Below are 136837 nucleotides of genomic sequence, written 5' to 3'. Positions count from 1 at the left end.
GCAGTGAGGTTTGTTAGCCATGCAGTGTGGCTTATTTTTCTCAAACAAGCCACCTTAAGAACTCATGGTTTGTTGTTGGGTTGTTCAGGGTGGTTAACAAGCCACACCGCATGGTTTACAAGCCACCCTGTGGAAAATGTCCTGGGTTCAGAAATCAGGCTAACCTGCAGTTCAACACACAGCCCACACTCAACCACTGAATGTGGGTTAGCGTGTTGTGTGAACAGCCCCATTGTTGTCCAAGAATCCTCTTTCTGTAAACCCAAAGATGACATTTTCCTCCCCAAGAGGAGAACAGGGAAGTCATGCCTCTGACCCAGTGAATCCTTCCCTCTCTCATGATCTGGAAGCAGAGAAGAGGACCCAGGAGTCCTGGCTTGACAATGCACAACGATTTAAGATTACTATTTTTAAGATACTGCGATGGATCCAGGATCTGCCTTCCTCAAGAAGAAGGGATCCACTCATGGAAGGTCCCTCCACCTGATTTTTAGGACTCCCACACACCCCAGCTCACCCCATTCAACAGAATCCTTTTGTTATGAATGTAAAATTCAATTTAAAAAATTCTTTTAAAAAGCAGCCCTTCCAGATAAAACCAGAGGTCCATCAAGTTCACCATTCTTTTTTCGAACCATGGCCAGCCAGATGCTTCTGGAACAAAGCCTGCCTCTGTTGTTTTGTCCCCTCTGTTTGTTGGTCTTCAAAAGGGAGACTGGGTCTTAACCTGGAGGTTCTGTTTCACTCCCATGGCTGGTAGTTATTTATAAACCTAGTCTCCGTGAATTTGCCTGCTTTTTGAGTCCTGGAATCAGTACTTGGTCGTGCAGGAGATGGAGCAGCCTTCTTGTTCCAGAAAACAGGACTAGAACCAATGGGTGGAAACTGCAGGGAAGTCGATTTCAGCTAAATATCAGTGGAATCCTTCCACTGCTGAGTGGAACAGACTGCCTCAGGATCTCCTTTGCTGGAGGTATTCAAGCAAAGGTTGGACAGCTGCTTAGCAGGAGCGCTGTAGCTGCATCCTGCATTGCAGAACCTCCGCTGAGCAGTGCTCAGACTAGATGATCTTCAAGGACCCTGCCAACTCTAAGATTCTATTATCCTGCTATTGATTAATTGGGTGGGGGATTTTAATTAGTTGTTGATTCACACTTACAATCTTATGGGATGGTTCACTGGGCTATTCACAAGACTGGCTCCAATGAGGAAGCAATCCATGCCAAATTATAAATTCCATCATGGAGTCTCGAGAGTGGATGTTCTACTGAAGGAAGCCATTTGGGTTATAGTCAAACCTGGGTCTAGAGGGAGATCCTAAGCTGGATATTACTGCCTGGTCTTTGGGTGCATCTAGCACCATTGTAGCCTAGTGTGTTCCAATTTCCTACAAAATTCCCTTTGAATCACGATCATGCAGCCCTCAGCTGCAGCTGGGGGCTATATATGCATTATAATGAACTGTGGCGTGCATGAGAGTCATTCCAGAAATCTGGAAGGAGGAAACGATTCTCATGTCTCCCACACCTCCAAACAAGCAACAGCCAAACTGACTCCTGGGAGCAAAAACAATCATCAAACCAGAGCACAATTCTAAGCTGAAATGCTTTTTTAAAAGGTGCACTGGTGTTGTTAAAATTTAGACAACACCTCCCTGTTCAGACTCACAGAAATCTTGCACTTACCTCTGAAAACATGGCCCAACCGATCATCTGAGGAGAGGCTTCCAAGCTGGGCCAGCCGACGTCTTTCTACCATCGCCTCATCCCTCATGAGGCCTCATCAGTAGACCAGTTCCCTCCATTTCCCAGAAGCATTCCAATGTCACATGCCCCTCTGGCTGCGACTTCCACAGGGATCTGTCCCTCTCGCTCCCTTAGATGCTCTTCAAAACACCAACTCCATGGTCTCCTTGGTGACTGGGAGAGGGCATGGTGCAGCACTGTTTATGTAGTAAATTTACAATGTACATTGGTCTGTTTAAGTGGGGAAGGAACCGTAGCTGCCTCTGAATTACCATTTCTTTTGGTGGAGGGTGAGCTATAGAGGCATACATGGGGTGCATATATTCATAGGTTCTTCTAAACAAAAACCTTAAAAACCTGGGGAAAGCAATCCTATGGCCCCTAGACAGAGTCTGGGCAGGGGCACAGCACAGTTCAGATTCCTGGATCCGAGGTCGGAATCAGTGCCCCAACTGCGGAGCCAGGAATCCAAGTTCCCTGCCCACACCTCCTCACAGCTGACATAGACAGAACCATGCCAGATGCCTCTCCAAGGTCACAAAGGTGACAAGAGGTCCCCGCCCCCTCTCCCTCACAACTAGCGCAGAGAGAACCATGCTGGTTGCCTCTCCAAGGTCACAAAGGAGGAGAAGGGGGCATGCCAATAGGCGGGGAAAGGACTGAGGAGGCCAGTTTATGCCATATCCCCAGGCCTCCTCAGCTTCTTTCCATCCCGCAGAGTCCCAGCTAGATGGGCAAAAAAGCCCATCTAGCTGAAATGCAGAGCGGGAGGAGCACGGAGGCAAAGATCACCTCCGCTGCTCCTCCCGCTCTGCATTGGAGGGCCAAAAGCCTCCGAATTCGAAGCCTTACAGCCACCCCAATAGAATTGTGCCCCAAATCACTTTTTTTTAACTTGTATAAGATGTGCCGATCACATATTATCTTACAACGCAATACCTGAAGGCAAATGTGTTCCAACAGCATACGCAAGGAACAATCTGTATTTAGAAAGAGAGGCCGCAGCAAAAGGGACTGATATTCATGGTTTAGGGGGACTAGTAAGGAAAAGAGACATCATAGGTGGTCCTGGTCCCGAGGCAGGATCAACACATGGAGCATTGCTGCTAGAATTTGTGAAAATACAAGCTCGCAACTTGCACAGGGCTGGCCTTCTATCCAGACAGCATCAGATCCATGCCCGCTTTGCTTCAACAACGAGCCGTCTGTTAGGCACTCTCATACTGTTCACAACTAAAACAAAGTCAAGGCAGGGCTTCATGAACTCTGATGTACAGTTCTCACTATGCCCGTGGGGGCAGGAGGTAGAGGGGTTCAGCATTGAGTCCATCTTTGTTGACCCCGGGGCTGAACATGGGGTAGAGGCGCTCAGAGAAGATGTCCGAAAAGGTGTAGATGTGAGCCATGGTGTCAGCATCATAGAAGGAGACCTGTCCCCCCTCATAGTCCAGGTAGATGCCCACCTTCCGGGGCTTGGTCTTGAGGGACAGCTGCTTGGAGGGAGAGTCGAGGGCCTTGTATTCGCTCCCGTTCCGCAGCCAGATGGCCCAGAATCCATTGCTGGGCTTGACCATCACTTTGGCTTCCTTCCTGTTGACCGACTCCTTGGCCACGCCAGTGTCCCAGCTGGTTTTATCCCCCACCTCCACTTCCCAGTAATGGCGTCCTGAGGTGAAGCTCTGGGCACCCAGCACACACACAGACTTGCTGAACCTCTCAGGCCCATCAGGGACCTCCTCCTCAGGGTTGTCCTCCAGACGAACACTATCAAGGGCTCTGGAGAGCACAAGGTTGGGGTGGTTGGTGGCAGGATCCAAGGTTACATGGCAGGGAGCTGTCAGGATAAGACCAAGTTGGAGATTACCTCTCTCTGCCAACTTTTGAAAGGAGATAATAGGGCTGTACATGGACCGCCCAATCTAACTTGGAGGCTGCTTCGGGGCTTCTGAGGCAGGCCAGATTCGGCTTGGGCTGATTCGGGGGGCCCTGACTCATTTCAGCCCATGAAGCCAAAGCGGAATTCGGACCTCCGAATCCCACTTGGAGGGGGCCCAACATGCAACCCAGCCTCCAGCTCCTTCCCTGGGCCCTTGTTTCATGGGAGGGCCACCACCACCAGAGGAGCCACCCCCGGGGGAGCCGCTGCTGCTACTAGCTCCTAGGCCCTCTGGTTGCGTGCCAGCAGCCATCTTGCTGTTCTGGAAGCCATTTTTTAAATGGCTCCCTCCCCCCGAACAACAAGACAGCTGCCAGAATGCATCCAGAGGACCCAGGTAAGGAGCTGGGGGCTGGGCAGCGGCTGGGCTTCCGGATTGCTCCAAAGTGCACCAAAGCGCTTCAGAGTTACCTGCTTCACTTCGGGCCGCTTTGGGCCCCCTCTGCTTCACCTTGGAGGTGGCCCAAAGTGGCCCAAAGCAGCTGCTTTGACTCAGAGCTCAGGCTTCGGGCCGAAGCAGTGCACAGCCCAAATAAATAACACCTCTACACGAAATAGACAACCTGGATGCAAACCAGCTGTACTGTCACGCATCCCAGCTAAGACACCCTGGTACTGTGGTGCTATGAAGTGGGCTACTTCATTCTTTAACAAAGAATTCTCAGCAACCACCAAACTAAAATTCCCAGGGTTCTTTCCAGGCAGCTAGGACAGTGAGGTGTCTAGGGCGGTTTCCATCCTGGATATGTACATGACCTTGGCAGCTGCATGATGGGGTGGTGGCTTCTCTGGGCTGCCCCAGTAGCTGCAGTATGGCGATCCTAACCCCATGAGCCCATCCTCCCCAGGCTAAGACACCAGACTCTCTCCTGCCTGGTGAAGGTCCGAAGACTCATTTTGATAAGCCATTGAATGTAGCGTGAGAGCAGAGGTAAATCCTCCTGCAAAGGACTGTGTTGGAAGAGCCTTCAACAAAGGGCTGTTTGGGTCAGTCGAACAGTTCTCATGAAGACTTGCATAATGCACCTTGCAATGCCATTCAGGTCTTTTGATGGTTGATTGGCCAAATGCTTCGCCAACTGCTAACATGTTTGCAAAAGGCCTGAGCTGTGTTCCAAAGTGCAATGCTTTAAGCTAGCAAACTCAGTTTTAGGGCAGCTTCAGTTGTCAGTAACACTGTTCAGGACAACTTCAGCACAGGGGAAACCTATAAGAAAGATAGGAAACATACACTGAAGCAGGAAGGAGTCATTTATTTTTATCCTGCCCTTCCTCCAAGGAGCTGAGAGCAGCGTACAGGGCTCCTGCACATGCGTGCACATGCACACACACACACACACACACACACTTCTGTCTTCACAAACCTGTGAGGTAGATTAAGCCAAGAGATAGCGACTGGCTGAAAATCAGCCAGCGAGCCAATCTTTCTACAGCCTGGGTCCCTCCAGATGCTGTGGACTACAACTTGCTCCTGGTGGATCCACATGCACCTATGGTCCAATTGGAGTCCACCAGGAGAAGAGCCTTCAGTGTGGTGGCCCCTTTTCTTTGGAATTCCCTGCCCCTGGAGGTCAAGCAGGCACCAACACTGTGCTGTTTCCAGCGCCTCCTGAAAACAGCACCGTTCCAGGAAGCATTCCTTAATTGGCCAGTCATGGTCTCTATTGGTATTCTGTTTTTAAAATAGCATAGTTTCAATCTGGTGTTTCAATCTTCTTATCCTTTTACTGTTTTATCTCTTGTGTTCACCGCTCCGAAATGTGTTCTAGATATGGAGTGGTATACAGATGTTGTAAATAAATGAATACAACTCCTATCATCCCTGACCATTGGCCATGCTGGCTGGGAATGATGGGGGTTGTAGTCCAAAACATCTGGATGGACCCAGGTTGAGGAAGGCTGCAGTAAGCTTTGTGGCTGAGGGGAATTTGAAACTGGGTCTCCCCATTCTCAGTTTGATTACTCTAGCCTCTAAGTCACACTGGCTCTCCCTAGGAAACCACGGTTGAAACAAGCCCTGTAACGGAGAGCCGCTTGCTCCGATTGGAGATATTGGACTATCAAAGTACCACAGAACATTTGATCCCAAGCTACTGTGCCAGTAAATTCTCACCACTCTGATACTGAGTGGAGGCTGGTGGCTCTGATGTCAGTGGGGCAGGAAATCCGCTCTGGGTTTCAGTCAGAACCAGTCAGAACTCTAATGGAGCTCTCCAAGGCTTGGCTAGCTCCTTTAGAGTTCTGGCCAAAACCCAGAGCGGATTTACCACCCCACTGACATCAGAGCCACCAGCCTCCACTGTTGATACTTACAAGGCCTCAGAGCCTGCAGCATCTCTTTCCACACCATGTATTGAATAGGTCCCTTAAACTGGCCCAAGTTGAAATCCCGGGAGATCACGGGCAGTGTGGAGCCTTTTTCCTCATTGGGGCAGTACCTGGAAGGAGAGGTAAAGCATAAAGTTGAAACTGTTTTGGCCCGAGGGCTGCATTCCAGTGGTGGGCAGGGCCAAAGGCAAAAGGGCCGAGGCTGAAATCCAAAAATACTGGCATATTTTATCTTAATGCTCTTACTGCCACAAACTCAGCCTTCTTAGGAGAGGCATTTCAACCGTTTAGAAGGGGGGGGGGACTGCACAAAAGCCAGGAAACAACCAAACAATCAGTGGTCAGGGGGATGGGGGATGGGGGAGGAGCCTGGCAGAGGGGGCGTGGCCATTTGAGGAGCCCTGGAGAGCTGGATTGGGACCCCAGAGGCAGGCCAGATTCGGCCCCTGGGCCTGATATTCTGCATCCCCGTCATAAAGTCTTAGGGTGCATCCGGATGGATCATGCTGAGCAGTGCCAATCAAAAGGCACTGTGCTGCTGTTGTTTTCCTTCTTTAATGTATTTTCTTTGGGTAAGAAAAGAGACAGGAGCAGGTGCAGGAAAACACAGGACAGCAACAAACGGAAGACAATGACGCCTGGGCCCCTTGTAAAATACCATGAAGGAGGCAAGGTGATTGCACAATATAAGCCTCCTCTGGGAGCACTCTTAAAGGTAAACAAGAGTATGCATTCCTCAACCTGGTCTTTATCTCCATCTGGTCACCAGATCTGGGGGTGCTGCATTTTATCATGCTCCTTTAGCCCCCAAAGTATTGTTTTTGTTGCCAATATTTCTGGATTCCATTTCTGGAGCAAGAGGTCCAATCACATTATTCAACTTGCATTTTAAATCAGCTACTGTGGATTCATTGATGTGGAGGGAAACAGTGGTGTCAGGGATTGAGCATTGGTTAAAAATCACAACAGAAAATCATGATCGGAATTCATTTTGTGAGATTGAGAAGCATTGTAGGGATTCACGTCTGTGGTGTCTTCCTGTTGGGCCAGCCCTACCATTAGGCAGAGTGAAGCAGAGACTATTCATAGTGAAAACAAAGAGACAGACACCCAAACTTCATAGGAACTTGGCAGCAGCTATCATTACGTATGGACACAAAGCAGGACTTAGAGCCAAATTAGGCATTCTGGAATTGTCCCTGTCAAGCAGGAAAAAGGGAAGGGATCCAATTTAAATGTGAAAAAGGGTATGGGAGTGAGGAGCACCAAACCTTCCTCAAGCCCTTCCACTTACCTCCCCATTGCCTTCCACTCCCCAGAGGCCTTTCACCCAGGTGAGCTCACCTCTCAGCCGTGCTCCAATATTGGGAGAAAAGCATCGGGGAGGACAGATTTGGGGGAGTTAAGCCATGGGTGGGGGAGGATGCTGCATGCCTCACCCAATGCATGGTTTTGCTTTGTTTCTTTCTATATGGCTTGGGATAATTCTCTGTTTCACCCATGTGCACACCTCTGCCATCACCGTATCTCATTGGGCCCTGAAAACATGCACCATCCCATGATTTGAGAAGAACAAATGATACCCCAGAGCATTTCACCCAACTTGGGAGTCCTTGTGGGGTCTGGTCACAAAAGGAGGGAGAAGAGATCCAGCTGAGATCAGGAAGCCAGGGCTGATCCATTTTGCTGCCTAAGGCAAAGGACAAGATGGCACACGCACACCCCATTCCATGTACAAGAAAGCCAACTGGGCTGGTAGTTGAATTTGTCTTCAGTGGACCAGCATCCGCCATCACATCTGAAGACAGTAGGCTAGCTTAGGGGTGCAAAGCAGGCTGCACAGGCTACAGCTCTATCATTTTGTTGCCGCCCCTAAGCATCTGCCACCTGAGGCAACTGCTTCTCTCTGCCTAATGGTAAGGCCGGCCCTACAGGAAGGCACCACAGACCTGAATCCCTACAACGCTTCTCAATCTCCCAAAATGGCTCTATGGCCAAAGGAAAAAGAGCTCCCAGTTCCACTGGGTTTCTAACAAAGATTAGGGCTTTGTTTCCAGTCCCCTAATCATCTTTGTTGCCCTCCTCTGAACCCTCCCCAGTTTGCCTGCATCCTTCTTTTAGCAAAGTTAGCGAAGGGCTTAAAGAGCTCCAGTAAGTATAAGGTCTACTCACTTCTCCGTGAAGGCTTTGATGTCCTGTGGAAAGAGAAGCCAGGAATTAGTAGAGGGAAAAGGGTGGCTTTTAAGAATAGTTTCTTGTCTAGGCCTCCATGGAAGCTCTTTAACAATGGGCAACAAAAATTAGTTACAATATTCCAACCCGGCCAAGGTGCAATGGAAAAGAACGATGCAATTGCCCCTCATACAAGGCTTCTGTTGATACAGCCCAAAATGATCACTGCTCTTTTTTGCAGTAACACGATCACATAACTGAGCCAGTCATGGTTAGACAGTGACTGCTATAGCCTAGGGATTCCTCTGCAAAGAAAACACTGCACTGGCATGTTGTTTTTATAGTGCTGGGTTTTCTTTCCCATATTTAATATTTTCAGAATGGTTCCTGTTCAGTTTCACTGCTGAACCCTGAAAAAATGAACTTTCAATTTTATCTTAAAAATCCAGTGCTCAAGCGGATAACAGTCATTTTGAAAAGTTTATCCCCGTCCTCTCTAAAGCGTTCACAGTTCTTCCAGACCTTGTATCACTTGAACATTTTATCGGCTCCATTTTCCATGTCTCCATTCGAATCTATTGTGGAAAATATTGGACAGCATTTCACCAGGTCTGATAGGTTACTGATAGGCCCTTTGTTCAGTAATAATAAGCAAAAAGATGGAAATTTATTATTTATTTATTACATTTATATCCCACCTTTTTTTCCTTTTCCAAGGAACCGAAGGTGGCTTACATCCTCCTCCTCCTCTCCATTTTAGCCTCACAACAACAACCCTGTGAGGTAGGTTGGGCTGAGAGTCAGTGACTGGCCCAAAGTCACCCAGTGAGCTTCCATGGCCAAGTGGGTACCAGAACCCAGATCTCCTGGCTCCCAGTCCAACACTCTAGCCACTACACCACACTGGCTCTCAAAAATTCCAGTCCCCTGATCATCTTTGTTGCCCTCCTCTGAACCCTCTCCAATTTGTCTGCATCCTTCTTAAAGTGTGGTGCCCAGAACTGGACACAGTACTCCAGATGAGGCCTAACCAGTGCTGGGTAGAAGGGAACTAGTACTTCCCGGGATTTGGAAGCTAAGCTTCTATTAATGCAGCCCAAAATAGCATTTGCCTTTTTTGCAGCCACATCACATTGTTGGCTCCTATTCACCTTGTGATCGACAACAGTTCCAAGATCCTTCTCGCTTGCAGTGTTGAGCCACGTATCCCCCATCCTGTAACTGTGCATTTGGTTTCTTTTTCCTAGGTGCAGAACTTGGCATTTATCACTATTAAATGTCATTCTATTGTTTTCTGCCCAGCGCTCCAGTCTATCCAGATCACTTTGAATTTTGTTTCTGTCTTCCAAAGTATTAGCTATCCTGCCCATTTCTGTGTCATCTGCAAATGTGATCAGCATTCCCTGCACCTCCTCCTCCAAGTCCTTAATAAAAATGTTGAAGAGCGCTGGGCCCAGGACCGAGCCCTGCGGTACCCCACTCGTTACCTCTCCCCGGTTGGAGAAGGTCCCATTGATAAGCACTCTTTGAGTCCGATTCTGTAGCCACCTGTGGATCCACTGGATCGTTGTTTCATCTAGCCCACTTTGAGCTGGTTTGCTCATCAGGCTATCATGGGGCACTTTGTCAAAAGCTTTGCTGAAGTCGAGGTATATGATGTCTACAGCATTCCAGTTAGGGGATCTTGGGAGTTCTAGTAAAAAAGACCCTAAGTAAATCCAACAAGACTGAAGTGTGCCCACCCCCAACTTATAGAATGTACACTGACTGAAGGATTTAGAATGCCTTGAGACAGATTTGGAGACAACCCTGCACGCAGCCTAAAAACACACCAAATCGCTGAACTTCAGAGATACACTGAAGTCCCCACAGATTCATTGAGAGACACACCGACCTTAAGGAAGTTTTCAGGGTCCTGATGCTCAGCAAGTCGAGCTTGGATCTTGGCCGCTTGTCCCTCTGCCACACAGATTTGCTCTTGCCCGTTGCGCCGGTTCCTTTCCAGTTCACTGAGGAGAAGCTCTTCCTCATGCCAGATCTCCCTCCTCATTGCTGCCTCCTTCTCTTGAAGCCATTGGTGAAGCTCAATGAACTGGGTCGAGAGATGATGCTCCAGTCGGAGGCGTTGGGCCTTGGGAGGAGGAGGTGATGGAGAAACAAGGAGGAGGTGTGAAGGCATGCCGTCTCTGATCTGGCAGCCCTGATGGGCTTTGAGCAGTGCTGTTGAACCTCTTAGAATGGGGGACTCATTTTGTCTGGGGGAAGCTCTTGGGGACCGCGTTCTGTCAAGAATGATGGCCTGCTTTCTACCATGAGAATAGGCCGGGCTGTCACGTCCAAGGGAACCACTGGAACTGGTTGTTATCTAGCAGCTCCCCGGCCCTGCTGCTCAGAGCCAAGCTCAGTCCGTGTTAATAGGGAAGGAGATGACAGCTGTGTCTGGTGGGAAGCTCCTGTTTCTTCTGAGGTGAGGGTGGTCCGCCCTGGGGCTGAGCTTACAGGAAGTCTGCCCTGAGTGGCTACAGCCAGGCCTTAAATGGGGGGCTGAGGAAGAGGCGGGTCATCTTCTTTTGCCCCAATGGCTCTGGGATGTGTTGCTGGCTAGAAACTATCCTGGAAGGCCCATACTTTCGTATGCATGGGATAGATTGGCTAGCTTTGTTATTTCCCTTGGTGGAAGGCTACTGGGTTATTGTGGGAATTTGGGGCCAGGTTTGTCCTGTCCTACCTTACAGGGTTGTTGGGACTAGTCTAGGCAATCCTTCATAACATTCCAGTGGTGGGTGGGGCCAAAAGCAAATGGGGTGGGGTTAAGATGCCACAAATACCGGCATATTGTAACATAAATCTCTAACTGCCAGTAACTAACTGCCTTAGGAGAGGCATTTCAACCCTTCAGAATGGGGGAAAGCTGCACAAAAGCTGGGAAACCATTGAACACTCAGCCGTCAGGGGGAAGAAACGTGACCCCGGAGGACTGGATTGGGGCTCCAGGCCTGAAACCCTACAGCCCTGGCTTAGAGAATTCTTATGGCACAGCAATTTCACCATTCTTTTCTCCAAGCTGAGAAATGTGCCGTATCCATGAAATGGCATTATTTTATTTATTTAGAACATTTGTATCCCGCCCTATATCATTAAGATCTCATTATGGGTAAATAGACTATGGAGGAGGCGCAAAAGCCAATAAAAAGGGCTGGAGAAAGCAGAAACGTTTCAAGAAACAGCACCTTCAAGAGGCAAATGGCAGGAGGCAATTATTGGTGGGAGGCACTCCCAAACTGGATTGGGACCCAAAGGGCTTCTTTTCCTTCAAGTAGATGGTTAAGCAGGTTTTTTTTAAGCATGCTTAATATAGCATGAAGTTTGGCTCAAAGAAAGAACGACAAAGACAAAAGACGGAGTGAACTCACTGCGATTTCCGGAACTTTCTGTGCCCTCTGCTCTTGCAGCAATTTTTCTGCTTGGGCTCTGGATTCCAGTGACATTTGAGATGCTGTTAGGATCTCCTGGGTAGAAGAACAGACACCACAAGGTATGAAAAACAAAATGGAAACATTTATGTATGTATGTATGTATTTGCAGTTGTGGCTCATCTAGGTTTGCCAACTCACCAGAACAATAAATAGCCTGGTTGGGAAGCAGTTTTGGAGCCAAAACAGCAAGAGGCAACACAGTTCTTTCTCACCAGCCATTAGCAGAGACACAGCTTTTGTGCTGGGTTCCACCCCCAGATCATCCAGAAACCACTGAGCTCTGCCCTGTGGGTACCACTCCAGTTCCATCCTTGTACCCATATATTTTTAGCTTATTTCATTCCAAGAGTTGGCAAACATACCTAAAGTTGCAAGGTGTACATGTGAAAACTCTGACTTCAGACCTTTGCTCACACATTTGCAACCCGGGCACATAATGCAGCATGAGAAGGTCTCTCCTTCAACCAAACATTCTGCAAACTCAAATTCACCCATCATCACCTGGGGGAATAGAGATGGCACATGCAATCCATGTCCCTGATCCTAAAAACCCAGGAGACAATTATCATTGGAGGCACAAATAGTGCTTGGTATTATTTTGTAATTGGGAAAAGCTCAAATTCCTGAAGTGTTGTTGAAGTCTATATTGTATTGTGCTCATGGGGGCGAGGCTTCCAACAGGGTAGGTTGAGCTGAGGGAGAGACACAGAATGTTCACAAATATTCCAGTTACAGAGCATAGACAAGGGTAAAGGGGGGGGCACATTCATTTACTTCAGTGCCAGGAGTGTGCATGACACTTTACAGAGCTCAAGAAGCTAGGTCCCTACCCCCAGAAAGGTTATAATCAGAAATTTGGAGAAGGGGAAGCAACAGAGGATAGGGAGGGAAGTGAAGACTGGGTAAAAAGGAAAAGTCATTTGCAATTGTCTCAGTTATACCAGCATTCCCCAACCAGGAGCCCTCCGGAGGTTTTGGACTACAACCCCTCTGCAAGATTGGAAGAGTGCTACCAAGGTGTTCCATATGAGGATCGCTTGTGTCCCTGTGGAGGTGAAGTAGTTGAAACTTTAAGTCAGGTTTTGTTTTGTTTTTTAATGTAGCCTTCATAGGGAGGAACGTAATAGACTACTTTGCCCTATTATATGGAAATGCCCCGGAAGGACATCAGAAAAGTATTTGGAACACTTCTTGGCCAGTACAAACAAGTCAACAACAGAGTTAGTGGCTAAGTTCCTCTTCTCTGCTCAAAGGTCTCATGAGATGATTTCTTCATCCTAATTGTAACTTGCATTTCAGGTTTTTATCTTTCGTATCACACTGTGTTTTAATTATGCCCATATATTTTTAAATATGTGTTCTGTTTTAATGACTATTCTTTAGCTTATTGTGTAATGAATTCATGACTATGTTTTTAATGACTACGATTCAATGCTCGTTTGTTCTCATGGGTCTGCGACCGCGTAATAAAATGAACTGAACTGGCATTCCTTTGAGCTGATGGAAGTTGAAGTCTGAAACATCCGGCGGGCGCCACGCAGCTGAGTTACACGTACTTCGACTTAGCTACAGGCTTCATTGCAGTAGAACATGGGAACTAGAGGGCTGTGCCAAAGGATTCCTGGAAAAGGTGGGCTTTCAACAGGAATTTCAAGGAAGTCCCAACCAGCCAAACCTTCAGATGGTCAGAATTTAAGGAAAGATTAAGAATGGATACAGGTGCAACCATGGCTGCTTAAATACAAGAGGCTTGTCATAAATTCAGTTTCACAAGTAATTCCTAATCATCAAGAAAACATCCACGCCTGAGTTTCTGCACCCTTGAATTATTAGAAAATGGGCTAGTTCATTTCCAAACCACCAATTGTTGGGCACAACCTAGATTCGTGGCTTGTATGTATTAAATTTCAAGTTCCTTTACGCTTGAAAAAGGCTCTCTCCTCATTCTGAGCACCTCAGTTACAACCATCCCTCACAGGCCCAGCCCTACCATTAGGCAGAGTGAGGCAGTTGCCTCAGGCAGCAGATGCTGGGAGGCGGCAGCAACAAGCTGAAGCTGTGGGCCATGCAGCCTGCCCTGCACTCCCTAGCCTGCTGCCTTCAAGTGTGGTGGAGGATGCCGCCCCATTGCCAGTGTTGAAGACAGATTCCACTGCTACTCTAGTCGGCTTTTGTACAGGGAACGGGAGGGGGCACCGTCTAGTCCTTTGCCTCAGGCAGCAGAACATCTTGGGCCAGCCCTGATCTCGCACGTAGCTGTGGCTCGCTCTATTTTTAAGATGCAACGGCGGAAAGCAGGTGGGTAAATTCTGTGCTGGGATCACACGCTGATGAGTAAAATGCAGCCATCTCTAGGGCATGGTGTAGTGGATTTGATTCCGGAAGAGCTGGTGAGGAATTTTAGTGAGCTCCCACAGTTGTGTCCTGCATGGTGTGTTAAATGCATAGAGGCCTGTGCAGGCTAGCATAGTGGGCAGATTTTAGCTAACCAAAAGGTAGGCTCCTGATGAGGCCTCTCACGTACTTTCAACTGGTACCAAGGATGTACAGCTCCATATGTCAACAATATTACATATGCCTGGTTACCTCACCCCTCTGGGACAGGGAGCAATGTCTTATTATCTCACCCATGAGCTGCCAGGCTCTTCCTCCTACATAAGAGCATTGGTTTTGACCTTTAAAACCCTATATGGTTCCGGCCCAGCCTACCTTAAGGGGTGCCTCCGGCAACACCAGACAGGCTGCTCAACAAGATCAGCCTTGGATGGCCTTCTCTCTGCCCCATCAGCTAGGACAGCTAGGCTGATGAGGACGAGGGAGAGGGCCTTCTCTGTGGTGGCCCCCACTCTGTGGAACTCCCTCCCTAGGGAACTCCGCCATGCCCTCTCTTTAATGAGCTTCCGCTACACATTAAAAACGAGGTTGTTCAGGCAGGCATTTGGGGTGGTTAGAAATATGTTTTAATGTAGAATTTTATTGTTTTAAACTGTTTCCATTATTGTACATCACCCAGAGTGGCTGGGTGACCAGCCAGATGGGCGATTAATAAATTTAATAAATAATAAAAATTGGGGACTCTCTCTCTCGCAGGAAAGGCATTTAATTTCCCAGGCCAGGATGTTTCAAGGACCTTCAGGAATATGAGAGAGGGGCTATATAAGCTGGAGAACAGAGGAAACTAATTTGGTCTCGCTCCCAGGGGGAATAGCGCTGCCAGCCTGGAGAACTCTTGTCGGCCCTGAGGGGAGCGTGTCATATGCCTTGGGGACTCAAGATATACTTATCAGCTGCAATCATGGTGCCTCCTTTATCAGCTGAAGGAACATGGGCTTTCTTTGTGTATTCTTTCTGCCTCCATATAGCATCTTTGTGTACTTAATGAACTGCTCAACTGATCCATTTGGGATTTGTCTCACTTCAGCACCCACAAATCTGACTTGATTGGGACCTGAGTTAATCAGGATCCCATAAATCAAGACACATGACAGCTATGGGGAGATGGTTGCATAGACACAGCTGCAGCCAAGCAGTCACATGGTGATGCTCAGGATGACAGTGTGAGATAGTGAATCACACCCAGGGTTTTTTCACACTCTTTTTCTGGGGTTGTGAAACAGAGCCTGAAGCTCAAGGAACAGGCACTTAAAAAAAAAAAAAAGTGAGCAAAGGTCAGGTGGTATGTGAGCAATCCTCCCCTTTCAAGGCCACAAGAATCACAAAATTAATATGCTATGCATCCAGCTTAATCATGTGGTGCAGCCAGCTGGGATTGCATCACTTCGGACTGAAGGGCGGGGATCCGTTGTTTCAATGCTTCTCAGTGGTGCTCAATGAAAATTCCCTGCTCACAGAACACTAGCGTGTAAGGGACAAAAGGCTAACACTCTTCAAAAGGGACAAAAGGCTAACTCTCTGTCAGCTTTCTTCATAGAATTGTTGTTGCTTTTAGAATGAAGGGGCATTTAAACATGTCACACAAACCCCACCTGCAGTCTGAAGCTGTGCAGTGCAGTCCCAACAGGGCTATATTGTTATTCTGAATATTATTATTCTGAATGCTTAGATCAGGTCCAAGAAACTGTGCCCAATGGAGTCCATTTTTCCTCCCTCCTAACAGCCAGGCAGATCCAGTTCCACAGTCTGCTTAGGCAGAGCTCTCCTCCCGCTACCACACACTCCATTATGAAGAAACAAGGGACTTAAAAAAAAAAAAAATGTAAGTTCAAGGATAAGCCAGCTAAGTAATATTTAAATGCACTTTTTTGGCGAGGTGTATAAATTCGCTTTGAGCTTCCATGGGAATGGAATTCTGCTTGCACTGGCACAGAAGATGGAATCTAAGAAGTGAGAGTTACAAAGGGCAATGGCGCCCCCTGGTGCTGCTAAAGCTACTGCAGTCAGCATTTACAGCGGACAGTTATCCAAAAGGATCGTAGGAGGCAACGCTCCCGGATCGCACTGAAGGACAATCCGATGTAGCATCCTCTATCCCACAGTGGTTAGCCAGATGCCCTAATGGGAAGCCCACAAGCAGCACCTGAGTGCAAGAGCAGCCTCCCGCTCGTGTTCCCTAGCAACATAGGCTGCTTGGATATTTTCTTTATGCTTCTTCAGAATCAAAAATTGTATTTAGCCTCTTTTCCATAATCTGAGGGAAGGCCTTGATGGACATCGCTGCATATGTCCCTGTTTTCTTTATGCAACAAAACCATGCCACTTTGTATTTAAAAAATCAGATATCTTAATTGTGCCTTGAGCTAATTTGAGTTGATACGTCCATTTTTCTGCCATGGCTGTTTGCCGCAGCTCCATGTACCAAGTCTTCAGTGCTAAACGCTCTACGGTTTTCCAACTTTTCGCTATGATCCTGCGAACTGCCATCACCATGAACACAATTTAAGTCCATGGATCAGCCTTCCCCAACCTGGTGCCCTCCAGATGTTTTTGGACTTCAGCTCCCATCAGCCCCAGCTAGCATGGTCAATGGTCAGGTATGATGGGAGTTGTCATCCAAAACAGCTCAAGGTCAACATGCTAGGAAAAGCAACCGTGGACATTAAATGAATGAAATGTGTTGATGGCTTAAATTTGTTTGAGAGATGTGTGAACAACACCAGAGAGACACACAACATGCTAACCCACACTCAGTGGTTGACCATGGGTTGTTGTTGAATCATGGGTTAGCGTGTCATCTGAACCCAGGGCATTTTCTGCAGACTGGGTTGTTAACCATGCAGTTGGCTTGTTAACCACCCTGAACAAACCAACAACAAACCATGAGTTTTCAAGGTGGCTTGTTCGAGAAAAATAAGCCACACTGCTTATAAGTTTACAGGCTACCCTGTGGAAAATGTCCCAGGTTCAGACAACACGCTAACCCACAGTTCAACAAACAACCCACGGTTCAACAACCCACACTCAACCACTGAGTGAGGGTTAGCGTGTTGTGTGAAACCAGTCTCTGTGCGTGCTGTCAGTCTATATGTTTGTTTGTAAATCTTTTGTGTAATGTATTTTTAAGGCTTTAATCTTTGTAAACCGCCCAGAGAGCTTCAGTGATTGGGCGGAATAGCAGTGCAATAAAGAAAAGGAATGAATGAGCCAGCCACCAAGTTCACAGTATCTCAGCTCCCCCAACTGACCTTATATTGCTCCACAGCCTCATTCAGAGGGACGCACCGGTGCCCCCAGTGATCAAGTTGCATCGCCCTCACTAAGCAGCCATGGTCGGAACAGAAGAGTCTGTCCCCCTGCACCTCTCCATCGTTTTCCTCCAGGCTGGCATCCTCGTCGCTGGCGTGAGCCGAGGGAGACTCCCTGGCCTTCTGCGCCAGCTGTCCCAGCACCCGATTGGCCGTGAACTTGCCTCCTGGGATCTCTCGCCGGCACTCGGGGCAAGTGGGATGTGGCACGTCCTCCCTGGCATCAGCCAGGATCTCGGCCCAGTAGTGGGTGATGCAGGCCTGGCAGTAGTTGTGCCCGCATTCCAGCATGACAGGGTCCGAAAAGAGCTCTAGGCAAATGGAACAACGTAGGTCCTCTGCAAAATGCTCCACTCCCGTTGGGGCCGCCATGGAAGAGAAACGGGCCAGGGCAGCAGGGGCGGGGGGCACAACTAGGCTCAAGTTCGCCCCTCAATCCTGTTATCTGTATTTATTCCTCCCCTTCCTGTTTAGTGGCTATTTCCCCTCAACATATTCAGAACACCTTTTCCTCTGCCGCCACCTCCTCTCCCTCCTTCTCCTCCTCCTTCTCCGCTTGGCTACCTATATTCTATTTCTAATTTTTATCCCCACTTTTTCTATGTATCTTTCTATCTGTGTTGCTCCCACCGGAAAAAGAAAGTCTGCCCTTCTCTGAACAGCTCCCTCACTCTAGTGCCTTCTCTCTCTCACTCTTTCCCTCCTATCTTCACTTTCTTTGCTCCCTTCTCTTACTTTACCTGTTCGCAGGTTATCTTTAAAAACACATACACACAATGGAACTAGCCATTAATATAAAAGACTCTTCTTTTGTGGGACACCTGGCTCACTCGATCTTTCCTGCTCTGCTCAGTTTCTTTGTAAAATTCTCTCTCTCTCTGTCCGCTATTCTCACCTCCGCTCTCTCTCGCTGCCCCTGCCCAGCCAGTACAAGTCTCAACACCGCTTCTGAAGAATTCTTAAAACAGCAGATTTTAAAAAGGGAGGGTCTCCAACGTGCGCTGCACGGCATCCCATCTGTGCCTTTTATTCGGCCTCCCTCTCTCCGAAATTGCTCTCCCCTTTTTCAAGGCCCTGCCCTTCCTCCCTTGGGCCCGCCTCTTCGGTATCGCCCATACCACGCCAGGAATGCAACATCTGATCCCTTCCAGGCACCCAGACCTTCTAAACTCAGAAGCATCTGCCAATTCAACAGCACCAAACCGGTTCTGAGTGACAGGATGACACAGAAGGATATTTGGGAAGGGCTGGGAATAGGGAACACCCCGGGGTCGTTCTCTCCAGAGGGTCTGGAGGAGGAATGGACTGGCAATTGCCAGGACAGGCAGTGGACGTACATCTTTGGTTCTGTCCCCACCTCTGGAAAACGACTGCGACCTTCTGAACAGGAGCAGAGAGAACAGTCCCCCGGTGGGCAGGCAAGGGGCTTAGGCTGTGCTTATGGTGCTAGGGCAGCCTTCCCCAATCTGGTGTCCTCCAGATATTTTTGACTGCAACTCCCATCATCCTTGACCAATGACCATGCCAGCAGGGGCCAATGGGAGTTGTAGTCCAAACCATCTGGAGGGCGCTAATGGTTTTTCCCCATTGGCCAATGTATTTTGCAAGTTCTTCATAAGCACATTCGACCCATACTTGCTTCCACCCAGAGTGTTCCTAAAGGTGGAGGAGTGTTGGAGGAGTGTTATCAGCACAAGAAAAGAGAAGGCATCTAAAAAGCAACATACCTCACCTGGGAAGAGAATGAAAGGAATCAGGTGAAGAACTGGCCAGCAGCCAGAACTCTTAGGATCTGTCATGAGCTCTGGGAAAGGAGTTAATGGGTTAAAGGACTATGACAAGAGGCAAAACTTTTGAGGTTAGCAGAAACAAGATGTGATGTGTCTGGGCCCATCATCAAGCAAATCACTGGGTGGGAGGGGGTTTTAATGTTCCTTGATGACTTGAAGTCTTTCTCCCCTGCCTTTGGGCGGCAGCACCCTTCAGCTAGCGGGAAGAGCAGAGAAGCAATTGGGACTCAAGAGAAAGGGAAAGCTGCAAAATTAGCTTGACTAGAAGCCGGTGGGGAGGCTGTGGGGGCCCACATTGTCGATCACCAGTTTTGCTGCCTGCTGTAGGAGTAACATTGCTTCAACTACCCTCTGCTTGCATATCTGTAAATATTACAGATATTACAGAGACACCATTAATCTCCAGTCCTCAGTCCTCTAAAAGGAAATTAAGTATTGTAGCATTGATCCCGAACTTCCCAGTTCCCAGGAGAGTGGGGAACAGATAGCAAAACTTTCACTTGAATACATTTCCTCAGAATTTGAGTCCAAAGCATTCTAAAATTAAATTTGAGGAAAGCCTAACCCTTACTGACAGTTTAGAAACAGGGGAGAACTCCAAACGTTTTTGTACTCCCATCAGCCCCAGGCAACATGACCAATGCTCAGAACAATGGGAGTTGTAGTCCAACATCATCTGAAGGGTCACAGATTCCCCATCCTTGATTTAAAACAATGATATGAAGGATTATCCTATTCCATGTTTTTCCGCTGTGTTCTTTCCTGTTCCACCCCAAAAACAGCAGCTATAACAAAGAACTTCTATCTTTGGGAACATCGTTAAAATATTTTGCCAAACAATCTTGTCGGGAGCAAGTTCAAGCTGGGGAAACTTACAGAGCATGGAGGAAAGTGGGTGCCGTGTCACTGGATTCTTACCCCAATTCTGGACGAGGAAGGAAGATATTCTGGGTTTATTAAATGACTAATCATGCCTTGCCCTACAGAGGGAAATCTCCGTTATAAAATTAATGCCGCATGTTCTCTCTCTCATGAATAAGTTTATTGTTCTCCCTCTGCAGCATAGCAATTTTTGAACGGTTCAATTCACCTGACCCCTCTAGGCATCAACAGTGTTGATTCAGAAGGTGATTCAGCCACACAGGAAGTGGGCTCCGTTTCTGCATGTCGTGTTCCCTGGCGCTGTGCCGTTTTCCCCCCATGCCTCGTGGGGATGAGAGGGGAATCCCAATACATTAGGGTGTGGTCCCCGTATGACTCTGGTGTTCACCTTTCAGTTTTGAGGGGGAGAAAACAGTATCTCCGGTTCCAGATCCATGGCTTCAAGTTATGCAACTCTGACACACCCTGACCACAGTTGGGCAACCATTTATGAGCGGCTCAGCAAACAGAAATTACGGGCCAAAACGCAATCAGTTCTTAGGTGGAGTGCTCAGAGAAGCGTATAACACAACAGTATTGCCAGCCCCACACTGAAACGTCCCTCCATCAGGATGCAGCAAGTCCATCAAAATAGGAAATGCCCTCATCTGAGGCTGATTTTTCTATTGCTTTTGGGATAAATCCACTATTCATTTTAATCTCCTCTTGAAAGGATTTGGAGAACACAAACGGGAAGGAAAGGCGAGGCACGAAGTACCAGCTAAGCTATCGTCTCCGTTCATCACTGGCATTCAGGTTCTAGCTGTAACTTTACAGGGGTTCTGGCAGAATCATGTGATCCAGTTTCACTATTGGGACTTCAGATTACACACAATGCCAGAATCATCAGTAAGACAGAGGTTCTTGTCTAGACGAAGTTACAAAGGACAAAGGAACACAGATTTATCTCAGTGGTTTTCAAATCCCATCCTGATTTTGAAAATTTCCTCTGCCTCTCCAGAAAAAAATGAAACTATTGGCAGATCTCTGGCAAGGACCAAGAATGCAGGGTGTTCAGAGAAACCCATCTCAGATCCAAGGAAAGGAGTAGGGTGGAAGAGAATGCTCAAAACAATGTCTTACACCAGCTTTCCCCAGCCTGGTGCCTTCCAGATGTGTTGACTACAGCACCCATTGTCCCCAGCCCATGCTGGCTGGGAACAATGGGAGTTGTAGTCCAACACATCCAGAGGCTGCAAGGTTGGGGGAAGGCAGCCTTTCACCAAAAAGAGGTTGCGTGTTATTCCTAGTAGGTTGGTTTACAATCCAGTTTTCCTTCCTTCTCCCTCACACACCAGATTCCCTCGTGCTGCGAAGATGACCCACTTTGCATCGCAGCTAGGACAGCAACTCCTACAGTCAAGGCCACCACCCCATTACTACTTGTTGTTGTTGTTCAGTCGTTCAGTCGTGTCCGACTCTTCGTGACCCCATGGACCATAGCACGCCAGGCCTTCCTGTCCTGCGCTCTCTCCCGGAGCGTGCTCAAGTTCATATTCATTGCATCCGTGATGCTATCTAGCCATCTCATCCTCTGCCGTCCCCTTCTTCTTTTGCCTTCAGTCTTTCCCAGCATCAGGGTCTTTTCCAGGGAGTTTTCTCTTCGCATTAGGTGGCCAAAATATTGGAGCTTCAGCTTCATTATCTGTCCTTCCAATGAGCACTCAGGGTTGATTTCCTTTAGGATGGACTGATTTGACCTCCTTGCAGTCCAGGGGACTCGTAAGAGTCTTCTCCAGCACCACAGTTCGAAAACATCAATTGTGCGGCGCTCAGCCTTCCTTATAGTCCAGCTCTCACAGCCATACATTACTACTGGGAAAACCATAGCTTTGATTAGACGGACCTTTGTCGGCAAGGTGATGTCTCTGCTTCTGACTATGCTGTCTAGGTTGGCCATAGCTTTCCTCCCAAGGAGCAAGCGTCTTTTAATTTCATGGCTACAGTCACCGTCTGCGGTGATCTTGGAGCCCAAGAAAGTAAAATCTGTCACTGCTTCCATTTCTTCCCCTTCTATATGCCAGGAAGTGATGGGGCCAGATGCCATGATCTTCGTTTTTTTAATGTTGAGTTTCAAACCAGCTTTTGCACTCTCCTCTTTCACCCTCAACAAGAGGCTCTTGAGATCCTCTTCGCTTTCTGCCATTAGGGTGGTATCGTCTGCATATCGGAGGTTGTTGATAATTCTCCCAGCAATCTTAATTCCGACCTCTGATTCATCCAACCCGGCATTTCTCATGATGTACTCTGCATATAAGTTAAATAAGCAGGGTGACAATATGCAGCCTTGTCGTACTCCTTTCCCAATTTTGAACCAATCGGTTGTTCCATGTCTGGTTCTGACTGTTGCTTCTTGACCCTCGTACAGGTTTCTCAGGAGACAGGTAAGGTGGTCTGGTACTCCCATCACTTTCAGAATTTGCCACAGTTTGTTGTGATCCACACAATCAAAGGCTTTAGCGTAGTCAATGAAGCAGAAATAGACGTTTTTCTGGAATTCTCTTGCTTTCTCCATGATGCAGCAAATGTTGGCGATTTGATCTCTAGTTCCTCTGCCTCTTCTAAACCCAGCTTGTACTTCCGGTAGTTCTCGGTTCGCATACTGCTGAAGCCTAGCTTGTAGGATTTTGAGCATCACCTTGCTGGCATGTGAAATGAGCGCAATTGTGCGGTAGTTTGAACACTCTTTGGCGCTGCCCTTCTTTGGAATTGGAATGTAAACTGACCTTTTCCAGTCTTGTGGCCACTGTTGAGTGTTCCAGATTTGTTGGCATATTGAATGCAGCACTTTAACAGCATCATCTTTTAGGATTTTAAATAGCTCGGCTGGAATACTGTCATCTCCGCTAGCTTTGTTGTTACTAATGCTTCCTAAGGCCCACTTGACTGCTCCAGGTCTTGTTTTGACTGACTGTATGGAGCTTCTCCATCTTTGGCTGCAAAGGACATAATCAATCTGATTTCGATATTGACCATCTGGTGACGTCCATGTGTAGAGTCGCCTCTTGTGCTGTTGGAAAAGAGTTACTACTACCATTACTACTACTACTACTACTATTATTATTATTACTACTACTACCATTACTACTACTACTACTATTATTATTATTATTAACCATGTTTATATACCCCTCCACATCAGAAGATTTCGGAGCGGTGACCAAAATGGTAAAAGAATAAAACACCAGGTTTAAAGAGGTAAAACTAAAAAGACAAGTCGCATTGCATGAACATATTAAGTTCCTGCTTTGCTTTGTGTGGCTGTTTTTCCCATCTGCTTATCCCTCCAACTAACCCACCCACCTGCTGGCGTTGCCATTTGAATAAGAATCCCAAGCGAGGCATTCCTGAGAATTTGGCAAGTCACTCAAAGCCTCCAAGAGCCCATTCATCACCGTCAGGCCACGGTGATGCCAATTCCAGCGCCCCGCCTCAGAGCCGATCGTGTTTCAAAACACAAGGCATTTCCGACTGGGGTCTTCGGCGCACGCAGGGTTACACAACCCCACGTAGACTCCTTTTATGGCTGCACAGCTCTGCAGGGATGTGTACGTTTGTGTTCCTGAGAAGGGCTCTTTTTGCTGTGGAAAAAGCACAATGACTGGGGCTGTAAAAGAGGCCCGTGACAAGGCAGTGCCGGCTAGGAGTCCTGGAACCAGCCACAAGCCCTCTGGCTCAGCGGCCCCGTTTGCAACAAGGGCACATGAAAGCTCTGCCTGCCATGCCTATGAACATGGGTTTGGGTATCAAAGCAGCCGTATTCACCACTACTGAAAGGCCCATTCGCACAACCCCAACGCCAGCATGTGGCCATGGTCACTGAGGTCTCTGTGATCTCAGTGGGATTGACTAGATCCACCTGGGCTGTGCAAGCCTCTCCCTGGTGAGTTGCAAGTTTCCAGATACACACACATTTTCCACTTGCAATATGCAGGTAATACACCAAAGCAAAAAAAGTTGACCCTGCCTGGTACTAAGCTCCTTCACTGCAGAAACCAGTTTTAGTCCAAATGAAGATCCAGGTTGACCAGTTCCATGCCAGGTTCAAGGCAATTCATGCATGCATCAGTATTGCTGGGCAAAGCCTCAGTGCAGTCTTGGTCAGTCATCCTGGGTCACAGAGACTACAGCAGGGGAGGACAACCTCCGGCCCAAGGAATCCGGCCCGTGGAGGTTGCCTTCGTGGCCCACAGAGGCTTGGGAACCTTTACGGGGCACTCCTCTACCCTAAACTCAGCCCCCTGGCCTGGAGGCTACCAGGAGTTTCATGAGGAGGTGCTAGGGGGAGGAATCCCCTTGCTATCTCCAATCACAGATTGGAGATGACAAGAGCATTGAGGAAGCAGTGAAGAGAAGGCACGGGGAGGGAAACCTGCTGGGAACCAGAGGCTTTGCCTGCCCCACATCCTCTCCCCAAAGGCAACTGTGGAAGCAGTTCCCAGCGGTTGCGTTGGGAGGATCATCCCCCCACTATAGCCACCAGGAACCAGGGTGGATAAAAAGCAATGTTTAAAAAAAAAAATTTTTTTATTTAAATCAGATTTCTAAAAATTTAAATCAGATTTTTTATTTTTTTTAAAAGGTCATCAAAATAGTAACTTCGCATGTTAAAACAGTAAGTTACAATGAAATCTCATCACGAACATGCTAAACCTGCACTTGCAGTCGCATAAAAATGAATTAGTGGCTCCATCGCGCTCATACACTGAGATCCCTACAAGTTTTAGGAATCGGGTTCGCACAATCATTTAAGAAACATGTGAAGAACTCTAAGTGGCAAACTTGATTGAAACCAGGGTTTTGTCTAGGTGATTTAAATCTTGACTTAAATCAATCCACCCTGCTGGGAACCAAAGATGTCAGGAGATGTGGCCACGCCCCTTTCGATGTCACGGGGTGTAGCTCCTGGCATCAGGAGGCATAGTCATACCCCGAACATTATATGGGTCACAGAGGGGGGGGCCCTCTGGGTCCCCACTGAATTATGGTTCCCCACCCCTGGACTACAGGTTACTACAGCATCTTTGTGAGGTTTTGGACGTTTAGAACGTTTGGCAATGGCAAGATCTGCAAACCAAACATGTTTTCCAGGGGAAGTCTACAAGCTACCCAACGCCATTTAGAAGGATCCTCCACCCAAACCAGAAACCACACAAACAATATGGAAAGGCACTGTACAAGCAGTAGGCCGCTCTGGATTTTGTAAAATATAGAAATCACCATTTTACTAGAAAGTTGAATGACCAAATCATCGTAAGACATCACCACCACTTTGGAAGAAAATACACCACATACTCCCAACACTTACAGACAGCAGCACTCAAAGCTTCAAATAGGCTGTGCATACAAAGTCAAAAACACATCCACAAATCCATTTCAAATCTGACCTCTGGACCTTCAGAGGTGGGTTTTGTATTTCCACTCAGCTCTCCTAGCACCAGAAGCCTCCAGACGTCAACCCCCCCAGGACCTGTACAAGATTCCATCCTCCCCTCGGCAGAAAGAAGCAACTGGGGAGATACACTTGGCAAACTAGGGCTCAAAGAATTTTTTTTCAGTAAAGACTTTTCTTGTTGTTGTTACTCTTGATGCAACAGGAATAACTGACGCTCCCCAAATAATCTTAGGGTGAATTCATGTCAACAGGTGCCAGTTCTGTTCCCATACAGCTCTGGGCCTCAAAGAGTTTTATTAGTGGGCCATTATGAGAGGGGAGGGGAGATTACCCCTGCTATGCAAAATTCACAGTTCCACAGAAATTCTTGCCCTGCCCTCACCCACCCACCCACCCACCCACAAAGAAAAACCCAGGACTATGGGATTTTTCTCTCTAGACAGGGCTGCAAAAAAAAAAAAAAAAAAAGGGGTAATATCCTCAGAATCTCAAGAGATATAAACAAGGCCTTAGGGGCAGCTGCAGGTAGCCACTGATAGCCTTTTCCTCCAGGAATGTGTCCGACCCCGTTTTAAAGCCATCCAAATTGGTGGCCATCACTACATCCTGAGGTAGCGAATTCCATAGTTTAACAGCACATAAACTATGGAATTTACTACCACAGGATGTGGTGATGGCCACCAATTTGGATGGCTTTAAAACGGGGTCGGACACATTCCTGGAGGAAAAGACTATCTATGGCTACTAGTCCTGAGGGCTATGTGCTACCTCCAGTACCAGAGGCAGTGAGCCTATGTACACCAGTTGCTGGGGAACATGGGCGGGACGGTGCTGTTGCGCTCATGCCCCGCTTGTGGGTTCCTGGTCGACAGCTGGTTGGCCACTGTGTGAACAGAATGCTGGAATAGATGGACCCTTGGTCTGATCCAGCAGGGCTCTTCTTATGTTCTTATGCGTTCTTAGGTGAGGTCTTGCAAAGGCGCTCCCGGAAGATTGGGGTAGCCTTATCACCTTACATTCCCAGCCACACTAACAGCAGAACCCTATACATGTCCACTCCGAGGTTAAGCCTGATTGGTGTTTGAGGGAAAGGGGGCGTGTCCCCCAGGCAACCCTGAACCGCTGAACTGGGCTCGCAGAAGGACCAAATTTGGACCATGGGCCTGAAGTTCTGCACACTTGAGTTAAACTCAGGAAAACCCTCTTCCTGAGAGCTTGGGGCTCTAGAGCCGGTCAAGATAGAAGCAGTCCTGGGCTAGATGGACCAACAGTCTACTTCAGTACAAAACTGTCCCTTCTTTCCTCCAGGCCACAGAGTAAGGAAAGCACAGTGAGGGGTCAGGAAGAAGTTTGTGTGACACCTGTTTCCAAGGCAACAGCAGCGGTAACACACGGAGCACACAAACACACGCCTCTTAGTGTCGTCACCAAGGTCCCTACTCGAAGAGCCTTCACTCCCAGTTCCCACAATGCGCCCACACAGGATGATACGGGAGCGCCGGCGCCATCTCAAACCTTCCTGCGAAAGGCCTCGAGTCCAAATGTCAGGCCAAATCCGGCTTTTGCGTGAAACAAAAGACAACAGGCACTGCGGTGACGTTCCCAGCCGGAGTAGTCGGGAAGGCGAATAAGCCAGTCATTACCACCACAAGCGGGCTCAGCCTTTGGGGTTTTTGTAGGCAGCCAAAATTTTTAAGAGGAGGAAGACAAAGACGGCGGACAGGATCCCAGGTGTTCATGCGTCCTGCAGGTCTGGAATGTCAGAAAGGATCATGGGAGAGCCCAGCTGCAGTTCTTGCTGGAGGGACTCCATGTCAGCTGGGTTCATGCGGTGGACTTCCAGCCAGTCAGCGAGCAGGGAGGCCGAGAGGGGGGCAGAGTCCCCTTGACTAGTCCAGGAAAAGGAGAGACAGAGAGAGAGAAAGGTGAGGTGGGATGAACAGGAGAAGACAAAGCAGCCAACCAAAATATGGAATCTCATGTTGTTTGCCTCTTCGGCAGGAAGGGGGGCGAGGTGTTAAATAAAGTGTGCTCCTATACAGAGTAGTTCATTTAATGTGATTAAAGCTCATTTAATGTGATTTCAATGTTATACTATGTAAACATTTTTACTGGAATACTAGTAAAAACTTAAAAGACAATCGCACGTACTTCCCTTACATTGTTTGAATGTACGGAAGAAGGAAAGGTACTGAAATTGTTGACACGCTCATTCAGCTTTCCCCACCTTGGTACGCTCCAGTTATTTTGGATTACAACTCCCGGCATCCTTCAGTCAGCATGGATGGATGGGGATACTGGGAGTTGTAGTCCAACACATGTGGAAGAAGTGTTAAATGCACTATTTTAATTAACTACACTTATTAATTTTAGCAACACAAAGAAGTGTGCATGATATGCTGACAACCACTCATCTATTTCAATGAAGTTCAGTTCTCTTCCACTGAGAACTGAGGTGGGGCACCTTCAGTATTAGCTGCATTTCACGCTGAGACATATATGTGTTTCAGTGACATATACGTATTTCTATCACATACCTACTAAGGATTATCACCTGAAAAAACATTCATTGCATCTTTGAAACCACCAAGCGTGCTTAGCATTGTATTTGCAATTGACATAACGTTCATTTTTACTAATGAACTTATAAAAATGGAAACAAAGCCAGGTCCATTTGCTAGTATGGCATATACAGATCTATGGAGCTGAGAGCAGAGAATTCTCTCTCTGATTCCTGGAGGGGAGGGCAGCTAAATTCTGCTGCCGAGAAGGACGTGCACAGAAAGCTTTGCCTATCTGAAGCTAGCAAGGAAGACCAACACCACTTGATAAGTCCGCACCAATAAGGTTTCATTCCAGAGCTCACAGAGCACAGGCAATATTGATAAGGCTTAAATTATACAAAGAGTTACTCGCTCCGTTTTAGAATTCCAGTGCTACGGTCCCTCCCTTTTAGCTCTCAGCTGTCTGGTCTCAGGCTCCCTTGTCCGTCAATGATATCAGAGCAGGTAAGCCAATAGCAGTCAGAAAAGCCGTGACCTCCCCCCTTGCCTACACAGGCCCCACAGTGCTACCAGCCACCCGCTGTAAGACAACAGGCTGTGAACATGCAAGTCCCAAGGAAATCACCCTGGTCCACTCACAAAGCCCAGACGCCTCTTACCTCTCTCTGTTCTCCCCCACCATGTCGAAAGACTGGTTCAGAAATTCTTCCAGGTCAAACCCAACCCCATAGCCAGCGCCGCTGCCTTTCGGAGTGCCAGAGAAGACAGGGGGTAGGAGGTCTTCCACCTGGAATTAAGAAAAAGTGAACATGTTGCACGCACAAAAGTCCACATGGCACACACCGTCAAGACCAGCCTAGCACAAGGGCTCCCTAGAGAGCCACACCTGTTCTCCACTGCCCAGCAAGAGATCTTGTGCCACGGAGGTCCACGCCAGGTAAGCAGCACCATGGGCAACATGCAGTCTGTTCCACCAAGCTAGATGTGGATCAGCCTTCCGCAACCTGGTGCCTTCCAGACATTTTGGACGTCAATTCCCATCAGCCTCAAGCCAGCATGGCCAATGGGCAGGAATGCTGGGGGCTGCAATCCAAAACATCTGGACGGTCACCAGGTTGGGTAAGGCTGAAAAGGGCTACCATCACATTGGCATTTGACCACTCCAAATGGGGGCGAGGGGGTGGACCTGGGCCCCAATCCGGAGAAATTAAGTTATGCTTAAATCTGATTAAAATCAATGGGGCAAGTTAATCGGCACTGACTGGGTGCACACAAGATGCTAACTCGGGGTGGCTTGTTACCCATGCAGTGTGGCTTATTTTTCTTGAACAAGCCATGGCTGATAAGGGTGGTTAACAAGCCACACTGCAAGGTTGGCAAGCCACCTTGCGGAAAATGTCCTGGGTTCAGGCAACACACTAACACACAGTTCAACAACCCACACTCAACCCCTGGGTGTGAGTTAGCATGCTGTGTGAACAGCCTCACTAACTAAATCAGCCTTCCCCGATCTGGTGCCCTCCAGATGTGTTGGACTGCAATACCCATAATTCCCAGTCAGCATGGCCAACACATCTGGAGGGAACCAGGTTGGGGAAAGCTGAACTAAATCCTACTTATTTCAGTGGGGATTTGGTCAAGGCTAATGTTTTCCTGACCTGGGCTAGAGTCAATTCCAGTCAAATATTGCATCATTATGGAAAGCATGAAATTTACTGGAGCAGCTAACTACACAAACCACCATCTTCTACAGGACTCCAGACCCTCCCTAGGATTTCCACAGCACATTCAGACCCCTCTTCCCTATAGCAAAAGCAACAGACTCTCTAAACATCTCGATACTTGTGACCCGTAGGTTTGGTTGCCACATAAGGTTAAAAAAATTCTGACACCTAGGACCAAGCAATTCTTATCACATCCGGAGGTCCCCCCCAAACCTTTCTTTTCATGTTCAGATGAGCTACCAGGAGAAAAGCCAGGCCACGTAGATTAACTTGCAAGAGGACTAAACATGGAGGTTCCTTGCAGGAGGAAGAAACACGGGATGCAAATGAAGACTCAGCTGAAGTGATGCGCCTGATCTCGTAAGCTAAGCAGGGTCAGCCCTGCTTAGCACTTGGATGGGAGACCGCCTGGGAATCAGACTTCCTGCACTGAGCAGGGGGTTGGACTAGATGGTCTTGTAGGCCCCTTCCAACCCTATGATTCTATGAATAATAATCAGGCTGGAAAGGGAGAGGGCAGACTCTCGAGGGAAGGAACTGTAATGCAGAGGCGCCTGGCTTCTCTAAGAGTCATTTTTGTGTGTGACCCCCGATTGTCATGGGCCCCCTGTTGGAGACCCCAATGTTAACATATCTTCCCTGGGCGCATAAGGAGCCTTTCGGGGCAATGCATCACCTGAGATTTAGACAGCTGCTGTGTCACCACGCTGATGTCGGGAGGCTCCGAAGGCAGCCCTGAGGCCACCTGGGCCGGTACGGGTCCCCGGGCATCTTCTCCAGCCAAGCCATGCGGCGGTGGCTCAGATTTGCCCATCTCAGCCAGGAAGAGGGGCTGGTCCACACCTGGGCGAGCCCCGAACCCCACAGCCTGTGCCGGCAGCGTGCCACTAGGGGGCGCCATCCCCGGCTGGGGGACCGGCAGCTGCCCTGCCACAGCCCAGCTCTCCGGCTGGGGAACACCACTCCAGGGGTTCAGGGCCGTCACGCTGTACGGAGCTTGGAAGATCTGGCCCGGGGAGAACTTGACGCTCAGGAGGCACTCTGGTTTGGAGGGGGTGGCTTTGGGGCATGCTGGGGGTGGGGCGGCGGCAGCAACCAGGAACGGGGCGGTCTGGGCCGGGAAAAAGTGGACCACATTGGCACTGGAGCCCTGGACCGGGCCTAGCTCCGCACCCACCGGAACCAGAGTGAGCTTGGGTCCAATGCCAGGCACCCGCTTGTCTGAGGAGAAGGCGAGGAAGTCGGCAGGTGCAGGCGGGTTGCCGGAAGCGGCGGGTGGGGGACGGCTAGCAGGGGGCGCCTGAGGCGCCAAATGGTTGGCAGGAGGGGCCTGAGGGAGGCCGCAGCTGGCAGGGGTCGCCTGCGGTGGGGCTGCCGTCCCGTTCTGGGTCGGCTTGTTCTGGGTCCGGTCAACCATCTTGGCCCATCTTTCCAGAAGGTTCCGATCATTCTCCGTCAGCATGTCCTTGCGCTCCCTCTCTTTCTCCTTCTTCTGCTTCTCGCGCTCTTTGGCCCGCTCCTGGCGGCGCTTGCGTTTCTCCTCCCGCTCGCGCTGGCGCTCCTTCGCTGTCACCGGTCTCCGAGATGCCATCTCGGGCGTCTCCGGGACAGAGGAGGGGGCATCTGTGGAACCAAAAGGGCTGCTTTACAAGACATAGCTGTGGAGTGAAGAAATATCTTCTTTCTTACATTATTATTAGCATCATTATTATTGATTATTATTAGTCTTAGTATTACGATTAGCATCATTATTGTTAGCATCATTATATTATCCCACCTTTTCCCTCCAGGGAGCCCAAGGTGGCAAACACTATCCTTCTCCTCTCCATTTTATCCTCACAACAACCCTGTGAGGTAGGTTAGGCTGAGAGTCAGTGACTGGCCCAAAGCCACCCAGTGAGCTTCCATGCTGGAGTGGGGACTAGAACCCTGGATCTCCTGAGACCCAGCCCAACACTCTCGCCAGTACACCACATTGCTCTTACTTTTGCCCTGTGCATTTACCCATGACTTTGCAGCTGGCATCAAACAACCAATCACTTTCACCCACCCACACACACAAGCCTTTCCATTCAAACACCAGGAGAGCTGCCCGACCCTGCCCCATGGCACTGCGGTTCACCACACACACCCCATCTAGTTTTAAATTGGGGGAGGGGCAGAGGAAGCAAGGGTGACCCCTGCTCTACATGGTATGTGAGAGGCTGCCTGCTCCCCTATAAACCTGCCCTGCTGAGGCCCTGATCCAGGCACACTGCTGCCGCCACCCCGCACTTCTGAGGTTAGGAGGCAACTCAGGCAAAGGCCTTTTTCTACGGTGCTGCCATTTCTGGATTACAACTTCCCCACCCCACCACACACATAGACCCCTTCACTGGGCACTGAAGAGCATGGTGCCTAAAAGAAAGAAGGGGAAATTGTTGCCAGTTCAAAACTGCCCTAAACCTACAGAACAGGGGGTAGGCAAAGTGGTGCCCATGAGCACCAATACCTCCCCAGACCCCTGACTCGCGCCCGCCAAGGTGCCCAAGGCCTCCCGCTTTTTAAAACAATTAACCCATGTCCCTACCGGCAGCTGGGACTGCTGTGCAATAAGTTTGTGTTGGCGCTGAAAACGGCGGGTCCAAAGGAGTTGTTCAGTGTGTTGAGGCTCAGAGCCCACCCCTGCCTTGGACTCCATCTTTTGGGCAGGTTATTTGGCCTTTGCCACCCCTCCCATGGCAGCCATTTTGTGTTGGTGCCCAGGACAGCTTCTCAAAGTGCCAAATGTGCTCACAGGCCCCAAAAGCTGGCCTAGCCCTGCTCCAGACATGCGATGGACAGTGCGTTGTGTGTCCTCCTTGAATGCTCTGTCGTAAAATGAGCGGGGACAAGCGAGGCCTGCAGAGTGGAGTGCTCCCAGCTCAGGCTACTCCACACCCTGCAGACCAGTTTTCCATCCTTCTACCCAATGCTAAGCGTCCGGTAACCACTGAGCACCCTCAGTCTTCACTGGGCTGCTTTTGGGGTCCCTGCAAACCCCCTGAAAAGTCTTTCAAAAGGAAGGGTGGGGAAGGGAACTACGCACATGGAAAGAAATAAACCAAAACCCACTGGACCCCTCGCAGTGAACTTTGCGCCAAACCTACTCATTTCATTTATCACATTTCTATACCACCCAATGGCCAACACTCTCTGGGCGGTTTACAAAGACTAAGGGCGCAATCCTATGCATGTTTAGACAGAGAAAAGGCCTACAACTCCCAGCATTCCCCAGCCAGCATGGAAAATGGTGGGAATTGTAGGCCTTTTCTCTGTCTAAACATGCATAGGATTGCACCCTAAAAACCTTAAAAACACATTATTATGCCTAATATAAAAACAGTTTCACTACAAACACATAAACACCTGCGAGTACAGGAAGGTTTTAACCTGGCACCCAAAATATATAACAATGTTGGTGCCAGGCAGGCCTCACTGGGGAGTTCATTCCATAATTGGGGGGCTGCCAGCAAGAAGGGCCTCTCCCTTGCTGCCACCTTCCGAGCCTCCATCTGAGGAGGCACCAAGAGGAGGACCTTGGACGATGAGGGTAGCATACTGGTAGGTACATGCCGTGGGGTACGGGTGGGTTCATCTTACCTTTGTTCTTATTCCGGAGAGATTTTAGGAGGGCGGCCTTGGTGTCATCCGAGATGGCCCCCTCCCGCTTTGGTGGGGCAGCCGGCGCCTCCACCTCGGCCTTCACCTCAGGCTGCATGACAGCCACAGCAGCCGGGAGAGGAGAGGTGAGGTCGATGGTCTCCATCAGTGGGTACGGCACGGGAGATGCCATAGCATAGTCCCCGTCGGAAGCCCTGGGCGACCCGGCACTGGGCATGTCAACGTCATGGCAGCAGAGAAGCAGCGCCTGGCTGGAGCCGTCGTCCCCACAGCCCCCAATCACAGCCCGCCTCAGGGCCGGCTTGAAGCTGATCTGCCGCCGGATCCCTTCCCGGCGCTCATGGAAATCGTTGATCTCGGCCACGATGGCCTCCTTGATCTGCTCCTTGGTCAGCACCTGCTTGTCGAAGTCGAAATCGAAAGCGGGGATACAGTCTGGCTCGTCGTCGGGGTCGTGGTACTTGGCCAGGAAGGGGTAGTTAAGGGCCTCCCCCACCGAGATGCGCTCGCGGGGGTCGAAGCGCAACATCTTGGAGAGCAGCGCCAAGGCCTTCCGGTCGGCGTCCTGGTAGAGGCTCTCCCAGGGCACCGGCTGGCGCGACGGAAGGCTCTGGATGTAGGCCCGCACCCGGTCGGCCCCGATGGAGTGGACCACCTTGGCCGGAGGGGTGCCCAGGACGGTGATGATGAGCTGCAGCTGGTGGATGTAGTTCTTCCCCGGGAAGAGCTGCTTCCGCCCGAGCATCTCAGCGAAGATGCAGCCGACTGACCACATGTCAATGGCCTGGGTGTACTCGTGCAGGGAGAGCATCAGCTCGGGGGCCCTGTACCAGCGGGTGGCCACGTACTCCGTCATGAAGTACTTGTACTCGTCGGGCTTGGTGCAGAGGCCCCGGGCCATGCCAAAGTCCCCGATCTTCAGCTCGCAGTTCTCGTTGATCAGCAGGTTGCTCGGCTTGAGGTCCCGGTGGATGACATTGGCCGAGTGGATGTACTTGAGGCCCCGGAGGAGCTGGTAGAGGAAGTAGCGGACGTGCTCCAAGGTGAGGGGCTGGGAGGAATGGATGATCTGGTGCAGGTCGCTCTCCATCAGGTCCAGCACAACGTACCTGGCCAGGGGAACGAGCGGGTTTAATCAGCCGAGGAGAGAGGCTGGATGTTCGCTGGGTGACCTCGGGCCAATCCCACACTCACAGACGTGTGCGCACTGACTCACACTCAACGGGCCTACCTCATAGGGTTGTTAGGAGGACAAAATGCGTACAGCCAGGAGAATCACACATGCTGCCTATGATCCTTGGGGAAACGGTGCGATAGAAATGTGATATACAAGACAAATAGTCCCTAACTATGTGGTACCCCAGATGAGCAGTCCTTTGGAGGAAAATGGGGAATGAAAGAATGAAGAGGATTGCCAGGGGAGGAGGGATTCATTCATTCCATTTGTACCCCTCCAAGAAGCACAAGACGGCATACATGGTTCTCCATCTCCCCATTTTGTCCTCACAACCATCCTGCAAAGTATATACCGGGCCAGTGAGCTTCACGGTCAAGTGGGGATTTGAACCTGGTTCTCCCAAGTCCAAGTTCCACACATTAACCACTATACCAGGCAGGCAGGCAGGCAGGCAAGGGAGATGCTCCCTTTGGTGGGTAACTGTCACAGCCCAAACCAGAGACCTGAGGGATCTACAGCCTGATCTGGGGACTAAGATGATGGACCCCAGCCCACAAAGAGACCCCCTGTCCAAGAGACGCCCAGAAACTAGCCATCCAGACCGACCAATCAGCCCAAGTGCTCCAAGAAGCCACCTCCCCAATTGCCCAAGGCTCTACGTACACCTCTCCTTCCTCACCCAAGAAACAAACAGGTCCATCAAGGGAACACATACCACTGAAGAAGTGAGAGATTCCAAAACAGAGCATGGCTTCTTTAAGAAATCCATTCTCCCTCGGGGGGGGGGGGGGTTGAAGCAGGCCCCCCACAAAGGGCCTGCACTGTTATATAGGGCTCCACTCTGCTTCGGAGTTTGGGCAGCTTGTTTCATTAGCCGGGGAGCTGTCCGTGCTCAGCATACCTTGCATCTGCCAAACTGCCTCACCTTGGCCTGCTCCAGCATTGACCCCTGCCTTCCACTTGCTCCTGTGTGACTCGAAGCCCTGCCAGCGGTGTCTAGCCATGAGAGGGCACGGATAGTTTGGTAGAATATGGGGCTAAAGGTGATGTCCTGGAGAGGCTACTCAGCCACACGGAGCCCACTCAGAGCTGCAGAAAACCACACGGTGCAGTCCTTCCTGGACTGCCCCACTTGTGATTCCAAATTTTAATCCTCTCCAGCGTAACAATATTCCCTGGCTGTGGAAAGCCAGCAGCAGAGTTTTGGCTCAGGGTGCTCCCTGACATACTAGCTTTCCACAGGAAGGGAATTGGGGTTTTTGTTTTGTTTTTCAGAGGACATTGGAATATACAGGCAAGGCTGAAGGGGGAGGTCTGCACGGGCTCACATTTTCCAGCTTTTTCACTGCATGAACTGACAACCAGTCCAAGCGGTAAACACACACACACACGTAAGATACCAAGCAGGTGGGTGTTAAGAACCCCATTTTCTTTTTGTGCTCTAACTGCCTATAAGTCTCCATTTGGCCAGGCTGAAGTTGCATGTAGTGATAAAACCACCTGCATGTGTGTTACCTCAGGATGTCTCTAGCTCCAAAATCAAGATAAGACCCACTTAATTGGACTGAGTGATCTCAACTGTGTTCCTGTGGGAACTTTTACCACACACATGCACATGCGTGTGCACCCTGTTCATTTGGGAACACGGCTCCAGCCAGCTGTGATTGGATAACAAAGACCTCCTTGCAGTTGTCAGGGGCTTGAGCATAAAAAAGGCCGGGGCTGTAGCCACCCTTTGTCCTCCTCTTTGTCTGGCTTTTGGTTTGGGACTTTGAATCTCATCTCATGGGCTTTGTTCTACATGAAGACCCGTACTTATAGCCAAGTTTAGGGAGCTTTTGTTATTTTCTGACTGAAGCATTGTTTCCAAACGTACTCTGGTTCTTGTAAGCCTTTTATTCCCATTTCTCTTTTCCCTTTGTTAATAAACTTATCATCTACCTCAAGGATTGTGTGTGCTTCCTTCCAAGTAAGCCTTAGTCCTAAACCCAGTGCCTTCTGCTTGGCTATTGCTACTGTTTAAAGTTTCAGGCCTAGGCCCTAGGGCTTTGAAATACAGGGTGCCAGTGTGGGCTGAGTGTCCTGTAAGATCTGAGAGTCCCCTGGCTCAGGCTGATGTAGACGTAAGAGGAGGTGGCAGCCTACTTCGCAGGGTTGTTGTTCAGCCCAAGCAGCCTCTTGTCCCTGCCTACACTGCTAGGAGCTAGGGCGACCCCCTCCCTGTTTTCACAGCGGGCAAACCTAGGAGAAGAATGTGTCGTCATACCAGAAGTCCCGAACCTCAGGGCACACGTGTCAAGAAAAGGGGTTCCTCCTTTTCTTAGTAGGCGTGAGAAGAAGCACTTACACAGATCTGAATTCGGCATAAGGCACAGAGGGCTTCAGGATGTCCTTGATGGCGATGATGTTGTCGTGCTTGAAATGTTTAAGGATCTTCAGCTCACGCAGCGTGCGCTTGGCGTTCATCACCACATCAAAGGCATTGGGGATTTTCTTGATCGCCACCTGCTGGCCTGGAAAGAGGGGAAAAAAGCACAGAAGAAATACGTCTGAAGTGTGAGTCAGGGGCGTGTGCATTTCTCGTCACACATTTGCTTCCCGACCTCCCCACCCAGTCACTTTATCCTACCAACCCTACGAGGAAGATTAGGCTGAGCCTGTGCCTGGCCCAAAGTCTCCCCAAAAGGGGCTAGTTGAGATGACCTCCAACTTCCTTTATGATTAAGCTTCATGCCCAAGCAAAGTTTGAAAGCTAGCAGCCAGCGTGGACAAGTTCAAATCCCTATTTGACCACGAAGCTCACTGGCTCACGTTGTGATCGCTCAGCCTGACCTACCTCACAGGGTCGCTGTGTGGATAAAAGGGGTGAGAACTACGTTTGCTGCCTTAAACATAACAAATAAACTGAAACCAGGTCGCCCTGCTTCACATCCAGTACTGTGAGCCAAATTAAATGCAATGGGAGCAGCCATGTTTGCTTATTCACCTCTCTTGTCCCCATATAAAGCAGGGGGAGGCGGAAGGCCTGGATTTTTTACATCCAAAATACGTGTTACCTCCCCGAACTTTGTTATTAGAGAAAAGCACACAGGACAATGGAGCACGGGCTGGCTGCACAGGACAGGGTGCTTCAGTCTGCAATCATAAGCTGCAGTTGGTGCATGCAGGTTTTTTTCCTGGAAGAAGCTGCTTCCCTACATCCCATTTACTATTTTTAAAAAATACTTAAGACCCCACCTCTCTTTATACGTAAATTATACCGAACTGGTGGCCACATTTCTTTCTCACATCTACTTTGGGCTGTCTGTTCACTACACCATGGTGTCTATATCAGGGGTAGACAACCTGGTGCCCTCCAAAAATTTGGGCTACAACACCTATAAACCCCAACCAGCATGGCCAATGGCCAGGGATTATGGGAGCTGTAGTCCAAAACATCTGGAAGGCACCCGGTTGCCTGCCCCTACACCATATCCCATCATCAAATGTGAATGTGGTGCAAAACACAATATCCCAAGATTCCTCTTTCTCGCTCTCTTTTAAAAGGAAGTTTCTGGCCCTTACAATTGCAGAGAAAACTTTTTTAAAAGCTCATGTCACTTTTAAAATGTTAATTATTATATGTAGATCCAGCTGCAGAAACTCTTGAAGCAAACAACACCTGATGGAATCCTTTAAAAAAAAAAAAAGGTGAGTCTGAGGATGTTCTAGCAAACAAGGACCAGTGCTTTGTTAACCTCCGCAGTTTGTTGTCCCTGCCCCAAGAGGTCAGCAGAATAAACGCTGAACAGCTGTGGACAAGTGTGCGTTTCTTCAGGATACTAAACCTGGACTTTCGCAGGGGCCACAATACAGTCCAGGTATCAGTGGGAAATGGACAACCAACACATGCTACTAGCCCACCTAGGTGAAGTCTTCTATGCCCCGCCCCTTTGTACTCACTGTTATATTTAGATCCTGCCTTTTTTCCTCTTGCAAGGAACCCAAGGTGGCTTACATGGTTCTCCTCCTCTCCATTTTATCATCACAACAACCTGGTGAGGTAGGTTAGGCTGAGAGTCAATGACCAGCCCAAGTGAGCATCGTGGCGGAGTGGGGATTAGAACCCAGATCTCCCAAGTCCTAGTCCAGCACTCTAACCACGACACCACACTGGTTCCCGTGAACGCCTGGAGGAAAATGCAGGAGCTCTCTGCTTTCATCCCTCATGGCTGTATCTTCACGCACCTGTATCCTTGCGGAGCGCCGAGCTCACCACACCATACGCTCCAGTGCCGATCGTCTCAATGACTTCATATTCATCCCCCACCTCGAAGGTGACGTCAAAGGAACGAGCCTTCAAGATGGCTAGATTCTTGGCAGCGACAGTGGCCTGGTGAGATGGCTCCTGCTTGGCCTGGCCTTGGGCCGCTTCCTCGCCTTCGTCTTCTATCGGTGGCTCTGCCATTGTCTGTAGCTTTCTATCATAACATCCCCCCGCCCCCGGAAAAGAAAAACACAAGTCAGCAAGGGCTGCCTCCTGCCCCACAAGCCTAGTCACCCACACAGGTCACTATCAAATGCCGGGCTTCATGCCTCCCCTCCCTCAATGAAATGTGGCAGGTATTCACGCAAGGTAGGGCCTTGCCAGTGGTGGCACCCACGCTTCAGAATGCTCTCTCACAAGAACCCCATTTGGCTTCCTCATTGCTTGCCTTCTGATGCACAGTGAAAGTATTATTTTTTTCGGAGAGCTGTTGGGCCCAGGAATAACTGAACATGCCTTGTCCACACATAGATCTCTGGTGTGTGTTTGTGTGTGTTTAAATTTGCCATTCTATTTAATCTGTGGGGGCAGGGGGTTGTTGTAACAGTTTTATCCTGTGTTTAATTTTCCCCATTTCAGAGTCCTCGATGGACAGAGAAAAGAAGGATATGTTTCAAATAAATAATAATCAACTGGTGCCAAGATTATGAGAGATAGATGAACAATCAGGTTTATATTAGTCAAGCAACTGTGTTTTCTCCCCCCCCTAAAGCCGCCACTTATCCGGATTATATTATGACAAACCACTAACAGAAAAAAGGGGAAGTGATTAGCAAAAAGGGGATTAGGATAAGGGAGGAATAAGAAAGGCATTACCACTGAAGGGGCTATTCCTTATTTCAGAAAAAACAGACATCACACAAGACATGCACACACCCAACAGAATAAGCATCCTTACAAATGTACAAAACAAACTGAGGAATACACAGAGTTCATCAGTGCCTGGGATGCTGAAAAATGCTACACTGTTTCATGGGAGCGTGGGCAGGAACAGCACCTTCTCAACCCGCAAAGATGGTGCAGGAAGGGCAAAATGGACAATGGCAGCTGCTCCTCTTCTCAAAGTCCTGGGATGAGGAAAACAGACCACGGGGGGGGGGGGGGGAGCTTGCCAGTTCTGAAATAGGCAAGCAAGGAGATCATAATGGGATGGATAGGGCAAGACTGCCTGACCCACATCAAGCGGCAGCACTCAGGAATGGAGATGTGAGGGCACAGAAGAGGCAGGTACCTTATCACCCCTATACCCGCCCAAAAGTGGAATAGAACAGAGATTATTATGGGATGGAGATGTTACAGGAGGGATTCTTTTTCCCTCCTGCTCATAACGGTGAGAGGATAGGAAACAGGCTGCTCTGCATGTGGAGCAAGAAAATAGGGAATATTACGGGATACAAAGGTGGGGCTGCCTGCACAGCGTGAGGGGAGAGGAAGCCTGAGAGATCGGATGGGGTGGAGATGGATTTCGAGTCTTGTCGAACAGGGGCGAGTGCGGAAGGATGGGGCATATTGGGCAGAAGTATCCTGGGGAGGGAGGGGGGGGGAGAAGGGGATGAAGAGAAACGGGCTGCCCACCATGGGGGGAGAGCTATATTATGGGATGGAAGCTGTACTGCAGAGGAAGGAGGGGCTGCGGTGGGGAGGGGCTGCGCATCCACACAGCCCCCGCACCCCTTTTCCTGCACGGGGAAGGGGCTTCTCCTCACCTGCTAGGCTGGCGAGAGGAGGCGCCGACAGCCTCCGGTGGACCGGGGCGGCTCCCTCTCTGGTCCGCTACTCCCCTGCCTGCCTGCCTGCCTGCCTGCCTGCCTGACCCTAGTCTGGCTCTCCTCCCCAGGGTACCCGGATGTTACGGCTTCGAAGCCTCCTCGGCCAATCAGGACGCGGGCGGGCGGGGCCACCGCGGCGAAGGCGCACCGGGGCAAGGCAGCCGCTCCTACCTTTCCTTTTTTTTAATTGCGAAGTCCCGCCTCGCTCGCCTCGAGGAGCCAACCGGAGCGCGCGGAGGAAGGGAAGTCAACCAATGAGAGAAGGAAAATTAACAAAAAAAAAAAGAAAAAACAATGGGGAAAGAAAGAATTCCTATCGTACCTTAAAAACCAGCTACATGGCAGAAAGGCGATACAGAGCTCCGTAGTCTGCGGATGCAGTGAGGGGGAAAGCGTCATCTGTTGAAATTCTGCCTAGCATTGCAGGTGTTAAAGAGAGAGCAGCCCTTCCAGGAACTCTCTCGAGTTAGCCGCGGGGAGGGCGGGAGGGGGGGGGGAATCTGATGCAGAGCTCTGTGATGGCCCAAAGCTTGCTACGTTGCTTCACCAACTTAAACTGGCCCGCGGAAAGCAGATCCCAACGCTTACCCTTTGGGATCAACAGGACAGCCCTGCAAGCAAGCCATTGAAGCATAGGAAGGCTGCCTTATTCAGGTCCTTTAGCCTCAAGATAACGTTTTTAACTAGGGAACAAAACTGGAGGCCTCTGCACCCAACGTGGGCCCTTGCAGTAGAGCTAGTGCCGCTTCCCCCAACCTAGCTCCAGCCAGATGCGAAGGACTACAACTCCCATGATCCATGCAGGCTGGGGATCGTGGGAATTGTAGCACACCTCTGGAGGGTGCCGGGTTTTGGGGGGGTGGAGGCTGAACTAGTGTGACAGAGAAGCTGGAATGGTGGACTGAAATAGTGGAGACGGCTGGCTTCAAATCCCCAGTCAGCCACAAAAACAGCTTACCCAGTGACCTCAGGCCAGTCACTCCCACCCTGGCCTACCTTATAGGTCATTGTGGGGATAAAAGAGAGTGACCATGTATGACATCTGGCGTTCCTCTTGAGGAAGGGCAGGATAACAATACTAACGATGGCATTGTCTGGCACCCCAGCTGACAGACAAGAGAGATGTGTGACAGGAGCAGCATCTTTGGGATATGACACTCGGGGACTTGGCCCTCCAGCTCAGGCTGCATTCACAAAGCAGACCTCTGAGAACACTAGTTGCCGACTAGGAATTTAGCCCATTCCATGCACAGGAGCAATGCAACGATGCTGTTTTTACATCAAAACACCTCTATTGTCTCAACCCATAAAACTCAGGGCCAACTTCTACCGTGGCAGGAGAATTCTTTTGAAAACTTTCAGGTTACACAGGGCTCTCCATCAGGCAGGAGGAATTATGAGGCACCCTATGCAGCATTCCACTTCTGCTGGTCCAATGAAATATAGCACCTTGCCTAGTTCGTATCATTTGTCCCTGAAGACATCAGCAGTCGATCCTGGTTGCTTCCATCTCGTTGTGGATTATCAGGGGCATCCCATCCCAGTGCTACTGCCTCTTAGGCTCAGCGTAGGGAAGGCCCCCATTTGGGACTGCAAGGGTGTCAGATGTGTTGTCAGGGGCCACATTGAACTATAGAACCCCTTTCCCCAACAGGGTGTCCTCCAGATGTGTTGGACTACAACCCCCATGATCGCCAGCCACCAGTCAGAGGATGCTGGGAGTTGTAGTCCAATCAATAAGCCCCTTGGTCTGACCCCCTCTGGCCATGAGGCATCATCTTAAACACCACCCCCAAATCAACCCACGCAATGCACGGCATGCCCATAAATAGAGAGCAGGTGCTTTTGGAGCAAATGCTTACACATCATACCTGCACCTGAAGTAAGCCACATATTCTCAGGGGGAGATGGGGGGGGCGGGGGGAAAGACACCTGCATGGCATTAGCATACAATCCGGATGGAAAATATTCCGACCTCTATGATCGCTTCGTCCCGAAGAGCACGAACCAAACTCACTCATGGAGTTATCGCAAAGAGTGGTCTCAGACAACCCTCCAGCCCGCTGTAATCGCGGCAGGCTGCTCTGCTTCTGGAAGGCGCTAGGTGGGGGAAGCGAGAAGTGTGAAAACAGGAGCACATGGTTTTGAGGGGGTGTCATGTCTGGTGTACTGCCTGCAGTACAGGCAGCTCACCTGTTGCCCTCTAGGTGTTTTGGACTACAACTCCCACAACCCCTAGCCATGGGCCGTGCTGGTTGGGGCTTCTGGGAGTTGTAGTCCAAAACATCTGGAGGACTCCAGGTGAGCTGGATTTGTCCTGCGGGGCCTGAGATTCAACCTCCACCCCTACTTTAGGCTCACAGGAGCCATTCATCCACTCACTACAGTCAGGAAAACCTTTCTGTCCTCACACCCTGCAATCTTGAAAAGTGCCACCCTCGGGGGATGGTCCAAAAGCCCATTTATGTGAATTTCTAAATCTCCCAGAGGTTTACCACACAATCCCACGGCCAAATGGAGGATGCATTTTTATACTCTTAATGGCTTTCAACAGTAATTGAGTTTTTTTTTAAAAAAACTCACACATGTGGCAGACACACACACACACACACACACACACACACACACACGGGCAAATTCTCAAACACTTATGGAATATATAATAAGGAGATCCTTTTTATTTCATTTGCAGAACCAAACCAAAGCACAGCAGCTCAACAGATACGAGGTAGAGGAGGGGAGTCTTGAGGACACACAGCTCAGTTCGTCGGAGGGATTCTGGGCCAACCTCTCCGGACAGAGGCTGAATTCCGATTGCTGAGGGCATCCGACATTCCAGGATGAGATACAAGGGATAATATTTAGACATCTCAAAAGGCAGTGACGGGAGATGCAACTACTGGTTTCTCTCTGCATTTCGGGAGAGAAATAAGAGGTGAAGAAGTCGGAACAGGAGAGGAGGAGCATCTGAGAGGCTACCTTTCTTCATTCAAGGAGGGGAGTGGAATTCAATGGTTTGAGTAGCCGGCAGTATCCAAGAGCCCAAGACTACTGTGGCTGAAACCCAGCTCTGGAAGCAGGGGAGGGACAAGATCTCACGTACAAGGAATTTGCACTCCTGTGTCCTATCCTGCACCCCTTCCTTTGAACCCAGAGTCTACCATACCGTTGCCAAATGGAAATGAAAGATGAGGCTACTCCAAAACGCTCTTAAACAGGGCATAGGATTCCCAATGCATAACGTATGGGAGCGTGCGCCCGCCTGGGGCCAGGAGCAACTTCTCCTCTTGATGCCAAGCGCGCGGAAGCTGGTGGCAGCGGCGCACTGACGCGCCGAAGCGGGGCCCTCACTGTAAGGCGCTCTCGCATGTTCTTCATCCCCGTGCCGTTGACCACCCTTCCCCAGCCTGGTGTCCTTCGGATGAATTGGACTGCAACTCCCACCATTCCCAGCCAGCATGATGGGAGTTGTATTCCAGCACATGGAGGGCACTGGGCTGGGGAGTTAGTCTACAGACCAGCGGAGGCTGGTGTCTCCGATGTCAGTGGGGCGGCGAATCCGCTCCGGGCTTCAGTCAGAACTCGAAAGGAGCTATCCAAGGGGCGGAAGCCCCTTGGATAGCTCCTTTCGAGTTCTGACTGAAGCCCGGAGCGGATTTGCCGCCCCACTGACATCGGAGACACCAGCCTCCGCTGCTGTAGCTTTAGGACAAGATGGTGGCATGTAACAGAGCACGCAGGGCTGAGCCCCGCTCCAGTTAAGCCCCACTCCTACCCCACCTACAGCCGAGTCCTTCATAGGTCCTGGGAGCTGCCCGAACCAGCACGTTCCGTGGGGGACCCGTCCTCGCCTCCGGGGGATCCCGGCAAGGGGCGGTGCATGCGGCGGTGGGAGTCCAGGTGCCCCTTCTTGCCAAAGGACCTCCCGCAGTCGGTGCATTCGTAGGGCCGCTCGCCCGTGTGCTGCCTCTGGTGCTCCATGAGGTGGGTGCTCTGGGTGTAGCTCTTCCCGCAGTCCCCGCAGACGTACGGCCGCTCGTGGGTGTGTACCCGCCGGTGGCGAGCCAAGTTGGAGCTGCGGCCGAAGGCCTTGCCGCAGTCGGCACAGGCATAGGGGCGCTCCCCGCTGTGGACCCGCCCATGGGCCAGGAGGTCCGAGCTCTGCCCGAAGGTCTGCCCGCACTCCTCGCACCGGTAGGCCTGCTGAGCCGTGGGCAGGTGCGAGCGGCGGTGGCGGGCCAGCGTGGCGGCCTCCGCGAAGGACTTGCCACAGAAGCTGCAGACGTAAGGCCGCTCCCCACGGTGCGTGGCCCGGTGCTGCTCCAAGTCGGCCGACTCCACGAAGCGCCTCCCGCACTCCCCGCAGCGGTGAGGCCGGACGCTGCCTTCGGCATGGGTGACGTAATGCCGAGCCAAGTCGGGCCGCCGGGCGAAACGCCGGCCGCACAGGGAGCAGGCGAAGGGACGCTCGCCGAGGTGATTCCGCCGGTGCTGCAGGAGGTTGGAGCTGGTGCTGAACTGGCGGCCGCAGTCCGGGCAACTGTACGGTTTTTCCCCCGTGTGGGTCCGGAGATGCTGGACTAGAGTGGGCCGGCCGGCGAAGGCTTTGCTGCAGTACTGGCAAGAAAAGGGGCGCTTTCCCGAATGGACTCGGCGGTGGTTGGCCAGGGCGGAGTTCTGCCGGAAGGTTTGCCCGCACTCCACGCAGCGGTACGGCCTCTCCTCCGTGTGGATGCGCCGGTGCTGAGTCAAGGTGGTGCGATGCCCGAACGACTGTCCGCAGTCGGGACAAGAAAACGGCCGCCCGTTGACGTGAATCAGCTGGTGCTTCGTCAGGAGAGAAAGGTCCGCGTAGGCCTTGCCGCACTCCCTGCACACGTAGGGCCTCTCGCTCGTGTGCAAAGCCCGCTGGTGGCGAACCAGCGCGGACCTGACGCCAAACGCTTTGCTGCACTCCCCGCAGACGTACGGCCTCTCACCCCGATGGGCCCGGAGGTGGCGGACGAGGGCCGAGGACTGCCGGAAGCGGCGCCCGCACTCCGTGCAAGCATACGGGAGCTCTCCGGTATGGATGAGGCAGTGCCGGACAAGGGCTGAATGGCTGGCCAAGCTACGGCCACATTCGCTGCAGATGTGGCGTGGCTTGGGGGGCCGTTGCTCGGCAACCATTTCCACCACAGGCCCGGCCCACTCGCCGATGGCCTCCTCCTCGGATCCGTTCCCAAAAAGAGAGCTCTGCCGAGAGTGGATTTTTTCAGGTTCCTCACCACTGGATCCTTGCCTTGCTGGAGAACCGTCCTGGTAAACAATCACCTCCAATTCCGCCCCAGCCTCTGTTTCCCCCAGGGCAACTCCTCCCCAACAAGGAACTCCTTCAGATTCCTCCCCATTGGAACCCTCCAGGTCAACAGCCATCTCAGATTCAACCTCAAGTGGGGATCCACCCTCAAAACCAACATCCTCAGATTCCTCCTCCTCAGAACCCTCCCTTGCCAGGGCTGACTCTGGACACAGGATGAGTTCAGCTTCCTTGTGGCCTTCTCCTTGGTAAGACGGTTTTTCCTCAGATTCATCCATGGCAAACTCAACCCCTGGCAGGGGCCCCTTTGGATAAAGACATAGCTCAGTTTCTTCCCCCAAAGATCTTTCCGCTATGGCAGCCTCCATCCAGGGAGAGATCTCCCAACATCCTCTAAATCGGACTCACATCCAGCATCCCACTGCTCCTCCATCACAACCACAGGGCAACTGCCAGAGGTCTCCTCCCGGTCAGGTTCTCCTCTCCACTGCAAGATCCTTTCTGACTGTTGCCAGTCCCTCCACTTTGCTCGGCTCTTCCTGTCTCGGAGTTCCTCGGAGGAGGTCACCCAAGGCAAACAGGCCTTCTCCACAGAGCGAGCACCCTGAAATCTTTGCTGACGGCCATCCATGTCTCACTGCAAATGGTTCTCCCCATTCTAAGTTAGAATCTCAACTCCTCCTGGAGGAGAAAACAGATTAAGGAAAGGGGAGTGAGAACACAAAGTGAAAAATCATATCCTCACATAGGAGAAGGCTTTCAATCTTAATGGAAGTTTCCAGATGCTAACCCACAGGTGAGCAGAAGGCAGACTGGGAACGACTGGTACATCTCTGGCTGATTTGCAGTAGATCTCCAAGGGTTTCTGACTCCCCATTGTCTAACTGCAGCAGCAGCAAGAAAAGCAAAACAGGTGTTCTCCCCTGCCCCCTCTAAACTAGGCTGCTGAAATGAAGAAAGGTTTGTGAAGAAGGGGAAAGAACCAGGAGTTGGGTTTTGCATGAAAGGGCTGCAAGCTCAGTGCTGGTGCCGAAAATAAATCCTTGATCTGAGCCATATGCTCAGAAGCACCCTGTTCCTTAAATGTACTAGGTCAGCCTTCCCATGTTGGACTTCAATTCCCACCAACCTCAGCCAGCTGGCTGTGGATGGTGGGAGTTGTAGTCCAACCCTTCTGGAGGCGGCAAGTTGGGAAAGGCTATACTAGCTGTAAGTCCAGTTGGTGGGTCCCAAGGTTCTACTAAAAGACAAAGTAGATCCCAAAAGCCTGCAGTCTGCCAGGCCTGGGTTAACCCAAAAGGAGAATAGCTACCAAGTTTTCTTCCAAAGCTAATGTAGCACAGTAGCCAAGGGCACAATCCTATCAACTGTGCCCTTGGTGATTGGAAGTCCCCAAACACGGAGGCATCCAATCATCCAGTGCAGGGCGGGAGGAGCAGTGGAGGCAATCTTCGCCTCCCAGGCCTTCCGCCCTGCAGAATTCGCTAGATGGGCTGTTTAACTTGTCTACGGGGGACATTTTGGAGCAAGAGGGAAGGAGGCTGGAAAAGGCTCATGGTAACTCATATCCTGGCCTCTCCGTTCCCCTCCCATCTCCGCCCAACGGAATGCCCCCTTTCCTCCTCCTCCAAGGTCACTCTTCCGATCTCAGAGAGCACCCGGCACGGTACTTTCCTCACAAGCTGAGAGGGGGCAAGGGAGGGGAGTTGGATCTCTGACTCCCCCTTCCAAGGTTGGAGCACTGTCTCCGACCTTGGAAGGGAATCTGAACAATCCTATGGTCCCCGGAATGCTCTCAAGAGGATGAGACCTTCAACCCAAAGCTTTGAACTCTTAGGGTGCAATCCTACACATGTTTAGACAGAAATAAGTTCTACAACTGCCAGCATGCCCCAGCCAGCCATGCTGGCTGGGGCATACTGGGAGTTGCAGGACTTTTTTCTGTCTAAACATGCATAGGATTGCAACCTTAGCTGTACTTCATCGCCTCTAAGGTATTAGCAGTTGTAAAAAAAAAAACTGCAAAGCAATCATACAGCATCTCATCAGCAAGGAGCAACAGGGAAGAAATAATTTGTTCCCCCAACCTTGGGGTAAGAGGAGATAACCAGATTTTTTATTTTTTTTAATGAATGTTGAAATAGTTACACACACAGAAACACAATGCTGAAGCAGGCAGGCCTTTCATCTGCTGCATCACAGCACTTACTTAGCCATGCCAGAGCTTAGCCCTGGCGCATATGATGAAAGAATAAGCAGACAACTGGAGCTGAGCGGAGTGAGGTCCCCCCACAACTAACTGCAGAGAATTCCCCACGCATCAAGGGCGAGGGGAAAGGCATCCAGATCCGATGCTGAGGTCTGCTGCCGTGATGCCCTGACGTATAGGTTTCCAGGGAGTATCTGGCTGTACAGAGTTGGAAACTGGATCCCGGGCCCATCACTTATCTAGGCACTGTTGTTTTGCCCAATGAACCTGAGGGTTCATCAGGGACTTGACTTGATAGCTCCAGCCTTTGGAATGCAATACCTGTAAGAGTTTGGAGGGGCAGCCAGAAGGAGGGAGAGTTGGGGGGCGGGGTTGTTTTTGCAGGTTGAGTTTGGGAAGAGGAAGAAGACCCAGAGAAAGTGAACTACAAATTGGCTGAAGGTGAAGCACCCCTGGGATGAAACCGCTCTCTTCGGAGAATCTGATGCAGGATTAATGGCTGTGGACTCCATTTGCTTCCATACTGCTTTGTGTCGTAAATAAAACAGATATCACAAAGACACCACAAGTCTCCAGTGCCGAAAGGAAACCAAGGCTACAATCCCATACCCACTTACTCGAAAGCAAGACCCACTGGAATCACTGCGACTTCCTTCTAAGTAGACATGGATAAGATTGCACTGTGAAGCCTGTGCATCTCTCCTAGGGTGTCACTGGTTGGGGGAAACAGGGGACACTGAACATAAAGTTCTTATGGTAATGTTTCCAAACAGTCTTTAGCCCCCCCATCTTATGTTCTTACATAGACAGATCTCTCTCAATCTCTTATGCAAGAACATACAAAGAGCCCTGCCAGATCATGCTGGCCTGGAATGATGGTAGTTGCAGTCCAGCACATCTGGAAGCCACCAGATTGGGGAAAACTGATCTAGGCCAACATCCAGCATCCTGTTTCCTAACAGTTGCCAACCAATAGCTTCTGGGAAGACAAGAGACAGGGCAAGAAGGCAATAATACATACGCGCGCACGCACGCACACACAGAGTTATTTTCCCCGAACAACAACTGGTGTTCAGAGGTACACAGCATCAGAAGTTAATTTTGTTCAGCAATCGCTGTGCCCGCTCTCTCGGATAGGATCCTGCCAGCACCACTCATGTCTCCCTTTTCCCTTTGTTCTCAGGTTAGCTTACATAGAGTATTTGCTGAATTCAAACCTCACAGCACACACAGCCACACCCATAGCTCTGGGGTGGAGACCACATGCACAAATGCACAAGCCAAAGGTCACCTCAAAAAGGAACATATCCATTGCAGAACACAGAGACAAAACACAACCTCGTAAGCCCAAAATAAACCTGGGTCCCATTTTCTTTCTTCTTTTACTGATATTCTGTTTTTTAAAATAACAATTTCTAATATGGTGTTTTATTCCTTTTATTTTTTATAATTTTATCTTGTATTGTTCAACGCTCTGGAATCTGCTTAGATGTGGAGCAGAATATAAATGCTGGAAGGAAAGAAAGAAAGCGACACCTTTGGTATTCCCCCCAAAGATACTCCAGGGCCGTAATTTGGAAGGCCAACATCTAGAATGAGGGATGACTTAACTCCTCCCTAACGTATTTCAGTATTCATTTTATTGCCATTACAATCGTATGGGTTTTTTTTTTTTTTAATGTAGAGGTGCTGATTAGCAGGACTGCAATCCTATATAATATCAACTTATTCTATTTTTATTTATTTGCTTGTTTTAAAATATTTATCTCCCGCCTGAAGTTCTAGGCGGCTCAAAGCAAGTAAACAACTGAGCCACTGAAAAACACCCGTCCAATATGAGCAGCACAGATCCATCTATTGAATTAGCCAAATTAACCTTTTAGGGAAACCACAGACAAGCAGTCGGTGGATTCCCACGACAGCGCTTACCCGCTAGGTTTCAGGACCATCCCATCTTCTGGAACAAATGCAAAAGGGAAAAAACGAGGAAATTCCACGCAAAAAAAGTAGCAACTCCTACATGCTCACCATGCAAAAAGAGATGGATACAAACAACCTCTCCTCTGGAGTCGGCTTCCTTTGCAAGGAAGCATGGGAAACGGAATATCAAAGAGCATTCTGGGAGCTGTAGTTTTCTTTTTGACTTTTCCTCTTAAAGGAACAAGACGCTTTCTTATCCGTTTCATTTCTTCCTTGCGTTTTGTTCCCACCCTGCCTCTAGAGAGCTCGGGGCAGGGTACAGCGATGCGCCATCTCCCCCCTCCATTTTTTCCTCACAACAGCAGCCCGGCGGGGTCCTGGCTGGCCCAAGGTTGCTCAGTGACCTTCCTAGCTAAGGAGGGATTTGAACTCAGGTCCCCCAGGGCTAGATCTACACTCGTGCTTTTCCTCGGTATTGAGACGCGCTGATAACTGTTGGGGCACATTACACATACCGCTTTTCTAGCCTTATTTCCCGCTTTTTGTTCTGTATTTTCCAACACACTGAAACAGATGTCATTGCGTGCACTATGCTCAATAAATGCTCAAGAGAGATATAGCATCACTATGATGGGATCGTATTGATATGACACAAGGTGTAGACCTGTTCTTGGTCCAGCCTGGTTCCTTATCAGTTCAGATATGAAGGGGGCACAGGCAGATAGGGAAGGCTTATGAACTGGGGGAATAATTTAAATTGCAAATGTACAATAACAGTTTGGATTTTCTAAAACCAGGCTGTGTTGCCAACAAAGCAGAATCAGCCCTGTGTAATGGGAGAAGGGGCCTAGAGCGATTCCCCTGCTTTTCATCTCCAATAGGTACAGGGGTGGGGGGGATCTTAATATATCTCAAGGGTCACCAAGGATGATCCTTCATCCCAAACCCACAGTTAGCGCCAACGTTCTGTCCAGGGATATGCAAAAATAACAAAAAGGGCAGGAGTGTCTTGGAGCATGCACAGATTACCACCTGCTCCTAATTGGGTAATGCTGGTCACTTCCACGAAACACAGCTGGAGTCATCAGGGTGTTGGCTTCCAGGGCAGAGGGCTCAGTTCCCATGCTAGCGGGGGCCCTGGCTCATCTGGTTTTAAAAATTGAGGGGGCGGTCCTAGATATGGAGAAAGGGGGCTTTTTGGTGGTGGCACCCAGAATCTGGAACAGCCTGGCCCCATCACTGCTCCTTTCAGCAGGCAGGGAAGATAATTTGATTCCAGTAGGCTTTCTAGATGTTGGTTTTAAAAGAAGTTTGATTGCTGCTGCTTCAACCTTTCAAGCTGCCGTTTTTAGATCTTTTTGAGGGGTGGGGTGTTTACTGCTATATCATTTTCTCAAAAGGTGGTATATGGATATCAGAAATATTTATTTATAGAGAATAGATATTTATTATGTTTTAGATCCTACCTTTCCTCTGAGGAGCTCTCAAGGCAGGATGCAGAACATTCGTATGGTGCTTCCAAGCATTCAAAGTGCTTCTTTAGTTGTGATTCTTACAACAACCCTGTAAGGCAACCTTCCCCACAATGGTTGTGGATGATGGGAGTTGCAGTACATTCAATGTACAATGGTCAGTACATTCACAGGTTGTGGGAAATTGGTGTCTTTTCTATTCACTTTCTTTTCTCTTCCAGGGACTAGTAAATGTATCTTTTCACTGCAAAACGGACTAGTATTCAGAAAACATGTCAGAATCTCCCACAGGCAACACATCTCCCTCTCTGGTCCAGTCACAGAAAAATATGCCATCTACTTATGCATAATTGTAAGGCTTCAGCCTCTCCGCAGAGGAGGAGTAACTCCTTCTCTACCCCATGGAGAGAAAATGACTAGACAGGGCGTATTCCACCAGCCGGTCCCTGAAGGGAAAACGGGCCATAGCTCAGTGGGAGAGCATGTGCTTTGCATGCAGGAGACTCCAGGTTCAATCTCAATTCAATCCAGCTTCGATCTCCAGGCAAGGCCGGGAAAGACTTGAGTCTGGAAGCCTGGAAAACTGTTGCCAGTCAGTGTAAACCAGCTCTCACCCAACCTGGCACCCAGTAGCATAATGGCAAATTAAGAAGTGCAGGGTCCCTTTGTGGCAGTCACAGCCACACCCCCTTCTAAGAGTGCACAACCTTGTAAGACATACAGCCTTCAACCAGGATCCAAAAACAGTGCAGCTGAGAGTAAGGCAGGGGTATTTCAACTGGACGTCTGAGAAAAAATGCAGGCATGTTAAAATCTTTTTCACACACTCACTCACTCAAACACAAACATTTTAGGTTTTCAAAATATGATACTGTATGGAAGCTTCACCCTCTCAACTCAGCCCTCATGCACAGATCCCTTCTCATTTAAACAGCCACCTTGCACACTCCCTTAATGCCCAACATTACCCGTTGGCCTTCCCTAAGGTCCTTCATTATATCTCCCCCCTCCCCCTCCAACAGAAACGTTCACACACCCAGCTGGATTGAACTAGACACACACACACACGCACACACACACACAGAGTAGTGTAGTGTTAAATTTGGAAATGCAGGCACTCACTGTGACACTCTCCAAGGGCAGTCCAAAAATTTCAGGCAGCCGTGTCAATCCATATCAACAAACCAGTTCTGGGAGTTTTCATCTCCACCAGGATCAGGTCTTTGGTAAAGCGAAGAGGTCTTATTTGCCCATTCCAGACCAAGTCATCCCAAATCCTTTGCCTTCCAAAATGGAACAATATATTGTTGCTTGGAAAATTCATTCCCCCCACAGCTACAGTGAGGATCGCAGCTAAGCTCAGAGGGAACAGGGAATTCTGAGGCGGATGGCAGATGACATCAGAGTCCCTGCTCATGAAAATGTGCCAGGGTTGCATCCCTGCGAGCCCTGCCTCCGGGACACCACTGCTGGCGCCCCCCAGATACGTTGGACTGCAAGGTCGCTGTCCAAGCTTATGGCTATAACTCAATACGTGTTTATTCCAAAGTCAATCCCACTGGAAAAAGTGAGCATCACAGGATACACAGAACTGGTCTCTTAGAGAGCAATATTACGGCCCCTAGACAGCATCTGGGGGGCCATAGGATAGTTCAGATTCCTGGATCTGAGGTTGGAGACAGTGCTCCGAACCCAGACCCAGGAGTCTGAGCTCCCCCCCGCCCCGCCTCACAGTCGTCAGGGAATCTCTCCAGCTGCCTCTCCGAGGTCACAAAGGCAACCTCGGAGAGGAGGGAAAGGGGGCGGTTCTGTGGGCAGGGAGGCAACTGGGGAGGCCGGCTTGCAAAGAATCCTCCGGCCTCCCCAGCCTCCTTCCCTGCTGCTCCGCAGAGCCCCAGCTAAACGGACGTAGAAGCCCGTCCAGCAAAACTGCAGAGCAGGAGGATCATGGAAGCGAAGACGGCCTCCGCGCTCCTCCTGTTCTGCGTAGGATGCCAGTCACCCTCTGAGTTCGGAGGCTGACGGGCATCCTGACAGGATAGCACCCTTAGGCGATGATTCGGTTACGGCTGCGGTCTTATGAAAACGTACCTGGGAGTAACCCCCGTCAAACGTAGTGGGACTTGTTTCTGAGCAAACATGCATAGGATTAGGTTGTAAAATGTATGGGGAAATACAGACCTTTTTCTAAAGCACACTTTGTTTTAGGGTGCTGCACTTGCGTTGCAGAAGGCATCTGCTCAGAAGAGCCATCCCTTCTTCTCTTAAGGAGGGCTCAAAGGAGTGCCTGTTCATGCAGTGGGCCGAAGTCAGGGCGGACGTCAAGGGGTCCCACAGCCAAGGGGGGCCCAAGTGACCACCTAGAGGGAAGCAGGTGATGGGGGCAGCAGTAAGCAGGCCCCATGTCAACCTCAGGGCCAGCATGGATATCAGGGATCCCGCTAGGGCTGCATCCTTCCTTCTTTTTAAAAAATGTTTTCTAATCAAGGGGTGGTCAGCTGGGTACAGAAGTTCATTTTGTTATTTGGATTTACAAGTGCCAGCTGGGTGGGGCACCTCCTGTCCATGCCGCTCTTGGACCAACTGGGAAGGGATTTGGACAGGGCTTGCAGGAGCCAGTCCTAAAAGCCCCAGACAAGTCCAGGGGAATCCCCATGTTATCTTTGGTTGGAGATCACAAAGGGATTCCCAGTGGGAAGGCAAGTGGCACTCAGGGGAATCCCTTTGTTATCTCCAGAGTTCAGATAACATGGGGTTTCCTCTCCCCTGCCTCCGCCCCAAGCCTCCAGGCCAGGGAGCAGGTCCCACAGAGGGCGCCAAACCCTCCGCGGGCCAGATTGGGCAGCTGGGTTAGCATCACGGGCTGGAAACTGCCCTCCTCTGTCATCAAAATTAATCGACTATGGGCACAATCCTATGCATGTTTAGACAGAGTAAAAGCCTACAACTCCCAGCATGCCCCAGCCAGAATATACTCCTACAACTCCCAGCATTCCCCAGTAAATGCTGGGAACTGTAGGACTTTTTTATGTCTAAGAGAGCAATCCTGGGAGCAATCCTATGACCCCTAGACAGAGTCTTGGGGGCTATAGGATAGTTCAGATTCCTGAATCCAAGGTCAGAGTCAGCTCTCCGACCTCGGATACAGGAGTCTGAGCTCTCCACCTCTTCCCCCTCACAGCCAATGCAGAAAGAACCGTGCTGGCTGCCTCTCCGAGGTGGGAAAAGTGACCTCAGAAAGAAGGCAAAGGGAGTGTTCCCGTGGGTAGGAAGGGGAGGGGCTTGGGGAGGCCGCCGTACAAAGGAACCTCCAGCCTTCCTCCCCCTCGCTCGTCTGGCACAAGCCTCCAGGTTCAGAGGCTTATGGCCATCCCCATAGAATTGCGCCCTGAACGGCCTTAAAAACTGCAGCCCTACATTTTCTTTCTGGCTTGCTTTGACTTCTTGATTGATTGATGTTCATGTCCATCTCACAAGAGCTTTTGAGAAGGAGAAGGAGAAGAAAACACCAACACAAAACGATTTGAATAAACCAGCTTTGAGTTTGTATTAGTCTCAGGTTGGATACATTCCTAGAATTACAGAGAAAATTTGGCGACAAACCACACCACCGAATCCATCAAGCAGAAATGATCAGAGGACAGGGAAGAGGTAATGAATTTTAACTACCACAATAATCCCAGCTCCTCCAAAAACAAAAGTCACAGACATAAATATATATGGTGAGATTCCTACACAGTTATCATTTGGATGCTACAGAAGTTTTCATTTGTTGTTCTTGGGGGTGCTGGGGAAATGAGATGTTAGCCCTGAGTTACAAAAGATGAGTGCTTAAGGCAGCCATCCTATGCACGCTTACCTAGGAGTAAACCCCATTGAACACGTGGGACTGACTTCTCAGTAAACATGAATAGGATTGTGCTGTTGGAAATGAAGGGGAGAATCCCAGCAAAAAAGGTTGGGGTGGGAGACATATGTGATTGAAGGGGCATGGGAGGAAGAAAGGGAAAAGAGAGAAGGGCAAAAAGATGAGGAAAAGGCAAAATATTAATTAGGGATGTTGAAGAAATCTGCAATGGATTCAAATGAGTTCAGATTTCTATGAATTTGACCTGCAGATCCCGCAGCAGACCAGCTTTTTCAGAGTTACATGGATTCGGTGGACTTGCAGACCGGTTTTTCACTCTGGGGGGAAGGTTGTGCTAATTCACATTAGCGCTAATGCACACTTCCGTATTAGCACTAATGCATGCTTGCGCAAATGCACCAAGGCACATTAGCGCTAATTCGAAATCAGAATGAAATTCTGGTTTAAAAAACCCGATTCCATCGATGAGCAGACAGAAGCTGCCCGATGATCTGCAAAACACAGACGGAATTCATTTAACAAAATCCATACATCCCTAGTAATCCAATTACTACTTCATCATTCATCTTCAATAAGCTCAAGGGGGTGAAGCTCCCAACGGTCTCTCATCCGAGCTGGTCTCTCATCCTGCCTAGGATGTCAAAAGAACTACTGACATCCTAGGCAGGACAGCTCACCTTGATGTCACAAAGGATTCCGGGTCTTTTATGCTGTTGTGCCACCTGCAAGAAGCAGTTGCCTGCAGCTGATGACTTTGCCTGTACAGTTACATTGGTCCTGATCCAGCCACATGTCAGGCCCAGGGCCACTTAGCTTCAATAACGCTCCAGCAGCAAGTAACACCCAGACTGTTCACTGGGGCCCCATCACAATAAGGCCACTCATGCACAACAAGGCTGGAGAACTGTTACAGCTCAGGACGGGGGGGGGGCGGGGGGTATGGGCTGCCTCCTGGCCCACGCCCCAGGAGCTGGGTAACATCAGGGGGTGCGCCTCTCCTGCCTGAAGCCCCATCCTCTGACCTCATAGGGGTCCCTTTCTCCATGCGGAGAGGGGCACAGAGCGATCGCTCCTGCCCCCCTCTGCACAGAGGAAGACCAATCCCTCTCCCATCACTGATCAGAGATCACCACAGGGTCTTCCTCTTCCAACACTAGAAAGGGCTCCTTTTTCTATGGTTGGAAATCCCCGGACTTCTCTCTGAACACCGATCAGAGGTAAGAGCAGGGGTTTCGTCTCCCAGCACTAGGGAAAGGCTGACTCTCTCTAGGGCTGGGAGAAGGCCTGGGAGGGTAACCCCATAGGACCTCCCCTGTTCTGGAAGAAGCAAGGATGGTGTGACAAGGCGATGATCCTCCATCACCATCGTTCCCTCACTATGCAGGCGAGCCCCACCTTTCGGTTCTAGCTGCAGAGCAGACAGGCCAGGAGTCTGCACAGGGTCGACGCAAGGGCGCTGTAGATTGGTGCGGAGAGACCATCAATCACCTCTTGCTGTGGCCGAAAGGGCTAGGGGAGCTTGGTTCTCCTGGTGGCAAGTGGTAGGAAGTGTGAACTGGCTGTGTCGGAAACAACTGCTTTTGTGGTGGGACTCTACCCAGTGGAGGCCGGCGACTCCGATTTCAGCGGGGCTGTGAATCCATTCCAGGTTTCAGTCGGAACCAGCCAGAACGCCAAAGGAGCTCTGTCCAAGGTGCTGAACCGACATAAAAACGTAAGGGCCCTGCTGGATCAGACCAAGGGTCCATCTAGTCCAGCATTCCGTTCACACAGTGGCCAACCAGCTGTAGACCAGGAACCCACAAGCAGGGCGTGAGCGCAACAGCTCCCTCCCACCCATGTTCCCCAGCAACTGGTGTACATAGGCTCACTGCCTCTGGTACTGGAGGTAGCAGCTATCCCCCCAAACCTATTTGGAGGGATAGGGTTCAGCACCTTGGATAGCTCCTTTAGAATTCTGTCTGGTTCTGACTGAAACCCACAATGGATTCACAGCCCCAGTGAAATTGGAGCCACCAGCCTCCACTGTCTCTACCCATATCCTTGCTGGTTTCAGTCTCCCTCCTTGTAAGCATTCAGTCTTGCCATGGATATCATGTGGCAGGGAGTTCCACTGACCAGAGGGTTCAACAGAGGCAAACAGCCAAGTCCTCTGGTTTTTTGAAAGATCAGGACACAACTAGGGATGTCAAAGAATTCCGCCACGGATCTCGGTGAGGCCGAATGCCAGTGCATTCGGCCCCCCGAAATCCATGGCAGAACGAAGCCCCCTCCCCCACGAAAGGCACGCGAAACGGAGCACTTACCTGCTGCCATCCACGCTGACTTGCGAATGGCGGCCGCGCTGCAGCCGCCATTCGCTTCCTCATCATAGCTGTGATAGGCTACGTAAACAATTACGTAGCCTATCACGGCTAACACAGGGATGCCATTTGCGTCCCTGCGGAGGCCGTGATAGGCTACATAAGTATTTATGCAGCCTATCACGGCAAGCTAAAAAAAAAAAAAAACAGCGTACGCAAATGGCGGAGGCTACAGAGGCTACACCATTTACGTTCCCTTTTTTTCGCTGTTTTAGCCTACATAAATATTTACGTAAGCTATTACGGCGAACAAAGGGGAACCCAATAGTGTAGTGGGCGCTATTTGGGTTCCTTTTTTTTCCCGCCGTAATAGCTTACATAAATATTTACGTAGGCTAAAACAGCGGGGAAAAAAGGAACGCAAATGGCGCCCACTATGCTATTTGTGTTCCCCTTTTTTTTGCCGTAATAGCTTACGTAAATATTTACGTAGGCTAAAACAACGAAAAAAAGGGAACGCAAATGGCGGCCGCGTAGCCACTGCCATTTGCGTATGCGGGGGGGGGGGTTCGGAAGGCTGCCCAGCAGCTGGATGTCCGGCTGCGGGCGGCCCTGGCTGGCGGCTCCACAGAATCTCCATGGAGCGGAGCCGGCCGGATCAGGATTTCGGGAGGAGGTGCAGAGCACCTCCCCCCCACCGCGAATCACCCCGTTGAAAAGGTAAGTGACTTTCGTACATCCCTAGACACAACACAGCTGAACTAGTGAGGTAGATGCCGGCCCTGGGAAAGCATTTGAAATCAAAGCTGTTCCCGGATGGGAGATATCCATTTTTTAAAAATCATATAGGAAAAGAAGCTTACGAAAAGGATCCACAGCTGTGAAGAGTACTCGACGATTCAGAAAATCTGTTTTAGTCTAGATTTGACAAGTTAAGAGCCTGTTACCATGGATATCTTGTGTCACGGAGTTCCACCAGCAAATAGGTAGTTTTGAAGCAAGGATTATTACCTGTCTTCCCTACAGCACTTTCTATGTACAAAGTGCTTGGCATGGCATGGTCCAACCTGGGACTGGTGAGGTAGGGCGTTGGCACTGAATGGCTGCTCAACCTAAAATTGTACCAGGATTGGGAATTGCACCAGGATGAGGAAGGCAAGGAACAAAAAACACAGTGAGAAGAGGTCACAGATACACTGAGTGTGTGGAGATCTTTAAGAATATCTGCTTCGTTTAAGATATGCCAAGAAGGTTCTGTTTATTCCCAACCCCCCAACCTACCCACTGCTCGCTCTCGCTCGCTCGCTCTCTCTCACACACACACATACACACACACCATTTCTGATAATCAATTAGTTTTAGCTAGTGGAGCTAAAGATGGACAGGGTGTACTAATGTCACGTCAGAGAAACGTGGGAGTCCAGGAGTTGCCAAATTATGCCGTAGCAATGGTCCATCCATTCCTGAATCCCATTCCCATCAGTAACCAGATCTAACTGCTACAGAGAAACCCACAAGAGGATGCATCCATCTCTTGAACTTCTCTCCCAGAATCCTAAAAGACATAGGGACATCTAGAGTATGACGTTTCATCCTTCTTTGCATCTCACAGCTGCTCTTCCATACATCTGCTTTTTCCTGAAGACTGGAAAGCCAACATAACCCAGTAGGTGGAGTGTTGAACTCAGATCTCTAGAGATCAGTGCTGAATCCCAAATTCAGATCAACAAGTGATCTTGGATTAAAGTCAATCTCCCTCTTTTCCTATTTTCTCATTTTGGTAAAACATGGGCAATGGTGGCCCACCCCACATCTCTTGTCAGAATGAATATGCCTGGGTTATTAAAAATTAAATAAAAAATTCAAAACACTAGTCTCAACTCCTTGCGGCTGTGAGTTCCATGAGTTAATTGCAAGACATTCTCCCAGGGGAAGGAGGGTGAAACCCACAACATTCTTCCTATTGCTTGTGGTAAGCCAACTTCTTAATTTCTTTGCATATCAAATCATCTCTGCAATTATGAGAGCCATGAACATCCTATTTTAAAATGGAAATTGGAATTCTCAGAATTCTAAAAGCATGCAGGGGGTGAAATTCTGCCCAGACCTGGACTGAATAATCCACGGGGAGGTGCCTCCCAACTTCACTTTCTAGATTTTTCTTTGCACCATCCGTTTTACTCCATGTAGTAGAAATCTAAGGAGTAAGAGCAGGGCTGTCAGAGAAATCTGCAACCGATTCAAATGAGATTGGATTTCTGTGAATCCGACCGGCGGATTACACAGCAGACCAGCTTTTTGAGTTGCACAGATTCTGTGGACTTGCAGAGCAGTTTTGGGGGTGGGGGGGGGATTTATTTATTTTATTTATTTATTGCATTTATATCCTGCCAAGGAACCCAAGGCGGCTACTTTTCGGGGGTGTTACTTTTGGGGGCTTGCGCAAGTGTGCATTTACAAGCTAACGAAATTCTCGTAAAAAAAATCCAATTCCGTCAATGCGCAGATGCTGGAACGACTCCTAACAATCTGCGAAACATAGGCGGAATGGATTTAACAAAATCCATACATCCCTAAGTAGGAGGTGTGTGATAGTGGAGGGGATCCTAGCCTGCAGATGCCATCTGCTGGGATACAAGTACCAACAGAACCATGCCATAGGAAAGAGGAAGCAAGCTCAAGTTTAAAGTCTGAAAACCACCATCAATACCTTACTAGTGTGGTCAGAACAGGAGGGGACCAAGAGATATCACTCGGTAAGCAGTGGGAGGTACAGAAGATGGCATGTGAAAGGAAGTGCTGAAGGGATCCATTTTGTGCAGGATGGGGTATTTCCAGCAATGAAAAGAAACATCGCCCATCCCACCTTTTTCACAAAACCCGCAAGCAATGGGGTAGCTTTTCTGGGAAATGCTAAATATGCAATGACTTTGGGGCAAGGGGAGAGAGCTCGAATTTGGAAGACTGCCCTCTCCTTCGCACATGCACACGCACGCGCACGCACAAGCAGTCCCTCTCCAACTAGCTTGAACCACACTCTGTACAAGGCTGACAGCTGTCAGTCCCTGTTCATTCCGCACTATCGAGATTAGAGTCTGTACAATTCCTTAAGGGGCTTTTCGGACTGGTGGGTGGGCTGGGAAGCGGGGAGAGAAAACGCAGGAAGAAATGAGGAAAAAGAAAAGGATACGTGGACAGGTGGACTCGCCCCGTGTTTTGCTGGTAAAGGAAGCAGGGCTTCTAATCCTGCATCGTTCGCTACAACACACAGCCCGTTTCAATTCTGTCCGTCTGCACCCACCCTGCCCTAATAATAACATCTGTAGTATCTTCTCTCCATCTAGGTCGTGTCTCCCACCCTTGGCAGACCTAAAAGCCCCAATTATGTTGATCTCCCCCTCCCAACTTATTGCCCTGAGCATTGGCGGGGGGAGGAACAGGAGGCAGAATGTCCCAGGCCTCCCCCACCACGTCTCTGGAATTCACGTGTCCCACACCGCCGAGCGTGTCACGGTTTCTCCACCGTGTGGTTCTGGAGGTGCTGCAGCAATATCGAGCTGTTCCTAGAGATCTTCCCAGGCTCGGAATGCGCAAAGTATCTGCCCTTATCCTGCTGTACCAGCACGCTGCCGGCGCCAGGGGTTTTCCTCAAATCGAGGTGAAAGTACGGCTCCGTGGTCTCCAGCGCATCACCCGAACTTCGCTTTCCGTCCACCCCGTGGTCCTTGGGGCACTGTGGGGTGCCCCTTTCTGAAACATGATTCCCCCTCTGCAGAAGGATGGCTGAGATCTCCGTGAAACTCTCCCCAAATTCCAGAGGACTCCGACGGTCCCTCTCCTTGCCGCGATGGTTCTTCAGAGGCGGCAGCCGCCGCACGCTCCCGGTTTTCTCCGCCGTGTGCTCCATCTGGTGTCGGATCAGGGCCAGCCTCTCTGGGAAGCCCCTGCCACACTCCGGACACTTCAGCAGCCGTTCCTTCATGTGGCCGACCTGGTGGCGGGACAAGCCGCCGGCATCCGCAAAGCTTTGTTGGCAGCCGTGGCACTTGTAGGGCTTGGTGCTCGGGTGGCGGATGAGGGCGGCCATTTCGGTGGACAGCGGAGCGGGCCTGTCCGCCACAGAGGCTCTTTTCTGGGGCACAGCAGCGTGTCCAGGCTCCTCTTCCAAGGGGGCTTGCTGAGGCAAGGCGAGAGCTGAGCTGTCCTGGAGGAGCCCACACGAGGACGCCACTTCTTCAGCAGGGATTCTCCGAGGCGCACTGCCGAGGGTTCCGTCCTTTGAGCGAATTGCCTGGTGAGCCGCAAGACCCGAGCAGCCCCGAAGCGCATGATCCTCCAGCGGGATGCTCTGGAGTGAGCTAGAGACCGGGTTTTCTTTGGAGGCCTTGTCTCTGGGGGAGATTTTCTGGGGTGCAGTAAGACACGTGTCCGGAGACCCCTCTTTGTGATTCCTCGGACGTATGGCAAGATCCGAGTCAATACCAAAAGCTTCTTTGGATTCCAGGAGTCCATGTGCTTTGTCCCCCCCGTGGCTGTTCCGGTGGAGCAGACATTCTGTGATGTCTACACAGGCCTGCCCGCACTCTGCGCATGGGTACAGGTTCCCGCAGACGCGCTCCCCCTGATGCCGAGCAAGAGCCGAGAGGCCCCTGAAGCTCTGCTTGCACTCGGGACATTCGTACAGCTTCTCCTGCACGTGGGTCGTCTGGTGGCGGCCGAGGGCTGAGCCGTCAGCAAAGGCCTGCCCGCCTTCAGAGCAGGCGCAAGGCCTCCCGGGGCTCTGCTGGTGACCGAGCGCCAAGCGATCCGCGCAGGTCTCCCCGCATCCCTGACAGGCCCACGCCGTTTGCGTTTCCGGCTGCGGCACGAGGACCGTCCCGACCACAAAGCCCTCCCTGGAATCGATGCAGGCAAGAGTCCTGGGGGGCTCCTGGACAAAGCTAAGTTCCGAATTCCCCTCGCACGTCCGGCCCTCCCCGTGCAGCACAGGCGCCTCGCCATCGACAGAGCCCTCTCCGAGCGGGCCGCGGCTGCGCTGCGCGTGCGTTTCCTCGTGCTGCACCAGGGCCACGCTGTCCTTGCAGTTCTGCCCGCAAGTGCCACAGATCCAAGATTCATGGTCCTCCTGGTGGCAAGCCAAGGCAGTGGCATCCCCGAAGCTTCTCCCACAGTCGGTGCAGATGTAAGAGGTGTGGCCCTCCTGGTGCCGGGCCAGCATGGCGCTGTCTCGGAAGCGCCGCCCGCAGAGGTGGCAGAGGTGGACGACGTGGCTCTTCTGCCGCTCCTCTGGCTCGCCCCCAGTCTTGCAGTCCGGGCTGCGCGGGGCGCGGGGCTCGCCGCCCCCCGGGCAAGGGGCCGAGAGGCGCCCCTCCTCGCCGCTCCCCCCGCACGCGTCGACCCCGTGGGCGGCGCGGCCCGCTGGCTGGCCAGCCTGTGCTTTGCTGCGGCACTTTCCGCCCTCCTCCCGCTGGTGGCGCCGCAGCTCCTCCTCCTGGGCGAAGCGCCGCCCGCAGCCGTGGCAGACGTGGGGCCGCTCCTCCATGTGGATGCGCTGGTGGGTGATGAGGTTGGAGCTCTGGGAGAAGCGCCGGCCGCACTCCTCGCAGTGGTAGGGCCGCTCGCCCGTGTGGGTCCGGCGGTGCTGGGTGAGGTGGGAGCTGCGGACAAAGGCCTTGCCGCAGTCGAGGCAGGCGTAGGGCTTCTCGCCCGTGTGGATGCGCTGGTGGCGGATGAGGGTGGAGCTCATGCCGAAGCACTTGCCGCAGTCGGCGCAGCGGTAGGGCTTCTCACCCCGGTGGATGCGGGAGTGCAGGGTGAGGTTGGAGGCCAAGGAGAAGCTCTGGCCGCACTCAGCGCAGGCGTAGGGGCGGCTCTCGCTGTGGCAGCGCCGGTGGCGCTCCAGTGCCGAGCTGAGGCCGAAGGTCTTGCCGCAGTCGGCGCAGCGGTAGGGCTCCACCCCCATGTGGAGCCGCTGGTGCTTGACGAGGGTGGCGCCGTGGCCGAAGCGCTTGCCGCACTCCGGGCACTGGTAGGGCTTCTCGCCCGAGTGGGTGCGCTGGTGCTGGATGAGCTCCGAGCTCTGGATGAAGGTCTTGCCGCAGTCGCTGCACCGGAAGGGCTTCTCACCGGCGTGGATCTTGCGGTGCTTGACCAGGTTGGCGCTCTGGGTGAAGCCCTTGCCGCACTCCTCGCACTTGAAGGGCCGCTCGCCCGTGTGGGTGATCTGGTGCTGGATGAGGTCCGAGGAGCGGTAGAAGCTCTTGGGGCACTCGGGGCAGCGGTAGGGCTTCTCGCCCGTGTGGCTGCGCTGGTGCTTGATGAGGTTGGTGCTCTGGGAGAAGGCCTTGCCGCACTCCCGGCAGACGTACGGCTTCTCGCCTGTGTGGGTGCGCTGGTGCTGGGCCAGGTTGGAGCTCCAGGAAAAGGCCTTGCCGCAGTCGGCGCAGACGTAGGGCTTCTCGCCCGTGTGCGTCCGCCGGTGCTGGACCAGGTGGGAGCTCTGGGTGAAGGACTTGCCGCAGTCGGCGCACGTGTTGGGCCGCTCCCCCGTGTGGATGCGCCGGTGGCGCACCAGCTTCGACCACTGGCTGAACGCCTTCCCGCACTCGCTGCAGGGGTACGGGCGCTCCCCTTTCCCACGGGGCGGTGGTGCCGCGGCTGCCCTCGGCAGGTCCTCCTCCCCGACGTGGCTTGACGGTTCGATGCAAAAGGCACCCTCCTCCTCCTCCTTCACGGGCTCGCCATCACCTGGCAAGAGGAAGACGAAGGGAGAGTCGGGGAAGTTATCAGGACAAGAAGGATCTCAAAGGGCCTAAAATAGGCAAAAGTGTAACTTTTCAGGGCTAAACTGTGCAGAAGTTTGGAGTGTCACCCAGGCGAAGACCACCCCCAAAAAATATCCCGGCATTCTTTCCCTGTCCAAACGTTGGGGCTGTTCACACAACACGGTTCAGAACAACCCACCCTCAACCACTGAGGGTGGGTTAGTGTGTTGTGTGAACAGCCCCATTATGTGGAGTGAGGATTCCTTTAAAAATATAAAGCTGCCTTTACAGTCAGACTATTGGTTCATGTAGGCCAGAACTATCCACGCTGACTCTCCACAACCCTGATCTAGCCCTTCATTCCAAGATGCATCTTCCTGTTTTCATCTTTCCCACCTGCATGGGTGACTCTCGGGGTCTCCTCTTCTTCCTCCAAAGCTCCAGGGCCATCAGGATCACAGGCCTCCTTTGCTCCTTCCATTTGGGAGGCTGCAGCAGGAGCATTCTCCGGATGATCTGAGAACACAGAGTTAAAAGCAAGAGGTTAAACTGAGGCTTAGAAAGATCCCTGCCTGAGACCCTGAAAATCTCTTACCCATCGGGCTTGACCCAGCCACGAGCCGTATCAGTAGCGTTCAAACTGTGTCCCAGGGGATGCTGGGGTTCCTCAACTTAGAGATCAGTACTGGTGGATAAGCTTCCCTGAAAGAGCCATCGCTACCAATTATCCCCCATTATACATCACTGCAAGCAAAGACGGAGTGTGGGCTGGGAGAGGGGGATGCACTCTCAATTTACAGGCCTGGCCACTGCAACACATGCACCAAAGAAATGTCCTATGCAACACACGAGGAGCTCCACTGTAGGGGCGATTTGTCGGACAAATCCATATGGAAAGGGTTCCCTGAAGCCAAAGAGTTCGAAAACCACTGAGCTCCATCAATCACTCGTCAATCTCTGTCTGTAGGGAGTCTTTCTGCCAGCAATGTATGAGCAGGCTTGTTTTGCTGACGCACACCCCCTCCACCACACCCTTCTCAGAGCCGGGCACAGGATCAGCGAGTCCTGGTTTCCAGAACCAATCCTCTTTCCTAAGCATTTGCCACCAGATCCACTACCCCAGCCCTCCCCAGTACAGTGCTCTCCAGATGTTGCACTACAACACCCATCATCCCTGACCACTGGCCATGCTGCCTGGGGCTGATGGGAGTCACCCACACCCTCTGCCCAGCCTTCCCTGCCCTCCCTGGGACAGTGTTTCGGGCTGCCGAACAACAGGGTGCAATGACCCCAAAGACGCACCCAGAGAAATGCCGGCTCCCGAGTTCTCCTGCATGGCTTCCCCGTCCAAGCTCTCCGGATCTCCGCCCTACAACGCAAGGTGTTACGCCTCAGTAGGCAGGGTCTGCAGCATCTGAAACAAGAAAGAGTCTCACTCTCACGTGGTGAAACTGTCCCTTCGGTTCTAGTGGGGCCTGAGTAGCAGTCCATCGGGGGTCTAGAGGAGGGCCTCTTGAGTTTCTAAAACAGGAGCGCCGAACCCCAGGTCTGCAAGCCAAATCTGGCCTACCTGGAGGGAGTGGAGGATAGCTCTTTTGGCGTTCAGCACCTTACATAGCTCCTGTAGAATTCTGACTGGTTCTGACTGAAACCCAGAGCGGATTCGCCGCCCCACTGACATCGGAGCCACCAGCCTCCACTGCCTCCAGGTAGGCCAGATCCAACTTTCCAGGGTTCCCAAAATGACCACTCCCCCTTCCCTTGACCCCCGCTCTTCCCCCCCCTGACCACCGGTTGATTGGGGGTTTCCTGGCTTTGGTGCCATTCTTTCACTGTTCCAAAAGGTTGAAATGCCTCTCCTAAGGCTTCGCTACTGACGGTAAGAGCTGTCAGCTCAAATATGGTGGTAGGTTTGGCATTTTGATCCTGCCCCTATTGCTTTTGACCCCTCCCACCACTGGAATGCAGCCTCCTCCCCCCCTCTCCCCCCACCCCCCGGAGAACTTCTCCCAAATTCAGTTTGGCCCTCAAGCTAAAAGAGGTTCAGCACCCTAGTCTTGAGCTATGAAGCTTTACACGGCTCAGGACCACAATACCCGATGGAGCGCCTCTCCCAGGATGAAGCTGCCCATACACTAGGATGAACATCTGAAGTCCCTCCTGGCTACACGGGAGAGGGCCTTCACAGTGGTGGCCTCGCAAATGCGGCATGCACTCCCCAATGAGGTCCGTCTGGCTCCAATATGGTCAACTTTTTGGCACCAGGTAAAGACTTTCCTCTACTCCCAGGCATTTGACAGCATATGATGGGGTGTTCAGCTTATTATCAGGTCCCGGTAAGCTTTATTGTTAATTCTTTTTAACTTGTTTCTAAAATTGTTTTAAATTCTTGAAAGTTAAAGGTTTTACATTACGTTGGATCCTGCTTTGAAACCCCCCAAAGAGCTTTGGCTGTTGGGTGGTATAGAAATATAATAGATGAATGCAAATGAATGAATGAACAACCCTGTTCTAAAAGAACGGCTGTTTAGACGACTGGGGGAAAAATTCAATCTATCTGTTCAAGAGGGCAAATAATTAGCATCCAGGCACCCATCTTGCCATCGCGCTTTGGCCCTGGCCAATCATATTGCTAAAGGGTAATGAGTGTAAAAGTAAGCAACTAGTAAGCAACTAAGGGCGCAATCCTATGCGTGTTTAGATGGAAAAAAAGACCCAGCATGCTGGCTGGGGCATGCTGGGAACTGTAGGCCTTTTTTCCATCTAAACACACAGGATTGCACCCTGACTACAGACAGTAAAAAGAGTAAAATGCAGCTCTCACTTCCTCTTCCTGTTTGAAAGCTGCTATGTGGTGTCAGAAGCAGGATCCAGGCAGGGGGGAATCATTCTCCATCTCCATACCCTTAAGGGGTAAGTCCTATTGGCCACATGCAACTGGAAACAGCAAGGGCCTGTCAGACTACACAGGGAAGGGGAGCCCTTGAACGTCACGTGCACATCGTTACCTGGAAGCAGTGATGCAGCCCACTGAGCAGACAACCATAAGCACTTCTTTACCCTGCCACCCAGCCTAGGTAACGGTACAGGCAGGTGCAAGGCCGGCCTTAAACGCCTTGACGCTTCAGGCAAAACAGTAACATCCGCCCTACCCCTTCTGCCCCAGACCACGCATGCACCTTTGCAAGCGTGGACGCGTTTTCCGGACTCTTTCAATCCACACTTGCGTTGTATTCCTCAACTGTTTTTAAATCCGGTAGAGAAGCCGGACAGATGGCAGTCTGTACAGACACTATAAGTAAATAATCAAATAAATTCGCATCACTCTTTTAAATGTGGAAGCGACACTGCAAGTCGTGGGGACGCTCCAAACCTGTGGGGTTTCCTGGCATTTTTGCCACATGTGGCGGCTGAACTGAAGTTAACAAACAATTCAACCTCTGGAATGTGGCTTAAGCCAGGAGGTGGTGGCAGCCACCCCGATACGCTCCGGTGCTTTTGCCATGCCAAACTAGCCAACTCCTGGCATTTTCAGCCACTTCCTTCCACGCATCCCAGGAGAGAGGGGCACAGGCACGTTCGCTCAGTGAGCATTCCCCGCTACTCAGCTTCTTGGCTCTGCCAACCCAGCCCAGATCTTTCCTAACCACAAACTGAAAATCCCTAGGCCCAAGTGACTGCTGGCTCTGCAACTGCCTTTCAGGCAGGCCACTTTCCCAGGGGAACATTTTGGCCCACCTCCCGTGTGGCGGGAGGGGGAGAGTTCACGTATTGTCGTTGGACACTTTCAGTCTCGCGCTATTTTTAGATTATGTTTTCACTGTCTTTCTTTTTATTTGTACCACTGTGCTGGATTATGCTTTACATTGATGGCCGGGGCGGGGGGCGGGGGGGAGAGGCAGTCTGTTATATTAATTATGGATTTCTGTGCTCGTGTTTGTAGGTCACTTCGAGACGGCCTTTTGCGGTGGGAAGCAATACATAAATTTCCAATGACGATTAAAGAAGCCCCCCAAGCCAAAGAAGCTTACTGACCACGACTGCGGGGGACGGTTTGGCAGCTGCATCTCACCACTAGCATGCTCTGCAGTCTAACGGTGCTCTGGACGGGCATACAGCTCCCGCCACAGCAAAGCCGTCTCTGCTTATGATTCTTGAGTCCGTGAAACCCACAGCAAATTTACCCTCTCCCCCAGCCCCAGCTGAGTAGTGTTTGTGATTTCACCTCCACTATTAAGATGCAGGTTTTATAGCCTTTATTACACCTTCACATGAACATCGGCCTCTTCTCTCTTTTTTTTAATATCTATGTAGCTTTCCTTCTCCCCTGCCACCGTACACTCCCGTCTCTGGGTTTTATCTTCTTAGCTAATGGCAAGCTTTCGCAAAGGCACTGTTGCCAACAGAATCTCAAACCAGCTTCACCAGAGGCCAAGTCAAGAGAAGGGGCTTGGAACAGGAGGCTGAATGCGCATCTCCACGTTACGTGTCTGGCTCGAGGCTGCACCTGGATTTGTTCTTCCGTAAAGGCACCGATCCATCTCCCTGCAGCTTTCTTCTTAAGACCCAAGGCCGAATCACATCACCCCCATAGAAAGCATGAATACTCCATCATAGATACAAGGCACAGACAGATCCAGTCTATCAGGATCTCCCTGCAGTGCGGACCTGTATTTTCAAACGTGCGTTTTTAAGCACAGGTGCCTTATACAGAGACAGACTATCGGTCCATCGGTTCTATCTGGACGAGCCTTCTTCAGTCTGGTGCCCACCAGATGCACTGGACTACAACTCCCATAATTCCCATGCTGGCTGGGAATTATGGGAGCTGTAGTTCCACTGCATCTGGAGGGCACCAGGGTGGGGAAGGATGACCAATATTGACTGGCAGCAGCTCTCCAAGATTTCAGGGAGGATCCATCCCAGCCCTGGCTGGAGATGCTGAGGATTGAACATGGGGCCTTTTGCGGGCAAAGCAGGTGTTCAGCCACTGAGCTACGACCCTTATCCTTTCATAGAGGACAAGGTTATCAATGGCTTCTAGTCATGATGGCTATATGTTACCTCCAGGATTAGAGGCTCTATGCCTCTGAATAGAATACCCACTGGTTGGGAACAGGAGTGGGAGGATGCTGTGGCATTCACATTCTGCTATGGACTTCCCATGGGCATCTGGTTGGCCACTGAATGCTGAATTAGACAAGCCTTTGGTCTGATCCAGCATGGCTCTTCTAGCATCCTTAAGCACCATGCCTTAAATCTGCGGTATATACGTCGCAGGTTGGATGCTAAAACAGCTGTGTGTGAAGCAGCCTTAGCCTACATGTGGATGTATATTTATTTAATCAATTTACATACAGCTCAATATATCAAAGATACCTCGAAGTGGTTATTTTAACCACCACTCAATAGCATAGAACGTACCATTTTTCCAGGGCTGGATTCATTGCCACAATCAGAGCATAATTTGCACCAGGGTTTTATGGGGAATCTGATTTCATAACCAGGCCTTGGTCCAGGGATATGAGAAAACATGATAATGGAGGTGCCTTTGAGCATGCGCAAAGGGCCTTTCCTTCATCACGGAAAACCTACAACCAGCTCCCAGGTGTCCCAGTTATGAGGGACGGCTTCCTGGTCAGACGGTGTGAATCCCAGCTCTGGAGCCCCAGTTGCACCCACTTTAAAAAGTAAATCAAAACTTCAGTTATCACTCTAACGCAGCTGATGCTTGGGTTAGCGGGAAGGGAGGGATGGCAGATCTGGACATGCTTTGGTTGAAGTACAGATTTGTACACAGTATTAGCCAAATACCTGACAGGTGGGAAGAGAAGATGGTGTGCGGAGGACACACAGAGATACAATGCATTGCCATGCAGTCTGCGTGCAGGCGTATATTGTAACTCCCCACAGGGTCTTTGTCAGTGGAAATTAGGCCACGCCCCAACTGTATGCTCCAGCCTTCCTCAACTTGGTGCTGTCCAGATGCGCTGGACTGCAACTCCCAGCATTCCCAGCCAGTATAGCCATTGGCCCACGTAATCCGAAACTGTCCCAAGTAATCCACACGGAGAGTCAGTGTGGTGTAGTGGCAAGAGTGTTGGACTGAGAGTTGGAGATCTGGGTTCTAGTCCCCACTCAGCCATGGAAGCTCACTGGGTGACTTTGGGCCAGTCACAGACTCTCAGCCAACCTACCTCACAGGGCTGTTGTTGTGAGGATAAAATGGAGAGGAGGAGGATTGTGTACGCCACCTTGGGTTCCTTAAGAGGAAAAAGGAACCCAAGCCGCGGGTTGAGGGAACCCGCAGCTCCAGTTCAAGCCCTCACCACAAGCTACTGAAATACAAAGAGGGACCATGCAGCAACCACAAGGAACCCAAACAGTGCTGCTGCATTAGCAAAGATACTCATCTAAAGAACAGATTGTACTCCCTGCCTTTGTCTAGAAGCTACAGCTAAACTGAACCTTGGCAGCTGGGATCTGTCAGGAGCCGCCTATTCAAGAGAGCCAAGTCCAGATCAGAAGACCTCCTCCCGGATGTCTTCGTGCCTGGAAGCAACCTATGCTTTTGATTGATGCTATCCTCCTAACTGGGTGTGCTGGGGCCCTGCCACAATTTGCAGGAGGAGGAGGGCAGGGAAAGAGATGAACATTCATCAAGATGACTCTGGAAAGCAGGCAAACTCCAAGAGGATTACAAGTCTCAGGTGCACACTGAAAATAGGAAGCTGCCTTCTTGGATCAAACCACTGATCCATGCAACTTAGTGCCCTCTGAACATGTTGGATAACAACTCCCATCAGCCCCAGCCAACACAGCTCATGGCCAGGGACGATGATAGCTATGGTCCAAAGGGTCTGGAGGGCACCTGGTTGTCTGCCCCTTTAATCAGCAGCAGTTCTGCAGGCTTTCAAACCTGAGGTCTCCCCCAGCTCTGCTTGCAACTGGAAATGCCAGCAGCAATTGCACCATCCGTATGGAAAACATGCGCTCTGTCACTGAGCTGCAGCCTCTCCAAGCAGTCGGATGAGACCAGCAGTCGGTGGGTGTTACATGACTGCTGGGAGACTCCCTGGGGATGCTTGAGAGAAAGAGAGAGAGAGAGAGAGACTGAGCCACGTGGACAGATCAGCATTATTTATGTAGCACCAGCACCAGACACAGTACATCACAGAGCATCAAGAGAAAAAGACAGGACTCTGCCCCAAGGAGGTTACAGTCTAACCTTCAACAATGAAGCAAACAACCAAGAGAACAGGGTGCAACTGAAGGAGGGAGGGGAGAGTCAAGGGTAAGAAGGGATAAATGTGAGCAAATCACCTAAATATACTTAAGGTGCAATCCTATGCATGTTTAGACAGAAAAAAGTCCTACAACTCCCAGCACACTTTAGGCTACAATCCTAAATACACTTCCTGAGGATTATGCCCCATTGGACACGGTGGTGCTTACTTCTGGGTAAGCATGTTTAGGATCGTGCTGCATGGCTTCAATTCAGCTCAGAGTTCAGCTACCAGCTTCACAAATGCCCAAAGCTCCACAGATACTCTTGTAGGACCCAGCTGAAACCCTCTCTGTTTTTGTAAGATGGTCTTATACTTTGAGAAACACATTGCTGACTGATTTCTACTACTGTTCTTATTTAAATTACAAAGCTTGGAGAAAAAAAAACGAGGATCAAAAGATTATAGGAGTGGGGAAGAGAATGCATTTGATTCACATCTAAGGAGCTGTGAATGGGTGTCCCATTTTTGGTAGGAATTTTCCCCAGTGATAGGATCCCACACTCTAATGCAGCGTCCACAGCAGCTTCACAAAATGCACTTAATCAACACCCTCTTTGTGTTTTCTGCAGCAGTTAATCCTTTTGAGAATGAGTAACACAGATTAGAACCTCGCTTTGCAGTGCACCTTTGACAGGTGGGCATGAAAACCCACGTTTTAGGCTGAAATCCTATGCCCCTTTACTTGGGAGTCAGCCCCACAAAACTCAACGGACGAGCTTGTGAGTACATATAGATAGGACTGTGTTGCTAATCGCCTCAGCTGAGCCCTCAACAAGGCGTTTAAAAGGTAACTAAAGGTGCAATCCTATGCACGTTCACACAGAAAAACGTCCTACAACTCCCGGTATTCCCCAGCCAGTATGGTGTGCTGGGAAATGCTGCGAACTGTAGGACTTCTTTCTGTCCAAACAAGCCTGGGATTGCGCGCTAATCCGTGTTAAGCGCTCTGAAGTCCAATCCTGCCAATTTCCCCTTCCAGCTCTTCTCTGGACCCTCCAACAAAACAGCCGTTTCTTTTTTACCCTTGGCATGACGCAAGCAAAAAAACAAAAAAACCCAAACTGAACTGGATTTCGCCTGTCCACACGACCTACGATGCCAATCCGGGTCTCGTCTGTTTTGCAAAATAAACTAAAATAAAAATGCGCCCATTTCCCAGCTATCGCTGAACACCCCGGACTCACCACGGCAGCTGCCCCTGCCCAGAGGGGTGCGCGCGTCTCGGGGGGCGATCCGCGCCCAGGGGGGCCTCCCCCAAGAGGCCTGGGGCGCCCCCAAAGCGCCCTTTGCACCGCAGGCACCCCCGTCCCTGCTCATCAGCCAGTGTGGTGTCACTGGGAAATGCTGGGAACTGTAGGACTTCTTTCTGTCCACACAAGCCTGGGATTGCGCGCTAATCCGTGTTAAGCGCTCTGAAGTCCAATCCTGCCAATTTCCCCTTCCAGCTCTTCTCTGGACGCTCCAACAAAACAGCCGTTCCTTTTTTTTACCCTTGGCACGACGCAAGCAAAAAAACAAAACAAAAAAAAAAAACCCAAACTGAACTGGATGTCGCCTGTCCGCACGACCTACGATGCCAACCCGGGTCTCGTCTGTTTTGCAAAATAAACTAAAATGACAATGCGCCCATTTCCCAGCTCTCGCTGAACACCCCGGACTCACCACGGCAGCTGCCCCTGCCCAGAGGGGTGCGCGCGCCTCGGGGGGCGATCCGCGCCCAGGGGGGCCTCCCCCAAGAGGCCTGGGGCGCCCCCACAGCGCCCCTTGCACCGCAGGCACCCCCGCCCCTGCTCATCAGCCACCAGGGCTCAGGGTGACTGGGAGGGAGGGAGGCAGGGAGGCAGAGGAAGGCCCTACCCTACATCGTCCCCCTCTTCCGCTCGGCGCGGCGGCTGGGGTTGCCTGGGAATGGAAAGGAAAGAAGACCTTCTCTATGGTGCTTAACCGTTTCACGCCAGCCAGGCGGCACGGCGGGGGACGAGGCGGATTTAGATCCAGGGCGGTACGGGCGGGCAGCCGGGACTCCTGGGTCCCTTCCTCAGGCGGGGGCGCGCTTGGGCTTGGGCAGCCAGGACTCCTGGGTCCCATGCCGGCGGAGTTCTGGAAGAGCAGAGCGAATCCTGGAAAGGGAGGGGGTAGCTCAGCAGCCATCCTTTACGCAGGGCGCGCACCCCTGCTTGTTTGGGCGGGCGAACGTCCTACAGCTCCCAGCATGCCCCAGCCAGCCCTGGGCTGGCTGGGGCATGCTGGGAGCTGTAGGACGTTCGCCCGCCCAAACAAGCAGGGGTGCGCGCCCTCCGCGGGGTAGAGCAGCCCCAGAGCGCTTGGCGTGGTGCTCGCTCAGGGGGCTCGCAACGAAACGTTGCTGCTGTTGAGGATGCAGCCCTATGCTTGTTTTGTTGTTCAGTCGAACTGCGGTGCTGGAGAAGACTCTTACGAGTCCCCTGGGCTGCGAGGGGGTCCGATCCTCAAGGAAATCAACCCCGAGTGTTCATTGGAAGGACGGATGCTGAAGCTCCAATATTTTGGCCACCTAATGCGGAGAGAAAACTCCCTGGAAAAGACCCTGATGCTGGGAAAGGCTGAAGGCAAAAGGAGAAGGGGGCGGCAGAGGATGAGATGGCTAGATGGCATCACCGATGCAATGAATATGGACTTGAGCACGCTCCGGGTGGAGATGGAGGATTTTTCTCTGTCTATGCTTGTTTAGACAGAGAAAAACCCTACATCTCCCAGCGTGCCCCAGCCAGCCATGCTGGCTGGGACATGCTGGGAGATGTAGGACTTCATTTCCTGTCCAAACATGTATAGGATTGCGCCCTCAGTGCCCGCTTTTCTTCTTCTCTTTTTTTTTTTTTTACATTCCCCAGAAATGGGAACAAGAATTCTGAGGAACGGTGTGGGTTGAGGGAGCCAGGGTTCCGTCCCACCGCACTTCTGGAAAAGCAGACTGAATCCTGGTAAGGGGGGGGCTTAAACAATCATCCTTTACTTAAGGTGCAATCCTATGCATGTTCAGGCAGACAAAAGTCCTACAACGTTTAGTAGAACGGGGCCAGAGCAAGATGTGCAGGTCCCTTTTATAGGTGACCAGATACAAAGGACGAGTCTCTTTCAAAGGCTTAAAGTGCTCTTTAAACCTTTCAAGAGCGGTAGCGCAGGCAGGCGTTTAACCCATGACACTTTTGCCAGCAACAACTGCATCTGTTGAAGCTTCTCCTGTTGATTTTCCACCTGTCACTCCAGACTTAAGGGGAAGGTGGCCACCTTATTCTGGGAGAGGAGTGAGGGTAGGGGATTGAAATTGGCCTGGTACCGAGTCAGGCCATAAGTCCATCTAACCCAACACCGGCCATTCAAACTGCTAGTGGCTTTCCAGGGTCTCAGACAGAGGTTTACCCCACCTTTGCTATGTGAGATCCTTTTTAGCTAGCAGTGATTTTGCCTGCCTGCAAAGTGTGTGTTCTAGCACTGAGCCACATCCCTCTACCTCACCATGCTGCTGGGTTCTTGCCCGGGTCCTGGAATGGCAGCCAACAGTTGGCTAGATTAGCACAGGACATTTGGAGGTAGGCCGGGCTATTTGGGTTTTCCTTTCCTGAGGGTGTAGAAGACTGGATTCCACTTGCAACAAGCAGGGTGTTTCCCCAGGCTAATGTAGAAATTAATGTTTAATTATGTAATTAAACCCACAAACACGCTCCTCGAGCATGCTTAATTATATCATTAGTAGTTGGTAGACGGCGTGCTTGCTCACCATAAATGTTGATTTAAGAAAGAAGGCAAAGTCGGAGATTTTCCAAACCAAATCCAAATCCACCGAAGATGTGAGTGAGGTCCAATTTTGCAAGCCTTTACCATCTGCAAAGTTGGACCCTGTTCCATGTGCAGAGTAAAGAGAGCAGGGCCTGTAATGCAATTGGCCCCAAGGCTTTGGAACAACTTTCTAACCTTTGCTTTTTGCAGGAAGGTGATTTTTTCTTTCTTTCAGAAAACGTTTGACTGCTGCTGATGTTAGGACCGCTATGTTACTGCTGGCACTGTGTGTGTTGATCATTTGATTTTAACTTGGCTATTTTATTCTTGTTATATTTGTTTAATTAATGTCAAATGTCACCTCGAGCTGGGGTGCAAGCAGGATGGAAAGAGATTAAATATGATTCATGCCAGGCCAAAGGCTTCTTTCTAGATGTTAAGGAACAAAACTGAACTTGAAGGTAGTCCCAGCAATAACAAATAACCAAAATAAGACAATTTGTTGCAAGATCTCTGTACTGTTGTTCCATGCAGAGGATCAGTCCTCATAATTAAGTGATGGCTTTCATTGCCACTAGATACAGAGATGGTCACTAACTCAGATGGCTTTTTAAAAAGAAGACGAATTCATAGCTGCCAACAGCTAAAAACAGTGCTTCCGTGTTCAGAGGCAATAAGTAATAAAAAATATTATTTAAAAATACATATGGATGAAGGATACACAGAAAATGAAGGCTTGTATATTGCAAAGGCACTCAGTGGGGGTAATATTAGGAACACAGGGAACTGCCTTCTGCCAGATCAGGCTTATCCATCTAGCCAAATGAAGTGATGTGGGTAGATACTAAGAAGAGGGCCTTTTCTGTTGTGGCACCCCGGTAGTGGAATAAGCTCCCCAGAGAGGCCCATCTGGCACCTACGCTGTGTTTTTTCCAGTGCCAGGTGAAGACCTTTTCCCAGGCATTTTAGTCTTGCAAATTCTGTTGTTTTAAGTCTGTTAGGGCACCATCCTATCAGGATGACCATCAACCTCCAAACTCAGAGGCTGGCGGGCATCCTATACAGAGTGGGAGGAGCGTGTAGGCGATCTTCACCTCCGTGCTCCTCCCGCTGTGCATGTTTGCGAGATGGGCATTTTTGCCTGTCTAGCTGGGGCTCTGTGCAGGGGGAGGGGAAGAGCCTGGGGAGGCCGGAGGATTCTTTGTAAGCCGGCCCCCCCGGTCCCCACCCCACCCCACCCACAGAACCATCCCCTTTCCCTCCTCTCTGAGGCTGCCTTTGCGGTTTTGGAGAAGCAGCTGGCACAGTTCTCTCCACACTGGCTGCAAGGGGGAGGGGGCAGGGAGCCTGGACTCCTGGGTCCGAGCTCAGCGCTGACTCTGGCCTTGAATCCAGGAATCCAAACTATCCTATTCCCCCCCCCCAATGCCACCACCCCAGACACTGTCTAGGGGCCATATTTATTTATTTATTTATTAAATTTATGAATCGCCCATCTGGCTGGTCATCCAGCCACTCTGGGCAATGTACAAGAATAAAAACAGTTCATACAATAAAATTCAACATTAAAAACTTCACATTTCTAAAATTACCCTTTTGTTTGTTGTTGTTGTTCAGTCGTTAAGTCGTGTCCGACTCTTTGTGACCCCATGGACCATAGCACTCCAGGCCTTCCTGTCCTCCGCTCTCTCCCGGAGTGTGCTCAAGTCCATATTCATTGCATCGGTGATGCTATCTAGCCATCTCATCCTCTGCCGTCCCCTTCTCCTTTTGCCTTCAATCTTTCCCAGCATTAGGGTCTTTTCCAGTGACTTTTCTCTTCGCATTAGGTGGCCAAAATATTTGAGCTTCAGTATCTGTTCTTCCAATGAGCAGTCAGGGTTGATTTCCTTTAGGATGGACTGATTTGACCTCCTTGCAGTCCAGGGGACTCGTAAGAGTCTTCTCCAGCACCACAGTTCGAAGGCATCAATTCTTCAGCGCTCAGCCTTCCTTAGTCCTAGCCCACCCCAAATGCCTGCCTGAACAACCACGTTAATGCGTGGCGGATTGCTCTCCCCCTGTATTTTAAATGTTTGCACTGCTGCTAGGTTTTATTTTGGTTTTTGGTTTTTTGGTTTTTACTGGAGTTATATTTTAAACTTTTATATTTTATGTTATCGTGTTGTATTATATGGTTCTGATTGTTATGAATCGCCCAGAGAGCTAAATAAATAAATAGCCCTGTCTTGCTTATTCTGAGTGGCTCTCCAGCACTGGTCTTTCATATCACCACTATCTGATCCATTAACTGAAGATGTCCAGGATTCAATCTGGAGCCTTCTGCAAGCAAATTGTGGTTCTCTGCCATTACAAAAATGACCCCAAGTTCAGCATTCTCCTGTTCTATGAACGAACGAATGACAAGCATTTGTTTATGGGGACCACTCAGCGCACTGCTAGGGTAGGGATTAAATCTGTTCCCTGGTCACCAAGCCAGCCTCATCCTGAGTTTCCATTTCTTTGTCACTCTTGGTGAGGAGTGGGGAACCTGTGGCCCTCCAGATGTTTTGGTCTGCAACTCTCCATCATTCCTGACTATTGGCCATTTTTTGCTGGGGCTGATGGGGGTCCAACAACTTCTAGAGGGCCATAGGGTCCCCGGCGCTGCTCTAGAGTGTGACGGAATCATCATCATTCTGTTTCCAGTGTCAAGGTGTGAGTGCCATTGCTTATGTAGCCAAAATAGCACCACCCACACACAACAGGGAGGTAGCAAACTTGGGGAACCCCTGCATATTGCAGAAGTACAAATAATCTTTTAAGGGGGAAAGCCTAAATGAGGGTAAACCCCAAAACAGCCCAATGAGGACAGAGCATGCGTAGTAGCCAGAGAATCCTGAAAAGGGAGCTTTCCACATGGCAACGTTTTGTTACAGGTTCTACTTGTAATTACTAATCATGCCTCTGACTGGGTTCAGACAACAAGGGTTGAGAATGGGTTGAGGGAGGGTTGTTGTTGAATTCATGGATTGTTGCTGAAATGCGAGTTATCATGTTGTCTGAGCCCAGACATGCTAACAAACCATGGTTTAACAACCCATGAAGAGAAGCCATGGTTTGTTGTTGGATTGTGAACGGTGGATTGTTCATGGTTAACAAACCATGGTTTGTTATCGCGGCTGGGCTCGGACAACGCGATAACCTACAGTTCAACAACAACCAACACTCAACCCTTGAATGTGGGTTATCTTGTTGTCTGAACCCAGCCTCTATCTATACTGAGTAAAAGAGGTCTATACCACAAATGGTACATTGTAAAACACAGGGTGCAAATAAAGATTAACACAATACCCTCCAGTAACTAAAATGTGTATTAGTCTCATAGCAGTGTCCTAGTTTAAAGCCAGTTATTAATGATATATGTGTGTGTGGGGGGTTGTTTTATACAAATAATAAAACAGGGAAATGCAGAGGGGCCACTGTGGAAAAAAGGGGTTGGCAACCCTTTTTTTGTGTTCATGTAATATCTAAATTTGAGTACATGAGAATACCCACCTGAAGGAAGGTGGGTGACTCCAGGAAAACCTTGTACATACTGTAGGTAAGAGAGGAGGCTGAGTGGAATGTGGATACAAGAGAAGGGACCCCCAAGACACAAACCATGTGGACAGGTGGTTTTCCAGGAACTTAGAAAAGAAGCAAAAACTTGCCCAAGTGTGCCCAGGTGTCTTTATTACAAGCAAGTGGAAGAGGCACAAATTGGTGAATGAGATGTCTCAGTTATGCTACACTCTTAATCTATGGATGCCACTTGTCTCTGGAGAGCTGGAAGCAGAGTTCTTCCTTTTCAGGCATTTTCATTAGTGCCTTGAAAACTGCTTTATTGCCAAGAACGCTCTGAAGACATCCCAGCATTACTGCTGTCCACAAATGAGGCATTTTCCTCTAGAAAGGCTGCCCTCTCCCAACTCAGCTAGCCTGGGAGGGGACGCGTGCCTGTTTGCTTATGTCCAGAAGGTGTAGCTCTCTATTGTACTAATGGTGGTTGATGGGAGCTCAGTTGTGTCCTTCAGAGGCAGCAATTTCTATTCACAGGTGACATTAAAAACACACACACACACACACAACAGTTGAAACAGGAACCTATCTTGTGTGGCTCTTAATCTGTTTTAAGAACAGTGTTTCAGCACATTCACTGAATGCACCACTACAGTCAGTGCTCAGATTGCCTGAGGGAGAATAGCAAATGCTTTTCATTGCAGTTGTGAAGACACAATGAATTCCAACACTTTTGCTTCCTTGAACAGACACAGTTATCGATGCCCCCTCCCTCAAATTCACAACATCGCATAGAAAGAAAATATAAAAAGGGCTTATAAATCCCTACACAGGACAACCCCCACTACTCTATCAGGTACCATCACCCCCTAAGTGCTTTCCCCGACACGTACAAAAGCTAACTTCTGCCTCTCTGAAAGAAAATGAGGCACTGGTGAGCTCACAGGGCTGCTATTTCTAACCCAGTTGATCCCAGTTCCCCATTGAGAAACTGTGCCTCTCAAACCACTGCTCTAACTACTAGGAGCCATTACCATTCTGAGACTTGGAGAAGGAATGCCAGCCTCTTGGGGTCCCTCCCTCTCCAGAGAGGTTCACCTTCCTGCTGGGCTGCCTCCTTAGGATCAAGCTAAAATGTGGAAGTAAGGAATTGCTCCCCTCACAACCGTTTGCCCTCAACGCAAGGGCAGGGTGAAGAATAAAATAAAGGCCCTTTCATCCCAAACTGATAAATTATATTTATGTCTTTGGCAAGGTTGGTGGTAGTTTAACAGGTGCAGGGTGAGTGTGTGTATGGAGGGTTGCTGGACAGAAAGCAAAAATTTGGCAAAGAATAAGATTAAATAGCTGAAGAGAAAATTAGGAGAACATTCTTACTTAGTGTAAGTGTTGTTTTTTCCTTCTGAAAATGAACAATGGAAGAATTTTTTCCGGAAGATAGTAATGACCTATCGTTACTTTTGGAAAGATGAAAATCAGTATTGAAGCTCTTCCAAGCACCGATTACAATTAAAGAGAAAAATTAAGTTATTGTCAGCATTTTTAAAAACAATTAGAAATCACTGGTTATTTTAGCGTGTCTTGAAAAGGGGTCTCTTGATTACAGCACTGTACTTAGGTTCACGTCTGTGCCATACCTAATGGCCCCAATCCAGTTTCTTAATCTCACTGAAATGAACACAACAGATTAAGCCTGACTAACTTTAGTTCCATTGCATTCAATCAAATGAACAGCCCAAATGAACAACTCAGAAGTAAACCCCATTCAGTCACAGTGCTTCCAGTGGGATATGCAGCTGAATTGTATGCATGCTTACTCAGAAGGAAGCCCAACAAAATTCAACCATGTAACCTGATTTTATGCAGAATTAGCTAAATCTAAACCTACTCTCTTCAGCAAAGGAGATTGTTACCTTGTCGTGGTGCTGGAGCCTGAGCACCTCAATGATGTCATGAGCTAAACCATGAAGGGACACCCAAGACAGGAAGGTCATGGCAGAGAGGTCAGACTAAATACGATCCCTGGGGAAGGAAACGGCAACCCACCCCAGTATTCTTGCCATGAAAACTAAATGGATCAGTACAACCAGAGATATGTCGGTATACCATTGGAAGATGGGACTCCCAGGTCGGAAGATGGCCAAAATGCTACTGGGGAGGAACTGAGGATAAGTTCAACTAGCCCCAGATGTGATGACGCAGCTAGCTCAAAGCCGAAAGGACGGCTAGCAGCCGATGGTGCTGGTGGTGAACGACAAATCTGATGTTCTAAAGATCAACACACCATAGGAACCTGGAATGTAAGATCTATGAGCCAGGGCAAATGGGATGTGGTTATTGCAGAGATGTCAAGATTAAATATAGACATTTTGGGTGTCAGTGAACTGGAATGGACTGGAATGAGCCACTTCACATCAAATGACCACCAGATCTACTACTGTGGACAAGAAGACCACAGAAGAAATGGAGTAGCCTTCATAATTAATAATAAAGTGGCTAAAGCAGTGCTTGGATACAATCCAAAAAATTACAGAATGATCTCAATTCAAATTCAAGGTAAACCATTTAACATCACAGTGATCCAAATATATGCCCCAACCACAGATGCTGAAGAAGCAGAAGTAGATCTGCTACTATGAGGATCTGCAGCACCTACTGGACAGTACACCAATAAAAGATGTTATTTTCATTACAGCAGACTGGAATGCTAAGGTGGGTAGTCAAACGACACCTGGAATTACAGGCAAGCATGGTCTGGGAGAACAAAATGAAGCAAGACATAGGCTGATAGAATTTTGCCAAGACAACTCACTGTGCATAACAAACACTCTCTTCCAACAACCTAAGAGATGACTTTATGCATGGACTTCACCAGATGGTCGACACTGAAATCAGACTGACTACATCCTTTGTAGCCAAAGGTGGCGGACATCTATACAGTTGGTAAAAACAAGACCTGGAGCCGATTGTAGTTCAGTTCACGAACTTCTTAATTGCACAATTTAGAATCAGACTAAAGAGAATAGGGAAGACCTGCAGATCAGTTAGATATGAGCTCACTAATATTCCTAATGAATATGCAGTGGAGGTGAAGAATAGATTTAAGGGACTAGATTTAGTAGATAGGGTCCCGGAAGAACTATGGACAGAGGTTCGCAACATTGTTCAGGAGGCGGCAACAAAAAACGTCCCAAAGAAAAAGAAAACCAAGAAGGCAAGATGGCTGTCTGATGAGACACTGGAAGTAGCCCAAGAAAGAAGGAAAGCAAAAGGCAACAGTGATAGGGGGAGATATGCCCAATTAAATGCAAAATTCCAGAGGTTAGCCAGAAGAGATCAGGAATTATTTTTAAACAAGCAATGCGCGGAAGCAGAAGAAGATAATAGAATAGGAAGGACAAGAGACCTCTTCCAGAAAATTAGAAACATCGGAGGCAAATTCCAGGCAAAAATGGGTATGATCAAAAACAAAGATGGCAAGGACCTAACAGAAGCAGAAGCGATCAAGAAAAGGTGGCAAGAATATACGGAAGATCTGTATAGGAAGGATAATAATATCGGGGATAGATTTGACGGTGTGGTCAGTGAGCTAGAGCCAGACATCCTGAAGAGTGAGGTTGAATGGGCCTTAAGAAGCATTGCTAATAACAAGGTAGCAGGAGATGACGGTATCCCAGCTGAACTGTTTAAAATCTTGCAAGATGATGCTGTCAAGGTGATGCATGCCATATGCCAGCAAATTTGGAAAACACAAGAATGGCCAACAGATTGGAAAAAATCAACTTATATCCCCATACCAAAAAAGGGAAGCACCAAAGAATGTTGAAACTATTGAATAGTGGCACTTCTTTCACATGCCAGTAAGGTAATGCTCAAGATCTTGCAAGGTAGACTCCAGCAATTCATGGAACGAGAATTGCCACGTGTACAAGCTGGGTTTAGAAAAGGCAGAGGAACTAGAGACCAAATTGCCAATATCCGCTGGATAATGGAGAAAGCCAGGGAGTTTCAGAAAAACATCTATTTCTGTTTTATTGACTATTCTAAAGCCTTTGACTGTGTGGATCATAACAAATTGTGGCAAGTTCTTGGTGGTATGGGGATACCAAGTCATCTTGTCTGCCTCCTGAGGAATCTGTGTAACGACCAAGTAGCAATGGTAAGAACAGACCACGGAACAACGGCCTGGTTTAAGATTGGGAAAGGAGTACGGCAGGGTTGTATACTCTCACCCTACCTATTCAACCTGTACGCACAACACATCATGCGACGTGCTGGGCTTGATGAAGCCAAGGCTGGAGTTAAAATCACTGGAAGAAACATTAACAATCTCAGATATGCAGATGATACCACTTTGATGGATGAAAGCGAGGAGGAGCTGAGGAACCTCATGACAAAGGTGAAAGAAGAAAGTGCAAAAGCTGGGTTGCAGTTAAACCTCAAAAAAACCAAGATGATGGCAACCAGCTTGATTGATAACTGGCAAATAGAGGGAGAAAACGTGGAGGCAGTGACAGACTTTGTCTTTCTAGGCACAAAGATTACTTCAGACACCGACTGCAGCCAGGAAATCAGAAGACGTTTACTTCTTGGGAGGACAGCAATGACAAATCTTGATAAAATGGTGAAGAGCAGAGACATCACACTGACAACAAAGGTCTGCATAGTTAAAGCAATGGTGTTCCCCATAGTAACCTATGGCTGCGATAGCTGGACCATACGGAAGGCTGAGTGAAGGAAGATAGATGCTTTTGAACTGTGGTGCTGGAGGAAAATTCTGAGAGTGCCTTGGACTGCAAGAAGATCAAACTAGTCCATACTCCAGGAAATAAAGCCAGACTCCTCACAGGAGGGAATGATATTAAACACAAAACTGAAGTACTTTGGTCACATAATGAGAAGACAGGATACCCTGGAGAAGATGCTGATGCTAGGGAAAGTGGAAGGCCAAAGGAAGAGGGGCCGACCAAGGGCAAGATGGATGGATGGATGATATTCTGGAGATGACAGACTCGACCTTGGGGGAGCTGGGGGTGGCAGTGGCCGACAGGAAGCTCTGGCGTGGGCTGGTCCATGAAGTCACGAAGAGTCAGAAGCGACTGACCGAATAAACAACAACAATAAAACCTACTCTGCAGAGTTAGTGATTACTAACTTTAGCTGGATAGGGGCCATTATTTGAGAGCTCTATCGACTGTATTTGAATGATTTAAAATATACACACTTCTCTCATAACGAAGTGAAATAGTGCTTATATATACGTACATATGTGCTAGCCAAATTGGACATAATGTATCTATTATTCTTTAAGAAGCAAGTAGGGTTTAGTTCTGAAACTCCTTAACTATTGCAGTAATTTTCCATTTCCCTCAACATTTCTGGGATGATTTTCCCTGCAATATTTTTTTAATCCAGAGGTTTTACATCTCCGGATCCAAGCAGTGAGAATTAGCTGAAGATGTCACTTGCCACTCGTAGATGGAGGGTAGACAACTGGAGATTCTGAGACTTCTGTGGAATGTTATCAAACAAAAGAAGTCCCTCAGGCAAAACTGGGGAGGGTGGACAGAAATCACCCTCCATGTGCTTCTACTGAGAAATTCCATGAAACAGTGAAAACTTTTCCTCGTATCTCAGAATGCCTAACTGGTTATTAAAGAAATGCCTGATGGCAATAACTTCAAATGAGAGTCTTCAGCAAGAATGACAAGGTTTATGATAAGAAAATCTATTTGAGTTCTGAGGGCTACTGAAGGGGTGAAAGTAATGAGTATGCATAGCACCTTTTCTGTGGGGTTGTCCCTTCATGATTTCTCTAAATCACTCTTCACTGGGGAAGTTTAGGCTTCAGTGCTTCCAAATGCTCTAGAAGAGGCAACTAAGGCTATGAAGAGATCAGTGTAGCTCAAATGGACAGGATTATTGGGGGAAGCATGTCCCTTAGTGAAATATCTTCCCTTGTGCCTCTCATACACACACCTTAATATTAAGGAAAGTTCCTGAGGAAAATAAATATTCCCTAAGGAGAATCATTCCAGTGGTTGAGGAGAATATTTTCCTCTTCAGTTTTCCACCTACTTAAAATGTCCCTAATGCAAGGTTTTCCTTTACCTCTGGTACAGGGGGCCACATTCTGCGAATCCAAACTTCCATATTAACCCCTTCTGCAATTCAAAATTCCCACTCTGCTGATGAAACAGGCGTCCCCATTCCTTCTGCCCCATCAATCCGCAAACCAGCATTATGCTGCTACAGCATTCTTTCCTCACCTCTGTACCTCAATTCAGCACCCTTTCCTCAAAATCCCTGCTGCAGTTCCCTCCAGGCTCACCCCACTTGACTCACTCTCCATGTTCTACTACTGAGGAATCCTTCACTATTAAAGTTACTCCCGGAGTCTCATCCCCTCCTGAGAGACGGGCAGCCGTCGAGGACCCTTCCCTGACATGCACCTTTTGGTGCCGCATGTACTGTAGAAGGTATCGGAAGCGCTGGCCGCATTCCGGGCAAATGTACGGCAATTCTCCGGTGTGGATACGTTGGTGTTGCATAAGAGCCGAACTCTGGCAAAAAGCTTTGTCACAGCTCTGGCATTTGTAGGGCCTCTCTCCGGTGTGAATGCGCTGGTGCTGCGAAAGGGCCGAGCTGTGCCCAAAGCGCCGCCCGCAGTCCTTACAGGGGTATGGCCTCTCGCCAGTGTGAACCCGCTGGTGCTCCAACAGTTTGGAACTTTGGGAGAAGCCACACCCACAGTCCTCACATCGGTACGGCCTGTCGCCCGTGTGGACCCTCTGGTGTTGCGCCAGGTGTGAGCTCTGCTGGAAGCTCTTGCCACAATCGCTGCAAATATAGAGGGTCTGGTGACGAGGCTGTGAGGCCACCCCATCCTGGTGAACCTTCTCGTGTAGCACCAGGTGTGCCCTCTGGCTAAATGTACGCCCACAATCCGGGCACTGAAATGGGCGTTCTCCTGTGTGGACCCTTCGATGCTGCAAGAAGTGTGAGCTGACGCCAAAGGTTTTGCCACAGTCCTGGCACTCAAACGGCTTCTCCCCAGTGTGGAGCCGCTGGTGGCGCAAGAGGGTGGAGCTGAGCCCAAAGGCCTTGCCACAGTCCAGGCACTCGTAAGGCTTTTCCCCTGTGTGGGTGACGTGGTGCTGGATCAGAGTTGAGCTAAGGGAAAACGATTTGCCACAGTCATTGCACCGGAAAGGACGCTCCCCGGTGTGTGTCCGCTGGTGCTGGGTGAGGGAGGAGTTTTCAGAAAATCTCTTGCTACAGACATGGCAGGCGAAGGGGCGTTCCCCTGTGTGCACTCGCCGGTGATTGAGCAAGTTGGAGTTGCGGTTGAAACATTTACCACAGTCGGGGCATTTGTACGGTTTTTCCCCAGTATGGATAATCTGATGCTGGATAAGGGTAGAGCTGAGAGAGAAAGACTTTCCGCAGATGCTACATTTGTAGGGCTTCTCGCCTGTGTGAACCCGCTGGTGCTGAATGAGGTTGGAGCTCCGACCAAAGCACCTGCCACAATCTGGGCATTTGTAGGGTTTCTCACCCGTGTGCGTACGCTGGTGCTGGAGAAAGGTGGAGCCCCGGGTGAAGCACTTGCCACAGACGCCACACTTGTAGGGCTTCTCACCGCTGTGGATGCGGCGATGCTGGCCCAGGATAGAGCTGGTGCCAAAACATTTCCCACATTCAGGGCATCTGTAGGGTTTGTCAGGCACAGACGGGAAAATGGACGAGGTGGCTCTGAGGGATGAGCTGTCATCCAGTTCACCAGGGCCGACGTCAAAGTCTCGGTCACCATCACTGCCATCCAGATGGAGACTGCTGTCCTCTCCGTCTGCATCAGAATCAAAGTCTCCATTGATCTCATCCATTTCTAAATCAATCTCCTCATTGGAATCGTCATCTGCTTCCCCCTCCATTTCTGGAGAGGCATTTGGGTTTTCTTCCATGTCTGGGTCAAAAACATGATTGGAGTTTCCATCCATGTCTTGGCTGATATCACCGTCCAAGTCTGAAGACAAATCTTGGTCACCATCCTCGTCTAGATGAAAATGCAGACTACTCTCCCCATCTAAAGCCCCATTGGCACCCGGACAGTCATTCCAGTTGCTGCCACATGTTTGTTTATATTCCTTGCTAGAGTGCAGCTTAATTAGTTTCTTGATCTCATCAACATCCAAATCTGGCTGGGATCTCTGTTCTCCATCGAAATCCAAACCATCAAAACATCTGTTACGAAAGTCTTGTCTACCTATGGTTTTAAACCCGAGTTGGAATCTTGTATCCCCACCATCATTTGATCCATCGTCACACTGTTGCCTCTCGGTGCCACATCTGCCCTCATGGCACCTCCCATATATATCACTGGAACTCCCAAGTTGCTGAGAATGGTGTCTAGTCCCAACTCTAGGATGACATTCCTCATCATATCCCTGCTGCTCATTGTCAGACCAACACTGGACACCACAGGAGATCTTCCGGAGTTTGGAATCAGTGTGGCCATCTTCATCAGACACCTCTCCTTTCACCAAAGAGGGACTGTATCCCTCATTCATGGTCCAAACATCTGCTGAAACAAGAACGACAGGAATCATGAAGCTACCTTTACAGTCTTGCCTTGGAATGCACAGGGCTACTGTACAAATTCTACATCAAGCAGCTTCATGTCCCTACCAAGGGGACCCAGGAAGAAAAAAGAAGCCCTGCTATTTTAGACAAAGATATACATGTTATGCAGCTAAGGTCCACCTGCTATAAAAATACTGATGCTTTTTGAGGGACAATACAGTCTCATTGGATACAGCGTGTACACTTGGAGGATTTTCTTAGGGCTCAAGAGAGCCCCATTCCTCCTTCCTCCTCTTCCTCAATATATATATACACACACAGCCTGCCCACTGGGCCAATGCAGGGAATAGGAGGTCTGTGTCCACCTCCTATATCCTCACCCAGCTGCACACTGCAAGTTACTTGAGCTCTGAACACAAATAACTTGTATCCAGGCAAGGGGGAGGCATGGCTTGGAATATAGGAGGTATACACAAACCTCCAATTCTCCTTAATGGCCTGTTGCACTGCCTCTGCATGGATATACATATCCCCTGGACTGTGGATTGTCTCCTCTGTTAATGCTCCTTTAATGCTCACACTACAGCAACTTTTCCCTAGTATCTCTCTCTTAAATCCCCCTGCGTATCTCAGGGAATGCCTCTCCTTCTATAAACTCTCTCATCATTTCAGATCTGTATTTGAGATCTGTTCAGGGTCTCTCCACTGTGGGAGTGGAAACTGCTCCAAACTGGGGCAGAGCTTTCTTGGTGATGGCTCCAGAACTCACGGCCTATGGAGAAAAGATCTAAAAAAACCAACCCTACAGATTTGAAAGTGAGAGAAAAGTAAATCCTTTTTACTTGTCCAGCATTTTAATCGACCAACATTTTATTAGCATCCACATTTTAAGCACTACTGATATTTTTAAAGTACGTTTGATGACTTATTGTTTTCGTTGGTATGCATGATTTGCAGGGGAGGGGGAAGCTTTTGTAGATGGAATATAAAATATTGAAATAAATAAAATGAACTGCTGCAGCTCTGCTCTGGAGCACTCTCGGAGCGTGTGTGTGTGAGAGAGTGTTTAACCTGTTTGTCCCCTGACTGAGCACAAGCAGTCAGACAAAACTGGTGATATCAGGATTGGGCCCAGGCTCCCTGTGGAGTCTGAAAATTCTGAAGATTCAGATTCAGAGGTGGGGATAGGAGAAGAACAGTTGGGACAGAGGGCAGGGGAGGAAATTCCCAAAGACTACCGGAGTCAGGGAAGGAGAATCTTCCCAAGGGCATAACAGTCAGGAGGGTTAAGTACAGATATGGCCTTCCCCTCCCCTCTCCCCATGGGAAGTCAGCTTCCTGCAGAGGAGGAGGAGGAGCATGAATTGGCAGGTGGGGGCAGGTGCAAGAGTCCACCATGGACCACAAGAGGGAGGACCTTATGAGAGGAGAGAGATGCTCAGCGAGTTGGCCACCCACCAAGGGAGGGAGGACCTACCCTGAAGCTCAGAAAGCCGTTCTGGTTCTGTGTAGTAGCCTATTGTTAGTTTAGCTCTCTTACCCTACTGAAGTCATCCCTATTAGAAGGCTCAGGATTAGCAAATTAGCTCCTGGGACAGTCTTCGGGCTTCTACGGAGTCTGAATTGTTTGAACAGCTCTCCATTAGCATAATAAAGAATTACTGACTTGAAGGCGGGTCTCTGCCTGTTGATTGCACAGCCGGAGAGCTGGTAGTTCTGACAGGAGAACATCCAAAATAACCAAGCTTCCCATTGTTTGTCTCAAAAATCTGGTCTTTAAGAAGCATACAGCCTTTGTTCTGTTTAGCTGCCATACCCCTTGGCCACTGAAAGGCCTATCCTCTGGTGAATTTCTCTATTTTTAAAAAAGCTGTCTAAGCACTCTTAGCTTTGTGTTTTTTTAAGCGGTTTATTGTTTAAGTTGCCCTCTCTCTTGTCCTCCATCTTATGGTAGTGATTTATTTATTTATTTATGTTATTACATTTCTATATCACCCAATAGCCAAAGCTCTCTGGGCGGTTCACACAAATTAGGAACAAGTTAAGTATGTATTGTTTCAAGAAGCACTTCCGGTTTGTTTCTCTTGAACCTACTGTCGACCAGTTCCACTGGGAGACCCTGAGTTCTACAGGAAAAGATACATCTAGCTCAGTATTCTGACACAAGATAGCTCCAGGAAGCCCACAAGAGCAACAGCATGAAAGCAACTATTGGTCAGATCCAGCACGGAAGTTTTTATAATGTGCTTAAGCAGTGAAAGAGACAGTAAAAGATTCCTGGCCCAGGGAAACAGTTCACTGAAAACAGCTTCTGTTGCTACCAGGTTGCAACGTGGTTCTTACCTAATTTCACTGTCTGCCCCTCACGGTCACAACCACGTGGTCATCTTGGATCCAAACGTTCTCGTTGCCTTATAGCAAGGCAATCATGTCAGGATCCTTGGTCCTTTAGGTGGCAACTATTCATGCAAACGCAAAACAGGGTTAGTGGAGACGAGATCCCCATGTAGATGGGATCACGGCACCTCAGAAACACATGTTAACTCAACCACAGTAACATTCAGCTTCTACACATCCCAGTTGCTAAGCCTGCTTCAGAATTCTCACTTCAAATTCATGTCATTTAGAGCTGGGGGGAATCCTCTCTTTTACCATGCTCCAATCCCCCTTTCGGCACCTAAGACAACATGGTGAAGGAGTGTTGTGTTGAGAGACAAAATGTAATCCGGAGTATGCAGAATCCAGAATGGGAGAACCTCCACACGTTATGACAGCTTCACATTGTACGGTGTAATGCCGTCCAGCGAACACCTGACACGTGGACAACATATACAAGTGTGCGTGCATCTTCAGTTATCCATCCATCTATCTGGAAAAGCCGACTGGGGCAGGATTCCCTGGTGGGTGCTCAGGCACGGGGTATTTACAGACAGGTGTGCATGCATGTGCAACATCTACACGTTACGTGCTTCCTGCGGGGGAGGCTGTTATTTCCTGCAGAGAACGCATAACGTTGGAACTACCCGGTGACAAATGCAAGAAACGATGGGATAAAAAGAACGCGCGGATCCAGAAACCCACTGGAATTACAACGGTCCTCTAAGGAATGAATTTGCTCTCTGCTCTTTGATCACAGCAGCATGCTCTATAAAGCGTTTTTTCCCCCTCCACTTTCCCTGCAGAAAGTTCTTTCTCCCTGCAATTGTGCTTGCCCGCCTGACTCACCCAGTCTGCCCACTTAGCGTTGATGATTTTCACTCTCCTTTGCTGCATGAGCCATCTCCCCTCTGAGCACCGATGCGTCGGCGGGTGGGAAAAGGACGGGAGGGGGCCGAAATAAAGCTTGGAACAGGAAGAGGTCCATCCCCTTTTCTCTTCCCCCAAATCCCTCGCCTGGGAGAAGCCTTGACCAAAACCCCGCTCCTCTATGATTTTTTTTAACTCTTCCTGCTCCAGATGGCAATCAAGAGAGGAAAGAGTTGGCCAGCCCCCCCCCCCCCCCCAATGAGGGCTAAATCTGCCATAGGGCTCACCCAAAGGTTATTACCTCTTTTTTCTTCCTGGCAGAACTCTTCTGTCTTTGCAAGCAGCAGCAGCAGCCGCCGCCAGCGGCTCAGGCAGAGATTCAACAGGCGGTGTTTTTCCACATCATCATACTGGGAAAAGCCCAGTGTTAAAATGTCTGCTTATCCAGCTGTTGTTAATGGCGTAGGAACTATGTGCCATAAAAAAAGAAGCGTGCTAGCTCCGTCTCGGTACCAGTTTCCAATGCCAGAACTCAGTAGGGGAATGTGTAAACGGAATTACAAAGAAGAGAGGGCCTCAGAGTGTCTTTCCCTTACCACCGTGTAAACCAGGAGTGGACAACATGTGGCCCTCCAGATGTTTTGGCCTTCAATTCTCATCAGCCCTAGCCAGCATGGCCAATGGTGAGGGATCATGGGAGTTGTAGGCCAAAACATCTTGAGGGCCTCAGTTTGCCCACCCCTGATGCAAATGCAACCAGCTCTGAATTTATGCATCTATATAAATCTACGAACTGAGAATACTCTAAATGTATCTGATCAAGTGGGATGTATTCAACAAGAATTTATGGCACAATAAAGACTGAAGGCAAAAGGAGAAGGGGGCGGCAGAGGATGAGATGGCTAGATAGCATCACGGATGCAATGAATATGAACTTGAGCACGCTCCGGGAGAGAGCGCAGGACAGGAAGGCCTGGCGTGCTATGGTCCATGGGGTCACGAAGAGTCGGACACGACTGAACAACAACAACAACAACAACAACAAACATGGTTTCAGTTCTTACGGACAACGGTGACAGGCTCCTTCCCAAATGTGCCCATGAATGCTGCCCATGTTTCCTGGTGCTTTCCGGTCATGCCTTGTTACCCATGTTTCTGGCTTTCTGCCCATGAGGAGGTGCTGGTTGTGCTTACCCATCACACCCTGCTGCAGTAATTTAAATTTACATCGTGGGGTTATTGGGCTTATAGGCCCCTTTAGACAGCTGTGCACATTACTTTAGTTGTGAAACACACAACTAACATATCTCTTTTCCCCTTGCTGCCATTCCATGCTTCCCAACTGCATCTACACTCTATACATTAGAGCAAAAATTCTAAAAAATTAGAACCAACACACCACTGTATGCTAACCGAAATTTTAAAAAGTTATACTCTGAGCATGTGTGGTTTTGTATTTTAAACTTATTTAAATTATAGCACTTCTATGACAGCAGGAATAAAATGGAGTGTGTTTCTGCTGGCCCAATGCTAAATGCGTTTACTTGGGAATAAGCACAATTTTGCTATAAAGAAAACGGAAATTAGCTTTCCAAACTCAAATTAATGAAATGTGCATCTGTAACTTGGTCATGGTCATCCCATGAACCTGATTGGTGGGAGATTCAGGACAGATAAAAGGGAGTACTTCTTCACACCGCGCAGAGTTCAACTACGGAATTCACTACCACAAGAAGCAGTGATAGCCGCCCATTTGGATGGCTTTAAAAGGGGGGTTAGACAAATTCCTGGAGGAAAGGGCTATCGATGGCTACTAGTCCTGATGGCTATATGCTACTTCCAGTATCAGAGGCAGTTTTCCTATGTGCACTCGTTGCTCAGGAACATGGGTGGGAGAGTGCTGTTGCAGTCATGTCCTGCTTGTGGGTTTCCTGTGGGCAGCTGGTTGGCCACTGTGTAGAATGCTGGACTAAATGGACCCTTGGTCTGATCCAGCAGGGCTCTTCTTATGTTCTTAACTTTGTACATGCCCAGCTGGCCACCCCCTGGCTATAAAACATTTTTTTAAAAAAATAAGGATGCTGCAGTGACCAGTGTCATCCCTGCCAGGTCTGCTGGGTCTGGACCAGCTTGCAACTGCCCCCATCACTTGCCGCTCTCTGAATGGTTATTTGGGAGAGCCCTGGACTGTGTGGGCCCTGGACTTCAGCCCCAAGGTCCTACCATAGCTGCACCACTGGCTGTATTTGCCTGCCCTGTGGAGATACTGTTCCAGATGCTGACCTTATCTGTTCTCTGCTTCAGACCCTGGCTGTCTGTGCAATGGGAGTACAGAATGCACGGAAACATGCATCTCCCCTGCCCAGGGTCATTGTAAAATAGACACCTTCCCTTTGTAATTGCTCTCCCCTCACACACACATAGCACCCATCTTATTGATGAGCATTTTGCTAGTACATACAGATGTTTGTAGCTTTTACGTAGGGCTTTCCAGGTGCTAGTAGTTGTAATAGATGCATTAGAATCACAGGATGGAGTCTTTTTGCATTTCATGGTTACATTTCAAACTGTAGGTGTGGAATAGCATCTCCAAATTCTCCCCCATCTCAAAAATTAACATTAAAAAGTTAATGCCCACTTAAAAATAACTCCCACACTTATGAGAGCTAGTGCATCAAGCAGAAATGAACAGAACCTTTCCTCCCGCTCTACTGGTGTTCTACATGCAGGGAGTATTTAAAAAAAAAAAAAAAAGATGCCTGACTTGGCCACAATAACACATGCCTTAGTTACATCCCGTTTGGATTACTGTAACGCACTCTGTGTGGAGCTGCCTCAGAAGAGTGTTTGGAAACGTCAGCTGGTTCAAAGAGCTGCTGCCAGACTGCTGACTGGGGCTGGTTTCAGGGAGAATGCAACTCCCCTGTTAAAACAGCTTCACTGGCTCCCAGTCTGTTTCCGGGCAAAATTCAAAGTGCTGGTAATGTCCTATAAAGCCATATACGGCTGGGGTCCAGGTTATCTGAAAGACCATTTTCTCCCCTATGAGCCTACTCGTGCCCTGAGATCTTCAGGGGAAGCCCTTCTCGCCGTCACACCACCATCACAGGCACGCCTGGTGGGAATGCGGGAGAGGGCCTTCTCGGTGGCTGCCCCAAGGGAACTCCCTTCCCAGGGAGGTGAGAGTGGCACCCTCCTTGATATGCTTTCATAAGCATGTAAAAACTTTTCTGTTCCAGCAGGCCTTTGGGGATACCTAGCCTGGACCTGTAAAAATATGATGTATAGATACTATTTTTCTTGTTGTCTTTTAATGTTTTGATATTTTTACAATTTTAATAATAATGATTTAATTATATTTTTAACCTTTGCTAAACCTTTTGCCTTTTAAGGTTAACAATTATATTTTTAACCTTATTTACATTTCTATTTATAGGTTTGAATTGTACAAGTTTTGATGTTGTAAAGCCGCCTTGAGTCCCAGTATTGGAAAAAAGGCGGGATATAAATCAATATAAATCATCATCATTATTAGCAATTCCCTTCCCCTTATAAGAACACAAGAAGAGCCCTGCTGGATCAGACCAAGGGTCCATCTAGTCCAGCATTCTGCTCACACAGTGGCCAACCAGCTGTCGACTGGGAACTCACAAGCAGGGCATGAGCGCCACAGCACCCTCCTGCCCATGTTCCCAAGCGAAACAATCCCAGCTGTTGTAACCTTCTCTCACAGGGGAGATGCTCTAGCCCCTTGATCAGTTTAGTTTAGTTGTTTAGTTTAGTTGATCATTAGTTGAGTTATAAATTGAAAGGGTACTGTTGTGGATAGTCTCTGTCCCTGGGGTTCCCCAGGTGGTGCCCCTTTGCACCACTGTGCCCACAGATACCTCCCTAGGCACCCACCAGACCCCCCTGCCCCTTCTGATGTAAAAAAAAGTTGGTAGTTGTTGTCTTTAATCTGGGAGTCTGTCATGCTGCAAAGCCTTCACAGCCATCTTTCCTTCCAAGGCTGCCTGTGGGCCCACGAGCCATTCTTCGAAAATAAAAACGGCAGGCAGCTGCAGCCCAGTGCTTCATTTTGAAGCATGACCAGCCACCTGAAGAAAGAAAAGGTTATGCTGGGAGTGGAAAGGAGCATCCTGAAGGGAGGGAGGCATCTGAGGGGACAAGGGAGCCTGTGGTTTTTACCTGCATGTTTGTGTGTGTGTTACTTAAGGCGCAATCCTATGCACGTTGAGACAGAAAAAAGTCCTACAACTCCCAACATACCCCAGCCAGTATGGCTGACTGGGGCATGCTGGGACTTGTAGGACTTTTTTCTGTCTAAACGTGCATAGGATTGCGCCCTTAGTTGCTTTGTTTCAGTGACTTTTTGCCTGTGTTTGTTTTTGCTGGGGGTTGGGGTTGTGGGGGGGAGCAGTGTTATGCCTGTGTGTGTGTGTTTCTCTGACTATCCCATTTGCCTTCTGTGAAATAGGTGTTTTCTTGTGCTTTGTGGGGGTGGGGGGAAATATGTGATTTTAGATTTGGGACTCAGACCCCACCTCTGCCTTCTGCTCATTTTCCTCACCAAGTTGTCTCTGAGCCTCATCAGTTTGCCTTCTATGAAACCGGTGTTATAGCACAAAACTGTGGATTCGGAAGAGTGGTTTTGTGTTTTGGAACTCAGACCTCACATCTGCCTTGTACTTAGGGTCTTGGGCCAGATACTTTTCTTTAAGCTTTATCAATTTGCCTTCAGGGAAATGAATGTTTTCTGATTGCCCTTGCCCCCCACCACCACATGATGGTCATTTTGTGAATGGGCAAACCCTCTCATGGCAACCATTTTCTGAGAGCATTCATGGTGCTTAAAATTCCAAATGTGCCCATCAGCCCAAACGGGTTGGGAACTCTTGTACTATAGCAACCAATAAGAATGCACTTTTATTCTGGAAGTGTCTAAATAAATGGAGAGTCTTAGGGCTCAATCCTATGCATGTTTAGACAGAGAAAAGGCCTACAACTCCCAGCATGCCCTTACGGACTTAGAATTGCCTTAATTTAAAACCAGTTCACTCAAAGTTAAACACCATTTTATCCTAATGAGTTTGCATACATTTGTGGCTTTGTGGCAAACTCCTTTGTGTGGCTCCAGCAGCTGCTGCTCATTTGATATTTGAAGGATTCTCAGGCTACAATATTATCAAACAAAAGGTATGATTACCAGTTCGCAGCACTTGGTCCATGTAAAGCTCAGGGAGCTGCAAATGTTGCTTTCTATCAACTTCCCTCTGAACATTAGGTACAGCAGAAGAAATGGACTCATGGGGTAGGTTTATTTTTTATCACATGTGTGTTAGGAGATTAATGCTCTGTGTTCATTCCTAAATTGAGCCAAGAGGCATTTCTTCAGTCACTCTCCAGACACTGGAATCATTTTGCGAATCATGCTTGCTGTCTGGAATGGATTTCATTTCAGTGATAAACCATTCTCTGGACTGTTGGCGGGATGCATGTCACTTCACATGCAATCACCTTTTCAGAGTTCTTGCGATGCTATGGTCACAGATGTTCCTACATGCACGCGCGCATGCACGCACACACACACACACACACACACACAGTGTGAAGGGACAACACAATTTCATTTTATTACAATTCAAAATCACAAATGCTCACCTCCACAGGAGTGCAGTTGTCTCTCACTGGTCAATGACCAGCACATTGGAGATGTCTGGTGTTGTTGAATCCCTTCCTCCTGAACTTCTACTTCATTGTACTCTAATTTTTGTACTTTTCTAAGGAAAACAGGTACATAAATTTCAGCACGACTTCCCCGAGACATGTTGTAGTGTACGGTGAAGGACAAGATACCCTAACCCCTACAGAAACCAATTGGACTGGCCATTGAATCTCACTTCAACACTGGTGATGGATCCGCCACTGGACCTCCACTGATCCTCCACTAAGATAGCCTGCACTGCACAGCTATCTTAGGGGGCGCAGGACAGATCACATGGCACACACTGCTCAGTCCTGCAACACCTTGCCTCTGCTCCCCACCCCCAACATCTGCAGCCTGAGGCAGCTGCCCTGTCAAATTGAAGGCCCAGCCTGGTTGTTGTTGTTGTTCAGTCGTTCAGTCGTGTCCGACTCTTCGTGACCCCATGGACCATAGCACGCCAGGCCTTCCTGTCCTGTGCTCTCTCCCGGAGCGTGCTCAAGTTCATCCAGCCTGGTTAGCTCCTCCTTATTCTACCCTACAACAGCAAGATCATCAGAATATGAATCTTGCAAGTAAGTGAAGCCACATTTCGTGAGGATACCAAAGCAACCCAGTGAATTCAGAAAGGCAATGTTGGCCCTGATCAATGGCTTCACAGAAGGGCAGCTTGAAATCACATCCACAGAAAACATCTGGGGCATCTCTACATCACCCTAAAATCCTGCATTTAAAATGGGGCATTCTGCTTCTGTTTTAAATGCAGGATCACAACAACTCCCTTTTTCACCTGCTTCCTTTTCCCCCAGCCCCTTCCCCCTCCTTCTCCCGGTATCTGAGTCTACCATCATCTTTCATTGATCTCGCTGCCCTTTTTGCTACTTTTCCTCTTTTCATGGAGGAAACTGAAGCAGAACACAACGGGGTAATTTGACAGCGTGTTATCTGCGATCTATTTAAAAACAGAACAAAGGGCATTTAGTGCAGGAGACACCTTGGATGATTACCGCGTCATGTAAAGAGCCCGCAAACTTCCATGAAGGAGCAATCTCAATCGCAGGATAAAAGCTCAGTGTGAAGGAGCCCCTGGAGAAAAAGCAAAAAAGCCAGACAGTTAATACAGCTCACCACTAGGTAGGCTTTTGTCAATTCGTAACCAAGAAACTTCGAACGACAGACACTGCCACAAGATTCTTTGCAGACAATCCTGTCTTATACCTAACAGAGCCAGAATCCTCAGCAGCAGCTGTACAAGGGATTTGATCCAACTATGGGTAAATCTCTGGATTGTGGATAGACCAAATAAAATCAGAACTCCTCCTCCTAGTTAAATTCTAGAAGCATATTGTAAATAATAACCAATGTTTGAAAACATTTAGGGATCAATATATCATCTAATAATGTAACTTGTATATTAAGAAAGACCAACAGGACTTGGGTATATTGAATTTATCACAGCTCATTCGAACATTTCCAGTGTTCGTCTACCATTTCCACACTCTACCCACATGCATTGCATCCAACATTCCACACGCTGGCAAAAAAAAGTTGGTTGCTTCTCTGGGGAATACTAGACTTATAACAATATCATGATGCAGATACCTGACAGCTATATTTCTCTATGTAAGTTCAATTCAACAAACAGGTGGCAGAAAGCAACATCTGTGATATGTAATGCCTCAGGTTTCTATATTTAGGGTGAAGAGGGGCAAAGTGCAATCACTCCAGAGACAAACAACTAAATATTTCACAGTATTTCCTTAACTTTAGGATTTCCTGGTAAATAAGAATATTAATGAAATAACAAATATAACTATATAAGCAAAAGGGAACAGCTCTAACTTTAAACCACAGTTCACTGCAAAGCACAGGGGTACTGTTGCTACACCAGCAACAGTCACTTGTCCCAGTTCCTCCAGTCTGTTCCTTTGGTCTGTTGTTGCTGGCTTTTGTTGTGGTGGTTCGCTCTTCCTCTCTGACTGAGAGATGCTCTATCTACCTATTTCTCTTCTTCACCACACTGCTGCCTTCCCTGAACTTCCTGTTCAGCTACATTCCTTCTACGTTCTTTTCTTCAAGCCCTTTCCTTCCTCTTTCCTTCTGTCCAGGCACCAACCTTCATTTTTCCAACTTCCCTTCCACTCTCCTCTCTCTCCATTCCATGCCCTCCCACTTTACACAGCTCACATTCCAAGCCCTTAAGAGGCAAGTATTACAGGTATACTTAGGGCTTAATATTGGCTGGCTGGGGCATGCTGGGAGTTGTAGGCCTTTTTATCTGTCTAAACATGCATAGGATTGCAGCTTTAGAGGAGCTGGTATGGATGAAGAGGAAATCTCAGTCCCAATCTATTACTAGCAATTTATTCCTTCAATCCACTGTAAAAGTTTAGGATGCTTGGTGTACAAAGTTAGCACCTGACATTTCCCAAATTTCTGCTTTTCTTGAACAGGAATTATTTCTACCTTGGAGAACAGCAGAATTCCCTCTATTTGAGAAGTTCGGGGCTGAGTGTTGATCCTTATGGAACTAAAACAGTATCATCTATGCAAAGGAGAGAGGTATCAGAAGGCTTGGGGGAGCTACAAGATTTGCAGATCTTTACCCCCCAAAAAACCCTAAGTGGAGAGGAAACCCAAAACAGCCCAGTTGAGATGGAGAATACTCAGTGGTCACAGAATGCTGGCTGACTGGAGAATGGAGAATCTTAGAAAAGTGTATGGCTGGTTGGCAGATATCCTAGGGGTGCATCCTGAGGGTGTTTAGACATGCTGGTTGGAGAATGCTGGGGACTGTAGGACTTTTCTCTGTCTAAACATGCATAGTTGCATCTTAAATAGGAGCAACATTTTGTTGCAAGTCCCACCTGTCCCACCTAAGAGGAGTGAAACCTTTTTTTATTGTTGGTGGGATTGCCCCAAACTCTCAACATTATTGCACTAAAATCACAATACATATGAAGAGAACTGTGGGGTCCTTTTTATCTTTAGAAAAAATTGCATGGAGAAATTTTTGCAATCAAGGAGCGTTTCATTAATGGAGATCAACAGGCACTGAAATGGAAAAAGAAAAAAATGACCCTTAATTAATGATTAGTATATCAAAGTGGGAGATACATTTACCATGGACAAAATATCTACTCAGCCAAAAAGTACTCCCAATCTCAAATGTAAAGATGACTTCGTAGAAAAATTGTTATCTTTCTCGACAAAAGTGTAATCTGCTATTTGGAAATATAAGGGACCACATAGATTTTGCTCCATTGCAAATACAATTAATTTTGTATTTCTCGACCTTGGCTGCTTTATCAAGGGGTTGTATTCAATGTTAGTCCTACACAGAGCAGACCCATTTAAATGAATAGCTTACATCCCATTCATTTCAATGGGTCTGTTCTATTCAGGACCAATACTGGATACAACACCTTGAGTGTATCTTTGTACAATTATCTTGTCTGTTAGGATTGTATCCAGTGTTTTCATGTATATAGATCCCCAATATTTCATTCTTTCTGGTGACTGACTGTTCCTTTAAGGACAGCTGTTTTGTAGCTGAAAATCTGTATCATAAAAATCTAAAACGTTAAAAAGAACGAACGAACGAACACTGGAGGCGTTCAAGACGAGGCTGGATAGCCATCTGTCAGGGATGCTCTGACTTGGATTCCTGCATTGAGCAGGGGGTTGGACTCAATGGCCTTGTAGGCCCCTTCCAACGCTACTATTCTATGATTCTATGAGATGCAGACAGACAGGACTACAGTAATCTGGAGCACTGCTGGCTAGGGAATGCTGGGAATTGTATGACTTTTTTTTTCCATCCAAGCATACATAGGATTGTGCCTTTAGGGCGCAATCCTATGCATGTTTAGACAGAGAAAAGACCTACAATCCCCAGCATTCCCCAGCCAGCCATGCTGGCTGGGGAATGCTAGGAGTTGCAAGCCTTTTCTCTGTCTAAACAAGCATAGAATTGCCCCTTAGTCTCCTTAAAATGGTAGGAAATTCAATTAAACATGGGCATTGGCTTTGGGAGTTTTCATCCCACGAAAGGTTGGCTCTGTCCAACCTAACTCCCAGCTCTTGCTTCCGGACAGTTCCGGACTTTCCGTTTCTGTTTCTCTGACTAAAGTTACACGTGCAAAGACCGACGCAGGCTGGCTGGATAGGACTGCTGTTCTGTGCTTATGCGGTGGTGGAGCTGGGCCAAGCAAGGCAAGAGGGGTCAGCTAAGAGAGAAAATGGATTTTCAAAGGGGGGCGGGGAATAGGTTTTATTTATTTCTTCTAATGTAAATTGGAAAAAGGAGAAAGCTATTCAGGCAGGCAGGGCTTTAGGTCAGAATCTGCTCCGGTTTTGCCAGTACCCGCCACACACACACACACACACACACGCACACGCACACGTGGTAAACTGAGTCAGACTGGAAAACAGCTCACCTCCTTCACCGGATCCCAGAGAGAGAGAGAGATCTGGACTCACCAGCTCCCCTAGCCCAGAAAAGGGGAGACCAGGGAAGTCTTCTCCGCTCCAGACCCACCCTCAAGAGGGGACGACGTGGTGGAGTAACCAATGCTCCCCGGTCCAAGTTCTGGGAAACTCCCCTCCCTTTACCCTCCGCCGCGAGGAGAGCTCGAAGCCGAGCAACCCGCGCATTGCGCCCGGGGGCTTCCAGCGCCTCAGCGGCGGTGTCAACGGCGTGGTCCTCGGCGCAATACTCAGTCGGCGGGCCAGACCAGCTCGTGAACATCTGCTTTCAGCAGCCGCCCTTTGGGGAGAGCCTTGAAGGCCCCCTAGACGTGAAGATCGCCGAGCTTCCCTTGAGCCTCTGGAAATCGTAGTCCACTAAACCTCCAGCGTGTCCACGAGGCGATCGCGAGGCCTCCTCGCCGCCGCCGCCGCCATGTCGCGCCCAAGAAAAAGCCGATTTTTTTTTAAGGAAAAAGAGGTTGGCTGGGGCATGCTGGGAGATGTAGTCCAACTGACCAGGTTGAGGGAGGCTGATTAGCACATGTAAAAAGGCGCCCTGCTACATGGGTGCCGGGGGGGGGGGGCAGTGAAGGCTGGTGGCTCTCATTTCTGTGGGGCTGAGAACCCACTCTGGGTTTCAGTCAGAACCAGCCAGAAGTCTAAAGGAGTTATCCAAGGTGCTGAACCCTGTCCCCAAAACATGTTCGGCACCTTGGATAGCTCCTTTAGAGTTCTGGCTGGTTGTGACTGAAACCCAGAGGGGATGCACAGTCCCAACGACATCGGAGCTACCAGCCCCTGCTGGTGAGGTGACTGCAGGATGCAACCCCACTCCCCCCTCAACGCACGAGGGAACACGCCCTTTGCTACCTTCCAGTATTGAGGGAGGGGTCGTTACCTATAAGAACATCGGGGTGGCTCCCTTACGCAGCCAAATTCCCACCCAGGAGTGGCTGGCATCGCTGTTTTCCAGTCGCTCATGGATGTGGAAGCAGTGCTGCCGGCTGGGGGGAGGAGAGAGGAGGAGGCTAAAAGGTATGGGGTAGGAAGAGCTTAGTGGTTAAGACGCTGAATTGCAGACCGGAAGGTCGGCAGGTCAGCAGTTCGAGACCCGGGTGCCGCGTGACGGAGCGAGCTCCCGTCTTCAGTCCCAGCTTCTGCCAACCTAGCAGTTCGAAAGCAAGAAATTGCAAGTAGATAAATAGGCACCGCCTCGGCGGGAAAGGTAGCAGCGTTCCGTGCACCTCGGTGTTCAGTCATGCTGGCCACATGACCACGGAAGCGTCTTCGGACAGCGCTGGCTCTTCGGCTTAGAAACGGGGATGAGCACCGCACCCTAGAGTCGGATGCGACTGCTTGGGGACACCGTTACCTTTTTAGGAAGACTATGGTTGTGATCCTAAACATGCTTGCTAAGGAGCTTTTCCCCCATGAACTCTGTGGAACTCGGGAGGGGCCATGGCTCAGTGGTAGAGCACCTGCTTTGCAGGCAGAAAGTCCCAGGTTCCATGCCGGGCATCTCCAGGTAGGGCTGGAAAAAATCCTGGAAAGAATGACTCAGACTCTTGGCCCTTTTACCCCAGTATTGTCAACACTGACCAGCAGCAATGGCTCTCCAGAGCTGCATGCACTCTTGAGAACACCGCAGGCAGCCCTCTGAAGGCTACCTTCTCAGCTCTTACTGGAAACGGTAATGACGAGTTTCTAGCCAGAACTGCCAGTCAAGCCTTTGGAGGGCTGCCTAAGGTGCTCTCTGGCAATCTGCTGCCTGCTGTAAGAGTGCCTATTCGCTTCCAATATGTACGTATATTTGTAAATAAAGCAAAGATTGCAACAGCAACACAAGTCTCTGATGCTTCCTCACCTAAAGGAAAATAAATTTGATCGAAATATCCCTGGATCTTGTCGTGTCTCAGGGAACACCATAACGCCAACGTTACTCGTGAAAGTGCCCTCAGTGATGTGATGCTTCTGGAAGAAGACGGGAGTTTCTAAACAGGGTTATCTCAACATATAAGAATCCCTTCGACTTGATCATCTTTGTGTAAAAAAAAATGCACCACATTATTTAATTCTTACAGGGGATCCAAAGAATTCCACACTTCTTTTGCAAAGAAACTGCACCATAATGTGCAGTCACTGGGAAAACGCTATTCTTTCTCCATCCATCCAGGACCGCTAAGATTGCCATGTAGAGTTTGGATGCATGTTACTGGCACCAGAGGTACTTCAAGACAGGGGGCTCCTAGCACTACTAATGAAATCGCATTGTGCAGCTATTCTGTCTTGCCCTCCTTAAAGGATTTTCTGTGGTAAGAAAAAATACAGAAGCAGCAATAAGGAAACACAGGAAGGTTACAAATGGAAAACAACATTTTCTGGGCCCTGCCTGTAAAATTCTGTGAATTCTACACAACAGAAGTCGCATCTGAAAGCACTCCACTTAGATAATACCTGTGACATCATAATGAATGACAATCCATCTCAAGCACATACGCACACACCACCTTGAATTCCCTCTAACACATTTTTTTTATGTATTATGTTGTTTTACTTTTTGTTTTTGCTTTTTAGAGCAAACTGGAGTACTCAAGTAGGAGGAAGCTTCTTGTAGGGGGAAAAAAGGCAAAAAAAATCACCCCTATAACTACCTCCCCACCCCACTGTATCAATTCCTGCTGCTCCCACTATTTCATGGATTTATTTATTTATTTAATATTTTGAAGACTGGATGTTCCTCCTTTCTGGGGACAAAGTGAATATCCCTGCCAATTGCGAGGACAGGGGGAAAGAGTCGAATCAATTTCATTACAGCCACTTTCAACAGAAGCAAACTTGGCATCGCTTTGCTACGTCAAGATATTCAGCCACCATTTTTCCCTCTCTTCCCAGCATGCAGCAGAGGGTTTGGGTGTACAGTTTGGGGGAAATTTGCCATGGAGTTGTACAAAGGGGAAATGCAGTTGGAGAGCAGTTTGCAAAATTGAGTGGCTATGCCCTAATGGATCCGCACACCCACCACAACACACACACACACACACACACACACGTGCAAAAAATCCCCCCTGCAACAAAACAGGATTTCTGTCCCAAACAACACGTTTACTTGGGACTAATTTATTTTTTAAGTACTGAAAATATACTGAGCACTTTGGGTAACAAATGCAAATAGACAAGTTCTGCCAAAACAGCTTGTAATCAAGGGCTGGCACCTGGTATCCTTGGGCAGCTGCTAGGGGCCCTATTAACCCCCACTACTGATGACTATCCTGGGCCCTTCTTTAAAAAAAAAAAAAACCAGCACCAGACAGCTGAGTCTAGCTGCCATTTTTAATTTCCCTGCAATGTATCTGATGTAGTGTCCCTCCAGAGCATTGTGAGAAATTTAAATGGTGCCCTCTGCCACCTACTGGGCACTGCTTGGAGAGCTGCTGCCAAGTAAGCTTACTATCAGTGGAGGCTGGTGGCTCTGATTTCGGTGGGGCTGTGCATCCATTCTGGGTTTCAGTCAGAACCAGCCAGACCTCTAAAGGAGCTATCCAAGCTGCTGGACCTACATTGGAGATAGGGGTCAGCACCTCGGATAGCTCCTTCAGAGTTCTGGCTGGTTCTGACTGAAACCCACAATGGATTTATAGCCCCACTGAAATCAGAGCCACCAACCCCCACTGCCCACCAATGCCCACCAATAAAGGAAGTATGAGGGTCCGAGTGGGCACACTGTTGAGGACCACCCTCAAACCTGGATCTGACCCTGCCTGTTAATTTCCTCTTCTAATGCCAGCATTGGCTTGGTGCCTCAATCCACAGATCCTCACACACCCAGCAGCGGGCTGCATACATTCACACAACCCTGGGGGAAGTTTCTGAAGAGATGATTGCTAATGAGTTGGGGGGTTCGGGCCCAGAGTTCAACAAGTCTGAGAAACAGTGCTTTGAAACTATGGTGTGTCTTCGAGGTGGTACAGGCAGTTGGAGGGAGGGAAGTGTTTTCCTCCATCATCCCACCTCCAACTGATGTGTTTCACGGCAGATTCCGTCGTTCCCCACCCATCAAAAAGTCAAGAAAAAGGGCAGCCGAAGTCGAGCCGGAGTACAGCAGGTTCAGGACCTTGGACAGTCATTGCTTACTGAAGGACCGTGGGCTCAAGTTCAGGACCACGGAGAGCAGCCCTGCAGCTAGAGAAGACCAGTTACTCCCGCACTGGCTTAGAGCAAGTTGATCGGGCTTTTATAAGAAGGCCAGGAGAGACCTCTGGGAGCTCCGCCTCCTCAAGTGCTGGATCTGGCTTTCCCACAGTCACGGGCTTCTTCTGGGTGGTGAGGGTCTGGGGAGTGAGGACCTGCTTGGCGAATGTTCCCCAGGGCCTCCCTATTCACTGGAGGAGTCCGAGATCCATCCCTCAGAGTCAGAGGGCAGTGGCGCCCCCTGGAGACCGAGTGGGCAGGGTGCAGGATCCGAGGTGGAGCTCCAGGACCTGCTTTTGCCTCCTCCTCGGCATGGCTGCCACTGGAAACGCCTGTCTCAGAGGGTTCTTGGTCCTGAGCCGTCACACCAACCTATTTTTTGTGCCCCTCTCAAATGGGCTTTGCACCTGTCCACAAACGTATTGCTGTTGTTGTTTATTCGTTCAGTCGCTTCCGACTCTTCGTGACTTCATGGACCAGCCCACGCCAGAGCTTCCTGTCAGCTGTCGCCATCCCCAGCTCCCCCAAGGCCAAGTCCGTCACCTCCAGAATATCATCCATCCATCTTGCCCTTGGTCGGACCCTCTTTCTTTGGCCTTCCACTTTCCCTAGCATCAGCATCTTCTCCAGGCTATCCTGTCTTCTCATTATGTGGCCAAAGTACTTCAGTTTTGCCTTTAATATCATTCCCTCCAGTGAGCAGTCTGGCTTGATTTCCTGGAGTATGGACTGGTTTGATCTTCTTGCAGTCCAAGGCACTCTCAGAATTTTCCTCCAGCACCACAGTTCAAAAGCATCTATCTTCCTTCGCTCAGCCTTCCTTATGGTCCAGCTCTTGCAGCCATAGGTTACTACAGGGAATACGGTACAAAACTTATTGTATTGGTTGATAATTTTGGGATTTCTACTTCTCTGGGTCTTCCCTTGTAGATCCTGCAGGGGCTTAACCAGGGATGACTGAAGAAGTAACAGTACTGTTGCAACTAAAGGAGATTTGCCAGGATGAGGGTTTGGGGAGGATGAATATATTCAGGGCATAGAATTGGAGGAGCTTTTTGGAGGAGCAAGCGTGCTGTCTCCCCCATGAACAAGAGAACAGAGGATCTTTTTTTTCTCTTTACAAAAATGGAAGGTGGCATATTTTTAAAGGAGTTGCATTCTGCCCTGAATTGTACAGTCCAGGGCAAAAATAGGGGAACAGCCACCCTGTGAACCTGGAAGTAGCAAAAGTGTAGAGATGAACCATGGTGGAGGCATCATAGAAAGACACCACCCCCACGTCATAGTGCAGATAAACCCCGACTCTCTTAGGAAATGAGATGGGACACAGCCTTTGAGGGGGGGTGTCCTTTGCCATTAGCTCCATCCCATTCCGCAGCCGGATCACCCAGTATCCATTGCCAGGGGAGGCAGAGATTTTCCCCTTGCGGTTGATGGAAGTGCTAACCAGGCCTAAGGTCCAAGAGGGCTTGTTGCCAACTTCCACCTCCCAGTAATGTTTCCCTGAGGAGAAGCCCTGGCAACCCAACACTGCTACACAGTAGTTGAAGCGCATCGGGGTGTCTGGCACATCCCGGCGTAGGTGGCCATCCTGGACACAGGTATAGTCATCTGAAAGGACAAGGCAGGGATGCGCTGTTTCAGGATCCAGGGTTATCTGGGCAAAATCTGTAGAATGGAAAGAGGAAGGGGGCAATTATAATCAATGTGTCCTCATGCTTTAACAACAGCATCTTACTGATCCCATCTCCCCACCTTCTAGAATGGTGCAACATACAATAGGGCAAAATCTGTAGAATGGAAAGAGGAAGGGGGCAATTATAATCAATGTGTCCTCATGCTTTAACAACAGCATCTTACTGATCCCATCTCCCCACCTTCTAGAATGGTGCAACATACAATAGGGCAAAATCTGTAGAATGGAAAGAGGAAGGGGGCAATTATAATCAATGTGTCCTCATGCTTTAACAACAGCATCTTACTGATCCCATCTCCCCACCTTCTAGAATGGTGCAACATACAATAGGGCAAAATCTGTAGAATGGAAAGAGGAAGGGGGCAATTATAATCAATGTGTCCTCATGCTTTAACAACAGCAACTTACTGATCCCATCTCCCCACCTTCTAGAATGGTACAACATACAATAGGGCAAAATCTGTAGAATGGAAAGAGGAAGGGGGCAATTATAATCAATGTGTCCTCATGCTTTAACAACAGCAACTTACTGATCCCATCTCCCCACCTTCTAGAATGGTGCAACATACAATAGGGCAAAATCTGTAGAATGGAAAGAGGAAGGGGGCAATTATAATCAATGTGTCCTCATGCTTTAACAACAGCATCTTACTGATCCCATCTCCCCACCTTCTAGAATGGTGCAACATACAATAGGGCAAAGAAGGGAGTAGACATCTGGCGAGCCAGCACTGACACAAAGGACACAGTCAACACCATTAAATCAGGGGTATGGGCCAAATTCTATTTTGGAGAAGCTCTCGGGGGGGTGCATTCCAGTGGTCGGTGGGGCCCAAGGCAAAAGAGTTGAGGCCAAAATAGCAGCATCATTTAGTTTAAAGCCCTTACTGCCAGCAACTAAGTCTTCAGAGAGGCATTTTAGAATGGGGGGGGGGACTGCACAAAGTCAGAAAATCACCCAATAGTTGGTGGTTGGAGGAAAGGGGGTGTGGCCATCTGAGGAACCCTGAAGGGCCAGATTGGAACCCTGGAGGGCCAGATTGGAACCCCAGGAGGGCCAGATTTGGCCAGCAGCCTCATGTTCTGCACACCTGCACTAAATGCAGATCAGTTAACTTTCAACATACATTTACCATCCTTACTGAGAGATAAGCCACGTATTTGACAAAAATGCAAGGTAGAGTCCATGACTGCACCTGTTCAGGCTGCAGGAAGAGAGGGGCCACATTTTTAATAGCCCCCGCATGTAGACAACTAGCACCTTAGGAAGAAAACAGGTTCTACCATTTTTCCCTCCCACTGAGGAGGGAGTTGGTTTTTACTTTTTAGCATAGGAGTATTCAAAGCATAGGAGCAAAGAAAAGCATTTTTAGCATAAGAGTATTTAGAAGTATTCAGAAAGTGTATTTCCCCTCCTCCAGTTTAAGCAGTACTGTTGCAGAAGGACTCTACCATGTGATTTTGCTGAATCTACTCCTTCTACAATGACACTAGTACGCCACCCTTCCTCCAAGGAGCTCAGGGAGGCATACATGGGGGGAGGGTGTTATCTCACCTCTCCTCTTGAGGTAGTCTACACTGAGAGAGAGAGAGACTGAGCCAAGATCCCTCAGTGAATTCCATTGTTTTATTTATTATTTATTCAGAAAAGCTATATCCCACCTCTCCCACAGCTCAAGGCAGCTACAATTTTTTTTACCAAAATACAAACCAAGCCACTCCAGGGCTAATTGAGGATTTGAACTCAGTACTGCTCAAGCCCAAAAGTTCTCCTATTACACCACATTGGCTCTCCAGTGTATCTCCGCCATAACTCATGATCTGAACTTGACTCCTCCTTTCCCTGCCACTTCGTTAAGCCATCCTGGTTCCAGATTAGTTCCCAGCCTGATCTTTTCATTGGCCCCATATACATAATTTCTTTTAGGTCAGGTCACCCCTACATCCCAACGGTTCTATTGAACACAGGTTCTTTTGTTATCTGTTTTCTCAGTATCAGTGGCAGGCCTCCTTTGACCAATCCCAGGCTTACTATGGATTGGTTCGTGTGTTTCCATCTGAGCTTCTGCATCACTCACAGAATCCCCAATTACACTCTGTGACCTCGTTCATGGGTGTCAACTGCCATGACCGTTACAAAACAAGAGTGTGTCCTCAGGATGTCTGAATGGTGAAGGAGAACTAAAATGCATTAAGGGTGTGATTCTATATGAACTGCCTTTGATACTCATAAGCCTCTGAACTGGGAGGCTTACATCTATCCAGTGCATGGCAGGAGGAGCACGGAGGCAATTGTCTCCTCCATGCTCCTTTCGCCCTGCATTTTTGCTAGTCGGGTGACTTTGCCCATCTAGCAGGAGCAGAGCAGGAGGGAAGGAGGCTGGGGCAGCCGGAGGATTCTTTGTAAGCTGGCCACTCCGGTCTCCTTGCCTCCCCACCCACAGAACCTCCCCCTTTCCCTCCTCTCTGAGCTCATGTTTGCAAGCTCATAGAGGCAGCCAGCACAGTTTTCTCCATGCCAGCTGCAAGGGAGAGGGGGTGAGAAGCTCAGATTGCCAGGTCTGAGCTCAGAGTGCTGTCTCTGGCCTCAGATACAGGAATCCGAAAAATCCTATGCCCCCCCCACACCTCCAGATGCTGTCTAGGGGCCATAGGATTGCTGTCCCCGTGATCCTGAATGTTTTGCTCTTGCTTAGAGCTTCAGAAGTGCCTTGCTGGATCAAAAGCTCCACCTTGTCCAGCACCTGTTGTAAGAATCCTTTGGGGAAGGGCCATAAGTCAGTGGTTTGCATGCAAAAGGTCCCACGTTCAATCCCTGGTAAGTGCTGAGACAGCCCCTATCAGAGACACCCCTTCTGCCTACCCAGGCTTCATGTCCCAGTGGAGGGGGAAATGCTTGCTAATCGGCCTGATTCCTGACTTAGCCAAGTGGTGCATTCAGAGAAGGCAACAAAGACTCCCAGATATCCAGTTTACCTATGTTGAGAACAGATCTCATTTCCTTCCAAACCACATACTGTAGAGGCCCCTTGAATTCTCCGAGCATCTGTAACATGGATGGCACAACAGGAACAGCAAGAGTGGCTTGTTGCTGCTTGACCCTTTGCCAGATGGGAAAACAATCACACACAGAGATGTATGTGTTAATAACTAATATATAGGGGCAAATTAAGAAGCAATGTCCCTTTAATTGCACTCACCTGTTCAGGAGAGAGTGGATTCCCTGTGGATGAGAAAGACAAAAGGGAAATCAAATTAACAGAGTAGCTAGAAGACCTGGAATTCTATTAAATTCTAAATTCTACCCCCTGGGTTTGCAATATTATGTATAGAATAGGATAACAAACTGTCTGTTAGCAAGGCCTTCCCCATCTAGACACTGACTGAGCTGCTGTGTTGTCACAGGATGTTCACACACATTCTACCTACTTAAAGAGATGGTGTCAGCAATGGAATCTTCACAAACTTTGCAGCTTCTATGAGGGGGAAGTGAAAGGACCCATTTGGATGAGATGGAGACCTCATACAGGGTCTCAGTGCAAGAGATGTTTTGCATTGCTTGCTACCAAGGAGGCATTGAGCTACAAAGCTGAGTGGGCAAGGTGAGGAACTGAGGGACAAGTAGCTCAGATGAAGGGTTGTTGAAGAAAGGGGGCAGAGAAGGGAGCAGGATGAAAATCAAGGACCAGAAAGAACAATCAGACACCTGAGGAGTGGGGCAGGGAGTTGGGGAGAAAGTGACAAAGAATCTGAGTGAAATCCTAGAGACAGGAACGGCCATGTGTTGTTTATATATTCATTTTTATTTAATTATATCTGCCTTCCAGACTGAAAACCAGCCCCCAAGGTGTATATGTTAATAACTAACACATATATAGTTACATTATAAAATATAGCTCTTAAAAAAAACAGCCCCTTAACACGTTAAAACTGAAACAACCAGAAATAGTTAATTCATCAAGAAAAACAGCAACAACTATTATGGTAAAATCCAGCAGGAAGAATATGGTAGGGCTGATATGAGATAAAAAGTAGTTTCCCCAGCCATCTTAATACCTATAATGAATAGGCTGGTGAGCCTCTCTCAGTGGGGAGATGGATGGGACACCACTGAAAAAGCCTTTTACTTGTAGCCTCTAGCCTGGCCATTGTAGGTTATGGGCCTCAGAGCTGGTCCCATCTGATGATCTTGGTCGAGGGAGGGTCACATGGGGGAAAGCCGTCCCTGAGATCATTTGGGGCATTAAAGTACTAGCACTTAGAATTGCACTTCTGGAAACAGGAGCAACCAGGAGAAGTTGCTTTGGAGGCAGGGAGGGGAGGATTGTGGGCCAAGGAGGCTGCAAGGACAAAGAGAGATTTCATATAATTTTTCAGCTGCGCAGGCAAGCATGTGGAGGCATGTCTCTCTGGTCAAGAATATATGGCATAAATAGGGCAGCTTTGAAAAAGAAAAGATAAATTCCCCCTTTGCAACAGTTTCTCATATCAACTTGACAAGCTCAGTACCTACCGTTACTAAAGTGCCTATTTCCAACACTTCTGGAATATAGAAACCATGTGAAATTGGAACATAATTTATTCAACTAAATTCAAATTAAAAATCGGAATGCCTGAGAATTCCTCCTTCCACTACCACCACCCTTCCCCAAGCAGGCCTAGTTCAAAGCCTAGTTCAGGTCAGTTCCTTTTCACATTTCTACTCGGTACACCAACCCCAAAGTTGTAATCCTTCACACACCCATCTTCTGGACCAAACATTGTCCAAACAGAATTTCCAGCATTGCCACAACTACCAAAAGGATTGGCCTAGTCTCCCTGAGGGGATCAACCTGTGTGGCCATTTTAGACTGCAGATGAGGGCTCATGCAACTGAAAGAGAGAGAGCACATTTAAAAAACAAAAATCCCTGTATGTAGAAATCTAGAATGTCAAGTAAAAAGCTAAACCCAAACCCTTCTCCCTGACTTCTAGTTTTCTTTTGTACTGAAAAACGTTCAATCAGATGAGGCAACAATTTGTGGACTGAAGTGAACATAAGAAGTTGTCTCATACCAAGCTAGCCCACCTGTTCATCCAACTCAGTCATGTCTACAGTGACTGGCAGTGGCTCTCCAGGGCCTCGAGATAGAAATCTTTTCCAGCCCTGACTGGAGATATTGGGGACAGAACCTGGGACTTTATGCATGGAAAGCATGTGACCTACCACTGAGCTACTATGTCCTTCCTTCAAGTAATGCAACCCAGATGCAGGATTAGCACCTCAGTGAGAACTAGGCCATAGATTCACCTGTAGTGTGACAGCCCCTCTCTTTTCATGGATACCCGTTTTCTCCTTACCGTTAGGAACTCTGCAGACTCTGGTAGCTCCAGATGACTCTGGGCTTCCAACAGCAACTCCTGGCCTACCTGGCAAGACCCCCTCAGCTTTCTCACTCTTTCCTCTGTCTCCCGGAACAGGGCTCCCCCTTTCTTCTCCAGCCTTGCCTTGCATGCCTTCTCACGAGCATGGAGGAAGCAGTGAAGCTGCCTAAATTCGGTGGAGATGTGGTCTCCCAGGCTGATCAGAATTGCCTGGAAACCAGAGAGGTATATAAGCATATTTCCCTCCGTAGCTGAGCCCCAAAATATTGATTCTCTGTTTCTCTTCACCATGGTCTTCTTTACCTGATGGTTCTGGAGCTTCTCCTCTTCCTCCCTCCTAAGCATGACAGCTTTGCTCAGGTTAGATGCCATCTGAGAAATAGCCAAAGACAGCTCATCCTATTCAAAAATGGGAGTGGAGACTGAGATGGTCAAAGGGACAAATTGCCTCACCAGACTTTCAGAAATTCATCATGCGAAGCTTTGCCCATCTCTTCCTATGCCAGGGGGGGGGGGAGTCACCCATGTTATGTATTTGGCTACCTTGATTAGCATATTGTGATGGTTTTGCCTGATACATTTAATGAATGATCAGGGTTTTGACAAAAAGGTGGAATGCTTGTTCTTTGGTGGCTCCAACCTCTGGAAAGTAACACACATCAGTTTTCAAGGAGGGACAGAGAGACAGCTGGGAAGTTTTTGCAATATGAATTTGGACAGAGACAGTGGCCTGGTTTTCATGTAACACTTACCCATGGTTTATTTAAACTATGTGTTGTTGTCCTACCCAGGGTTTGTCTGGCAGATGATCCAACAAACCCTGATTTGTTTTCTCAGTTCCTGGGTTGTTTGTTTCCCTCCTCCTTCATCTGTTCCTTCCCTGTATCCTAACTGCCTTTTTGGCACTGCAGTACTGGCATGTAAAAAGGCTGGGAGTTTTATATTCCTCTTGCCTGCTGCCTCTGTAACCTGGCAAAGCAACCTATGAACAACCCACAATTCTAGGTTCGCATGTAACAACCCATGGTTTAAACAACCCACAGTTCACAAACTAACAACAAGCCATTAGTTCTCTTCATGGGTTGTTCATGGTTATCAGTCCATAGTTAACCCATAGTTCTGGGATCACACCTAACAACTCATGATTTAACAAACCATGCTTAATTAAACCATGGTTTGTCCTTATAGGCGAACCAGGTCAGAAAGAACTGTTAGTTGGTTGAAGGAAGTTTGTTTTAAGAGTATCTGATGCAGGATTAGCCAATGTACTGCCTGCTTCAAGAATCTGCTTGATTCCACTATGTTCCCCTTGTATATTTGGAAATAAAGCACATTTTCAAAGACACCAGAAGTCTCAAGTGCTCTCTTATCCAAAGGAAATTTAAACCCTGTTGGGCTGGAGGCTGTTTTTACTCTGTTACTGGTGTCTTTTTAATTGTGTTGAATGTATTATTATTATTATTGTTATTGTTATTGTTATTATTATTATTATTAGTATTATTAGCAAATCTAATTAGTGATTGTAAGGGTACAAGTCAAATAAATAAATAACCCTGTAGCATGACCTTCACCAACCAGGTTCCCTCTAGATGTGTTGGTCACACTCCAGTTTGGTATTGCTGGCTGGGGATGATGGGTTTTGTAATCCAACACATCTAGAGAGCACGAGGTTGGGGAAAGTTGCTGTAGCACAACCTGTGGATATTTCTCCATTCAGGGGACAAACCAACTGCTGGTGTGCTCTTAAATGCAAAGGAGTCCTTTAAAAAGAGCAAAGCCAGCTAGCCATATCAAAACAGGTCCACTTTTGTCCTGACCCCCAGTTCTAATTCACTAGCCCCACCACCCAATCCGGGAACAGAACCCAAGAATTCTGCTTGGACCCTGACACACCTTATAGCACTTGGCAGCCTCATGCAGGGGGAGTCGGGTGCGATCCTGGCGCAGCATGGGTCCTGTGCAGTCAGCTCCACTGCGGCACCCCTCCTCAGCTTCCCCAGGATGCATCCCCCGGATTTGGCGAATCATGGTCCCCAGGAGTTTGCACAGGGCATACCTCTTCTCTGGAAATTGCTCCCGGCACTGGGGACAGATGGGCTTGCTGCCGTGGGCCCCCCATGCCATCTCAATGCAAGCTTGGCAGTAGAGGTGCCCGCAAGGGAGGGCGACTGGCTCCCAGAACCACTCCAGGCATACTGGGCAGGAGAAATCCGGGGTCAGATCCTCAAATAGCATGGAGGAAGCCATGATACGTCCCTAGGGACTCCAAGGAACTTGGGTCCCAGCCATCTTTCCCTCCACGCAGTACTAGAATCCTCCCCCACCACAGACACACACCCAGAGTTGGGAAGAGTCTCCCTCCCAACCCACTAGGTCCCACTGCCCAAGGCAGGAATGACAACCCAGTAGCCCACGCTCCACTCCACTGCCTGCTTTGGAGCCAGGCGGTGTCTGCGTTTCTCAGAACCCCAGTGTCGGACTTTGCCCCGAAGTCCTGACTGATTTGTGCTTATCACTCATGGGGGTGTTGACATAGGAGCAGCGCTCAAGCAATCCACCCCTTTTGTACATAACACTTGCACACAGGCAGCAATGTGGGTTTCCAGCTTCTTTTTTCACTGGCTCCACTCCTGTGTCTTCGACAGCTGTTTGACATGCAGAAATTGAAGGGGTTTCTTCCTTAATTGAACTCCTTGCCAGAAAAGCTTCTCCAGCCAAATGTCAGGCTGCTCTTAACGGCACAGGGCCAGTCAAAAGACTGCCAGCCCCATTCAATCAGGCCAAGTAGGTTAAGTCGAGAAACAGTATGTTCCTAAACTAGTGTACAGGTCTGCTGCTGTAGCTTTGTCCATTACAACTAAGGGCACAGACAGGACTTTTTTCTGTTTAGACAGAAAAAAGTCCTACAACTCCCAGCATTCCCCAGTTGTAGGACTTGTTTCTGTCTAAACAGGCATAGGATTCCACCCTACATAACCTACTTGGCTGGGGAAGCATCAAACAAGTTCAATGCATTCTTGGCTAATCCTGTGTCCAAATTCAATGTGCTCTCTCTTGCTCGCTCTCCAAACAAACCCTTTCTTTTATTTGTGTCCTACAAGCATGGAACTGGTTTTTAAAATCCAGATGCTATCAAATAATGGAGCTGAAAAGGACTTAATGAATCATCAAGTCTGACCCAACTGCCGACAGCAGGTAACTTATATATAAAACAGGGATAGACAACCTGACACCAAGAGGCACCGATGTTCCCCCAGTCACCATTCTTTGCACCTCCCACTTAAAAAAAAAAAAGAATCAACACCTTTTCTTACCAGCGCCTGGGATTGCTATGAAATAGGTTTATGTTGGTGCAGAAAATTGGGGGGTTCAAAGGAGTTTAGTGTGTGGGATCTCAGACCCAACTCTGCCTTGTAGTGTCTTCGGTGCAGGTTACTTGTCCTTTGCCACACCTCCTATGGCAGCCATTTTGTGGTGGTGCCCAGGTGTTTCTCAAATTGCCAAATATGCCCACAGCCCAAAAACAGTGCCTGCCCCTAATATAAAGTACCTATACCAGGGTGGTGACACACTGTCTGCCCCCATCTCTAGAAATGGATGTCCTTAGATATGGGCTGGAGGTCATCCAGACTTTCTTCCTGCCACATGGATTATATCCACGCACTAATGTAACCAAACTCCTTGGGATTTCAGTGTGCAGCATGGAGATAAAGGCTACATCCAAACACACATTAAAAATAACACTGTGCTGAAAATGTCTCCCAATTTTTTCCCACTATTCGCAATTTGATAGAAGAGAAATTGCTTCCGAAAAAGAAATTCAATGGTGAAGAAATTCCAGAGACATTCTCAAAGGTTGGGTTTGGGTTTCTTGGGCTTACCTTACCTAGGAGATGGCCAAGGAGTGAACACAAGTGTCTTGTTTTTCACTGTACAATCATCTCTCTGGTAGCCTGTAGCCTCCTCAGCTTCCTACACTTCAATTAAAGCCCAGTTTAGGTAATTCCTCCCATGGGGCTTTTTTTCAGCTCAGGAGGTGCAGGCAGCCTGGGAGACTAGCTGTGATTAAGTCAGCTCAAACACACCACAAAAATAAATGATAAAACATCCTGAATGAGGCAGAACAAGGGAAGTCCCTTTCATGGGGGGAAAAAATTTCAGGAGCTTGGAGGACAGATTTTGGCAGAGTACTAGCTCTGCCACTGCCACATCCCTGGGGCTGGACTCAACACTGCCCCCACCTGCATTGCCGTGGATCCAAACTGGGGGCCAGCCTGCCAAGACAGTTGATGCTGTTGCAGCATAAAAAACCTCAAAGCCCTTATCAAAAAAGAAAGAAGCCGTGCTACACGCCCTACCAATGGAGAGCCCTAGCTGGGAGAAACCATTGAGAATTTCTCCTCCCCCTGGAGAAATTTGGTGAAATTGACTCCCAGTTTTCTCTGCCCACAGGTAATGTGGAAAATTTCAAAAGGCCATTTGCGCACAGCTCTAATTAAAAATAGGAGTAAGCATGGTTTTGTCCCCCATGCAGCAAGACTAGCTTCTCCCAAGGTGCAAATCACGCATATATAACAGCAATTCCAATGCTATGAGGCTTGCCTCTTCCACACAAGCTTCAGGCTTGCCTCTTCTTCACAAGCTCCCTGTGAGCCATCTGTTTATTTTTATTTTTAATGTGCCCCATGGACCTTTATTCAAGTATAGGCACATTCACCTCCTTCCTTTTGTTAAAAATAAAGGGGGGAGAGCTGAAAACCCATCAGTTTCTTGCACATTGCAAGACTGCTCCAAAGAGGGGTTTCATGATGTCACAGGGATGACCCAATCACTGCTGTGTGCTGCTGTCTTTTGCACCAAACTGGCAGAATTGGTCTTCTCTGAGCTTGATCCTGGACAGAAAAACAGTTCATCTGACCAGAACGTGGAGCGTGTCCTTTCAGAACAGCTTCCCAGTGTCCTTAAAACTTCACCTACTAATTGTCTCTCTGTCAGAATGCTGTTCAAGGCACAGGAGTAGAGCCAGTTTTAAAAGGGGGGATAACCAGGGCTCCAGCTCTGTGCCTATCTGCTTCTGAGCCCCAACAATCCACACTTTTTGCATCTTCTTAGGAACAAAAGAAGTTACTTCATACCGAGCCAGACCATTGGTCCACCTAGCCCAGAATTCTCTACTCTCATTGGCAGTGACTCTCCAGGGCTTCCGACAGGAGTCCTTCTCAGGTAGAACCCAAGACCTGAGCTACAGCCCAGCCCCAAAGAGGACTGTCCTAGTTGGTTAAGGTGGCCTGATGCATCCCCCTTGCAGATGCACATGCAGACTCTGGATCCCGCCCTCCCATTGCTTCTGCTTTACCAGCACCTGAACAACATCATCCCAGAACCAATTAACATCCAGCCCAATGGAAAGAGGCGATCAGCTCAAAACCATTCTGATCTATTTGTGACCCTTTGGTTGGCTCCAATGAAGGCATTACCCTACTACTAACATTTGAATTTTTCCCCCTTAAAGGACTAACTGGCCATTTTTGTCTACTTAGGGTGCAATCCTATGCACGTTTAGACAGAGAAAAGGCCTACAACTCCCAGCATTCCCCAGGCAGTCATGCTGACTGGGGAATGCTGGGAGCTGTAGGACTTTTTTTCTGCCTAAACATGCATAGGATTGCACCTTCAAACCGACTGAAATTCTGCACACCAAAAAGGTAGAAATGGACTGCCAGTCCATCACTTCTACACCACCAAGCGACCAGCGGTGTTGCCAAGAGCAGGTGCATGTGGGTGCGGCAAGGAGCCCGAGTTCCAGAAGCTATGACCGCTATTAACACAATTGCGATATACCTTTGAGAAATTTAATTGCCTCTGTACAGTCTCAGGTATGGGAAATGGAGCTTGTCTGTTCAGCCAGAAAAGGGCTGTGTGTGTTGTAGGTCAAAATTAGCGCTACTGATTTTGCCAGGAAAGCCATGGAAACAAAAACAGAAAATAGATTTTATTTTCCATATGTACAACCAGCCCACAAACCAGCCCATACAACAACCAGCCCACAAACACCCCTAACTTTTCCCCATGGCGCTGAATCTCTCATGGGCTACCTCCTTCTTCCCCATAGGACTGAAAACCATGGGGAGAGTTCACAGTAGACAAAGCCCAAATGGTCCAGACAAAAACGGCAGTAGTTTATCATTAACACTCTCTCCACCGACCCGCCGAGAGGGAGCGTTGACCGAAGACAGCTTCACTATTTGAGAACTGCTGAGAGCACTGGAGGTAAGCTGGAGGGTAAAAGTTACAAAAAGGAAGGGACTGGACTTGCTGCCAGTAAAAAAAGGATCACATTACATTCATCCTGAACCCTGAAACTCTTAAGGCCTAGTTCACACAAGGAGCAGATGTGGTGGTGTTTCTGGACTGTGGGGACTGAGCAGTGGAGGTGAAACTGCATGCTTGATGCTTCAGCATACAATTCTCTGTGCATAGAAAATAGTGCAATTCCCTGGCGTGTCTGGCAAAAGGTTCTAAACCACCCTTCCCCCTGACACTCTAGTTTTCTGCATGCAGGGATTTGTTTTTCCCGCAATACAGAAGTGTTCAACCACGCGATCCTCCATTTGACATCTGCTATGGTAGAGTCCAGAAACAGGTTTATCACCTCATCTGCAGATTGTGTGGAGAGGAGGGGATCACTGTTACGGTATAGCCCCCCGCTCCTTGCCTAACATGTACCTTCCTGCTTCTTATACCTTGAGCCCCGGGGCAGACTGCTCCGAAGTGACCAGCAGGGAGCAGAGGTGGTTTTGTTCTGTGAGGTGGAGACGAACCCTTATGCCTTGGGCTGTTTAGGGCCCTTATGTGTTCACACCACTACCAGTCTGGGTATGTTTCACAACAAGCGGAAACCTTGTCCTGCCAGTCCAGTCATTATCAGCTCATGGGGATCACATCCCAGCTGGCACCTCACCATTCCAGAACATTCTGACTGGATCCTGCCATGGCTAGTTCCAACCAAGAAGAAAAACCAGCCAATGAGGTGTTGGGGGCATGGCCTCTGGATGGACACTGGAGATGTGGCCGGAGGGCACGTCAAGGTTCTGCCTTAGGCTCCAGGGCTCAAGGGGAAAAAACAAGAGAGTTGCAATCAGTTCAGGTGCCATTACAGGCGGATTTGGGCATGGGACCAAGGGGAAGGTGAACATCAGACATGAACATGAAAGGAGATATGGTTCCCCTCCAGTTTTGGGGGTGGGACTTGAATAAGTCTTTGGGGTTAACCTACACCCCAAACATTAGCAAGTAGCGGCCATTGGGGTTTTCAGGCCTGCTCTCTCCCCTCCCAAACACGTGCCCCCTCTTTTGCCAACGTTGCTTGCCCCTTCTCTAAAATGACACCAAATCAGAATCCTTCCGCAACGGCCATAAAAACACCTCAACGCCCCAAAATCACAGTCAGAACACTGAACCATCAAACCAGCTTATGTAAATGTGGCTGATCCACGTCAAGCATTCCAGTCGCACAATACAGTGGAGGCATCTGGCGGTGGAAACCGCACCCAGTTCTCGCACAGCCGAGACTTATAAGATCACCACCACGGGGTCGGGGGAGGAGGGAGAGGTATCCTGCGTGGGGGAAAGCCCCAAGTCCTGGGGCTTGCCGTGGACACGCTGGTGCCGGAGGAGGGTCGAACTGTCTCTGTAGCATTTGCCACAGTCGCCGCACTGGAATGGGCGCTCGCCTGTGTGGATGCGCTGGTGGCGCACCAGCTTGGAGCGGTGGCTGAAGCTTTTGGGGCAGTTGGGGCATGGGTGGGGCTGCCCTGAGGCATGCGTGAGCTGGTGCTGGGCCAGCAGGCTGGGCAAGCTGAAGGAGCGGCAGCACTCCCGGCACGCGTGGGGGTGCTCCGTGGCATGGATTAGCCGGTGTCGGGAAAGGCTGGAATTCCGGGTGAACGTCCGTCCGCAGTTGGAGCACTGGGGGAGTTCATTCCCCGCCAGGAGGGCTTGATCGGTGGACTGGGGACTGGGACAATTCTCCCGGCTGTCAGGGTGGAGGGACCCTCCGTCACTGACAAGCAAGCAGTCATCATCCTCGCCATCAAACTCCTCGTTCCAGCCATGTTCATCGCCGTCCCCGACAAGGAGCTCCACTATCTCTTCACTCTCGGCGTTCCCAGAACACAGCTCCAAACCCTTGTGGTGTTCATGGTTCCCCGGCTGGAGCTCCATCGATTCCTCCTGCGCATGGTTCCCACCGTTGATCTCCGTGCTCCACCCATGTTCGTAATCCCCAACTCGGAGCTCCAGGATCTCCTCCCCTTCATGATCAGGCCCAGCAAGGAGCTCTGAAACCGGCTCACCCTCGTAGCTTTCGGCAGGGAGCTCGCCCGTCTGCTCCCCATCCGGTGTGTCCGCGACCCACTCATATTCCCACTCCTCCTCGCAGAGATCGGAACCCTGTCCGAGCTCAGAGTCTCCAAGGTGAAGCCCCGCACCTGGCCCTCCTTGCTGCTGCCACTGCAGCTGGTGCACCCGGAGGTGCTGGATGAGGTTGGAGCGGCGGCTGAAGCACCTTCCGCACTCCGGGCAGCTGTGGGGGCGCTCCCCCGTGTGCACCCGCCGATGCTGCCGCAGGTTGGAGCTGAGGCAGAAGCCGCGGCCGCAGACGTCGCAGCGGTACGGCCGCTCCCCAGAGTGGATCTTCTGGTGGCGGGCCAACTTGTAGCGGTCACAGAAGCGCTTCCCACATTCGGGGCACTCGCAGGAGGGCTCCCCGGTGTGGAGGCGGCGGTGCCGGGCCAGCTTGGAGCGCTGGGCAAAGCTCTTGGGACAGTCCGCACACCGGTAGGGCTTCTCCCCAGAGTGTGAGAGCTGGTGCCGAGCCAAGGCTGACTGCCACGGGAAACTCTTGCCACAGTCGGAGCACGCAAAGCGGGGCTCCATCCGATGCCAGCGGGGCCTGTTCCCATCCCTGCTGGGGGGGCTGCTTTTGGCGGTGCCGTCCCAGCCTTCGATGGGGGTGGGGGATCTCGGCACAGGCGGCAGGACGTCAGCAGCTTCCTCGTCCTTCCAGGCTGTCAGCTCCTCGCAGTCGGACTCGCTCGAGAGCTCAGCATCTCCTGCAATGGGGAAGACAGAGAACGGGGGGATTGTAGGGAGAGTGCTTTATTATATAATGTGCCCTACAGCAGGGATGGGCCACTCGCAGCTAGGGATGTCAGAGGATTCTGCCACGGACCTCAATGAGGCCAGATTCAAAAGAATCTGGCCTCCCGAGTCTGTGGCGGAAAGGATCCCTTACCTCCACCTCCCCACGGAATCCTCCCCTGCCAGATCCTCCCTGCCAGCGGCTCCAGAGCACCAGCAATACGGCCACCATTGCTATGCTGTATCGCTGGCTGAGGGTGACTCCAGATGCAAATGGCGTCCACTACTGTAAAGCTCTTAGATTAATCTAAATGCAGCCATAAATGGCTGCATTTAGCTTAAACTAAGGGCTTTACGGCCACAAATGGCATCCGCTACGCCATTTGCGTCTGTGGTTTTTCACGCGGTAGGCTACACAATAGGCGTAGCGAATGCCATTTGTGGCCGTAAAGCCCTTAGTTTAAGCTAAATGCAGCCATTTATGGGTGCATTTAGCTTAATCTAAGAGCTTTACGGCCTCAAATGACGTAGTGGATGCCATTTGCATCTGGAGTCAGCCCTATACGGCACGGCAATGGTGGCCACCTGTATCACGGGCAATACGGAGCCAGCGGCTGGCTCCGCAGAATCACCACGGAGCGGCGCCATCCGAAGAGGATTCCAGGGGGAGGGACGGATCGCCTCCCCCCCTGGAAGCCCCCCGGAACAAAAGGTAGGGGTTTCACCCATCCCTACTTGCAGCCCTTTGGATGTTTCCACCTACAACTCCCATCAGCCCTTGCCAGCTTAGCCAATGGTGAGGGATGATGGGAGTTGTAGGCCAAAATATCTGGAGGGCTCACAAGTTGCCCACCCCCGCCCTACAGCCTGCTGCCTTCTCCAGTAAAGCCTCTTTCCTCTCAGTTCCCGAGACATGGAGAAGTCCCTTTTCGGACTCAGAAATGTTACAAGACGTGGCCTGCCCAGCATCCAAGCCAGCCTCTAAGGACTACAGCAAGGGGAGAGGGATGAAAGCCAATGCCGGTACTGCTGCACTGCAACCATCTGATATGCAAGTTGTACCGCCTCTTCCTGACACATGGATCCTCAAGAATGTCTCTGCCTTTGTCAGAATCCATGCTTACACCAGATCCGAAAATACTACTGTCTATGAGGACCATCTAATTCTGCTTGCTTAGAAAAGTTTGTTGCATCTCCCTTTCCTTCTGTCTTACACACACCCACAAACAGATTGACCTGGTTCGCATGTAACAGCAACTCAGAGGACAGGTTGAGTATGGGTTGTCATTGAAATGTGGGTTGTTGTTTTGTGTGAACTCTGCGCTACGGCTTAACTTTGGGATGTTAATCACAAACAACACAGAGTTTACAACACAACAACAAACCATGGGTTCTCTTCCTGGGTTGTTCATGGTTAACAATCCATAACTGAACCATAGTGCAGGGTTCGCATGTAATGACAACCCACGATTCAACAACCCACAATTCAATAACGACCCATATTCAACCCATGCTTAACCCATACTTTGGATTGTCGTTACACGCGAACCAGGCTATTATGTAAACCAGTGGTTTTCAGTTTTTTTACTTACAAAGAATCTGACTCATGCTGACCTGTCTACCAAGGAACCCCCCAGGAATTCTAAAGACTGTCCTGGGACAGCAAACACACACTTGCATCATACAGGGTAATGACCCAGTTCATCTGGCCTCACAGTTACCCTGCATGATGGAAAGTATGCTCTAGAACAAACTTCTCCAACCTGGGGCCCTCCAGTGTATTTTCAGTTTCACATTGCTCTCTTAATAGTTAGGGCATTGAGAGATTCTGCATATTGTGCTGTCGCTTAAGAATGTAAAGACGCACCTTACTGAATTAGACCAAGGCTCGCCTACCCCAGCATGGTTTGCAAAAAAAACTATCAACCAGCAGGCGCTAGGTGAGCTGCTAAAAACTATCCCGTGGTTCACCAGTAGCACTGCAATCTGTTGTCTTGCTCACTCCTCTCCTAGAACATACTCGACACGCCCCTGCAGCCGCTGCAAAGAGCAGGAGAGAATTGGTAGTGATGGGAAACCCATCTGTTGTTAGGGACTGTCTCACTGAGAAACCCCAGACCAATTTCGAATCTCCAAACACAAAAGAAAAGCCAGTGATGTCAAGGGCAACCCCTTCCTCACCTACAACTCTTGGCGGGGGCTTTTCGGCGGAGTCCTGAGGGTCTCGCAGACATGGCTCTTGGTTCTTGCTGCTCTCCATCTTGAAGATCAGGTCTGGTTTGCGAATTGGAAATCCTGCCAATAAAGGGGAGAAACAGGAGAAAGAACATTTAATAGAAGGATGTTAAAAACGCACACACAAACACACTCACACACACAGATTTCAATCCACCAGAATAAAATGTTGTCCAAAAATGTTACCTTATGACCACTTCGAAACTCCTAGACATCGTTGCAGGGCACTTCAAATCAATTAGCAGGAACATCCAGAGCACAGGGGAAGAGACTGAACACCACCACCCTTGTCTCTGTTGGAGCCTTGAGAACTTCACCAGTGTGAGAGGGTGGGGCACAGGAGAGATCAGCTGCTGCAGGCTGTAAGAAACCTGGCTGCTATTTTCTGAACTTTGTTTTCCTGGTGTAGCTGTTGCAGTTCATGGCGTTTATTAAAGCCTTAATGCATAGGAAAGATTTAGTTTATTGGGCTCTGGTTTACACACTACTGAAAGATAATAATTGATATTGTGTTGCAATGTTTGATTTTGCCTATTTTGTAATTAATCTAAAATGTTATTATGTTCGTATCAATGAAATGAGTAGTTTATGCTTGTAATGAGGTTCTATTATAATAATGTATCGGTACGCTTTTTTGTTGTATTGCTGTTTTGTTAGCCACTTTGGGCACTTTTTGTGGAAAAGCGGCATATAAATTGATGATGAATTAAAATATCACATTTAGATATCTTACTGAAAGCTGATAATGGTTGCATTGGCATTTGGGCATTTGTATTGTCACACTGTATTCTGAAAGTCTGTACACATATTGGCTCCGTTCGGACATACTGGCAGCAAATCGTAGGTTCATTAAACCACAGTTTGCTGCGGTGCATGCATCGGGCTGATGGGGAGGGTGCACATTTCAAATGGCAGCAGCATGTGACCCCAGCAAATTGTGCGTTTCTTTAGGTGAGTGAGAGCCGTAATACAACAATAGCATTTATTGTTATGTCCTTTGGCCAAACATTCCTCCGTTAGGCAGTTCGTTGCCCAGGATGGTTGACTGATGTTTTGACAATGGGGGACGATGATCTCCTGATAACTGGAAATCCCTCTGTGTTTTTGAAGGAGATACCCATCCGAGCCTAATATTCCGCTAAGGAAAAGGAGCAGAGAGTCAGCAGAACTAATATGTGGCAGCTATACAGACAGAAAGATGAGAACTAGGACCTTGAGGGTATGAGGGGTCTCTCTCTAAATTTAATATGAGGTTGCGGATGTGATGCCTTGCAGGAATGTCGCTTTATTTCCACTTATGCTCTGCTTGTGTAATTGTGAACAAAGCAAAAGACCCTTTAAATCTCCAGTGCTCTTTTGTCCAATGGAAGCTAAACCCAGTCGTACTTTCAGTAATGTTTCCCACTATCCTTGGGAAATGGAGAGTGCGTAACAAGTATTTCTAGGCATTGCCAATAGAAGGTTCCTCTGTGTGTGTGTTTGTGTGTGTGTGTGTATGTGTGTATGTGAGAGAGAGAGAGGGAGGGAGGGAGGGAGGGAAAGAGCAAACCTGTGCACTGTATTTCTTCAGCCTATATAATCCACCTTATCCTTCAAAGGGTAAGGCTTGAAAAAATACAGTTAAACGATATTTAATACAAGTGAGTCCTGCAACAAAGTATTGCAATGAGGGAGGACCCTGTTCAGGGTTCTTTCAAGCCTTATTATCTGTTTTCCAAGGTTACTCCATTCCATTTCCCCATTCTTCTTTTTGCCCCCAACAGTCAGTCATCCTTTGCCCAACGGGCATGCTGAGTCCTCACTGAGCTGTTTTTCGATCCCCCCAACCCCCATGGTTTTCTTTTTCTAAACATTTTTGTACTTCTGAAAATTTACAACTTTGCTATTAGTCTATAGAGAGGTGGACTACATGCCACCGCCACACAAACCCCTCCAGTCTTTTTTTGCAGCTCTGCTGACCTTTCAACAAAACAGGGCACACAGGGCATGAACCTGGGGCCGTCTCTATGCAAAGCATGTGCTCCACCACTGAGCTATGGATCCTCCTCGAGATAGGCCCATAACAGGTATAGGCCAACCAGCTTCACCTTTTTGCCTCAGGCCTGTCTCGCAAGGCCCCAGCCCTGTCTGGGGGTCAAGCCACCTTGTTCTACAGGCCAAAACCACCAGCCCATCTTCAAGGGCAGCCCCAGATACAGCAGCAAAGTCAAGCCTTGAGGGGGCAAAAGTAGCAGCACCACTTCTGTAGGAAGAAGGTCTGGCTACTCCTGGCAGAGCCCAGCCCCAGCACAGCAGTGGCTCTATAGTTTACAGTCAGAATCTGATCAGAAGTGGTCCGGAAGGGTTTGGACCTCAGTTCAGTAGCGAGAAGCCCGGGGCTTTAGAATTTGACTGTGCCTACTTATTCCTATAACGGCAAGAGGAAAGGGCACGGGGGGAGGGGGGCTGGGCCTAATCAACCTGTGGAAAGTCAAAATAAATGTGAGCTTATCTCCGTCCGTTTTCTCAGAGGACAGCAGAGGGGAGTGCGTCTCTCCCGTCCAGATGCTAGTGGTTGACCTTGAATGTCATAGCTAACAGCCTCCGCGTGAGAAACTAGCAGAAGCGGCAGGGAATCTCAGAGGTCTCACACAGGTTGATATGTCAACTCAGGAGGGTGGAATAGAAACAGTGTGTTTGGCGTAGGTTTCGTTTATGGGTTAAGATCCCCTTTCAATTAGATAGTTAGGAGCTGTGTTATTGCAGCCCTACCCTTGCTTTTAAGCTGATGCTCAGGCTGGGAGCCTTTGCTAGGAACATCATCTTTAATGTCCATCTTTTACTGTCCATCACATACTGCCTGGAACCCTTCATGTTTGGGTCTTCCCTCTGTCTGAGCTGTGTGAAACACTTGTCACATGGACTTTGTTTCACCTGCAACGTCTTTCCTTGAAACCTGTATTGCCTGTTTGATCTAATCCAGCATTCTCTTCACACAGCGGCTAACCAGCCGTTGACTGGCAACCTGCAAACGGGACATGAGCGCAACAGCACCCTCCTGCCCATGTTCCCCAGCAACTGGTGTACAGGGGCTCACTGCCTCTGGTACTGGAGGGAGCACAGAGGCATCAGAACTAGTGGCCATTGATAGCCTTCTCCTCCAGGAATTTGTCCAACCCCCTTTAAAGCCACCCAAATTGGTGGCCATCACTATTTCTTGTGGAAGTGAATTCCATAGTTTAACTATGCTCTGTGTGAAGGATGTCCCTTTATCTGTCCAGAATCTCCCACCAATGAGCTTCATCGGATGACCTTGGGTTGTAGAATTATTGCTACACTTTGGGGAGACCTTGAATTCTACCTTGAACTGGTATGAATTTTATACCTTGGTCTTCCAAAGCCCAGGGTGCCTGCTGGCTTGCACTGATCCTGACTCTTGGACTTTTCTACGCCTTGACCCACATAGCGTGGGGATACCAAAGTGAATGCTACAGTCGTTGAAATGTCTGTATGTGTGGGATTACTCTGGACTTACTCTTGAACCTCTGTCTTGACTCTTGAATTTGATAGACCTTGAACCATGTAGCGCAGAGTGACCAACAAAGATTTCAAGGCTGAACTAAATCTCTGCCTGTGTGGATTTACTTAGGTCTTTCTCTAGAACCCTTGTCTTTGATTTCCTGGGATGGATAAGGCCAGGAATCATTCTGGCCCCTTGCTCTGTATTCCAAACTGTGGAGACTGCAACAGAGAAACCAAGTGGTATGGATCTCTGACACGATTATAGTTATTAGCTTTTGACTGTTCTTTGAATTACATATTGAGCCTATAGCTATTTGCCATCAGCGCCATGATTTCTGGAGCATTGCGACCACTAAGCTTTTGCCATGAGAGCTAAGAAGCTCGTCTATGAAACCTGATAGGATAACAATGAAAGTTCTCACTGGTTCTGCTGTTTTGTGTGAGTTTGCCAGGATTTGTTTGTGCCAGGAGGTGGGCACAGGACAACTCCCCACACACACACCCGTATGCAAGCATCTGAGACACCAAGCTGATTCCTTGATCTGACTGTGTAGATCCCCAAGCCCCTTCCCACAACCAGCCAATCCTCACCCAGCGAACGGACATTCCCATAATTCTCGAGCATGACCTCTCGGTAAATCTGCTGCCGGGTTTCATCCAGGAGTCTCCATTCTTCCTCAGAGAAATGCATGGCTACCTCTTCAAAAGTCACCAGCGCCTGAAACCATTCAAACATTTAAAGATTTATCGCCCACGCTGCGTTTATCGGCCCTCTGACAGGTCTGGCATCCGGGGTCGGCATGATCAGGCCCCTGCTGAGGGGCCCGCTGACAAAACAGCCGCTGGAGTCGCTCCTCCTCTTCACCACTGCAACACGCGTGCGCACCTGCCTCTCGTTCCGGCCTGCACAATGGTGGTGGTGAGAAGGAAGAGGAGCGGATGCCCCTGCCTGCTTGCTCCCTGGCTCTCTGCCTGTCGAGCAAGCAAGTGGGAGCGATGATGAAAAAGAGGTTGAGGAGCAACAGCAGCTGGGGACAATGGGGGTGAGAGGGTGGATCCACTGAGCGAGGGGGCCCAAGGGCCCCCCCCAAACCTGGCCCTTTGTCCACATTCGCTGCAGTCTTTATTAAGGCACCCGCGCCCACCCCGCCCACCTGGAACAAGTCATGTTCCTTTTGCTTCTTCGTCCCAAGAAGATGGCCAGGGCAGAAAAGCATGGAACCAACACCGTGGCCTGGGTTAAGCATCCTGGGAATCTCAAACATCTCTTTTTCTGAAGCATGTCTCTAGTCCTTATGGCTGAGTGATAAACCAGAAAGCATCCTGGAAATGTCTGGAGAGATCTCCAAATCAAGGGATGATGGTATGGGGAGCAGAAATTATTTAGTAAATGCTATTTCCAGGGATTCAGGGGTGGGATTTTGATGGCCTCCGTGATCGATTACGCAGACTAAGCAAAACTATGTGCATTGGATAGGTATCATTTGTTCTGACAGCTGAATTCAGGTGCAGAGTTTGCTTTATTTTAAATACCGCAGCCCTGGCCTCAAATCAGCCAACTGAAGTTTCTCTCTAAACAGGAGCATTTAGATCCCACAAGCACTGGCTCCCTCAGGAAAGCTCATTCCACTCCATCCCCAGCATGTATGGTGGCAGCTGCAATGGTCATGGCCTGCTAGGGAAACCTTTCCTCTTAATTTAATTAATTTAATTAATGGTCATGGCCTGGAGGCTGCTCTGAGTTAGGGCTGCCACTTGCCAACCAGCAAGTCCAGGGCTAAACTGGGTTTTGAGAGGGCTCAAAACTATCAGCAATGGATCTCCATTAACAGGTGCCTCACTTCTTCAATGGTACCACCAATAGCTCGTACATACACTTCATAGGGATCGAGTCAACATTTTCTGGCATCGTGCACTCTGGGTCTTGAACTCTAGACCTGAGGATCAAGCAGCACTTTTCTGCTCCCTGTGTTATAAGGACAGCTGGCCAAGGAGAGAGACACAGGTAACCCTGTCTCCCAAAAGCTGGCTTTGGGATAATGACATGGGTTTTCCGGGGGGAAATGAATCCAGCGTTTGACTTCTCTGTTTGGGAACAAACTTTTAAAAATGGCACATTAATTTTTCATGCTGTGTGTGTGCGCATATAAACACACAGACAGACAGACACACACACACACACACACACACACACACAAACATTCCCAAAGGATCGAAGCCCAAATATTTGATTGAGGGCAGAGGGTGGGGGTAGAGAAATTCTCATTAAAGTGTCCCTGATGTAGTTTATGCATTCTATTCAAACACATCCAAAGCTCTGCTTGGACATTATTTTTACCAGAATATTTTAAGAAGCGATAACTCAACAGCAATCCTTACATTTAAAACGTACAAAAAAGAATGAAGGCACTGAAAAATCCTAACATATATTCATTTTACCATGCTCAAAGAGGGATGCATTTATATGCATTACATATTCAGGCATGCTTACTGGGGGGAGTTGCCTTAATAAAAACATTAATCACAGCTTTGGAAATGCCCAAATTCACTGGTATTGTATCCATTTGTTATGTTACATACTTTTATGAAAGAAAGTGTTTTTGGAAATGGAACATTTGCCACAGACATATAAAGCAGTGGGAAATGTTCTGCCCCACATCACTGTGAGACAGCTTAGCATACCCAAGAAGTCAGGTGACCAAAAAGTTCCAATGACATGCCACCTTTCCCTGTATATAACTTCCTGCATCTCCTTAGCTCTTCAGTCTGAGAAACCTAGGAGCCAGTCTTCAGAACCCTGGAATCTTCTTGCCTTATTTATTTATATCAGAATTTTTATACTGCTTTTTCACCCGCAGAGTGTGACTATGCCATCTCAGCCCACATCCTTCGAAACCCTGGCTGGCCCAACATGCCACCCCACCACCCCAAAATGTGTTACATGACCAGTTCACACGCCATTCCCTTTGGGGTCTCTCACCTTTTTCCCATGTCTCTCAAGCAGAGAAAGTCCCGTCAGGAAGTTTTCCACCAGGTCGACGGCCTGCGCACATGTCTCAGGGTGCTGCTGCCACACCCAGCTCTGTATTTCTTGAGGCAATATGGCCAAAAATTGCTCCAGGACAAGGAGCTCCATAATCTGCTCCTTGCTGCGGCTCTCTGGCTTCAACCAGAGGCGACAAAGTTCCCGAAGCTGCCCATAAGCATTCCGTGGGCCCTCAGCTTCTTGGTAGCGGAACCACCGGAAACCCTGGCGGGCAGTCTCCATGATGATGCCACCTTCTTCCAAGACGGCTGCCTGAACTTTCCCATCAACTCCCTTGACTTCACATTCTGGCTTGATAGAAGCCTCTTCTGTATCTCTCTCAAGTTGCGCCGCCCCATCTTTAGGGTCCACTGGTTTCTCTGAGGAAACCACACTGGCCTGGTTACTCTCCTCTGATGCCACCTCAGATTCTGTCAACTCTTCCTCTTTGGAGTCAGCTGCTTTCTGGACACAGGCCTCACAGACCTTAGCGATGTCCCTCTGTGTCACTTCAGTTTGAATGGCCTTTTCTACTGTGGGGAGGCCTGTGTCCTCAGGGGACTCTATAAAGTCCTCAGTACTACCTCCATCTATGACCATAGGTTGGGTCTCCTCCTCTTCTTGGGGATCAGCTTCTTCTTGGGCAGATACTACACAGGCCTCAATATCGTCCTCAGACGCAGCCCCAGGTTTTGGTGACTCCTGCTCTTCGAGGTCAACCTCCTCTTCTTCAATAGTAATCACACAATCAGGCCCAACCATCACTTCAGTTTTTGTCCCTCTCTCTTCTTTGGGGTCAGAGACATTTTCAAAAGAGACCACGCAAGTCTCAATATCATCCTCCAGTGTCTCCTCAGGCGTGTTTACACCAGTCTCCTCATCATCCGGCGTGGGCAGGAGCACCTGTTGCCGGACTTCCCAACACTGGGGCTTCACACCTGTTTCATTTTGATCCATCCTGTCCTTTCGGGAATGCGAGCGCTTCAGGATCTCCTTGATGGTCCCAACGGGAGGCGAGCTCTCCTCCATCTCGACGCTGATTTGGACCCCTGGTTCCAGCGGCGAAGGGAACCTGAGAACCCAAGTGGACGGCCCACTGGGCTTGGCAGCCATTGTGGAGCTGGGTTCCAGGAGAACAGGCAGATTGTTGTCGGCGTCGCACGTTAGTTCTGGGGCCACAAATTTATGTTCCATCCATGAATAACCATCTCCTGATGGCAGCGATCAGTGTGGTTGTTCCTTGGAACCCAGGCAGCTAAGGGAGGAAAAGGAGGGATATCTGGTCAAAAAATATTGCCATGTGGATAACAAACAAACAAATATTGCCTTCATCCTCAGGCAGAAAACGAGACGTCCCTGACAGAGAAAGAACTGGCCACTATAAGTAGGTATACAGTATAGTTTATTTAGTGGTTAAGACGCTGAACTGCAGACTGGAAGGTCGGCAGGTCAGCAATTCGAGACCCGAGTGCTGCGTGACGGAGTGAGCTCCCGTCTTCAGTCCCAGCTTCTGCCAACCTAGCAGTTCGAAAGCAAGAAATTGCAAGTAGATAAATAGGTACCGCCTCGGCGGGAAAGGTAACAGCGTTCCGTGCACCCCGGTGTTCAGTCATGCCGGCCACATGACCACGGCAGCGTCTTCGGACAGCACTGGCTCTTCGGCTTAGAAACGGGGATGAGCACTGCAACCTAGAGTCGGACACGACTGGTTGGGGACACCTTTTTATAGTTTATTTGCATTTTATTACATTGTTTATTACATTTACATTTGTTTAACACTGTTTAATCTCCTAAGTGCTCGAAACGCATTCCATCAACATCGCAACTTCCTGATTTAACTGTCACTCCCTGTCACTCACTCTTCCCAACTGTCATTCTGACTCCATCCACACATCTTCTACTCACACATTCTCTTCCCCTCCCATCAACATTCCAAACAGCTTCATACCTACTTTTGGGCCACTTGGTAGAGAAAGAAAAAGACCGGAGTCACACAACACTGTAGTCCTTACTGGCACTTCCGGTCTAAAACTAAACAAGTTTTCCAGGGTGCCTTCCAATGCCAAGTACATAGGTTGGTATCCACAGAAATGCCACGGTCTACAGTGCCACCACTTTAATCTCACACCACAGCATGTGGAAATTGTTGGGAACGGGGCTGCAGCTCCCCATGGCAGGACCCTTTGCTCCATCTAAAGAAATAGGGCCGGCAGAAGCGTGCACCTACGGCAAGCGACAAAGGGCAGGCAACCTGGTACCTCCAGATGTTTTGAACTACAACTCCCATAATCTCCAACCATTGGCCATGCTGGCAGTGGCTTCCGGGAGTTGTAGTCCAAAACCTCTGGAGGCCACCTGCTCGCCTACCCCTGGGAGAGGAGAAGGAGATTTGTACCAGCAGCCTGCTTTTCCTGAGCCCACCTGCAGCTCCTTCTACACCCTCAGACTGAAACCTGGGCTATGTCAACAACTGCCAGAGGCCAGAAAAGCGGTTGCAGATCATCAACAGGTAGGGCTGCTGCTGTGCATTGGCCTCTACCACTGCAGGTCTTGCCTTTACACAGAAGCTTGATCTGCAGAGATCAAGAAAGTTTTCAGGCAATGGGAGCATTATCACCGGGCAGATGAATATGCCTTTAAAGGGACAGCAAATGCACACAGAGAGAGGGAGGATTCAGAACTCGGCCCCTTGGTGTTGGCTTTCATTACTGGAAGCCCTGCCCCAACGTAATCAGTAAGCAAATAAGGGCTGGGTGCCAGGACTCCTGGGTTCTCTCCCCAGCTCCGGGAGCAGTCTGGGGTTCTTCCTCTCCATTGCTGGGGAGGAAGGGCGTTGCAGTGGGCGAGGGGCTAGAAAGGAAGGGGGGGGGTTAAACGCCAGGACTCCTGGGTTCCACATTCCAAGCTGGGCAGGGGGGAAGAAAAGGGGGGCCTGGGTTCCCCAACCCGGGATGTGGGGGGAGGAGGAATGGATTGAACTGAATTACAGGGGGGAAGAGGGGGGATGACTGCATTAGAGGAGGAGAGGAAGAGGTTAAATGGCAGGACTCCTGGGTTCTCTCTCCATTGGTGCGAAGAGGAATGTTTAGGAGACTAGAGCGGGGGAGGGAGGGCCTCGGAGCAGGACGCCTGGGTTCCACATTCCAAGCTGGGCAGGGGGGGGAGAAAAGGGGGCGCCTGGGTTCCCCAACCTGGGATGTGGGGGGAGGGGGAGGAGGAGGTGCGGCAGGAATGGATTGAATTACGGGGGGGGAGGAAGAGGGGGGGATGAATGGCATTAGAGGGGGAGGAAGAGGGGGGCTGACTGCATTAGAGGGGGAGAGGAAGAGGTTAAATGGCAGGACTCCTGGGTTCTCTCTCCATTGGTGCGAAGAGGAATGTTTAGGAGACTAGAGCGGGGGAGGGAGGGCCTCGGAGCAGGACGCCTGGGTTCCACATTCCAAGCTGGGCAGGGGGGGGAGAAAAGGGGGCGCCTGGGTTCCCCAACCTGGGATGTGGGGGGAGGGGGAGGAGGAGGTGCGGCAGGAATGGATTGAATTACGGGGGGGGAGGAAGAGGGGGGGATGAATGGCATTAGAGGGGGAGGAAGAGGGGGGCTGACTGCATTAGAGGGGGAGAGGAAGAGGTTAAATGGCAGGACTCCTGGGTTCTCTCTCCATTGGTGCGAAGAGGAATGTTTAGGAGACTAGAGCGGGGGAGGGAGGGCCTCGGAGCAGGACGCCTGGGTTCTCCCCGCCCTCCGCAGCTCTGGGAAGGAAGGGGGCGGGGCTGCAGCTGGGGTTAAAAGGCAGGACGCCCCACTCCTCCCCCCTTCTCTCTCTCTCCGTCGCTGGTAGGTCAATGTGGAGAGAAAGGGGGCGTTGCAAAGGGGCAGGAGAAGAGGAGCCGGACGCCTGGGTTCCCTTCCCACGCTGTGCCGGGCGGGGCGTACATAGCAATAATAATAATAATCTTTTTTTTTTTTTAAGCAAGTTGTCGCCCTGTCCCTCGTCCCCGGCCTCTCCCAGCGCTTTGCCGATCAGCACGAATCTTTGTGCACGCGGAGTAGATCCCTCGCCCCGATCCGCTCCGCACCGCGCTCGCGCTCCGCGCTTTCTCAATATTTCTACCTGTGCAAAAAAAGGAAAAGAAGGGGGCGGGAACCCAAACTCGCCTTTGCCGGACCGCTCTCAAGATTCTTCCGTGGGGGGGCAATGCACGCCCTCCCCGCTCTTCCCCCGGCACGCTCCGATCGGGGGACGGAGGATCACACCCCCCCTCAGGAAATGAGCAAACAGCCCGCGCTGCTGCGAGCCCCTCCTGGCGAGGCGCAGCCTGCCCTCCCCTTCCGTCTCTCTGCACATGGAAGGGGGGCGGGAGAGAGAACGGGGGGTTAACTATTCCTTGCCTGGCCTGTGCGGCAAGAGGGGCTGGGCTGGGCGGGTCTCCCGTCCCCCTGGGCTTTGCATCGCGATCCGCACGGATCCATCCGGAGAGAGCGCCCCGCCTCCTCCTTCCTCGGCAGTAAGCTCCGCTGAGTTCAAGGGGACTTACTCCCAAGCAGGGCGCTTGCCAAGCTGCCGCTTCTGGTGCAACGATTAGTCGATGAAGGCTTGCTGCTGAACTGCTACAAAACACCTAGAGATCTACCGGTGGATCCAGATCTACTATCTGCTCACCTCTGAGACAGAGAATACGGAGTTAGATGGACCAGGGGCGGTGTGATTTTGTGAGATTTTACGTTCAGTTGAAAAGCTTTGGATCGGTTTTTACGAAAAGAGATCCCGGATTACATGAGCAGCAGATTATGTCTTTATTCGTGGGGCTGGGGACAACCCGTTAAACATGATTGTTTTATGGAAATATCTTCAAAAATCACAGCTGGGTGGCGCCATCTTAGAAGAGGCATCCCATCTCTCCCAGAATGTCCCCCGGAGGATGCCTCTGCTGAGGTGATGCCTCATCTAAATAAACATAAAGTATGCTGTTATGTTCCCCCTTTCCCTTTCAGAAAGATTGCTTTGTGTGGAAACGTCTGTGGTGTTAATTGGTTAGTTAATGCATCTAAACTGGTAGGATTGGGGCCATAGGGAAGCTGCCTTCTCACAAAATCAGTCTGCCACTGGTCTATCTGACACAGCATTCTCTGCCTCAGAGGTGGGCAGATGGTAGTCCTGGATCTACTGGTAGATCCCTAGGTGGTTTGCAGTACACGAGCAAAAAGGATTTCTGGCCCCCAAGCATTTAACAAGAGCCACAACAAAATGAATTATGCTGCTGAAATGAAGAAAGCTCAGGATAACCAGAAAGGCTTCCAGCCAAGGCTTTTATCACACCATTGCTCTACGTCATTTAGGGCGCAATCCTATGGATGTTTAGACAGAAAAAAGTCCTACAACTCCCAGCATTCCCCATGCATAGGATTGCATGCTAAGGGAACCTTATGGTGAGTTCAGATGACAATGTCCTGCACTCGCAACCCTCCAGCATTTCTCCACCACTTCTTCCCGTTCTCTCAGAAAGGAGAAAAGGACGGAATAGCTGCACAACACCATCTGACTGGTAGCGCTAGGAGCCCTCTGTCTCCTAGCCTAAATCAAACCCCAGGAGTGGATTTACATGTGAGCTCCATTCAGTTCCTGTATGCAGTATAAATTCCTGGTTCTGAATTCTTTAATTCTTAAGTGCATCTTTTCCAGGCTTAAGTTGTTGGATCTCAAGGTTCTAGTAAAAAAAAAAAAAACCAAACAAACCCCAGGGCAGATCTTGCAAGTGTGACATCTGCCCAACTCTGGACGGTCTATACGAAGTGGCACCAGCTTTCCAGCGTTTCCGACTGAAGTCTTTTCCAGGCTTACCTGGAGATGCCAGGAATCGGAGCTGGGACTTTCTGCATGCAAAGCAGGTGCTCTATCCACTGAGCTACAACCCGTGACTAAGGCTGCAATCAGATACACACTGATCTGGGAGGAAGTCCCATGAAACTCGGTGGAACTTGCTTCGAAGTAGATGTGTGTAGGATTACACTGTAAGGTTGCTTCAGCCGAGTGACAGCCCTACCTCCAGTGGCACCTATTTAATACAGTATAATGTCGTTCATGCAATACCTGTTTTCTTAGGATCTCCTTGCACATTATGTTGCATAGATCAACAACGTTTTTATGTAAGTATAGACTCAGAATGGAAAAGGGTGACTGTGACAAACAGGTATTTAAAAATGTGTATCTAACAGTTACACTGATCAGGGAACTGCAATTGACTGGCTCCAATGTTGCGTGCATGTTTGTGTGATAGATGAAATCTTCTGTGCTCAAGTGTCTGGTAGACACTGAATCCTTCCCTTTATTTCCAATGTACAATGTAGCAAAAACAGCATCACCCAGGCACAGAAGGAAAGTAGCAGGCTCAGGTGAACCCCAAGGCTTGCAGAAATACACAATCTTTAGGGGGGAAGAAGACCCTATTGTGGGGATGGGGGGAAATGCAAAAACAGGCCCATGAGGTCTGAGCATGCTCAGGGGCCACAAAATGCTGACTCCCTTTGGAGAAGAAAAAAGTCCCTTATGAGGTAGCCCTGATAACATGTACAAAGCGCATACAAAATGTTCATGCCTAAAAGTGAAAACTCTTGTGTTATTTCAAAGTATACCTTCCTTTCCCTCCCACATAAACAGACACATTAACAATGCTCTGGAGGA

General features: G+C 49.3%; 7 protein-coding genes across 15 annotated transcripts; all 7 read right to left on the bottom strand.

The window, feature by feature from the left end:
- Positions 1-2696: 2696 nt before the first annotated feature.
- LOC146342288 (zinc-binding protein A33-like) lies at positions 2697-17907 on the bottom strand. Its single transcript, XM_084808483.1, has 6 exons — positions 17300-17907; positions 11595-11690; positions 10076-10312; positions 8182-8204; positions 5995-6119; positions 2697-3579 (listed from the first exon to the last, which is right to left on the bottom strand). Exons 1-6 carry the CDS (start codon positions 17729-17731, stop codon positions 3029-3031), a joined length of 1464 nt encoding a protein of 487 aa, XP_084664609.1. The 5' UTR covers positions 17732-17907; the 3' UTR covers positions 2697-3028.
- Positions 17908-26157: 8250 nt separating this feature from the next.
- Positions 26158-40608, bottom strand: MAPK7 (mitogen-activated protein kinase 7). Of its 2 annotated transcripts, XM_084806088.1 has the most exons (7): positions 40525-40608; positions 38740-38972; positions 36860-37025; positions 33315-34444; positions 30370-31316; positions 28629-28756; positions 26158-27354 (listed from the first exon to the last, which is right to left on the bottom strand). In XM_084806088.1, exons 2-7 carry the CDS (start codon positions 38957-38959, stop codon positions 27201-27203), a joined length of 2745 nt encoding a protein of 914 aa, XP_084662214.1. In that variant the 5' UTR covers positions 38960-38972; positions 40525-40608; the 3' UTR covers positions 26158-27200. The 2 variants fall into 2 exon arrangements, with proteins under 2 accessions (XP_084662214.1, XP_084662215.1); XM_084806089.1 differs by lacking the exons at positions 38740-38972; positions 40525-40608 and adding an exon at positions 38455-38719.
- A 3651-nt stretch (positions 40609-44259) lies between these two features.
- On the bottom strand, positions 44260-50166 carry LOC146342286 (uncharacterized). The gene is given in 3 exon segments (XM_084806087.1): positions 44260-46268; positions 46271-46567; positions 50025-50166. Coding segments are annotated over 2 exon segments (2133 nt in total). The 5' UTR covers positions 46518-46567; positions 50025-50166; the 3' UTR covers positions 44260-44382.
- Positions 50167-55004: 4838 nt separating this feature from the next.
- LOC146342285 (uncharacterized) lies at positions 55005-97623 on the bottom strand. 2 transcript variants are annotated; one of them, XM_084806075.1, is made up of 4 exons: positions 97548-97623; positions 65725-65836; positions 64819-64938; positions 55005-64405 (listed from the first exon to the last, which is right to left on the bottom strand). In XM_084806075.1, the coding sequence occupies exons 2-4, from the start codon at positions 65756-65758 to the stop codon at positions 61167-61169; spliced, it is 3393 nt and encodes a 1130-aa protein (XP_084662201.1). In that variant the 5' UTR covers positions 65759-65836; positions 97548-97623; the 3' UTR covers positions 55005-61166. The 2 variants fall into 2 exon arrangements, with proteins under 2 accessions (XP_084662201.1, XP_084662202.1); XM_084806076.1 differs by lacking the exon at positions 97548-97623 and adding an exon at positions 73374-73873.
- On the bottom strand, positions 83411-101465 carry LOC146342284 (uncharacterized). Of its 7 annotated transcripts, XM_084806082.1 has the most exons (6): positions 100980-101465; positions 97548-97626; positions 96498-96616; positions 91138-94933; positions 89934-90049; positions 83411-87588 (listed from the first exon to the last, which is right to left on the bottom strand). In XM_084806082.1, exon 6 carries the CDS (start codon positions 87575-87577, stop codon positions 85349-85351), a length of 2229 nt encoding a protein of 742 aa, XP_084662208.1. In that variant the 5' UTR covers positions 87578-87588; positions 89934-90049; positions 91138-94933; positions 96498-96616; positions 97548-97626; positions 100980-101465; the 3' UTR covers positions 83411-85348. The 7 variants fall into 7 exon arrangements, with proteins under 7 accessions (XP_084662208.1, XP_084662209.1, XP_084662210.1 ...); XM_084806083.1 differs by lacking the exon at positions 100980-101465 and having other exon boundaries at positions 96498-97078; positions 97548-97628; XM_084806084.1 differs by lacking the exon at positions 100980-101465 and having other exon boundaries at positions 97535-97608.
- A 2621-nt stretch (positions 101466-104086) lies between these two features.
- Positions 104087-114731, bottom strand: LOC146342283 (zinc-binding protein A33-like). The gene is made up of 7 exons (XM_084806086.1): positions 114152-114731; positions 112562-112657; positions 112235-112468; positions 110095-110117; positions 109871-109995; positions 104802-106866; positions 104087-104470 (listed from the first exon to the last, which is right to left on the bottom strand). The coding sequence occupies exons 1-6, from the start codon at positions 114503-114505 to the stop codon at positions 106316-106318; spliced, it is 1383 nt and encodes a 460-aa protein (XP_084662212.1). The 5' UTR covers positions 114506-114731; the 3' UTR covers positions 104087-104470; positions 104802-106315.
- Positions 114732-118212: 3481 nt separating this feature from the next.
- LOC146342282 (uncharacterized) lies at positions 118213-134476 on the bottom strand. The gene is made up of 5 exons (XM_084806077.1): positions 134314-134476; positions 130116-131415; positions 127727-127853; positions 123581-123694; positions 118213-121371 (listed from the first exon to the last, which is right to left on the bottom strand). The coding sequence occupies exons 2-5, from the start codon at positions 131352-131354 to the stop codon at positions 119831-119833; spliced, it is 3021 nt and encodes a 1006-aa protein (XP_084662203.1). The 5' UTR covers positions 131355-131415; positions 134314-134476; the 3' UTR covers positions 118213-119830.
- Between the last annotated feature and the right edge of the window lie 2361 nt (positions 134477-136837).

This window comes from Heloderma suspectum, chromosome 6 (assembly GCF_057233095.1).
Source record: "Heloderma suspectum isolate Gila_16-S chromosome 6, 16-S_ref, whole genome shotgun sequence".
Taxonomy (NCBI): Eukaryota; Metazoa; Chordata; class Lepidosauria; order Squamata; family Helodermatidae; genus Heloderma; species Heloderma suspectum.
This window is presented reverse-complemented; position numbering and strand designations above follow the sequence as displayed.

Coding starts and splice junctions, on each gene's coding strand:
- LOC146342282 (XM_084806077.1), bottom strand. CDS start 131,354: ATGGAACATAAATTTGTGGCCCCAGAACTAACGTGCGACGCCGACAAC. Junction 127,854..130,115: donor TTGAGAGACATGGGAAAAAG/GTGAGAGACCCC, acceptor GAATGGTTTCAG/GCGCTGGTGACTTTTGAAGA. Junction 123,695..127,726: donor TGGGAATGTCCGTTCGCTGG/GTGAGGATTGGC, acceptor CTTTATTGGCAG/GATTTCCAATTCGCAAACCA.
- LOC146342288 (XM_084808483.1), bottom strand. CDS start 17,731: ATGGCGGCCCCAACGGGAGTGGAGCATTTTGCAGAGGACCTACGTTGT. Junction 10,313..11,594: donor AGAAAGTTCCGGAAATCGCA/GTGAGTTCACTC, acceptor CCTCCTCCCAAG/GCCCAACGCCTCCGACTGGA. Junction 8,205..10,075: donor ACCCTGAAAACTTCCTTAAG/GTCGGTGTGTCT, acceptor CTCTTTCCACAG/GACATCAAAGCCTTCACGGA.
- LOC146342285 (XM_084806075.1), bottom strand. CDS start 65,758: ATGCAGGAGAACTCGGGAGCCGGCATTTCTCTGG. Junction 64,939..65,724: donor GGGAGCCGGCATTTCTCTGG/GTGCGTCTTTGG, acceptor CTGTGTTCTCAG/ATCATCCGGAGAATGCTCCT. Junction 64,406..64,818: donor CCCGAGAGTCACCCATGCAG/GTGGGAAAGATG, acceptor TCCTCTTGCCAG/GTGATGGCGAGCCCGTGAAG.
- LOC146342284 (XM_084806082.1), bottom strand. CDS start 87,577: ATGAATGAGGGATACAGTCCCTCTTTGGTGAAAGGAGAGGTGTCTGAT.
- LOC146342283 (XM_084806086.1), bottom strand. CDS start 114,505: ATGGCTTCCTCCATGCTATTTGAGGATCTGACCCCGGATTTCTCCTGC. Junction 112,469..112,561: donor AGAAGCTCCAGAACCATCAG/GTAAAGAAGACC, acceptor TCTGGTTTCCAG/GCAATTCTGATCAGCCTGGG. Junction 110,118..112,234: donor AGTCTGCAGAGTTCCTAACG/GTAAGGAGAAAA, acceptor TCTCATCCACAG/GGAATCCACTCTCTCCTGAA.
- MAPK7 (XM_084806088.1), bottom strand. CDS start 38,959: ATGGCAGAGCCACCGATAGAAGACGAAGGCGAGGAAGCGGCCCAAGGC. Junction 37,026..38,739: donor GGCGCTCCGCAAGGATACAG/GTGCGTGAAGAT, acceptor CCCTCTTTCCAG/GCCAGCAGGTGGCGATCAAG. Junction 28,757..30,369: donor AGCAGCTGTCTAAATCTCAG/GTGATGCATTGC, acceptor TCTTAATTCCAG/GTGGAAGACCTCCTACCCCC.